Source organism: Erithacus rubecula (genome assembly GCF_903797595.1).
Source record: "Erithacus rubecula genome assembly, chromosome: 3".
Taxonomy (NCBI): Eukaryota; Metazoa; Chordata; class Aves; order Passeriformes; family Muscicapidae; genus Erithacus; species Erithacus rubecula.
The window spans coordinates 130,787,245-130,906,564 of record NC_136689.1 but is presented as its reverse complement, the minus strand read 5'-3'; the positions used below and the strand labels follow the sequence as shown (position 1 = coordinate 130,906,564).

The 119,320-nt window shown below is 38.5% G+C and overlaps 1 protein-coding gene across 1 annotated transcript; it reads left to right on the top strand.

Annotated features, from left to right (window-relative positions):
- Window positions 1-11,351: 11,351 nt before the first annotated feature.
- On the top strand, window positions 11,352-109,462 carry RSPO2 (R-spondin 2). Its single transcript, XM_079301579.1, has 5 exons — window positions 11,352-11,801; window positions 66,538-66,726; window positions 72,636-72,779; window positions 73,498-73,686; window positions 108,338-109,462. Exons 1-5 carry the CDS (start codon window positions 11,708-11,710, stop codon window positions 108,445-108,447), a joined length of 726 nt encoding a protein of 241 aa, XP_079157705.1. The 5' UTR covers window positions 11,352-11,707; the 3' UTR covers window positions 108,448-109,462.
- The last annotated feature ends 9,858 nt before the right edge of the window (window positions 109,463-119,320 follow it).

The window sequence follows — 119,320 nt, the reverse complement described above, 5'->3', positions numbered from 1 at the left end:
CATGAGACCTCTGAAGGGAAATGTGCCAGTACCAAACACTGCAACATACCCAGATTTAACAGAAAACTGTAACATGGCAATGCAGCTGTGCCAGAGCTAACATCAGGCTCCAGAAATCATTGAGAGTGTATTCTCCAAGGCTGCCATGACATAGGTCCAAGGTCTCCCCTAAGTACAAATCATACACACAAGAACAATAATTGGAAATGCCCAAAATAAATTTCTCTCAGCAATTTCAATATGATTGTGGCAAGGATGTGGCACAGGACAGGGCAGGGCTGAATTCTGATGCAGGTCTGAAAGCAAGCTTGATTTGATGATCCTCTGAAGATGAAATAGTGCCTTGCTTCTGTTGTGAATATCTGAGTGATACCCTCAGCATAAACATGAATGGAAGGGATCCTGGAGGAACCATCTTCATTTAATGATAGTTTGCATTTTTCAGTTTACAAGAGCAAAGAGGTTTTTCCAGAGCAATGCATTTTTCAGGAGCAAATTTTAATGTAAGAATGATATATGACTAGAGAGAGTGAGAAAAACATCAGTGGAATGGAAAAATCTGCTCTAAGTTTTGCCAAGAGTTTCATGCTTCTACTGTGTTGCTGCTCCTGCCATTGGTAAGCATGATTTGCTGCCTTCCTTCCCCATAAGCTTATATAAACTTCTCAAAACTTCTCCCCTCTTTCTATATTCCCTTTTAATAATGGCTGGTTTTACAGTTGTGAACTGTGGTTTCCTTTGTTTTAGCAGCTTCTGGATGCCCTGCTGCTGGCTGGGCAAGCCCTCCTGTCCCCTCCATGGATAATGTCCTTTACCTTTATCCAAATCTCCTCCAAGCAGGCATTGGTCATTTTAGATAAAAGATTAACAGGATAGTTTCCTCACAAAACTGTATGCTGTGATCTTTTCATCCCACTCTTGGACATCTTCTGTGCCTGTTGCTTTTTGCTCTAAGTAGATCACATCCAAGCACAGAGAGAATTGAAATTTGAGAATTCACCCTCATGGCAGTAATTTCTTATTACAAAAAGAGCATGGAAAAATGTACCTAACTAGACTGGTTTTATTTACATTTAAAAGTCATGAAACCATAGACAGCTGCAAGCCAGTGATACAGACACCTCTGTTCCCATCACAAATGCTCAAAAGCTGATTTGTCCATGGAGCTACTAAGGAAAGTCCTAGAGGAGCTGGGTTACACTTGCCTGTGAGTGATGGTATTTGGGAGTCAGCAGTGTTCCTGCACCTCCCCAAAGAGCCACCCTAAGGGAGATACTGCTTTAACCAGTGGGGAGGGTTGAAAATATGGCCAGCGTGTGCCCTTACCTACAGCCATTTTGTCAAAGAGCAGACCCAAATCCGTAATTTTCTTTTTAAAATTACCTTGAAGGTCATGTGTCTCTTTGATAGTGTTCCATGCAGCTGGATAAACACATCCTGTGATGGGTGAACAACTGTGTCACAGGTTGGGCACAAAGGGTTACAGTGAATGGGGTGACATCAGACTGGACACCTGCCACTAGTGGGGTTCTGCAGGGGTCTATCCTCCCCCCTGTGCTCTTCAACATCTTCATTAATGACTTGGGACTGGAAGGGATACTGAGCAAGTTCTCAGGCAATGCAAAACTGAGAGGAGCTGTTGAGTCCCATGAAGACAGGGAGTCTCCCCAGAGAGACCTCGACACATTTTAGAACTGGGAAATCACCAACCACATGCAGCTCAACAAAGGACAGTGCTGGATTCTGCTCCTGGGATGCAAGGCACCAGGATGCAGGTACAGATTGTGGAATGAGATGCTGAAGAGCAGTGCCAGGCAAAGGGCCCTGGAGGTCCTGGATGATGGCAAGTTGAACGTGAGTCAGCATTGCTCTGAAGCCAGGAGGGCCAACCCTGTCCTGGCACAGCATCACCAGCCAGGCAAGGGAGGGATTGTCCTGCTCTGCTCTGCACTGGGGCAGCCTCACCTCCAGTGCTGGGGGCAGCTTTGGTGACACAAGAAAAGACAGAAAACTATTAGAGAATGTCCAGAGGAGAGCAACAAAGATGCTGAAGGGCCTCAAGGAGAAGCTCAGTGAGGAGAGGCTGAGGTCACTTGGTCTGTTCAGCCTGGAGAAAAGGACATTGAGCAGAGACATCACTGCAGTTACAGCTTCCTCATGAGGGAAGAGGAGGGGCAGGCACTGACCCCTGCTCTGTGGTGAGCAGTGGCAGGACCCAGGGAATGGCCTGGAGCTGTGTCAGGAGAAGCTTAGTTTGGATATTGGAAAAAGGTGACATCAAAAGGTGGCTGGACACTGGAGCAGGTTCCCCAGGGAAGTGGTGACACCACCAGCCTGACAGAGTTCAAGAAGTGGATTTTCTCGGAATGCATCTGATAAACCACACTGTCAGGGCTAGGGGCATAAACTGTAAATAGTGATTGATACACATTTCATGTTTGTTTTGCAATTAGGATTTGAGAATATGTTTGCGGGAGAGGGTCTCAGCCTTTTACGTTTGCTAGTTTGAGGAAGAAGCAAAGCCTCCAGGATCTTTGAAATCAAGATAAATGGTAAATGGTGCTATGGAGTGCAAAACCTCCATCTGAAAAGCAAGCCAAGATAGTTGTTTGTTTTGTTTTGGTTTTTTTTTTTTAATTATTATTAAAATAGTTATTTCCCTTCTGGATTTAGGCGCAGCAATTCAGGTAAAATTTAGTTGCAGACATTCAAATATGTTCTTCAGGGATTTAGCTCCTGGTTTCTATCCCATATATACAAGGGGTAAGAGAAAAGGTACCTTACCTTTCCTTAATATTTAGAAAGCATCTTGAATTTTGAAGGTGACACTTTGTAAGGGACCAGCAGTAGCACAACACAAATTCCCTTTTAAAAATCCCTTGCCTGAAATTGTCCCAGCCACATCCCTCTGCATCCCTCATGAGGGGCAGATAAAATGTGGATTTTGATACTTCAACAATTGCTTACTGTGCAAGATGCTTTTCCCCAGAAGTACTGAACAGCAGGGAGTGGACTTGGGCCCAGAGATATTATTAGTTGTATTCACCAAGCCAGCTGTCAGTCAGAAAATATTCAACTGCCAGCTGTGTGCCAAACCAGCACTGGGGTAAAGGAAGGTTTGGGACTGTCATGAGGGTATTGAAGATGATCAGTAGCTTTTTTTTAGACTAAGCTCTGTGGTTTGTAATATTCCCTTTGTTAATTTTCATGCTAGTTAAAAAAATCCAAACTTAGAATCTTCTCCAAGGAGAGATGTTGACATTAAATAATGAAAATCAACACAGAGGTCCAGCTGATCTGAAAATATCCCTCAAAGTGATGATAAAAAAACTTCAGTATTGAGTTCAGGGAAAGGAAAGTGAAATATCTGCATTTGGCAAAGCCTCACATACCCCTCTGCTTTAAAGGGCTCAGTGGACAGAAAAAAAATGTCCAAAATAAAGTAGAAATTAAATCTTCTAGATGATCATATGTATTATTCTGCCAGTGCATGACTGAGCCCTTTAATACTTATTTAAGCCTTTCAGTCCCTAAGGAGCATGATTTATGGGCTTTCTGCTGATCATCAGGAGACAGGCATGGTTACAGGCTACAGCCACTTAGGTACTGTGGTTCCTGCTTTTGGCTGCAGCAGTTTTCTCAGCCCTGGGGTACTGTTGAAATGGCAGACATCACAGTTCCTCTGCCCTATCCTTTAATTTAATTTTACTTTGAAGAATTGTTCTGAAGAATGATGACCTTAAATTTTCACCTTTTTTTCCCCCCTTTATGTTTTATCTCTATTTTATTTTAAGGACAGAATTTAGTCTAATTTTGGTTCCAGAAGATAGATATGGTACACTTCTCCAAAACTTACAATGAAGCAAAAGCTGATATTCAGCTCCCGTCATGACTGGCAGGGTGTAAAGCTCAAACAAAACAATATTCTACTGTGGTTTATTGCACTTTTTTAAAATTAAGAGCTGTATTTTTGTGACTCTCACATTTTAAAAATATGTCTTCAGTAATACCTGTACAATTCCTCTGACAAAACAGAATGTAAGCTCTTTTGTTGCCCTTTCACCAAGACCCATCCTTTCTGTCCTTAGGTTTTTGTACAAGGTCATGTTGGGGGCTGGCATCCCAAGTGCACTGAAGTCATGCTCCCCTTTCCTGGCACTGTTTACTCTTCCAGTGTAGGATCACCCACTGCTCCAGGCTCTCTCCTGAGCTGGGATAGAGGAGCTGACAGTGTTTCAGAGAATGTTCATGAGTTCTCTTTTAATTTGCTTTCCTGAGCTGTTTGTTCAATATATAAGACAAGGAGTAAGCAATGATGTGACAGTGGAAAAGTATCATATTCTGCAGATTATAAAACTGTCTTGAATATATGTTTTTTTATTACTGGAGACAATTTTACTTTTGAAACTTGGTGTGGATTAACTACACAAATTCAGGATTTTATCTAAGAATTCTCAACTGTCCAAAATTCTTTTAAAACTCCCTTCTTTATTATCATTTGGCAGAGATACTTCTTGTGTATTCCAACAAATATTGCAATCACTTTATTGCTAAATAGATATGCTGGAGAAAACATGCACTGAACATCACAGCATTTAACACTTAGCCTTTATTAACATTAAATAGTGAATATCTCTAAATTCTACTTAAACATCTCCAAAGCCAGTTACTAAATTAGAAGGTTACTAAGAAAAGATGTTGAATACAACTTGTCTATGCTGAACAATGCATCTGTTACAATAAAGTAACACACAAATTCTGACATTTCAATAAAAATGTTTCCATCATATTGCTTTTCTCATTTTGAGAGCCACTTTTGATTATTTGGGCTAACAGTTCTGTGTTTACAGGTATACAATCATCTTTGCTCCCTTTCCTTCTGCAACCAACAGAAACAGCAGGAAAGCAAATTAGACATTGCAAGGTGATATGGTTAGTCTCAAAGATGTAATTTTTAAGAAATATCTTAATTATTTTCTCTGTTTGATCCATAGATGATAAGGAAATAGAGGAAAAAGCAAAGTAGAAATAGAATGTAAACACCCATTTAAAACAATGTATTATATATATGTTTTTAACATATATATATATATAAAATTCAATATATATAAACAAACATATATATATTTTCAGGTATAAAAGGCATCTTATAAGATGATGGGGTTTGCAGAGAAAAGCAAAAGGGCAATGATTACAGCTTGCAATGAGGAAAGTTTTCTGTGGAGATATGGCAAAAATTTTCACTATGAGAATGGACAAGCAGTGAAAGAAGTCACCCAGAGAACCTGTGGAATCTTCCACCTTGAACTTTTTCAAACCTCAACTCGATAAGGCTCTCAGTAATCTGACCTAACTTTGAAGCTGGCTCTGCTTTGATCAAGAGATGATCTTCCATAGTCCCTTCCAAACTCAGTAAATCCATGATTTTTTGTGCAGGGAGGGATGGGTTTCTATGTGCATAAGAGATAAAGCAGTGATTGCATAAAGCTTAGGGCACATGATGTAAAATCTTGGTAAAAAAATAAAATAAATACAAATACCAGCTCACCATTTCATCTTTGCATTCCAGGTCCTTGTGAAGCTATTTTGAGGCCACATTAGAGCAAATTTAAACCCATATATATGTGCAGCAAACCTCCTCTGTAGCTATAGTGCCACGAAAAGCATTGCAAAACAGAAAGCCTGAACTTTGTCATACATTAATTTTTCAGCAATTTTCTCATCTATATGCTGGCAAACTCAAATCACCATTCTCCAAAAGTAGTGGATTTTCTGCAGCTGCCAGGCTGGAATTTGAGCTCTCATGTTCAGAATGCAGTATCCACACAGGAGGACACTGGCTCTTGTGCACTCCAAGAGAGACTTGGTGTCCAAAGTTGGCAGGCAGGAACTGGTAGTCTGGTGCCAGTCCAAACTGGGAAAGGAGGATAGACACCATTTAGAACATATTTTTCACTGTGTTCTGTGTTTCCTGTCTTTTTTTTTTCTCCTTTTTTTTTTTTTTTTTTTTTTTTTTTTCCCTGAAAGAACTGAATATTACATTTGAGAGCTACAGATATTTTTTAGAGATGTTACCCCCTTTCCCCTGTATTTTCTCCTCCGAGCCCTGATTAAAAACATACAGCCTTGATGAATTGATGAATTTTAGGCAACATGCTCATGGATGCTGTTGGAAGCTCTGCAAGAGCAAAGCTTGCACAAGGAGGTGAAAATTGAGGAGTTTGATCATGCTTCAGAGAGGGAGAAGAGTCAAAAGGATGACAATTTCTTGATCTCCCCAGGGTTTGAATGAAGTGATGATGTGTCCAGAGGTGTGCAGGGCAGTTCTCAGCCTGTTTTGGGAGCTCATGGGTTTTATAGGATTGACAGATCACGAAGAACCCCTTGGGGGGTCCTGGGTGCAACCCCTTGGTAAAATCAAGTGCAATCAGCAGAGGCCAGTCCAGGCTGCTTAAGGCTTTGTAGGAAGGAGATTCCACAGCTTCTCTGGGCAAAACTCTTCCAGTTCTTACTAATTCTCAGATGGAAAATTATTTTCTATTATACCCAGCACAAATGTCCCCTGTTTCAGTACATGACCATTGTGTCCTGTTCTTCTGCCCAGCTCCTCAATAAGGTGCTCAGTTACCTCCTCATAGGTGTGGAAAGGAACTGCTTGGTTCTCCTTTAAATCCTTTCCTTCAGGATGAACAAGCCCAGCTTCTTCAGCTTTCCTTCACAGGACTAGTGCTCCAGCCCCCAAATATTGTGGTTCTCCAGTAGTCTTGCTCTGATTTTGGCAGACCTCAAACTAGGCACAATATTCATTACTATTATTATTATTATTATTATTATTATTATTATTATTATTATTATTTCAGATGACATTGTGAAGAACTAATGAATTAAGTGTATTTTAAGAATTTAAAGAAGGTAAAAATTGACTTAGAAATAATAGGTTTGAAGCTGGGTTTCATATAAATATATTTATTTTTGAAGGTTAGACATAAAGCTTGTCAGATTCATTCCTTTCACTGAAAATAATGATATATCTTTACTAGCAATTTAATGCTGCTAAGACTTACATGTTATTGCTGAGATTCTGTCTTAAGAAAAATCATGACTTTCATGTAGCAATGAGTTGCCCAGCTATGAGAATATGGAGAAATTTCTTTTAAAGTAAACCTTAGTGTTGTTCACTTTAAGATTATGAAGTTAGGATAGCTACAGATCAAATCCTATGGAGTCCAATAAAGAATGGAAAGATTCAATTACAATTACTTTATATTGCAAAAGCAGCAGTACTTTGGCTTTAATACAGCTGAAATGTAGAAGATAAGATCTTTTACAGTCAGTGAAACCTCTGTGGAGCACAACACATAAAAATTCATTTTCTATGAACTGAAATATAGTTCTAGAAAATAATATGACTTCTGAACAGTGTGTAATGAATCATCTCAGCGGTATTCAAATGCATTAATTTGGCTGCTGAGAGTTTTGAATAATCTGTGTGAAGTACACCCATTCTTAGCTGTCCCCATTGCTAAAGCTGTTGCTCAGACTGTCATCATCTGGTATTTCAATCATTGCCACATCATCTGCTTGGGCCTAGACTAGAGCATTCTTTCTATGACTGTGCTAATTGAACATGCTCAGATAATCTTCCCAGTTCCTCAGTGTGCCAAAGCCCCCTTAAATAAGAGCAGTGTTCATTAGAGTCTCAGCACACACAAGGTGCCATACATACAGCCAATTCCTCTCTGCAAAGACAAAGGTCTACCATGTCCTACTGAAGTTATCCCAATACTTTTCCTTTCTCTGCTTTTTAATCTCTTGGAGCCCCTGATTTTTTCCCTCTGACTGTAAAAATGCTCTGGGCTCTACAGACTCTGGCTTGGCTTCCAGACCACTGACACCAGACTTTGAGAGATGTCAGTCATCTTCAGTGCCAGCAGGACACCTGTCAGGAAGCTCTTTCATACTTTTATTTCAGACACTTCCAGAAGTGGAGCTGTGTTACCGGGGAGGTCCTGGTATCACCGTTTGCATAAAGGACTGCAGGACTCTAGACAACTGTTGTAGAATCAAGCTGCATAATTATGGGTTTGTAGATGTGAAACAGTAAAAGAGGTTAGTTTCTGGTGTCCTCACAAAAGTGCAGCTAACACCTTGGTTTGATTTCCCCTTCTTGTAGTTTGATCTCTGTCCCTGGCATTAAATCTTGGGGGGGTCTCTAGGGTGCTGGTACACTTATTTCTAGATCAGAAAATCACAAACACATGCACTAAAGATAGTGCTAGTGCAAAAAGTCTCCCTTTTAGCTGTCTAGGGTACACAGCATGTTGCATGGAATTAGAGTGGATACAGGGACTACACATCTTGGAGAGTTCCAGTTGACAGTAAACACACTTGACTGAAATAAATTATGGCCTCCGTTGCAACTAGTTTTATAGAAAAGTTTCACTGTGTAAGTAGATTGGGGAAAATAAAGACCATAAACCACATATATACATGCCTTTTTCGGCACTCTCTTTCCCTTAGCATCCACTGCAAACCCACTTGGATACCACTGACATAAGCTTGACTGACCTTGACTCACTGAGTTCCTAGATCTGTGTTAATTAGTTGACAAGTCATGTCTTTGTAATTCTTAGATTATGACAACACTGAGAGGTGCTGGTGCTCTGCATAGCACAATGAAATCTCACACACTGTAACCCCATAATGACAGTTACAATAAAATATCCTGCATCAGAAAATGCTCATATCACAGAATCATAAAATGGCTTGGATTGGAGGGGACATTAAGGAACATTTAGTTCTAACCTTCCTGCCATGAGCAGGGACACCTTCCACTAGACCTGGCTGCTCAGAATTCCATTCAACCTGGCCTTGAGCATTTCCTGGGATGGGGCAACCACAGCTTCTCTGGACATTCTGTTCCAGTGTCTCACCACCCTCACAGCAAAAAATCCCATCCTAATAGCTGATATAGAGCTACTCTTTTTCAGTTTGGAGACAATTCCCCTTGTGTCACTATAGCCCCTTGTAAAAATTCTCTCTTCCCTCTTTTTGTAGGCTCCCTTCAGGTACTGGAAGGCTGCAATTAGGTCACCCAAAGGCCTTCTCTCTTTCAGACTGAATAATTCCAATTCTCTCAGACTTTCCTGGAAAAGTGCTCCATCCCTCTAATCTTGGTGGCCTCCTTGGGACTCACTCCAACAGATCAATGTGCTTCTTGTGCTGGGAACCCCACAGAATTCCAGGTGTGTTGTCACAAGAGCAGAGGGACAGAATTGCCTCTGTCCACCTGCTGGCCACCCTGCTTTGCTTTGATGCACCCTAGGACACGTTTGGCTTTCTGGGCTGCAAGTCCACATTGCTGGGTCATGTCCAGCCTCTCATCTGCCAGCACCCCCAAATCCTTCTTGGCAGGGCTGCTCTTGTATTAGTACTGAGGTTTTCCCCAATCCAAGTGCAGCACCTTGCACTGGTCTTGTTAAACTTCATGAGATTCCCATGTGCCTATTTCTTGAGCTTTTCCATGTCCCTCTGGATGGATCCCATCCTTCAGGTGTGTAAACTGCATCATCCAGTTTGGTGTCTTCTGCAAACTTAGTGAGGATGTGCTGAACTCCAACTGTAGTGTGACTTTAAAAAATGCTTGTGTTTATACTAGTGGTTAAACTGGTGTAATGCTACTACTATTCACTAGAAAAATATAAAGAAGGGTAGCACAGGGATAAGAGAAATATCTGAGAGCTTGGGAAGCTCAGGACACATTCTCATACACCCCTTTTGATTTCAGGCAAGTTATCTACTCTCTTTGTAAGCCAGTCTTCAGTATGGAAACTGATAGTGATCCTTCTCTGCTCCAGAGGAATATTATACAATAAAGGCAGTCAAAAATTCTGAGGTCTCAGGATGGTATGGCAAACACAGTCAGGCTTCACTTGTCTGTGGTTAGATTGTTCAGACCATGGATGAAAAGCCAGCTCGGGTCTAACACGATATATTAGCTCAGGCACAGTGCCACCTGAATGCAGTTATGCTTTCTTAGGCCAGTTCTGCCGGGGAAAGAGTACATCTGCTTTTGTGAGAACCTTGCTGGCTCCATCCCGAGGCAGTTCAGGTATTTCAGCACCAGAATTATTGGAGCAGAGTTTGGGGGGAGGAGGCAAGGAGGAGGAGCAGAAACACCCAGCACAGACCCAGCCTCGATGCTGGATCCAGCTGGGTTTATTAGACCTGGCTTTGCACCAGCTGTACCAGATCCACGCTGCCTCCCAGCTTCTGCACCTGCTCCAGAGTCCCGGGTCCGACGGGGCTCATTTGGTCCGGCACAACGGGATGAGCATCCCAAGAGTCATTGTCAGGCAGACCTGTAGTGCTGGGGAACAGGCTGAGTGAGGAGCAGAGAGAGAAATGGCACTGTGGAGTCCGTGTAGAGGATGTTATGAGGAATTAATAGACTTTCTTGTATCAAAACTAAACTCACTTGGAAACTCTTGGCATCCCCCTTGTTTCAGCCTTCCTTATCTGTACCATTGGGATTCCCATTCTATTCGCTTTACAGTACCTTTGCCAAGTAGAGATGTGGCTAGACACGAGGACAAATCACTTACTGAAGTCACACTTTTGGACTTCTAGAGACATCTTGCCAAGACAATGAAAGTGGTGTTTCAAGGAAGAGACTTTGAAACGTGTGAGATCAGACTTTAGGAAGCCAGAAGAAAAGCGCGGGGGGAGGGGTGGGCGGAATAAATCAATCCAGGGTCGAAAAACATAATTATCAAGAAGAAACGAAAAGGGAAAGGAAAAAAAATAGAGAAAGAACAGGGCGAGAAGCGGGGAGGACTGGGTTTCCCCAGGCTGTAAGCAGGGCAGAGAAAGAGAAAGGACGAGGAGGCTTTGCGGGGAGAGGGAGAAGCCCGCCGAGGAAGCGCCTCCAGGCACAGGCAGCGGCGGCTCTGGGGCCGGCTGGCGATAGGGCCGGGCGGAGGCGGGCGGCGGGAGCGCCGGGGCCGGCACCACCCACGGGCCCCGCGCATCCCCGGGCCCGCACGGCCCCCGCCCCGCCGCATAAAGGGAGCGCCCGGCGCCGACACCGCCCGCATGTGCCCGGGAGCCGCCGCCGCCCGCCCCGCCGAGCCCTGCGGCTGCCCCGCGGCGCGGAGCCGCGCTCGGCACCCGGCGGGACGGGGCGGCCGCGGGGCCGCGCCGCGGGAGGTACGGGGGGACGGCTTCGCCCTGCGAGCCGCGACCTGAGCGCGGGTGGGCGGGGAGCGCCCCGCGCCGGGATAAATAGCGCTGTCCCCGGCTGACAGCCCGTCCCGGGCGTGCGGGGGCCGGAGCAGCGCTCGACCGCCGCTCTGGGACAGCCTGGGGGCTCTCGGTGACTCCGCTCCGCCGCCCCGCTCCTGCCCCCGCCCGGGCTGTGATTTTTCTCTGTTTGTTTGTTTTTTGGGGAGAGCCAGAGCAGGGGAGGACCAGGAGAGCCCGGGTCCAGGCTTTTCACCTCTCTCTCCCTGCAGCACAGGGGAGATGCTGGAGGCGGCGGAGAGCTCGCAGCGCCCGGGAAGGGCGGCGAGAGGCGTGTAAACTCCTGCGGTCCCCAGCGGCAGCCGCTGCCCCGCGATCCTCCGCCGGCCCCTCCTCGCCCCGCACGCCGCCGGCCCCGCCGCCCCTCGCCGCCGCCGGAGGAGGCTGCCCACCCCAGCGGCCCAGGATGCAGTTTCGCCTCTTCTCCTTTGCCCTGATCATCCTGAACTGCATGGATTACGGCCACTGCCAGCCCGGCCGCTGGAGACGCAGCAAGAGAGGTGAGTGCGGGGCAGGAAGGGCCGCTCTCCGGCAGGTGACCGCGCTCCGCTCCGCGGGCACCGGGCCCGCACGTGGGGCGAGCCCGGGGCGCGGGGCCGGGCCGGCGTGGCGAGCGCTCAGCGGGGCTGCTCGCCGCCGTCCTGCGGCGGAGGTCGAGCCGGGAGCAGGAGGAGCGGCGCGGACGTGAGCTCCGATGGGAAGGGACCGGCCGGAGCCCGGGGCTGCCGGGGACGCGAGTGTAGAGGGTCGGGCACGGCCCCCGGCGGGGCCGGGGTCTCGCTGGGCGCTGCCCCGCGGGGGGGGCCGAGCCGGGCAGGGGATGTCGCTGATGTCGCCGTCGCTCCTCGTCCAGCGCTCTCAGCTGCCGGGGATCGCTGTTAGCCCGCGTGTGAGGAGTCGCGTGTCCGCGGGACGGACTTGGAGGCTGCTCTCCGTGGATGTTCCCGCGGAGCGAGGCGGCTTCTCCCCTTCATCCTCCGGCACCGCCTGCCGCTCCGGCGGGGCTGGGCACCGCGCCTTGCCCCGCGGGTTCTGCGCCGTCCACTTACTGAAAGCGTGCCGATCCCTCTGAGGAAAAGACACAAACGGTGCGCTGGGGCTTCACTGGTTTCCCCAAACGCTGGTGTCGGGATGCCGGAGCCGGGGAGCCGGAGCGGTGCAATGTGCCAGTACAGCTCCCGTGTGGACGGAGAAGTTACTGCAGCGCTTTCCGGCTGGCAGCCTGGCCGAGGCTGTTTCTTTCCCACTTTTTTTTCTTTTTTTTGAGTGGTGGGGAAGTTCACCTTATAAAATGTTTTTATTATCCACATATTCTGAATTATTTTTCTGTCCCTTATCCTGTTATCTTCTCGGCCATGAATCCCCGGCTCTCATTTCTATAGTTAGCTGAAAATCAGGTGGCACAAGCTGCTGAGAAATCAGTATTTCTGAAAGAATTGTACTTTTAGTAGTATTATTTGGAAGGGGAGGGACTTAACATCTCCAGTGTTAAGCTGCCACAAGCATTAATAAAACCGTGAGAAGAAAATAGTTTGCACTTTCATGCATATATCACCTTCAGAGTAGGTACAAATAAAATTGTGAGGCAGTTTGGTTTTGATGGTTTTTCAACAGATGGTTTCCAGAGTTTGATTTATGTGTGTGTGGCTAAAACGATAGCAGTCCTTTAAAGTGACCAGACTATCTGTGCTAACAAAGGGTATACTGTGTCTTTAATTAAATGTGGAACTACTTAGAGTGCTGGCTAGACAGCGGAGGGTGATAGTGGTATTTCTGCTTTACAACAGAGCTTAAGGGCTGCATTGTGGGAGTACTGAAATGAATAGACATCTAACTCAAGTTGTGTGAATTGTCCTCCTACAAAAACTTAAGCTGGTTTTAATTGATCTCATGTTCACTGATTGATCCTAGACCAATTGTTGTGCTTGTTGAACAGTTGGCTTTTCCAAAGGAGATTGATTTAAATTAGTTTTTAGTTTAATTATTGGATAAATACGATCGGTATTGACAGTTGACTTACTGGCACTGTTTTGTGCTATCACCTAAGGATTTTGTTTTGGGCTTTGAAGAATGCAGTCTTTTTTAGTTAATAAGTCTACAGAAGTAAGCATAGCCATTTCTAAGCACAGAAAGGACAATCTAAGAATGTATTCAAATTATAATAGATATTTGCCATGACACATCCAGTCTGAAGTAATGCTTTCGTACAGGACCCAAAATTCCAATAATTTCACAATTTTTCCATATCCCATCTGCAAATAATCAGGCAGACACTGTGGGGTACTGGCAGTTAAAGTTTCTCTGGCATTCTGTTTTGTCTGTTACATGATCTCAGAATCTCCATAATATCGTTTTCTTAATGAAATACAATTTTTGGCATAGATGAAGTCTCCTGTGTGGTAGGAATCAATTGCATTCAGTCTGGAATTATGGGCAAATATAATGTGTAGCTGATTTTTTTAAAGCAGCTAAATGTACAATAATCTAAGTGTACATGCCTGTATTGGCGCTTGCAGGGATTTGTTGCTGATGTAGAGTATTCTAGTAAAGAAAACTTAAGTAAATTTGAGGAGATGTTCCCAGAATTCCTCATTCACCATCTCCTTGTAACCCTTTCACAAATCAGAGCTTGCCACATTGCAGTAGAAGCAGAATAATAAAATAGAGTTTACAAAGTTGTTCCTACCTTGCATTGATTTGTGTTTTATTAGTCAATGTCACTTCACTAAAATTCTTTTGATAAATGCATAATAATCAACAGACACTACTTATTCTACTGCTGCTCTTAGTTACTTTTCCAGCTTATTAGAATATTGCTTTGTGTAGTTGCTCAGAACAGATCCTTACTTTTGTTAAAACATCCCACCAAATTCTCACTCTGGAAGTCACTGCCCTGAGCAGGTAATTATGGCCTTTTTGCCTTTCCCACAGAAGATATTAGAAAATCTATTTAAGGGTCACCCAGTTTAAAGCTCAGTGGTGTAATATCACAGCTGGTTTATCTTAATCTTTCCTTGTTGAATTGTATAACTTGATTTTTTTTTCTCTTGTAAGCTTTCTTCAATGAAAATTTTTATTTCTTTTTCAGATTTCTCTTTAGCAGTCAGTATAAGATGGACAGCTTCATGTCTTAGCATTTCACTGAATTTCACAGGGTGCATGAAAGACTAGTGGTTTTCTCTGAACATGAAAACAACTTATAATGAAAACAACTTTTCTCAAGAGTACCACAAATCAAACTGGGAGTACATAGAAATGAAGAATCTCAGGCTGGATTACTGGGAGGTGTGATAGTATTCTGCAAAAGCTTTGACAGAAGAGAATATAGGGATCATTATAAACAGCCATCAAAAAACAGGTGCTAGCAAAATTCCCCAAGGGAAAAGAGCCAATGATAGCAGTGGTTGCATTGATGGGAAGACTCAAGAGTCTACAGAGGGCCTCTCTACAGTTGGTAAGACCAGTGTTGGAATAATAAACAAATGTGAATGGGACACATTCACACAGTTAAACCAGAGGCTGTTTATATCAAAGAACTCAAAACCTGTGGCTGTAAAATACTTATCTTTCCATTTATTTCCTATTCATGGAGTATCATGATGGCTAAAGTGAATATTCATCTCCTAGGTGCTTACACTGTGTGTTAGAGGCACAAAAATGTGGAATACCTGTGGCAATGAGTGGATAATGAGTGACAGTGGTGATGGAAAAATATCCTCAGGTGGAAACAGGAGGAATATCTGAGGCAGGAAATTTCCCAAGTGCTTCTCAGCCCTCAATATAACTTTGAGCACAGTATTTAGTGAGGAATATGCATATATGGAGGGCCACAGTCACTGGGTTCAAAATTATGCCAATTAAATCTTTATCATCTTAGTGTAAGATGGGAATCTCCACCACAAACCCATTATTGTTATGGAAAGTTGTTACATGGGTTTTCAACTAGAAGAAAAACCTGCTTGGATATTGGGGATTGTGATTTAGCTTTCCTAACAAGGCATTTACCTGGGATAATCTTGGAACTTCAAGCTGGATTGTATGGTCAGGCTTTGGGAAAGATAGATGATTTGAGCATTAGTGTAAAAGAAACTATGTAGGAAATACTTGACTGAAATAAATATCACATCTACTTTTACAAGGACTGTACTAGCTCCTAAAGAATAATTTATATCAAAAAGTTACACTACATGATTTTTAGTTGTCTAGCATTATCCAAATATTCTAGCTATTATTAGTTACTCTATCCTCCTCTCTTTGAGGTTGAAACATGTTTTATTTGAAGGACAGTTAACTTTTTATCTGTGAGTTAAGACTTAAAATCCTATGTGGAAGCTGTACTTTGAGATACTTTGTTTTTTTTTTTTTTTTCCTCGGGGGAGACATTAAGCAGTTTTAACAGAACTTGTAAAAAAAACTGTAAAAGAAAAGTGGTTATTTTCCAGGTACTCGTGGTCAGGAGAAATGCTTTGGAGTGTATTTTCTGTTCCTCAGACCTGTACTTAGGATAGTTACTGTTTAGTCTTTATATACACATTGTTACGACAGCAGCTGGAATAGCCTAATGCTGCAACCATTGAAAAGTTAAAGCATTTAAACCTTTGGCCCTTCACAGTTATTGTTGGTACATCTGAGGAAGTCTCTTAAACTGCTAGAAATCAACATTTCTGTGAGAATGACTGATGCTAATGATGCAGTGCTGCTGGGGATAAGCAATGCTCAAACGGGTTGTGAAGAGCTGCAGGAGGATGCTCAAAGCACCAAGAGCAGGATCCACTGTCAAAACAGACATCTAAGTTTAGGAGTTTGATTCAGCTTCCCATGGTTGGTTTTTAGTGCTGCTTATATTTAAAATATATACTTCTGGGCTTGGTATGTATGTGACTCTCTTCAGCACAGATGCTGAGCAGGATACTTTGGGGCAGTTCCTGTGCATTTGACACCTTTGGGTGTCCCATAGACCTGTTGTAGGGGAAGCTAGGAATGGAGAGCAGGTCCTGGCACAGTGTTGGGGTGTGTGTATGCTTTTCCTTGCCTGTATCCATCCCTTTAGGTTTCATTATACCATGTGGGGTAGGATGCTGGGCTAGATGGGTGTGCCTGATCAGACTTTGAAGTCTGTGTCCGTGGTTTTGTGTTAAAACCTGCAGTAAGAGTTACACTATGATAAAGAGCTTAGATTTGTATACTTGATAAACTTGTCTTAACTGTATATTTTTGCCTTTTGGGTGATGGAGGGGATGCACATTTTCTAAGGCTTGGTTGAAGACTCTCACTAAAGCATCTCAAAATGCATGACAGATAGATACTGAAAGTAAGTTTTTACACTAATATAGGGACATTATGGTGATAACAGCAAGAATGCAGTTTCTCAATTCAATGTGTCATTTACAATATACAGGCCAGCTAAAGTATGTTAGCATGGTGTTGTTTACACAAGCTGCCATGGAAAACATGAAATTACTTAAAAGGTAGAAAGAGGTACTTGCTATCAAAAGTCAAAGAATAAAGAAATAAAAAATGGGCTGTTTCTTTGTTGGATTTTTTTTTCTCTTGCTCTTTCTACCAAGACTGACTATCCCATGGAGATCTGCATTTCATTTCGATTCATCTAGCCATTTTTTAATACTAAAAACTTTAGCTAACTGTAGGGGCTGTCTAGTCAAACCTGCAGATCATCACAGGCTGAAAACATTGCCCAGCTTACTATCTACCTTACTTGAAAGCTTATAGCTCACAATAACATTCTTTCCAAAAAATGCAACCTTGATTTTGAATTCTGAAGTGGGATTCATGTGACTACAGGTAAGTATCTGTAACATCAAGGTCTACATTCTGTTTTATAATTGATGTAGTGCTAATTGGTGCTGTCCATCAAACTTGGTACAATTTAACTCATCCTGTGGTAGGTGCCTGCCTTTGATCAGATAAAGCATACCTCCAACTAAATAAATATAAGATTACTTGATTACCTCTATCTGTAATTGAAGTGAAGTTCACCTGTACATGTCTTCAGTGTAAGCCTCTGAGCTAAACTGAAATCAGCTCCCAATGAGGAAGGATCCACCACCTATATTAAAATTAAATGTTGATGCAGCTCTTAATTTTAACAGATACTGTCCCTGAAAGTTTTTCTTTCCTGTATTAGTGATTGAGTTTCAGGTATTTTTTAATAAATTCAATTCTTCAAGCATTCCCTTTTTTTTCACCTCAAAGTTTTGTTCAGGCACAGTTGGAGAACCTTCTGTGTTTGTCTAGGCTCCAAGTATTTGCTAATCCTTTTCTTAGTGAAAAGCATGACTTCATATGTGTTGGCTGTTGATAATGCACAAATGTAACAGCTTGATCCTTTCATCATGGCCTGCTTTAGGCACTGAAATTAGGTGCTGCCATGGTTTGTATACTCATTGTGTTTGCAGTATGTGTTTAGCAGATGTAGTGATTTGGTGTCAGTGTGGTGCTGCAAAGTACTTTTGTGCAAGAGGAGTAAATTATCACTTTTTTGGACAGCAGTGGTGGGTTTAAACCTGTTCCCAAGTAATTTTTGGTGTAGAGGATGGAATAGGCTTTGTACCCTTATTGATATTTGGATTCTGATACATCTTAGGAAGTGAAGTGTCCAAGTGTCACTTGGATCTTGCTTGGAGCACCACAAGGCAGATGCAGAGCTCTTTCCTGCCTGCACAATGGCTTTGTCCAGGCAGCTCCATCCATGAGACCACTTACTGATCAGACCTTAGTGTTACACTCGTTGAGCTTTGCTTATCTGTGAGCAGTAAGGTCACTTGTAAGGCTGACTTGAATTCCAGCTGTGTCACTTTATTGTCTCTATACTTGGCTTCTGTCCATTTTCACTAATACTTTTCAAAACTCTGGGGAGAAATGAGGTTCAAAGGGGTCAGGGTGGTGGTCTCTGTTCCAAAAAGGCAGATGGTGATGCAACAGTGTCAAGCACAGGAGAGGCAGGAGTGAAAGCCTAAGTTTGCCAACACTCTGATGTCACCTTTCCAATGAAGTTTCTGCTGTGGAGGGAGTGAGTGGAATGGAGAAATTATAAGAAATTGGTATTTATACATAATACTATTTCAAAATACTTTTGTGTGAAATCCATATTCTGAACATGGGATGGAGATGGCAAGTGCAACTCCTGTGAAATGATGGAATATAATGATATTTTCCTCTGTAGGTGTTCCTCTGAGCCTAAAAGGATTTGAAACTTTAGTTGTATGTCCTTACTTTGGGATTTCTATGTGCTATCTCTTTGATTTCAGACAGCCACACACATCTCTGACTTTGTCTTTCAAGCTGTGGTCCATGGAGCAGCTGCTAGCATCTTCTGGATGTGTAGAGGTCTCATCCTTGTTTCTACCTAAATATCCTTGAATGAAAGACTCCAGTGAACTTAAATATCTCTGCTTTAATCTAATTCCTATTTTGATGCAAGTGCTTGTTGCTTAATTTCAAATTTTAGCTTATATTTCCTTTTAGGAGACAGCATATGAAATATTGGCAGTTAAATTTTCTGAAATTTCTCCTTGTTTGTGGACTTGAAAGTGCAGACTGTGAAATACAAATGACATAAAAAAGTAATAGAACTATAGTGTGGGGAAGAGATTAATTTTTATGGGAAAGCAGAGAAGCAGTTAGTGTTTGAGGTACCTTGATTATGTGATCAGTGGGTAGTTTTTAAGATTCCATCTGTTAAGATCTGGTGAGAAGTACAAAAAAACCTTCTTGTTCTTTGTTTCAGTAATTAATCTGTTCTGTATCTATTTTGAAATACAAGTTTCAATAGAGCCAAGTACTTGATGTATCTCTAAGTTTTTTGTCCTTTTATGAGGAAATGTCTCCTTTCCTTCCTCTTTTGTTGATTTTATAGGATGGCCATATAGACTGTAACTTGGGAAATGTAAGCATACAGGTTACACACAGAAAACTTAGAGGAGGTGTGCAACTCTGTAATTTTGTTTCAAACACCATCCCCCCCCCCTTTCAGTAGAATTATGTGTGTTACTTGATGAGGATAATGGCAAATCTCATGTATAATTAGACATCCAAAATATCATGAAAGTAATTTTACTGTGATTCTGTTTGTAAAAATATTTTTCTCTCTAGGATTTAAATCTAAAAATAATCAAAAGCATATGGTTTAGGGACTGAGTCTCAAATTTATTTTGCAGAAACTTTCATCTGTAGTTTTTGTGAGAATTGTCAAGATTTTCTCTGTCTTGATGAAAACTAAACCTAAACATAGATGTAATGAGATGGAGGAAGGGACATGGAAGATAAGTAATGTTTGTGGTGTTGGCTTTTAGATTGGTGTTTTTTTTTAATCACTGGACAATTGCATGAGCACTAACTCTGAAGCAGACTGTGCAGCAATGAAGACAGTGTTTGTGCTTTTTTTTATCTTGGAAGATACTTGTCCTGCTTTTGCACTGCAAAGGGACAAGTGTATTAGTGTTAGAGAACTGCAGTGCTGCCATGAAATATAAACTTCCTGATCCAAGCACATTGGTTTCTTTTTTTGAGTTGAAATGCTGGCTGAAATGTGTTGCACACAGCATATACTCTGCAGGAATGTCTGGTCTTCTCAGCCGTATGGTTGCCACCTTTGGAATACCAAAAAACCCCAAACCAGCCACATCAGACAAGTGGCTGTTGTGCATGCACAGATTAATCTGCACATGTATAGCAGCCCTGACAACACCCATCTTGTCCATACTAAAACTTTATGGGCAAGATGGAAACAACTGAAACAGCAATTGTGCTTAGTAAGGATAGACATTACTGATTCACTCTTTCTTCTTTCTGGAATGACTCAAAAATTTTGGTAGGTATCATGTGTTTTTGCTATAAATCTTCCCGTTTACAGTGTTTCCACTGCCAAGCATGTGGCTGGCACTCTTTTGAATGTGCACTAAGGTTCCATTATCTTTTGCTTTATCTATACTGAGATGGATAAGCTGAGGTGAGGCCCTGTAGTGCTGGCCCTGTTGAGATGACAGCCTCTGAACTAAGGTCACCAGAGCAGAAATCAGAAATCTGCCCTGGATTCCATTCCTATAGCAGACATGTTTTTTGGCCCTTCATGTGAGCTGCTTCAGACCTGGTTTACATCTCAGTTTACACAGTGCACACTCACAATGGGATGGGCATGGATTCAGTTTTGTCTCAACAAAGGTAACTTGGCACAATCACTGTGATGCACAGAAGGTGCATTAGGTTATGTTCACAGCACAACACAGCAGCTGCTGGTTTTAGTTTGCTCAAATCTTTTAGTAATTATTGTGAAACACAGCTAGCCTCTGATCTGACATGCTTCACTCTTGCAAGAAACCTAAACCTAAAGAGTTGGCTTATTTATCTGTTGGCATCAGGTTAAGTGGTTTATTTTCACCAGGAACATTCTCAGGAGGTGGTTTTACCTCTAAATTTGGTTTCTTCTCCAAAATGCTCTTCCCTTACTTTGCTGAGTACAAGGAAAAGTGACTCTGAGGAACATCTGAGGCAAGGCATCTTTTGGACTGATGTAGCTGTGTGTGTGGCAGCAGGACAGTTCTTCAACTTTAGTTCTTTGCCTGGACCATGCAGAATATGCCTGTTGTGCATGCATCTGTCTTGGTCTTTAAATAGTTCAGCAAATATAGAGTGTACATGGGCACAATCAATGTTATACTTGATGTAATTGGTTTTACTGACATGGTTCAGTGTTGGGAATTCTGCCTCCCTGGTAAGAGGGTACCTTCAGGATGTCAGAGGGATTGCTTTCATTGCCAGTCTTTCTACCTGTAAAGCCTGTGATTCACATATATGTATACATCAATTAAAATGATAACAGAAAATAAATTCCTCTTTTCTGTAAATGCCAAGTAGCTTTCCAGTGTGAAATGTTAATATTATGTCAGTAGGAATGTAAATAATTTCATCATCTAGTTGAAGTGGTGCTTTCTAGATGGGTGCTTTGGCTTCCAACTCTATTTCTTACAGCACTACTGCAACATGCTGGAGCTCAGCATCTTTGCTGATGCTGAGATGACACTGGGTCATGACCTCTCTTTTTAGCTATAATGAAACTGCATAATTACAAGTGCTTATCATAATTCCTTTATTAGTCTCAGAGTTTGCTGAATTTCATCTGTGGCCTTCCAAGTTGTTTTAGAATACAGTTTTAGGAAATGCTATTGGCTGTAATTAGGAATTAAAATCAAAGGAGTGTCCAATTTTTTTTTGTAATGTTTAAAGTAATTTTTTTTCTTTTTTGCTATAAAGCTTACTTTGACTCCAGTTTACTCTGTTTTTTTTTGAGGGGGTTGGTTTGATTTTTTAATATAGATTCTTATAGAAGTGGAAAACTGACCTGCTTTGATAAAAAATGTATGGTGTGAAACTGAGAAACAAATCTGCAAAATCTTATATTTAGGTGAACAGAACCTGTAGATCTTCGCATCTCTCTCTAGTGCTGTACAGATCCAGAGTAGTAAATATATATATATATATATAGACACACTCCTTTTGAAGTGTTCAGTAAAAAATATTGACACATGAAGAGGAATCAGGCATAGAATATCCTCTTTAGTAGTGGTTTGGGACCAAGTTTGGTATCTGATCTCTAGTTTTGATTCTCCATGTTCACTGGATTATGTAGCCCCTCTGTGTTGAGGGCATGTACTTGCAGACAAAAAGTATTTCCTCCATTTCAGATTAGTGTTCAACCTCATCTGCGTCTCTTTGAGCAAGAAAGAACTTTTCTGTAATTGTTATGCATTCAAGTATTCCATCCATCTCTGTTGCATGGTCTCTGTAACCCAATACAGAGATTTGTTTATTGTGTTAAAGGGAATCTAGTTTTGTTCAACTTTGAGTACAAAAAGAGGATAATACAGAAAGTTTTATTTCTAGAAATTCCTCGTTATTTGCATCTTGCGCCTGCAGTGCTCTGGAAAATATCCCCAGTCCAGGGAATCTCAACAAGCTGGAGAAATCTAAAAAATCCCATAAAGTTCAACAAGAAATGCAGAGGCCTGCACCCGGGAAAGAACAGCCCCAGACATCACAATGAGTTGGGGGCAATCAGCAGGAAAGCAGCTTGGCAGAAAGGGCTCTGGGGACAAGGTGGATGCTATTGAACATGAGCCAGGAATGTCTGTGCTGCAAGGAAGGCTCATGGTGGTCTGGATTGCCAGCAGGTGATCATTCCCCTTCAGTCAGCAATGTTGAAGCACAGCTGGATGCTGTGTCCTTCTCTGGGCTCCTCAGAACTTGAAACTTCAATAAAGGAACACAAAGATGATTAAGGGACTGGAGCTTCTCTCCTGTGAGGAGTGGTTGAAAGGGCTGGGACTGTTCAGCCCAGGGAAGGCACAAAGGGGCTCTTATCAATGTAGCTGAAAGGGGAGGGTGCAATTAGGTCATGACCAGCCTCTTGCCTGGTCCTCAGTGCCAGAACAAGAGGCAATGAGCACAAACTGAAGCATGGGAGGTACCCTCTGAACATCAGCAAAGACTTCATTGCAGTGCAGGTGACTGAGGACTGGCATCTGCTGTCCAGAGAGGTTGTGGAGTCTGTCCCTGGAGATACTCTAAAGTCATCCACATGTGGTCCTGGGCAGCTGCATTTGTCTGGCCCTACTTGAACAGGATAATCAGACAAAATAGTTCCTTTTTTTCACCTCCAGAAACTTCCTTCCAATTTCAGCCATTCTGTGAAAGATGGTTTGGAAATGTATTGGGTACCTGGCTTGAGCCTGCTCTTTTCTTTTTAGTAATAGCCAGCTGTGGAGAGGAAACAGACAGTCCATTCCCTTTAGGAATCCTTAGGATAAGTGACAGAATCATGCACAGTTACAGTCCCCTTAGTGTTGTTGGAGTACTAAAATCAACCCAGAGAACCTTCTTGGTATTCATCAGTAGCACAGGTTGCCATAAAAAGATGATTTTCTGTCATGCTAATTTTGCATCCCACAAGTTCCTTGCTCCTCCATTTTTCTTCTCTTAAATATTTACAGATGCTATAGAGTGCATTGTGGATTTAATAATTAAGATACTAGACCTAAGTCTGGTCTCCCTCATCTGAGGGTGATGTCAGTCTGTCTCAGGCACAGTGGATTTTCCTGAGATGGTGCTTGCTGTGGGATATTGCTGTCAATTTGCTGAGGCTATATTTGAGAATTCTTTAATTACTTTAACTCTTTCATTGGGGTCCTGGAAAAAGTCTTGCTGCTTTCAACTTTTCTTTCACTTATTGTAATTAGCAGTGACATCAATATGTAGGGGTTTATTTCAGCTTTGGAAGAGGGCTTTTCTCTAATAGCTTTCCAAGCAGGCACTAAGTGAAACTGCTGCATACTGAGCCTGATATGGCATGAGGCTCATTGGGTAAAATAACATTAGTCTGTGCTACTTAAATACACTCTGGAAGGCTTAAGAAAGAGAGGAAGGAAAATATTTGAAGAGATCAGCTTGATGTGGTCGAATACATGTAATGTCACCTGAGAAGGATTAGAATTTGCCAAAGCTTGACCTGAATGAAGACCTCCATTTAGGGCTTGTATTCCTACCAGATCAACTACAGTAGTTTTTCTGTGCACAGTTCTCTACCAGCAGTCATAGAGTGAAAGAGTCCAGTGATTTACTTGGCTTCTGTGTCTCAGCTGTAGTAAGTTTAAAAAAAATAAAAAGGTCTCAGTTTAACATTCCTTCTCCTTATTAGCTGCAGCTGGCTTTTTCTAATTACTAAAGTCAACATTTTTTTCATCTGCATTCTGTTGCTTTTATCTTTGCTGGGAGCTCAGTGTGTACACTCTAGCTGATAAGCAGCTACACGTGTAGTTCATATCCATAGATGTGGACAGCTTCAAAAAATACATGCACTGACTTCAAATTCCAAGAGAAGACCCAGTGGAGTAGTTAGTAGCAATGGTACTTCATCCATCATGGTATATTTGCTTTCTGTTTATGTGGTGTTAACAAACCCAGTGACCTTATTCTTAATAGCATGATTACTGTGATTGTGTCTTTGAAAATCAGGTGTACTTCTGTTTCATGATAGTTTTAGAGTGCTCAAGATGCTTTCCCATGCACTTCTCTGAAGTGATGGGTGTCTCTTATAGCTGTGGAAGTGGAGTCTTGGGGTTACAGAATGAGATAGAAAAGAATGACCACTGGGGATTCTTAGTACCTCTGAAAAAACAAGTCACAAATGATGTTCTCTTTTTGCTTAAGTCTGCTACAGAACTGGGATAGGGTTCGAAAAAAATTAAATGACTCATTGTGCCAACATCATGCAGCTAGACAGATGTTCACCACAGCAGGCCCCTATATTCTTGCTAAGTCTGAGGTTTGACTATTGAATGGTAAAGTAGGTAATGCTTTCACATAGCAATAAAAAAAATGCAAATTTTCTTATTAAGATTATAAGGTTTTTTAGAGGAATTGCTTAGTCTTGTACTTTTAGATATAAACTTGAGCATCACAGACTGGGAATACTCTTAATTGGGCGATGAATTTGCCATTACCAACCAGAGGTTTCTGATACCTTCCTCTAAAGCACTTGCTCATGCTCAGTATAAAAATTTCCATGTAAAATTTTTTCACAAAGTTTATTTTTCTACACAAAATGGCAATTGAGTCTATAATTTTGAGGTTCAGCATAGCATGTGACGTTCTGGCCTTGATCTTAAAAACACCTTAAGTCACAGCTAAGTTTGGTGGATATGTAATGAGAAAAAGCACAGAATGAAATGCAGTGCTTTGGAGGAATAACATGTCTCTCAAGAGACTTATATTGCAATGATTTAATGCCAGGACTATTTAGAGTTAGCCTTCTTTTGCATTTACATCTCATACCACTGAATTATGAAACTCTGACTAAGATTTAACCATTTTGTTTAGCCACAAATATAGTTATCACTGCTTGGCATTGTGTTTCTCATTTTTGTCATAAATTCCTAGTTTGTAACAGAAACCGTTCTTGTAGTAATCATGGGGAGATCCCTATGATATTCTGCTGTGTGCAATAATTTTTCTTTTGTTTATGTATGTTTAGCTAAGAAGAAATCTGATTAGTTGAATGCTCTTGATAATATTCAAGTACATCCTAGAGCTTTGCATTTGCTGTTTGATGTTCCATTTTACAGCTTTACTTAAATGCTCTGCAGGGATTGTGGTTTAGTGGTGAGAGCATGAAATTTGAATCCAAGGTGCCTGGTTCTCTTACCAACAGAGTTGGTCAGTATGTTTAAAACCAGATTCTTCTACCCCACCAGCCCATAATGGATTTTTGCATGTGTCTGCAAGTGGTTTTTCCCCTCCCTGTTTTTCTGAAATAAATATTAAGCAGCTTAAGCAGGCATGCAGGTCTCTTTCTCTCCTGTGCCCCAGTACCCCTGGAGTAGAGGGGAGTGTTTTATCACAGTGCAGTTTAAATTATATCAGTGATATGCATGGCTAACAGGTCCTACAGTGTTAATCTCTAGGTATTTATGTGGTTATTATGAAGGATAATAAGTAAATAAATAAGTTTCCTGCCTCCAAGTTTATTGACTGAGCACACACCAGCATGAGAACAATGCATTCATGGCAGTGATTTAGGAGCTTTAGAAAGTGCTGGCTCTACCTGATGTGAAGTCTTTTGTGCTGTCATGTCTATCAGAACTGAGACAGCAAAGTCTGTTTGACTCTACATCAGTGCTCTGGAGGGTGCAGAAGCTACTACTGCCTGTTTTCATTACTAGGTAAGTGTCTGAAAGTATTTAAATGGGGTTTTATCCTGACATTTAAACTTTCAGATACAGAGGATGGAGCTCTTCAATTGCAGGTAGGTATTTCCAGTAGTCTGACTTAATTGTTATATGAAGAATTTATGTATTCCCAGAAAAACAAAAAACAACCCCAAATTATATTTTATTTCCATCCAAACTGAGGTTACTATGTTATCAGATACTTCAGAACTGGGCTGTGAAAGTAAGATGTCTTAAAGAGGCCCACAGCTGGAGTTATGAAGCTGAACACCTTACTATGTTTACCTTATCTGAAGGTGGAAACATGCCTCTAAAAATTTAAGGTGTTCTAAAATTAAGAAATGTGTATTTCTTGTATTAAGAATTCAAGAAAAGGAGGCATGACTTTTTTTTGCCTCTTCAGAGCTTCCTCTACCTTTTCTTTAATTCTCTGGTCTCTCATTATTCACATTACAAACATAATCTGTGTAATGTCAGCCAAGCAGCTTTTAGTTTTTTAGAAACATATGACCTGTCTGTTTTTAAGACTATTTACATTTCCATGGAATTATGAAAAAAAATCAATAGGCCCTTGCTAAATACTAATTCTAATTTCTGCTTAAATTTTACTGAATGGTAAACACTCTGAGTACACAAGTAAATTGAATACATTTTTATCTTCTTTATGAGGGAATTCTCATTTGAATTTTAAAAAAGCCCAGTAGTCATTAAGTATCATTTTTCAGGATGACACCCAGCCTGCTGTGATTTAAGTGGATCTGAAATACAAAAGCTATTACATTTAATTTCATTTTTAATAGTATTCCTGCAAAATGTGGAGATAACTATATGTATCTGAAAAGCAAATATGTTCCATCTGTTCTAGTTCAAGATTTCTAAGTCTGGTCCATCATCTTTGAAGTCTCAGACTCTGAAGCCTGGGGTTGACAACAGGGAGGATGACAGAATATTCAGTGGATGTTTTGAATGTGGCAAGTACAAGCAGGATGTAAAGCTCAGTGATGTTGGATTGAATTAGAGTGATGTCTTGCAGCTAAGTGTAGGTTTATGTAGTGTGGAAGCATTCAGTTTGAGTTTTCTTTTTAATTTATCTTTTTTCTAAATCAGATACTTTTGTATTTTCAAAGTTCTAATTTTTCAATCCAGTGTTTCTCCACTATATCTAATATACCTATTCTGCTCTTCTGCCTTCCCCTTTCTAGTTAAATTGTTTTGCTTCTCCTCTTCTCAGCCATATGTGGCTATGGCAGCATAAATAGCATTTATTCTTCCTTTACTGCTTGTGCAAGGGTCTATAAACTCTTTTGTTTGCCTGCAAATCCAGCATTTTCTCAAAGCACATTGCTGAAAATTCCATATTTTATTTGAAATATCACCTTCTTGTCTCCCAATATCCAAAACAAATCCAAAACAACTGTCCTTATTGAAAGCAGTTTTATTGGTTCATTTTTGTCTTGGAAGATAACTTTGAGGGATTTTTGAAGTTTTTTTTTAAATCTAGTAACGAGGTTTTTTAAAGAGTTCGATGAATTATAGTTTTGCAATGATTGTGCTCAGTTTTGCTAAATATTTACAGCAAAATGACTGCAGTCATCAGGAACTCTCTCATATGCACAGGAAGTATATTTTCATTTCCTGATTCTCAATGTATGTGACCTTGGTGAAATTGTTTAGAAACATCCTGTATCCACCTTTTTTTTTTTTTTTTTTTTTTTTTTTGGAAAATGGGACATTTGCTCCTTGCATAGTCTTCTTGTAGCTCTACAATGGTGAAGATGCTGCACATCTGAGAAATAAATTCAATTCTGCTGTCTAATACTTTGGTTTTGCTTGCATTCTGATATGTGATTTTTTTTTTTTTTGTGGTCTCTTATTTATAACCTTGAAGATCTGTTCCTTGGCAATACATATTTTCTTCTTTTAGTGCCTTTATTTGGAAGATTTCTTCCTAGAAGCAACACAATGGTCAGAATCTCATGCCTGAACTTTAAAGCAGAGCATTTCAATTTTGTTAAACTGCTCTGTAAATTCCATAGGAAAAAGATATAGGGAGAATTCTGGCCCTGTGAGATGAATTACTCATCTCATGCTGACCTGGGTGGAATGAGAATATCACCATTGGTTTACAAGTGCCAGATTAAATGCTGTAACAGTTGGATGTGTTTGTGAAGAAGGTTTGCTTATCCAATGCTTTTCCTGGATTCTGGTAGGACTGTTCTACTTTGCTTATTTGCCCAGTAGTTTTTATGTCTTTTATGTGAAGATTATAATGAAGCCTGAGGTGCCTTAGATGCAGCTGAAGTGAGCTGGAAAACAGGCTATTTCCAGTACAGAGCCAAGCTTGTTACTAGTGCTCAATAAAAAATAAAAGAATGGGATTTCCTTCAAGTTTTGGAATTTTATTTACTCAGCTTAATCTTAGCATGTAAAATCTTATGGGCATGAATGAGATTAAGTAACACACACTCTAGTTAGCATTGTTTCAGACTTGGCAATAAAGAAACTTTGCTCTTTTCAGCCTCTCAGTAGATAAATGCTTCATATTTTATTAGAACAATTTGGGTCCTGACATGAACTGTAAGCCTGTTAAGCCTGTAATATAGTGATTAAAATTGGAAAAATACAGGATGCAAATATGTTCTTCATTATGGACTTTAATGCCAACCAGATATGTAGTGTGCAGTCTAGAACATGATAGTTGGAGTGTACTAAGCAACTAGCAAATTGTTGACAAGGCTCATCTGCTATTAGTTTGTTGGGGTGAAGAGCAAAAGGCTTTAAGAAATTTCAACTGTTTGACATTATATGTTAGTGCCTCTGCATCTGGACACAGCTTAAATAGACAGGGCCAGTACCTTTATTAACCTTCAGCTCAGTATTCTTCATTGGAGCAAGAAACAGAACAAACTAAAAGATATATGAAGAATTCTTCAGTAAATCTTACAGAAGAAGAGGACTCCTCAGTTATGAGAGTGGCTATTTTTTTTTACATTGGGAATAATAATAAAAAGTAATTCTAGTCTCTGAAGCAGTAAATCCAAGTTGTTCTATTCTACAATCATCTTTTAGTATGGGACTGGTTTTCCTTCCCAGATTTAATCTGAATTGCACAGATCACTTAAAAGGTGACAAAGAATTAATTCCTAATGATACCATAGCATCTGCTATGAGGAGTTTAGAAGTGATGGTAGTGGTCTCAGTTGCCAATGAATTAGTTACTCAGTGGGGAAAATCAGCCTCCAAACACTGGTCTCCACATTGGAATGTGTGTATCTTATCTGTGGGGAGCATGCACATGGAAAGGAAGCTTGAAAGCCTTTTGAATGCAGTTTTAGTTTTCCCATGCACTGTTTTCCTCTTGGATTGTCCAGATATTACACTTCTACTTGAAAAATGTGAAAGACAGACTATTGCTCAGGAATCCTCATTATATAATTGAATCATGAAGTTATTCACCTTGCAAAACACCTCTAAGATTAGTGAATCAAGCTGTTAACCCAGCACTGCTCTGTCCACCATTAAACTACACCTCTAAACACCATATCCATGTTTTCTCACTAGAAGCAGGATTGGGACTCAAATGCTTCCCTGGGCAGCCAGTACCAATTCTGCCTTACTATGGCTACTAGAAATGTGCAGATTATCATTAGTATTAGTGCTTCTTCCATTTGTGTTGCTAAACTCAGTAATGCATTTTTCCACTTGGTAGGATTTCCCTGTGCAAGCCATTGTCCAGCAGCTCCCCAGCCTTTTTCCATCTCATCTAGCACACCCTCACCACGGAGAGCTTGAAAACATTGACCAATCTTAACAAACTTTTCACTTGGTGCCAAAGACAGCTTGGACTCTTTTTTAGATCATTTTTGCCAGATTAAATCAATTCAAGCTCCCACATGGTGCACAAAATACAGAGGCTGGACTCACACCTCACAGCTGCTTTCAGGAGGTGTTCTCTCCTCCAGAAACCCCTCTCCATTAAGCTGGTTCTTGCCCCAGGAGACAAGCTGTCCCCAGCACTTGCTCTCTGTGCACCTGGGCAGCCCTTCCTGTGGCACAGGGCAGGATGCAGGAAGGGCTCAGCTCAGCCCCTGCCTCCACTCCATCACTGCACAAGCCTTGAGCTCCTTGCTGGGTCCCCTTTGTCTCTCTACTGGGTGCCCCAGGACCAGACTGCCCCCTCACACAATTGCTGACAGTGATGATTTGTGATGTTTCAAAAGTTTTTTGAGTCCATAAATGACCTGTCATCCTGAAATAGGTTCTTTCAGCCAGAGTACATCAAACCTACTGAGCTGTAGGGATTTGTGTAGTATATACTGAAAGCCATCATGGTTTTTTGGTCAAGTTTCCCTTTCTACTCCATGGAGCTTGTCCTGACATATTTCTGTGTGTTGGCTTCCATGCTAGACAGACTTTCAGTACATTTGCATAAGTGAAAGAACAGTCCCTTTATAAATAGAGGAGACATTCTTTTGAAATCACCAAATTAATGATAAGCTAATTACTCACTGATTTAATAATGCTGTAAAATTAGTGTATTACATTAATGTGCTGCTGTATATTTCCTTTCTCTTACAAGACAGCATAGCAGAAATTTCAGGTCTTTATAACCAGCTTTTGTAAGACTCAGACAAGTCCCATGGCACTGGCAATTGAGCCATAAGAGATACAGTGAATCTGTAGCCTTACTTTGACCCTTTCTTAGTTCTCAGACCTCTCCTTTAGGATCAAGAATAACGTTTCCACAGCACAGAATGTGGAAAAAATAGTGCTTGGTGGAGAAAAATGAAATGGTACTTTCTATTGGTGGTCAAGGTTTGGCAGAGAAATAGGAAAAAAAACCCTTTTTCATGAAAAGCAGACAACTATCATAGAAAGTATCATTCAGTGAAAAGAAAAATAATTGCCAAACAGGATGTCAGTCTAGAAGCTTATAAGCAACCCCAGAAAGCAGTGCCAAATTCATTGGTGTGGGATTTTGGGGTGCAGTTTTTATTGGATCTGACAAAGTGTGCTGTGATCTCTTTGGAACAAGACTTCATAGGACTATATTAACAGCCTGCACACAGATTCAGAAAACATTCCTCTATTTGAAGTGGTTTAGCAAAATTCATTTATCCATTAAATCAAGAATTGTGTTTAGGCTGCAGGACCTGATGGTCCACATAATGTGCACTGGGCTCCTACCAGTCATATGTAAACTGTCTAATTGCTCTCAGCTGTGTTGTAACAAATAATTGGAAACTTAATATCCACCAGCAGCCCTACCTGTAGCTGTAACAGTAGCAGATATTCCTCTTACAGTTCCTTAATAAAATGATGAGAACGCTCAGAAAAACTTTCGTTTTCTTTTTTTTTTTTCTTTCCCTGCTACTTTTAAAAGCTGTCGTGACTTGCAGCATGACTTGCCTGCCTGTTGTCCATGTTGCATTGTTTTCCTTGAACAACAGCCAGTTGCCTTTTTGGCAAGTACTCTTGCCAAATTCACCATTTGAACTACTGTCAGTGGGGAGAGATACATTTCTGTGCTGATACAGTGATGATTTTAACAGCCTGCTGATGGAGTGGAGGACACTCCAGAAACTTCCCTGGATGTAGAGATCTTTGCTATGAATCCCAGGGTGCTGTGTGGTGGTCAGCTCTGTCCTGTCCATCAGGTGGACTTCCATGTCTGAAAGACCAGTAAACAGCCATGGTAGCATTTGATGTTATTCCTTGCTCACTTTATGTGTGTGGGATGCAAAAACAATGAGAAAAAGTCATGCCCAATGTTCTGTAGAAGGATTGTTTCTGTTTTTGTAATGTTACCTGATCTATTGGAATTTTCCAGATATTGAACTGAGGAAACCAAATCTGCTCAAATGTATTACAAGACCTGGGAGAGCACCCTGGTTACAGCATTAGTTAATGGAGCTGTGCAGTGCTCTCAAAAACATAAAGGACATACTTGTGTCAAAAATTGGGAATAGCTAAAGTAAAGTTGTAATGAGATCTCTGGAAAACTATCATTATGTACACTTTCATTTTAACTCAAGTATGAAATGAGAAATCTTTTCTTTCCTTCGTGGCTGTGTCTGAGCAGATGTAGCTATTTTGGTGTTCTATAGTTAGCCCAGTAATTAGCTGATGATTGCTCAGCAAAGAAACCAACAAATCAAAACTGTAGACAGTCCAGTGACTCATCTGAGACTATTTGCTGTGTGTTACATTTGATTGTTAATTCTTGGTTATATGATTGCTGTATGAATTATCCACAGTTTCATAACTGGGGAAATGAGATAAAGTGTGAGAGCTGGTTTTCAAAGGAAAGTGTTTTCATGTTCATGTAGAGAGGATTTTCCCATTCAGGATAAGACAATGAGGCCAAAACAGGAACAAAAAAGCTGTAAAAGTTTTGCTGTGCAGTTGTAGGTGATAATATGGTTTAATCATTGAATTGGAACCTTACATTCATTCAAGTCTAGCTGTGTTTAACTGGTGCTGGTGTGTATTAACCACCAACATCTTCCAGGATATGATCACCTGCTCTTGTACTCCTTCTGATCTGAACTAAGCACATGATGGATGGGGTCAGTAGGATGTGGATCTGCCCAGTAAAGAGCTTTGCACATTCTCATCTTTGTAGCCTTGTAGCACTTCACAAGCTGCAGGTTGGCATGTGAGGAGGTCAGTCTTAAATCATAGAATGGCTTAGGTTAGAAGGGACCTCAAAGCTCATCCAGTTTAACCCCCCTGCCATGGGCTGGGACACCTTTCAGCAGACCAAATGGCTCAGAGCTCCATCCACCCTGGCCTTGAATGCTTCCAGGGATGGGCCATCCATAACTTATCTGAGCAACCTGTTCCAGTGCCAGCAATGTGTGGTCTTCTCTTCCCTCCTGTTTTCTTCAATGTATCTACCTCTAATGGCTAGCATCTGTGTGAGATTTTTTGTTTGTGGACTTTCAGATTCTCTTAGAATTTGTAGCAAAAGCTCAAACTTCTTGGTATTCAGCATATCTTAAGTTGAATTTGGTGGTCGTATGGACTTGAAAATTTTTAGTTGTCTGTAACAGAGGGGAGTTAGTTCCTTTACTTCAATTTAAACACTCTTATACTTCAATTGTAAAGACTCCTTAACTACCTGAGAAACTTATTAAATCTTAACATTTTAACTACATTTCCCAACAATAAACAAAGGTAAGGGAGTTTTCCTGTGCTTATCTTTTTTAGTTACTCTCTGCTGTGATTTTGGCTGACATACATTTTGATTGACAGTCCATGTATGTATATATGTATGCATACAACTGCAGTGCAGCTCTACTTTTCTAAATATTTCTTGACCTTTACTTCCTTGCTGTTCATTATTTGGGTAGGATGCATTACAGGAACATGGTCCCATGAATCTTGACCATGCACTTTGTTCCTTGCCTCTTGGGTTTTTTTTTATTGTAGCCCTTATCTTGAACTAAGGTATAACGCAAGGTATTTTGTAGGTCTATGATGAACTCCACTGAATTCAGGAATCATATGCAAGATCAAGGGTCAAATACTTTAATCAGGAAGTCCTAAAGAGTACAAATAAGGAAATGAAAGTGGTAAAAGATAATGCTAAATTAAGGGAGCAGAATGTGGCACAAGTGGAAAGAATAGTGAAGAAGGGAGTTTTTATTGTGGAAGGGAAATCAGTTGAGTTGATTAGTTTCATATGGGAGATTCTTTTTTAAAAATATTTGTTTAAGAGCAAAATGGAAATTCCTTACTTGGAAATATTGAGGTAGAGAATGATTATGCATGTGTGACACAGGATAACAATGTATACATTAAAAAAAAAAAAGAAAAACCAAACCCCAAACTATTCAAAATATCAGGGGATTTACAGGAGAAGCACCTATTTGTTGACTTTAACAGCAACTAAATTGGGTGTCCCTGACTTAATTACTGTCAAAGTTACTTGGATCTCATCATATTAGTCTTCTATTTCTAACAGTTTACTGAAAAACTGTTCTCAAGAGTGTTTAAATTTTAGGTGCTGATGGACAAAGTTTGTGCATCTTATAAATTGCATGCACTATGTAGAACTCTTATTAATTGGTGGTGGAAGTTACAATCCATATTTTAAATAAGTAGTATAATTCAGCCATTCAGAATTACACCACAAAAAAGAGAGGGGTTTAATGGACTCCATATGTCTGCTTTTAGAACTGGTTAAGTAAAACTTTGTTATACCACATAATGGTAAACCATCAGTGCTATAATGTCCTTGGGGTCTTTTAAGAACCTCCTTTATAGACACTCTTCTGACAAAGATTAATTCATTAATGGATTCAAACTAACAGGAATATAGTTTATATTGCTGCAATGAACAGGCATCAGAGTTGGTTGCATTGTCCCTTTAAATTCCTGGAAACTGAAATGCAATCCTTGCTCATGAGGAAGAACTAATTTTGAACAAGCAGCAGCACTTCAAGTATATCACTTGGATTTTATAACAATTATTTCAATGCATACTTTAGTTTATGCTCTTTCAGAATAAAGATTAAAATAGTAGTGTATCTAGGAACACAGAATGCAATCTTCCTGTACCAGTGATAATTTGTGATTTGGAAATGTTAATAACTATTTCTTAAAAGGTGTTTCATGGTTCAGCATTTTAATAAAACAGCTCGATTTGTAACTTCAAAGTTATAAATTGCTGAGGTACTAATGGGTAGCTAGCCTAGGGCCACATTATTTAAATGGTTTGATGGTCTGCATCTCCCCCTCCACCCCCACCCCCCAAAAAAATAAAATTGTGCTTACACTTGGGAGTATTTCCAAACCCAGTGACTGTACATGTGTGCTGCCTGGCCTAGCCACTTCTTTCATATTGAAAATCAGATCACTGGGTTCTTGATCAATATTCCCATAGGAAACATGTTAAAAACTAACAATTTGCCCTCTTTCAATTTTACCCTGGTGAGAAATGTGCACACCCACATCACATCAGGATGTTCTGTTCTCCATTCACACCTGCCCAGGTCTGCTGCTCTGTGGATCAAAACTGCCCAGTGCCACCAACACATCTAGGGGGCTGGCAGGAGCTGTCCTTGGAAGCTGATTGTGGAAATTTTGGACATTCATGTCAGTGTACACTAACGAGACAAGCATGCTTTGGTAGAAAACAAAGGCCATGACTCTATTAATCATCTGTTCTTAAATAAAAATTTGTGCTTTTCAGAATACTGTATGTGTATGTTTGTATGTGAGCACATACAAGGGAGTTATTGCATACAGTTGAAGTTCTTGCTGTATTTCATTGAGGGGTCAAGATTAAAAATTTTTCAGAAAAAGCATATAAAAATTGTCTTTTCCAAGATTCTTTTGAAAAACTAATAAATATCAAAATAATTTCATTCAAAATCTTTCATATTTAATTATGAATTCCATGAAATGCTAAGCTTTAAAGAAAAAAGTAGACTGGCTTTGAAAGGAACCCTTTTACTACATGTAGTTGATGTCCTCAAAGTCATGTTCAGAGCATTTTGTTCTTCTTTCCAAAGCAGCTGCCCCATGTTCAGATGCATCTCCCACTTCCACATGGATTTCACCCTTCATCTCAGGGTGCTGCATGTGTCTGAGCATGGTGGGCTGCCCTTGGCTGGAGGTCAGATGTGTGCCCAGCCACTCTCTCACTCCCCTTCAGCAAAACAGCGTGGGGGAAATAAGATGATGAAGCTCAAGAGAGGGAGATCACTTACAAGCTAAATGTTCTTTTGCTATTTGGGAGTAACAGCAGTGGGGCTCCATTTTTAACTCCTGGAGTGGCAGAAAAGGCCACTTCTTGAGTGATATCACAGTGTTGCCTTGTGATAGTGAAGTAAAACTATTTCCTCAAAACTTACTGGGATTGCTGATATTTCTATAAAGCAAGGGAAAAAAAGCAAAAAAAAGAGCAGTTCTTGGTCTGTGAAGTAGCTCTCATGCATTTCTGTAATACAAACTGACTGCAAACTTAGACATTGCTTCATCTGTTTCTCCATTTTTTTTTAAAGAATAATGAAATGCTGTTGCTTGCTCTTTTACTTATCACAGGAATCCAGGACCTGTATATTTAGGATCCCATTCTCCCATATCTTAAGTGTTAGCAAAACCTTTAGAGGTTCTGCATTTCTCCAAAAAGAACAGTTTGCTGCTGGAAGGGAGTGCTATAGCCATCAGAGAAGGACAAGAGAGGTCTCCTCTCATGGAAATTTATTTAGGGGTCATTATTTTTCCTTTCAAAAAGGGCTGATTGTTAATTAATGTAGTTATTCGTAAGTTCACTTTTTTTTTCATCAAGCAGTAGTTACTGTAGTAACAAACATAATACATTAGTTATTTCAGATGTTGGGATTGAATACATGCTCTCAATTACCTTCTGCACATATGTAATACATTCTAGCTTTTTATAAGGCTGTTGGTTACAAATGGCTTTGAAATAACTACCATGCCTTCCAGCTATAAAATCCCATAATAATTATTCATTATATCATCATCATTTTTATTATGTTAAAAGGGATTCTTCCACACCCCCTCCCACAGCAGAATGTTGTAGGAGAGATTTCTTTTGCCCACATTAATTCAGGATTGTTCAGCACAGCCATACAGCCACATCATCTTTGTTGGAGGGAAAACTGAATGGAGTGAGACAGCTGCTCCATGAAACTTCAGTAATTGGATTCATGTTTAAATAACTTGGGTAAAAAACCCCTTCAGCTTCCTAGCTTAATTCTTTTTATTATCTGCATGTAATCTGAGTAGGTTCTAACTAGAAGTTCTCTAACAACTAGGCTAGCTGGCTTTATAGCTATAATTTAGGCATAGTTGAACATACCTCTGACAATTCCTACTTCCTGTTATATATTCAGAACATAAAAGACAAGGATGTTGAGATGGTAATTTGTTTCTGAAAATTAATTCTGATTATTTTAACCCCTCTGCCTTAAATTTTAAAACTGTTTCTGGGGATTAAAGCCATTTATTTGTGTTTAGTTTTGTTTTCTTCTCCTTTTTATTTAAGACTACAGAAAGACTCTGATTTTAACTTAATTTTAATGTGGTATATGCTGTTATAACATGCAAGTGCTTAAGCATATTTTAGGCTATAAAGTACACTCATTTAAACTGCTTTGGTTCCAGAGCATCTGATTTAGATACTTGTGCATTCACTTCTTAAATAAAGTGAAAGCATATTGTGTCATACAAGGTTATTTTTTTCTTCATTATCTGATCCTTATGCATTTGAACTTGGGCTTCTGTGACAAAGGCACAGTTGTTTGTCTGCTGATTGAATTTAACAAGAAGCTGGTGTTCTCTAAGTACAAGTCCCTCATTTCCTACAGCGTAACAGTACAGTAATGCTAAGGGCACATATGTACAAAAAAGCATTAAACTCCAGAAAATCCCCTTAAATCTCAAAGCTGGAAATTCAACCACTGAAAGGTAATTGTACTGAAACTTAAGCCCAAAGTAATTTTCTTACATGGTTAAGGAGTTTTAAATGTGATTAATAAACTGCAATAAAAGGAGTCTTTAGAGGCAACTTCAGGGAGATGTTATGAACTCATGTGCTGATCAGTGATCATAGCTCCCAGCCAAATGTACAGCAAAAAGACATTGTAAAACCTCTTGGGAAATAATAATAGTAATAATAATAATAATAATAATACCAATAATAGTAGTAGCAATGCACTTCAGCATCTCAATCTCTTCTGTTAGATATTTATGTAAATAGATATTTTTGGAATTGCTTTTTAAACAGGGACTATTGGCAAGTGTCTCCACCTACCCCTGAAGTGTAGCACCCTTGCATTACAGCCAAGTACAACACTGGCATTGATTAGAGTGGGACCCAATTCACTTAACTGTAGCCATCTGAAGGTTTGGCTCTCTCTGACTTTAGCCATTAGTCAATGAGACAAAATGGGCAGCTCAGCAGGGCTGCTCATCCCCCTCAGCTTTTAGGTTCCCCTCTAGTCAGTGGAATGTGATGAGTGTCTCCAAGGGTAGTTTGTGTTATCCCAAAGGGCTAACCTAAGAATGAATTCTTAAGGTTTTAGCTGCTGAAGTTAGGTGAGGTGAATTCTATCCCCAGCTCACTAAATATTGCTACTAGTGTACTTGTTTATGACTTGAGAATGATCCAGGATCTCTGTGCTGGATATTAAATCACTTTACAAACTTTAGTAATGCAGAACATTTGTTTTATTATCACAGAGTGACACAAAATTTTGAATTGTGAATTTCTGAAAATAAATACCTTTGTCAAGGCTTGGGATTCCCATGGGTGGGCTCTTGTCTGGAAAGTTTTGATGGTTTCTAAAGAGTGAAATTTCAGTGATTTTTTAAAGTATTGTTCCACTATGATAATGGATTATGGTAGGAAAGCACTTTTAAGATTAAGCCTAAACATGTATTTTGCATTTTGCAGCATGCACAGGTCCTGTCCTGTTCTTCATTCCTGTATTTCCCAATCCTTACCTTCACAAAAGTTGGAATTGATATATCCTGCAAACCTTCAAGTGCACAAAGCTAACACACTTCTTTGAGTGACATCCTTTTTCTTATAACTATCTAATCAGCTCAACTAATGAGCTGATGAAAGTACCTAAACAAATAAAGAAAACTGCTTGTCTCCAATTTTCATAAAGCTACTTGAATTTTCAAATTATTCATCAATTTTGTTCGTGGAGCATCTTGCCATAGTACATTAAATTTCTAGATTGCTTAGAAAGATGTTCTGCTAAGCTCCTAATCTTAGTATGTTCACTTGCACAGTAGAATTAACCTCTCCATAATATTCTGTATGTGTAAATAGATTATTTTTTTTCCTCTGGTTCCTGTCTGGCATAGTTACCACCCTGGACTCTTTTTTTGGTCAATGGGTGGGGCAATGGATTAGCTCTTAAATTGTTTTGCTTTTGGCACTGGTGCCTGATAGGATTCTGCCTTCTGCTTAACTCCTATTTTTTAAATTTTTATTGTAGTCACTGTTCTTTATCTCTAATACTTACATTGTGTTGTGTTTGTTTTAGAGTTTCCACAGTGTGTGATAGGTTGTTCTCTGTGTAGTCCCATATGTTCACCTACTGACTTGGACAGCAGAGAGGAAAAATTAAAAAAAAAAAAAAAAATAAAAAAGGAAAGAACATATGTATTTTTTTCCAACATTTGTAGTCAACACAAAATACACCATGGAAAACACAGTTATTTCAACAGACTCAAAGCTGAGACCCGGGTAAAGTTTATAGTTTCAATGAGACTCAAGGGAACACATATTCTTCTGCCAACTCTAAAAGGAGTTGAAAATGTGTTGAAATCTTATATGTGTTGTATTTGTTTTGTCTGTGTAGGAAAGTGCTTCTGTGTGGCCCCTGTATTACTTGATGTTCTCTACAGCTGACCTTGTAGGTGGGTTTTATGTCTCCAGTGTTGATCAAAGGGAGTTTGTAAACTGCTTTTTGAAAGTTCTTTGAGATTTGGTGTAACTCATGTTTCATGGGTTTGAAAATATATTCAGCAAATTAATTTTTATTTCTATGAGGAATTTTAATTTAGTTTCTCAAGTGTTAGGATTTTTTTCCCTTCTCTATTACAAAAGATAGGGATTTCCAATGGTATTTGAGTGGAAAACTGAGCATTCCCATTTTATGATCCAATTCCATATAACTATAATTTTGCTCATGGTAAAGTTACATGCAAATGAACATATTAGACTTGTGTGCACCTGTGCATCAAGGTAAGATTTTTAGAGTAACTCATGTTGAAATTCATATGCATCATTAGATTAATTCATTAATTAATTCTTCTTCAAACACCTATTACTCCTGTTAGCAACTGTTAGTAAATATTACTCAGTGCAGCTAGGGGAGGGGTAGGGTATTCAGCTGTGCCACTTCAGTTGTTGAGAAGGGAACAGGTACTTGCTCTTTGATATCAAGTGAAAGAATAGATGTCTGGGATGTGGCTTAGTTGATTCATTTATTGTCCCAAGCATGCTTGTTTGGTACCATATATTCCCTAAACCTGCTATATCTTTGAAAATTATTTTCTATACTCATGTTTCCAAACAAATTCAAATGTGTACAGACATAGCTGATTTTAAATATCCAGTCATACAAGACTGGTTTCAAGACCACTGGAAGTAAGGAGTGTCAGTACACTTTCCATTTATGCCATGTTGGGACTGTTTTTATGAAATTGCTTGGCAAGGTGGATTAAGCTGGTTGTGAATTCCTCCAACTACCAGTGGAGCTGAGCAGAATTCAGCCTTGTCTCTCCATCTTGGTGCTTTCTTCAGAAAGTTGCTGTTCTTAATCTGTGCAAAAGCTCTGCACAATAATTATGTAAAGATGGGAGGTCTCACAGGAACATACTTAAAACTGCACCACATATGTAAGCAGATGTTATTTTGTGGTTTAGAAACATTAACTTTTTTTTTTTTTTTTTTTTTTTTTTTTTTTTTTTTTTTTTTTTTTTCCCTCCAGCTGTATACCAGGGTCTTCCATTTGTGCACTTTCTGGATACAGTCAGAAGTTTATGTATAATTTTATCAAAATCCAGTCTGTTCTCTCTTGTGTTTGTGCCTGATATTGCCAAAGACACTTAGATACATTTGGATGAGCTTTTTCACTTTTGGATGCGTTTTTATTTGTTTATTTTGATACATGATATTTTGAGATTGCTGCTCTGCAAGAGCAGCAGCCAAAAGAAGATGAGACTAATCCTTTATTTAAATAGTTCAAAGACTAAACTGATAGAGTAACTCTCCAAACTACTTTGTAACAAAAACAATATATTTAACTCTCTCCTTGTTTCACTAAATGCGGTTTTATTTAATTATGTTCTTTATTTGATAATGAAGTGGTTTGGGATATTGCAGTAGAAGTCCATGTCAGCCTGGATTGTTGTCTGCCTTTTTTTCTGTTTAGTCACACTGAGTCATGGTCTCCCCTTTTCCTAGAAAAGCATGTCTCTGCTATCAGTAGTGGACCTGTTCAGCCACAGAGATTGAGTGTGTGTCTGTGCATAGATTTCCTTTCTGGGCATTGTTTTCTGAAATTTGTATTAATTCCTGTTTCTAAGGTCAGGTACTTTTTCTTGCATTCTCTTGTATTGCAATGTCAAAACATGATACCTACTACCAGCAGGTGGAGATTGGTTAAAAAAAGAAATCAGTGGTTGATCAATCCCCTTTGTCAAAAGTGATGTTTTCAGATGTGTTGAGGTTATCTAACTTCTTTTTTCCTGTTCTAAATCCCACTTCACCATAACCTGTTAATTTCTGCTGGTGGAACAGTTTGTGCTGAAAGGGCTTTGGGGGAGATCTCCTGAGCTGCAGAAGCCTTTGAGGAAAAGCTGATGAATGGGCAGAAATATTGCAGCTGCCCAGGAGGATTCCAATAGCACTTTCTGTGTCTCAGAGAGCCTGGGAACTCCCTACCTTTCCAGCTGAGTGCCACTGTGAGACTCATCTCTAAAGGGATGAAAAACATTCAGGATATCTCTGAGCTGTATGAAGTGTCATCTATCCTTTTGCTACTGCAAAGCAAGAAGGAAGGTTTGAGGATTTGCATTAGCAGTTAGTAATTTCAGCCTTTTTCACAGTCAAGTTTTTATTTAGCCTAAGGTGGTCTAGTATTAACCACTGGGCATATGAACTGGGTTTGGATTTCTTCTTGGGAGACAGCAGCATCAGAAGCTCAGGGCAGCCTGAGCTGGAGGCCAGGCTCTGCTGCTTCTCTCCTCTGATAAACAGCAACCTGTAGCTCTGCTGACTCCCTTCTTCCACTTGAGAAAACTGCAGTGCTCAGGTTTCTGCAAGGCTGTGATGTTGTGGGTGGCAGATGCTCCCAGCCCAGCTGTGTGACAGGCAACTGGCTGGTTTGCCTCCTCCAGGGAAAAGGCAATGAGCCAGATTCAGCTTGTTAACTTCCAGCTGGATCTTACTTGCTAGTCTGTCCTAACGTCATGCAGAAATGGCAGCTGACATTTAGGAGGTGAGCATAGAACTGCAGACTGTCAGAGAACACACTTTGACAAAATTTGAAGCCCCTCTAAAAGCATTGGGAGGGCTTTCAAAGCACAAAGTATTCATCCAATAATTCATTGTCAGTTGTGCATCTGTATTGGGATAGGTTGGACCTGAAGTCAACCAGCACTGTGAAACAGACTGTTAACAAACTCCTTTACTTTCTTTACCTTAGCATTTATTTTATCTTCCTTTTTGCATGAGAATTTTGGGCTACATCCACTCCTCTGCACACCACTTTCTTCAAGAACCTTTCCTTGAAGCCTGAGGAAGTGGTTTAACATTGGATACAGACCCAGGCACACAGACACACACAAGCATAAAATCCCACTGACAGAAAAGGAGTGTGACTTCCTGTACACAGCAGGATTGATGGGGGTGGGAATGGCACAGTTTCTAAAATGCAAACAGCAGAAAGGCAATCCCCAAAGTATATAAAATTCCTATGATTTAAATGACTAAATCAGCTGAATGCTGGTAAATGTTCTACTGGTTCAGTACAGAGTTTAAATGCATAACCCACAGCCTCTCCATCAACCAAAATTGAACTGTGGAGCTAAGCATAAACACCATGGACTGGATTATAAAAGAAGGTAGTAGGAATGGTTTTAAGCATCTTGCTACACAAACTTAATTGCCATTTTATTGTCAAGTAGGACTAAAGATAGGGAACCCGTCTGCAGCATACAAAATTTCTTTGTTGAACTGTGTCCTGGGCTTCCTTGTTACTGAATTTCCTCTTCTCCTTTCCTAATATGCATCTCATGCAAAAAAGAACTAATCAAAGATCTCAAGTCAAATGCATCCCAGCCTAAAGTAAGGTTGCTTACAATATATTTAAGGTGGAAATGGAGAAATTTTCATTTTTGATTCTTTTCTGTCTATACTTCCCTGTATGTGTTCTCCTCCAGTAGAATTGTTGCATGCCCATCTCCCTACAAACTTGTTGAAACTCCTTCTGAATACTCTTTCTTGTTCCCATGTGGCCTCAGACCAGCCAAACTTTTTACTCCAAGCTGTGGGGTAAAAAGTTGATGTGATCTGATTCTCTGCCACAGAACCCATGCAACTGGGTGCTTGGACATGTAAATGCCTGAGTGTCTTTCTTCCTGAGATATTCCTAATTCTCTGTGCACCAAATTAAAGATCCATGTTTTTCTAGGGGGTTGTACTGGGGCTGCAGAAGGATCTGGTCAGACAGCATTTGTCTGGAACCTTTCCTTTATGAGGAAAAGTGTAAGTGGATGCTGGTACAAAGAGGTTTATGGTAGGGCAGTTGAAGGCTTTAGAGGTGTTTGTCTCTACAGCAGACTCTAGCAATACCTGTGCCATCAGCAAGAACAAAGCTGTGAGAAGGATCATACTCATTTTTAAGTAGAAATAAAAAGCAATCAGCTGAATAAACCCAGAAAAACTCTTCAGCTTACTCATTATCAGCCAAGGCATTTCTTGCTTCTTAACCTGCTATTTATGGGGAAGAAATCTATTCTTGAAAAGAAGTGGCATTGAAAAGATCATCTCTTTATCTGAAATTCCTTCTAAACCTCATGGTGGTGCAGATTTCTAAAAGCACAACTTGGACTGAGAGAGTTATGACAAACTTTTCTTTCTCTCCTAATCACCAGATTCTTCAAAAACACTATCCCTGTATCACCTATTGTTCTCTATTCCTTTTCTCTCGTGTTTTTGAAAATGATAAACTAGGTTTCACCCTTAGATAACCTTATGTCCCTACAAAATTTTATTTAGATGTCTACATTCCTAAAAATAATACATGAATGAAGTGTTCCAAGCAGCAAACCACAGCTTCCTGAGGTATCAGTGGCTGTAATGCAATTTCTATTTCAAGGATTTTGTTTTATAAGTGATATAACATTGCAGTCTTCCTCCAGTATTGCTTTGCTGTGTACTGTTCATGGCTTTTTTAACCACTTTTGGATGCAAAGCATGTGTCATTTAGTTGACTAACATCAACAGAAGATTGCTAAGGTGTGTTTCCTGTGATACATGTGCCCACTCCTCTATTTAACAAGATTTTTAAACTATATAATGCTTCTAGCCTGCAATCAAAAAAGTGCCCATAAGTTTTAGTCGTGTATTTTATCACTTATATAATAAAAGTTCATTTACATTTGCAGAACATTTTGGTACATTACTCTGATTCTTGGTATAAATTGTTTTCCTAGTGTCTAAAGCCATGTTTGCTCAAGCAAACTCTTGTGAAAGGGAATCTGACTGAGATTCACTTGCCAAATATTTTTAGAAAAGACATCATAAATGCTAAATTATGATTACAAGTTCATATGTCTGGGACAAAGCCAAGCATGATAGGTGTTATGTTCCAAAATTAGTTCAGCAACATAGAGTGGGGGGAGATGAAGGGGAGAGAAATGGTAATTTGACAATACCAAAGTACTTAATTTTCTTGACAAAGTCCTTATATTTTATCACAATTCCATGGACAGCAACCATACATTTTTTAATTACTGGCAGTAAAACTAAGAATTTAAGAGCTAAGAGTGCTACAGCTGGAGGAAGCTATAATTAAGGTTCTATTTTCTTAAGGAAAGCAGAGTTCAGGCAGCTTTTCAAAGGAGATGGTTGTTATATGTGAACTTCTATGTAGACTGTGTATTGATAAATACATGTTCTCTAGTCTTACTCCAGTAAGTTCAGCAGTAAACTTAATTTGTGTCTCCCTATGTGCTGTTTCAGCTCTAAGGTGGTTTATCTTGTGACAGTTATAATTTCTTCTGATTGTAAGTCAGAATTCCTCAAATCTAGATCTTTTATTGTCGACTGAGAAAGAGAGGTGTAGAAAAAAAGTAAAATTTAATGGATATGGTTGAGAAGGAAGCTGGTTCTAAAATATGCACTCTGTTGTAGCCTGTCTGCTTCCAGAGAGTCAGGGAGACACTGAGCACAAAGCTGGGGGATTGGAGTTGGCAAATAAATGTGGGTGTACTTAAGTATTGTCAGTCAGCAGGTCATTACACAGAACTCAGTCTAGACCATCTTGGAATCACTGCAGAAACCACTGGCATACAAATCCCTCTTAGTCTGATGGGCTTCCCTGGGGCAGTGTTTTTCAGTCGGGAATGATGCTGTGCAGGCTGGAGCTTGGGGTGCTGATTGCGGCTGCTCCTGTGTGCTGGAGCTCTCACTTTACCACCACCTTCCAGCCTGTCAGGACCTTGGCTGCTTTCTCCTCTGGCTTCCCAGGCACTGTGGGGAGAGCAGACTGTGTCCTGGTGCTGAGCTGTGTGGGCTTCCCCTTAGCCTTAAATATGCTGGAAGGCTGTGAGTGCCTGGGAAGCCCTGTGCTGCCAGCTCCCGAGTGCCTGTGCTCCTGCTCCTGTGGGATGGGCAGCACCAGAACCAGCTAATCTTTGAATTATTTATTCCTATGTTATCCTGCACTGGAATGAAGACTGATTTTGAAACAGAAAGATCTGTAAAGTGAAATAATATTTTTTCAACATTCCTACAAATGAAAATGACTGTTTTTGTATCACAGGATTTTGAAGTATTAAGTAGATTCAGCTAAAGACTTATGCAGTTGTGGACAGAATACCTTAGAAAACTTTTTTAAGAAGGTCATCACAATAGTGGTGTAGAAGGATGGTGTGACATATGAAATACTCTTTTACTTTCTATTATTTTTCTAATCAATTTGCCACTTAACCATTGTTGAATTGGCAGATTATTTGTTGTTTGCTGAGTCAAGCATTTGTAGTGATTTTATTTGAATTTTAATGGGGCAGAGTTCATGTCTCCAGCATTAAAATTTATTTTGTGAGTGAATTAGAGTAACCAGAACATTTTGTGTGAGTTTGTGTAAACAGATGATTTTGCATGTGAGATAGTTTGGTTTTGAGGTAACTTCTTCAGAATCTAGTTAGAGCTGTCCATAGATAAACTGCTGCAGTGCTGTGAAGAGGATGTCTGGTCCACAACTGAATTTCCTGATGGAGAGTGATGGTAAGTAGTGTCCCTCAGGGGCCCACACTGGCCCTAGCACTGTTCAATATCTTCAATATTGACACAGTGGGATCAAGTGCACTTTCAGCAAGTTTGTGGAAGACACCAAGCTGAGCAGTGTGGGTGATGTGCCTGAGGGAAGGGCTGCCATCCATATGGACCTGGACAAGCTTGAGACATGGACCATGGAGCCCCATGAGGTTCAGCAAGGCCAGGTGCTGCTGCTGCACCTGGGTGGGGACAACCCTTGGTATCGATCCAGGATGGGGATGGACACATTGAGAGCAGCCCTGCACAGAAGGATTTGGGGGTGCTGGTGAATGAGAGGCTGGTCATGACCCTGCAGTGTGCACTTGCAGCCCAGAAAGCAAAATGTGTCCTGGGCTGCATCAAAAGCAGTGTGGCCAGCAAGGAAGGGGTTTCTGCACATCTACTCTGCTCTGCTAAGATCCCACCTAGAGTGCTGCATGCCCCAACATGAGAATGGTGTTTGTGATAGGACAAGAGATAATGGTTTTAAACTTAAAGAAGGTAGATTCAGACTAGATGCAAGGAAGAAGTTTATTACAATGAGAGTGGTGAAATACTGGAACAGGTTGCCCACAGGTTGTGGATGCCCCATCCCTGGAAACATTCAGGTTGAACAGGGCTCTATGAAACCTGCTCTAGTTGAAGATGTCCTTGCTTATTGCAGGGGGTTGGAATTATATGACTTTTGAATGTCCCTTCAAACATAAATGGTTCTGTGAAATTGTTCATGCATACTTCTATCTTTTTCATATATGAATAATTTTTAAAAGCCAAAATGAATATATTTTACAGTGCTTGTGGCAAAGCAGAACTAAGCATAGCACCATGTTTTTGTACAGGTATATGCCACAATTCTGTTTTTTTCTCCAGCTTTGGAGATGAAAGGCAGCTGTTCAGTGAGGACCATAGTGGAGAGTGAGCAAAAACTGTTCTTTTGGCACCTGGGATTCTTTTTCAGTTTCTAATTTTTACATTTAACCAACCCTGAAAAAGCAGACAAAATGTTGAAACACAAAGTGTTAAGAATGACTTTGCAGGTCACAGGTTATGTTTTAAAGCAGACTCATGTTGTTATGGTTCCTGATAATATTTTTGGAATTAGAAACCTGTCAGTGTTTCCATTTGGAGATAGGGAGCTATAACTAGCTATAAAAATATGTTCCCAGCCAAGGCATGCCATATGAGATTGCTGCTGAAAAGCAATTAAAGTCTGGCAGCTTTTGAAATAAAAGGCACATCAACAAGATTGGGAAATCTGCTGTTTTCTGTTGGTGCTGCATTTCTAGAAGTCAGGAAATATATGATGATAGGTGTATGGTGGCTGTTCAGAGTCTGCTCTTATGGGTCACTGTGCAGGAACATGTCTGGGTGGATGATTTTGATTTCTCTTAGTGTTAGGTTTTCTTGTGCTCTGGATGTCATTTCACAAATAAAGTTCTTCATAGATATTTTAACACCTTCTATCCATTTCCTAAATCTTTTGTACAATTGGTCTTTTTCCTTTGGTTCACCACAACTTTAAGTAGCTCCAGCACATTATTCCAATTTACAACATCTCCCTGACTCGCCAGCTGGACTCCACACATAGCCTTGGTGCTCCAGGAAGGAAGACTTGGCATCAAGTGAGTCTGGGGTTAATGAAAGCCTGGAGTGGGAAGTTATAAAAATCAGATGGTTACAGTAATTTTAAGGGGCTGTACACTGAGTTTAATAGCTCCATGGGGAATGGTGATGTGTATATATGAGAGGAGAAGGAGAGAATGGACATACTAAGGTGCCATTATTTATATATATTAATATGTATATATATCTCCCTCTTCCCTCTCCCCTTTCATTCCCTCTTTTCAGGAGATTTGCTATGTTTTGGCCAGATTCCTAGTCTGACCTGACTGCACTGCATCATCAAACAATCCCTACAGAAAGCTTGCAGAGAGGGGAAGCTGTTTTCAAGATCCAGCTTTCTCCTCTGGCTACAATGAAATATTTGACTTTGATAATCACACATGATTATCTCTCCTGCATTTACCATGGTAATTCTAAATTTTATCATGATCAGATGCTTATGCTTCGTTTTTTGTTCAGGCAGATGTAAGATATGTTTTTATAAAAGGAAAACAGCCCCAAAGTTAACTTGGAGTTTGGTTTGCCCCAAATTCAGGGTCAGAACCCTGGACCAATGCTCCTGTTCATGTGGAAAGATGCAGCTGCTGGAGGCAGGTAAAGGGCTGGCTGTAATCACAAACTTCTCATGACTGCCTGCAATGCCCAGTGTGGAGGCAGTGGTGCAGACTTGGGAGCTCGCAGCTGGCAGCTGCTGTTTGTGCAGGGCTGGATGCTCACAGCTCCATGTGGAGGCACTGGCAGCTGCTGTTTGTGCAGGGCTGGATGCTTCTTCCATCCTTGTCCCTTTGTGGAGCAGATGCCAGATGCTTGATCTCAGTGAGCTGGACCATCGAGTCTTGTCCCATGATCCTGACTACAAGGAGATAGTGATGTTACTTATTAGGAATAACAGGGTATGAAAATCAAGAGTTGCCTCTGTTTAGGGTTATGCTTATCTGTATTAATAATTGTAATCTGTGGAAAATGAGTGTTCAGATAACAGTGGATAGTGCTGTGTTGAGGCATGATGATTTCAAAATACAAAAATAGATACTATAACCTTGTAAATATAAAAAAATCTTTTATAAGATAAGATCTTCTATGGGGCTCTATTGCATTCATTCTCTGTCATTCTAGCTCCACAGTGTTAAAAGGTGGTTGTTTGTCTCATTGGCTTTGCAAAGTCAAGATTGTGACAAAAAATTCTTGCACCTTTAAAGAACAATGAAATAAAAATGTAGCCTATATTCTGCTTGTACTTATATCCTTTAATTATGAAGGCCATGTTTTTAAAGCAGTTTAAAAGAAAGCATAGGGAGTACAAAACCTTTGAGGGAAATGCAAACCCTTTTTATGACATTGCTTAATTAGTTGTTTTGTAGGGCTGGTTTTGGCAGGGAGCAGAAATGCATGTGTATATGTGTGCATGTACAGAGATGCACATACATGCTCATAACTTGAGCAAACTATTCTGGCAAGTCCCTGAGACTCAGCTGTGGAACACCACATTGCTGGTTTAGCAGCCATGTTTTGGAGAGGAATTGCACTTTGAAGAATACTCGAACCGCATAATTTATTCCATTTTCAAAAAATATACTTGAGGTTAGGATAGCTTGTTTTCTGTATGCTTCACAGTGTCAGAAAAATAATAAAAGCAAACAAACAAAAACCCAATACTACAGAGATTATATATCTTGAGGTTTCGTTTTAAGTAAAGTGTTCAAATAGACATTTGAATATAAAAGTGTTTAATGATGTTTTTGCAGAGGCAAAAATTGTGTTATGACTTCCTAAAAATATGCTTCTGGTGGTAGAGATGAAAATGTCCTTATGATTCTCAGCTGGAGCTTTATGTGTTGCAAACACCCCCTAAAAATCTTAGAAACTAAAAACTTAACTAAGTCTGAGTTACAAAGCAAGAAATGAATTTAAATATATTGTGTTTTTCCCATGAAAGAACTGTGAAGAGAACGGGTTTATTAAGGGTCCTTTGAGTGCACTCTCCTTCCCAGGACACGAACTTTCATTTCACATGCAATGAAATAAATTTGTTTTCAGTCATTTAGACTTTTTAGATCCCAGACATACCCACACAATGGCTTTTTAAAATACACATAGTTTTGTGAATGATTTTTTTTTTCTTTTTATAGGACTTTGGACAACTAAATAAGAGAGCACGTTTAGTGCTATAAATTTTTAGGCTTCTCTTGTTAAATAACAGTGTGGCAAGGATTTTCTTTACTCAGGTGTTTTATTTGGGCTTTCCACAGGCTTTCTTGAGAAAGAGGTTTTGCCTTTCTTTACAGAAACTGAATATCATCTGCTTTCCCTGGGAAGAGAATTTTTCTTTCTTCCAGTTAATAACTTTGAGACAAAATGTCTTGTAATGGGAATTGTAATCATGAACAGGTTGAATTAAACACCATAGTTGCACCAAGGCTGTACTACACCATCATTTCTTTCTGGAAAACTACCAACAAACATTTATCATTCAGAAAACTGTACCAGGAGACTTAGCATTCCTGTCTGCTACTGTCTTAGTTGAAATGATTGGAGTCTGTTCATGTACAGCAATCTTGAAAAAAAAAAAACCTGTTTGAATATCTATTTAGCTGCCAGGTTTTCAGTGCCTCATTGGAAAATTTTTCTGCATTTTTCAATAGCTGTTTTTTTCAGTGGCTTATGTAATTTTTACATCTGGTGGTCTCTAGAATGAAATGTTTTGTGAACTGATAGGAGAACTTTGGAGAATTAATTTCTCTTTTATGAAATGCTCCTGAAATGAAATTGTTCAGTTTTTAATAGATTGAACTCTTCTCTCTTTCTCTTTTTAAAATAAAATATAAGCCCATGTAACTTTTTACTTTAAGCCACTGACCCTCTTTCCATTCAGAGATAGTGAAGTTCTATTATCTCAATTTTAAGAAAGAGGAAAGAGTAAGAAAGGCTAAAGCTATTCACCCAAGTCATAAAAACAGCTATGCCCAAATTATTGCTTGAACATAGGTGTGTCTTATCCTAAACTGAGGGCTCACTGAGCTAGTTCATTCCTCCTCTCAGAGGTACAGCCTTTGTAATAAAAGGGAATAAAAAAATAAAACTATTTATTTAGCATACAGTAATCTGTTTTGTTATGACCAGGAAAGACTGTTACTAAAACACATTGACAAGTATTATTACCTTTTACTCAGATGTATGCAGACTAAAGATTCAAACTGGCACAAAGCACTCCAATTCACAGACTACAGTAGTGACCAAGAAGCCACAAACCACTTCTGATCCTTGGAAAAGTGAGAATTAGCTAAATGAAAATTTCCCAGATAGTCCCAGCTAGTAAACCATGCCTCATGCTGCAAGTCTGAGCTGATTTGACGGAAGAAAATTCCTTTCTGTATGTCATCTGGTAACTAGCTTGACTCTGAGTATGTGGGAGACATATATGAATTAGATATGAGTTTTGATCTAGCATATTATTTTCCCCTCATTATGGTCAGTCTCTGGTCATGCAGAGAAAGAAAAATAATTTTCCTTTGTTCTTGGGGAGCTGTATCTGCTGGTTGCATGTTAGAATTGGTGACCTTTCAAGGCTGTTGGCTGGGCCTTGAAGTATGAACTATGTGCAATTTATAAACTAATGTGTTACTTTTCAAGAGGTATCTCTGTGGGGAATTGTTAGCAGGTTATTGGCTAGTAATGGATATTGTCTTGTTCTTTCCTGCATTTCATGTAATTTGAGCTGGGCTACATTGGTACCTACAGGTCTTTTCCTCTGGTCAGCAATTTTTGTCTAAGATGACTCAATCTGTGTGGGAAAGGGTACTTCCAGCTGTGAAGATACCCTTTTTGTTACCTTATTTACAATTACAGCACTTTTCTAAAATGCTTTGTCTCTATTTCATTCTTTGATACTTGTCTCTCTGCATGGGAACTTCTGTAAGGAGTAAAGGAACATACCTGGCCATCCAGAAAATTTTGCTTATCCTCATTTGCTTTGTTATCTATTTCTTCTCAAAGTGTGTTTCCCATCATGTAGCTCAAGCTGTCTCCTTCTTCAGGCAAGAATTGAAATCTGGTGCTTCACATGCAGGTTGTGGGAGCACAGGGTGAGTCTTGTGGAAGTAACCTCTCTGGAAGGATTTTGGACTTCCCTTAGCAATATCCTGCTTGAAACAGGGTCAGGTGTGATTCCAGACCAGGTTAATTGGGTTTTATCTATCTGAGTTTGAAATGGCTGTGCCTTCATTGAACTGTTCAGGAGTGTTGTGGCACCACTTGGAGTCCTGGTTACTCAAACTGAGTAACTCTTGGAGTAACCACAGCATTCACATAGCTTTGAATATCCTTCCTGGGCAAAGATAAGACAGGATTTTTCTCCCTGTCTAGTGCTTCAGGAAAATTTTGACAAAAAAAAATCTACTTTGTAATCCCGTTGTAATGGATTCAACCCAAGAAGACAACATGGGGTCTTAAGTGCTGTTGGTTTTCTAGTGCAAACATAATCATTGTCTACTCTTTGTCAGCTGCTGTACTGGGGAAATGCAGTGCTGCATCTACACAGTACCCAACTCAGTTTCTCTTCAGACAAATCATATCTACCAGCTTAGTCCTCCACAGTACTCTGAGGAACAATTTCCTTCTGTGTGGTCAAAGCATCATTCTCAATCTGTGATGCCTCGCTTGAAACCCTGGTTCCCTCCATCAGCCTTGGACATCTGGCAAATCTGCTTGTACAGGCTCTCACTGGAGCTTAGGACAGAGCTAGCTGTGCTCAGTGTGAAGAGCTGTGCAATATTCCTTCTGCAAAACTTGTGATACTGTGAAAATACATGTTAGAGTTCCTTACTTAGCTACTCATATCTAAGGACATTAAACCTTCTAGACTATTCACAGCTATCTAAACCTTGATTTTTTCATTCCTGGAGGCTACCACTTTCTGTACCTTTCCATTTAATAGTGTTCTTAAAAACAAACAAACAAAAAAAAAGCAAAGCTTCCATTACATGCTGTTCAATATTTCAGATGTTTGGTTTTCATGAAACACTAAGTAGTGTGTTCACTGCTGTGTAATCTGGAGAACTAAGGCATGTTCTTCACTGTTACAGATTTACAATTGCAATCAAACATTTATTTGTTTCCCTTGCCATTTCCTTTATGTGACAGTTCTGTTGAACAATAAAATGTGACTGTATCAATAGTTAAGGTGTGGTCATTAGTTTACTGGTACCTAATATAAAAATGCAAATAAATACTTAGTCTTTGCTTTTGTTTATTTCTGCTGGAAGTTCTGTATGAGTCCAGATTTGGTATCTATGACTTTAAAAATATGTTTTATTTCATCTTCTGGGAAGTGAAAAAAGAGACTTTGCTTTAACTCCTTCTCTAATTACATTTTTTTCCCTGTTCCTCAGTATTTTCTACCTTTTAAAATTTTTTTTCAGTAAAAGTATGAAAAGAGAAAGTGAAATATCATCTATCATGCATAAAGTCTTCTATAAAATTGTGTCTTTGTGTCTTTAGCAGAGTGTTCTGGATCTTCACATCTATAGCTTCAGTGCTGCCAATAATGTTTTGTCTTCTGTGGTTTGGGTGGATCTGGATTTGGAACTGTGTTTTTGTTGGAATGCCTCTACATTGGATCCCTGCAGTTTTCAGTGCTTGGAAAAGTTATAACTTACAATGGAAGACAAAGTAAACCAACCATCAAAGGGGAAAAATTAAATCTCTGTTTATTCACCTGCATGCTAAGATGAATCTTATTCACAGCAGCTAGCTGAAATATTCTAGATATTAAAAGACTTGGAAAAAAGTGAATTTTTTAAAATGCCTGGGACTTTGTTCCAATAGGATTTGTGTCCCAGATGTTGATTTGCACCAGCAATGCTGGATAAAATTTGTGTTGAATGTGCTATCAGATTGAGGCACAGAATATGTACATGGGGAAAATGCATTTCTGTGCAATTTTGTAATTAAGGAATAGGCTCCAAATGACTATAGCATGGGAATCTGAGATATAAGAGTCTGAGAATGGTGTCCAAGTGACTTGTAACCATCTGAGAGGTGGAAAACCTCTGCCTTGTGGACTCCACTGGCTAGGCCTCCCAACCCGCATGGTGCTTTGAGGAAAGAGTAAAGCAATTGTTGTTTTGTTTCCCTTTGTAGCTTTCACACCAGCACTATATATAAAGTTGGTCTGAGGTATAGTAAGTCTAGAAGTCTCATAGAAGTCTAGTTTCTAGACTTCTTCTGTCTTCCAGGAGAGGCATGTCTATTTTTCTGTATTAGAAATGTAACTACTAGCTTTGGTTTGAGCATCTGCTCATGCTTCCCAATGGAATTTATTTTCAGTGGAAGGCAAATAAAACACCCATTTGAAATAAGCTGAGGAACATGGTGATTTTCATGTAGTGTCTTCCCTGCATTTCTCTTCCCACATACAAAGCCTAGAAGGAGCTGCTGTGCCTCAGATATGGGTCAGACATAGTAGACATAAGTGAAAAAGAGATAAAGCCTCAGCTGAGGAGTGTGATTTTTCAAAAACCTACTTGGGAGGACACAGCACTTGATTTTGAAAACTCACAATTTCTTCTGTAGATGGTTTAAGGTCAGGTCTATGCAGGCTCCTTGTCTGAGCAGCCAGGTTCTTCAGTAGACACAGTCCAGAGCTGAGACTGGTGAGTTACTGCATGGTGGCCTGATGGAAGGGAGCTGTAGCTGTCCCTTCATTGAAACCAGCCTGCTGGCCCACTGTGGAAAGAGGAGATTTCCTCAACCCCTAGTCTGGGGAGATTTCCTTGACCCTTAGTATTTAATTTGTCTGTCAGTGTCCCAGGAGAGCTGAGAGCCTTGTGCCCACCCAGTCTGCCAGTGTCCCATTACAGGGGCCCTTCAGTGAACAGTCCTGGATCAGAGGGTGGTTTGGCTGACTTAGGCAGGGACACTCCCAGCAGCACAAAGACCCTCAGTGCATCTTCCCACTTTGTGTGTTACCTGCTGCCAGTGACTGCTTGTGCCCATGGAGGATTCACACTAACAGATCACAGAATAACACTCTTTATTAATATAAAATTATGGCAGATTTCAGGATTACAAGTGATAATATCTGACTGCAAAAATGTATTCAAAGCCATAAATGCTAATCCCCAGTAAAAGTATTAAGTATGCTTGGAGTATGTCTCTTATCCAACAAGTGCCCCTGTGGGGGGAAAACAGTTTCAGCCTGTTGACAGGTTCCAGCAGTTACAATGGAGTCTTCCCTAATGTTTCCCCATTCTCAACTTACTATTTCTTTATGTATAGGTGGAGCTTGAGTGGCTCTAGTCATATATACCTTTGTTATTGAGTTGTGTAAAATTATCTTGCTTTGCTCTTAAAAATACAGTCCAAAAAATATAGAGCACACATGTAGTGAGGGGTGGTCATATCTTGGAGTCTGGTAACTTTGGATGGATATTAGTATTAAAATCAGGTTATAATGAACTGAGCTCACCTGAGGAGAGCAATTTCACCACACTTGCTGTCTCAGGAGCTGCACACCTTCTCCTATCTCCCCTGGCTGACAGGTGTGTTGTGGTTTATCAGATGCAAGTACCATCGAGTTCCCCTCCCTGCAAGGATTTCTACAGAAAAAGATTTCCACAGGCTCTACAGAGCCAGCCTGCTCCACCCTCCCTTCCATCCCTCTTGGTTGCAGATCATGTGTCTGGGGAGTCATTGTGGAGCAATCCAGCCAGAGAGCAGCAGCTGGATTTTGCCCTGTAATTTCCATAGCATTACAACTTATGTTAGGATGTGAATGTAACTTCTCAGTTTCCACATTTTTTACCTCCTGCCCTCTTTTAAGACAGAAGAGCCCCATTATTGCATGAAGGGCATTTCAGGGAGAGCTGAACATTGGGGTACATCTGAGGGGTAGAGCAGACTGGCTATCTGGCCTCTGTCCCATCACTTGATTTGTGCAGCCTTCATCAGATATAAATAATGTGTGCTGTGGCCAAAGTCAGTGGTTGTGGTGCTCTTCCTCCCTGTCTGAATTTCTGGAGTTTGAGGGTTTGAGGAAGAGCAGCAACTTCTTTTTAAGGGAGATTTCTACATTTTACCCTATAGACAAGAAGGAAGTGTAATTAATGTAAAATTTAAATAACAACATTTGAGAGACAAATTATCCTTCAAAAGTACTGTATGTTAAAAGCCCTTATGAGTTTTATAATTAGAATTTCTTGAGATTACTATGGGTGAAGCTACTGAAGCTATCCCATCATTGGGACTTATAAAGTATCCTAAAACCCAGTGGGAGTTTATGCAAAGATTGTATAATGAATATTTTTACGGAGACTGAAGATGCCAGGTAAGAAAAAGACTTTTGAGATTTGGAGTAGACAAAATTGCCCCGAGCTGTGCAAATAGTATGTAATTGGTAGGTATTGTCTGTGTTTCAGTACTATTAGGCCTGTAGGGTTTCTAAAAAATCCATCAACTCATAAGGAGATGAAACAGAGGTCATCTTGGAAGGACTCAGTGTGATGAAAACTGAAGCAGTGACTTTACAAATCAGCAACTGCAGTTGATTAAAAGAAGAGGCTGGTTCATTTGTTGAACTTATGTAATTTCTTACTGTATCTGAAATGGATTGGCCTATAAATTAAAACTCAGAAATGGAATTGTTGACATACATGTGAATGTGCATCATGTAAGATTTTTGAATACCAAAATGAGTCCTTGGTGGGAATGGGTGGGGAACTAGGCTTCAAAAGAAATGACCTGTGAGAGGTATTTGTGAACCACTTGGTTGGTAAGGCTTGGTTGTTGTTTGTTTTTTTTCTTGGACAGACTATTTAGCTGTCCTGTTTGCTTGAACACAATGGAAATTTTATCTTTTTTTTTTTTTTGTCTCTGAGTATACTCAGAGATGGTTGTGATACTTGGACCTTTTATCACCAGTGTTTCAAGTGTGTGTGTTGAATTACTCTCAGTTACAACAGGAAGACCTAAAATAAAACTGGTGAATCTGTGAACAGAAAATATTAATAAAAGCTAACAACTCCTAAGGCATTGCAACAGGGAGTATGACACTTTCCTTTCTCAGTCTATTTCTGTTTTTTAGGAAGGTAGGTGATGGGCTGGTGTTTGTGACCTATAACAGATGTTCTGTATTCTTTTTTCCATCCTGTAGACAGAATGAACTTCCCATGGATAAAATGTAAACTGGTGACAGTTCTGGATTTCTGTACTGGAAAGATAAGTACCATCAGCAGGGAAACACTGGGGAAATGCAAGAGGTCTGAGCAAGCAGACTGCTCCATTTTCAGGGGCAGAGGAAATGTCTGGGAACTAAGCAGAGAGAAATTGTGGAGGAGAATTTACATCCCAAGTAGAAGAAGGAAGCAGCATTCAGTAGAGTTAAGGCATTTGAGGATTGGTAGACTGAACAGTGAACAGAAGAGGACAAGAAGAGTTAAATGTTTCCAGATGACAATAGGTATCCAGAAAGTGAACAAGAGAGATACATTTAAAAACTCCAGATGGTCAGATGAAGAAAGATGGCTGAGATACCTCTGTCAGTAGCAGTTCTCCCAGATGGAATGAAAATCAGTAATGTTCTCAAAACATCTAAGTAACCAAGCATCCTGAGACCAACATGTCATTTTAGTGATAAAGTAGACTTCTGAACTTGATAGTCAGAATGCAATGGTGCTAATGCCTAGAGTCACTAAATATTGTAAAATATCTCAACATGTAGGTGATTTTTTGAGACTTTCTAGGGTGCTGAAGGAGAATAATGCCAAATTGATCCTCATAGTGGTTCTCATGATGATGTCATGGTGGTGTGGAGAACCATACAGAAAATTCTGAAAGTATTCAGCTGGATAGCTATGTAACAACAGTAAAATTTTTTGATTTTGGACTAAAATGCTGCTGTCTTTTGAGTATAGATGGAATGAAGACAATTCCTTGGAAGCTTACACTAGAATAACTAGAAAGACATTATATCAATAACGAGGTAATGAAATGAGCTAAGTGAGAGTAATTTAAACATACAATTGTGATATTGAAAATATTGAAAATATAATTAAAACCTCCAAAGGAAGTGAAGGAATAATAAATAAATAGGCAAAATTGCTCACTTACAAGCAAAATTTGATGAGATTTATACCAAACTCATTGAAGTGAAATGCCACTCTACAGTTAATCTGTCTTCAGAGGAAGTGTGTTTTCTCAGTTGTGGGAAGTTTTAGAGAAAATGATCCTGAGTGGTGAAGGCTTGGTGCCCTGAGAAGGAACACTGGGGGAACTAATGTAAAAAAAAAAATAAACTAATGGCTGCATCCTACCCAGAGCAACATGGTACATGGGAAATGGTATCTTTGTGGTCAAAAAAATTTACATAGCACATGAATGTTTCAGGAGAGTAAAATCTAGGAAAAGCAGAGAAGTTATACCACTTCTTTATTTTGCATCAGAACAGCTGCTTTGCCAATACTGAGGTTTTTTTTGAGTATCCATAAGCCTGTTGATAAAATTGTAAAGGATTGATCAAAGGACTGGATACTTTGCTTTGTGGTGAGACATTCTGGAATCTTTCTCTGTTTATCTTACCCATGAGAAAGCTAGGACTTGAGCTGATCAGAGGGTCTGCACTGGGGAAAAAAATGCTGAAAAACTGTTAACAAACCGACAGGCAAAGATATAAAAAGGTCCAGTGGTTGGTCCTTGAAGTTCAAAATTCCACTGCACATTTTCAAGTGTGAGTGATTAGCCCCTACGATATCTTAACAAAGGTTGTGGTGGTTTCCTTCCCACTGACAATTTAAAAATTAAGATTGAATGGTTTCTTAAATGATATGTTTCAGTAAAGCAAAAAAGTTCTGTGGCTTCTTTGTACAGGGCTTTGGCCTAATTGTTCATAAAAATCCCCTTTGACCTTGAATTTTAAAATTCTCCTAAAGATAATTACTAGAAACAAACTAGTTTTTTTGTTGTTGTTTTTTTTTTTTCTTTTTTTTTTAATTGAAGTTTTTTGCCTGAAACTTTTGCTTTTACAAAGTTCTAATGAAAAATAGATATTTTTCTTGGCTAGCTTCTCTTTATAGCCAGAACAGATGTTTTTCAACTGTAGTGAACTTGCAGTGTTACAGTTGTAGTGCCTTGGTATAATGTGTACTATTGGTTTATCTGTAGGGCTGTATTTTTTGTTCAATTCCTTGGTGCCCCTGAAAACATGCACAAGTGTATTTTATTGAGATATGTATGGGATGTCTTCAAAGCATTAATTTAATTCAGGATTATGAAATCTACTATTTTGCAATAAGTGCAGCACATAGTGGTCTTTCAGTTCCTCACCTCCTCTGAGTCCCATCTACACATCTCATGTTTACAGTGGTGAGTGTCTTGGAGATGTTTCTGCTAGATCTGTGCTAAAATCCAGTTACCAGCATTCCTGTGGCTGCAGTCCCAGTTAGGGTGAGTGTCACTAGGCTGGCCATTGTATCAGCAAGCTCAGTTTCTGACTTCAGAGAGCTCAAAAGTCCAAAGACTGCCAAAGAGAGACACAGCAACCAGATAGTAAGTGATATTAGGGGCATAGTGAGCATGTTAGCCTGGATCTCTAATTTAGGGAATTACTTTACTGCTTGTTTCTCTGCCAGGATCTTCTCTTTCTCCAACTGGTTTTGGATCCATTTGTCCATTTCAGCCTGGTTTTTACAGAACCATAAAAAAACCCAGGTTCTTCTGGTGAGCTGAAGCACTAGGTCCAAAAGAGCTTTGTGACACCCAACAAATGGGTATTCAAGAGAGACACAAATTGGAAGCAGTTGTATGGGCTGCAGGACAGTAAGATCACAGAAAATCAAATGCTCTAGTTCTCTGGCTTACAGAACAACTTGTATTCTTGTGGGGAACAGGCTAGACTCATTCTGATTCTCTTGTGATTTCAAATAGTCATAACAACTCACTTAAAACTGCTTCAGCAATGTGGCTTAAATACATTTGATCTAGACAAGAGTTAAAGTAATTAGCTGACATTTGATTTTACTTGATATGGATCCAAACCATGAAACTTTGAATACCCTTCGGGTTCAGAAGTGTTTCATTCAGTGTTTGGGTACTAATCTGTGTTCTCAAGTAACCTTTTGAAACTTGGCAAATTTAATACCAGATTTAAAATATGGGGAATCAAGTCTATAAATGATTTTTCCTTAACTACCGAGGTGCTCTGCACTATAGCTGTAGAACAGAAGGAATATAAAATGCATTACCTATTAAGGTGTATATTTGTGTTTATATGCAGTTTTCACACCTGTGTGAACTTATGTGGCTGTACAAGATGTTACTCCTGCTGCAAGGACCTTACAGTCTTAATAGAGAATCAGGGCAATCATGTGCTTTGAGAGCCAGAGGATGGTGCTAACTTACAGCATGTGTGCATTTTCAGTTTTGTGATGTGATGACAGGAGCACTCTGACACTGGTTAACATTTGTGAGCCTTGGGGAAGGAGCAAGTCTCCATGGAGGAGACCTGCCTGCCTGGCACACAGAGGTGAGGAGAGTTTGCCAGGCAGGGTTGAAATAAGGATGAGTAGCATGATGTTTTACATTGCCTATGATGCACTCAGTAATCTGGAATGTGATAGACCATATTTTATAAGCTTGTTATTTTTTCTTGCAAACAAATATAGAGGGGAAAAAAGAAGTTATGAAGAAATTTAAAAGGAAGTGTACAGATGTTTCTGTTGAAGGTGGAGGCATTTACTTCCTCTCCAAAGAATAATTATATATGAACTGGAAAAGCTGTACATGATAACAATACATACAATTTGCTGTCTTAAGAAACTGAGATGGGAAGGGAAGAATTTAAGGCAGGGAGTGTTCTGTAGGATCTAATTATGACCTATGTATACAGAGTCAAAAGAGGCAGAGTGAAGTTTCAAGATGGCATCCTTAAGTGACCCCAAAACCAGTGCTATGGTATTTGATTTGTTAGTGTATGTGTTCTTTGCCCAAGTAATTTGTTAGTAGACCATATCACAATTTTCCCTGGCTCTGGGAGAAATTGAAATAATGAAAAAAGCTGCAGAATTCAGAGCTTCCCATGAAGCTCTGAAAATAAAACAAGCAACAACAATGTGGAAGAAGATTGATTCAGTGGTATACACTGTACAGTAACTTACTATATGCAAATTGCCTGGAAATTATTCAGTTTAATGCCTAAGCAGCACAGTCAGAAGTTTTCAGATTTTTCCCAAAGTTTGCTCTTTTAATGCAATATAGAAATAATATTATCTTCCCCTTACTGTTATAATTTTTCAGTGATATTTATTTCTTAATGTGCTGAAGAAAGAAAAAAGCTAGGAGACTAACAGGGGAATTCATCAATATGTGACCATTAATTAAGTCATGATTTTGAACACTGTCCAAATTCAATGCGTGAGTTAAATAATTGTTCATTTAAGTAACAACAAATACAATATATCTGGGGATTTCAGAGCAGCTTACAAGTTTTGAATCTCACAGCATTCTTATAAGAAGGTAAAAAACTACAACTATTGAAATAAAAAATCAATTTTTTAAGGAGATGGAGAAGGAGGAGTGTCCAGATGTCATGGTTTGGGAAACCTAAATGATTTACAGAATTAATATATTACTCGTTAATATATCTCAAGTTGGCCTTAAGCTGTGGAAGATGTGCCTGAGCAAACAATAGCATATGAGAATGGAAGATCATTTTGTACTGTTAGCTTCTTTTCTGTGGAGCTGAATCCCAGAGGAGTCAGCATAATTATATTTTCCTGCAGAAAGAAAGGGTTATCAATAAAGACATCTTACCAGAAATAGACAGAAAAGGTGCTTGGGAAGAGAAACATATGGCAGTAATAAAGGAAAGTTGGACAGTAGAGTCAAACTCAGACACATTCTGTGGCCAGGAAGTCAGAATTTTCATGGAAATCCATAGGAGAAAATGGCAAAGAGACCTACATGGAGGCCTGATATGTAACTACTCCAGAGCCTAACTCTTGCTCCACGAGATGATAGAATTGTTTTAGTTGGAAAAAACCTTTAGGATCTTTGAATACAGCCATTAACCCAGCACTGCCAAGCCCACCACTAAACCATGTTCCTAATCACCACATCTACACATTATTTTAATAACTCCAGGGATGGTGATTCAACCATTTCCCTGAGGAGCCCTTTCCAAGGCTTTGTGACCCTTTCCACAGAAAAAGATTTCCTAATGTCCAATCTACACCTCCCTGGCACAACTTGAGGCTGTTTTCTCTCATGGTATGGCTTGTTACTTGGGAGAAAAGACTGAACTCCACCTTGCTAGAACTTTCTTTCAGGTATTTGTAGAGAATGATGTGCTCCCTGACCCTTACTATAAACACCCCCAGCTCCCTCAGCAGCTTCTCACCCTCCACCAGCTCTTCTCAGGACATGTTCCAGCACCTCAGTGTCTTTCTTGTAATAAGTGTCTTAAAACCCAACACAGGTTCTGAGGTGTGGCCTCACCAGTGCCCAGCACAGAGGGACAGTCCCTGTCCTGGTCCTGCTGGCCACAGTATTGCTGATGCAGTCTAGGATTGCCATTGGCCTTCTTGGCCACCTGGGCACATATTGGCTCAGGTTCAGCCACTGGGCAGCTTTTCAGCCACTCTTTCCCCAGCCTCTACATGACATGGATTTGCACCTGTGACCCAAGTGTAGGACCCAGCACTTGACCGTACTGAAACCTACTCACAGCCTTGGTCCATTGATCCAGCCTGTCCAGATGCCTCTGCAGAGCCTTCTTACTCTCCAGCAGATCAACACTCCTGCCCAACTTGTCATCTGCAAACTGACAGAGGGTTCCCTCAATCCCCACATCCAGTTCATTAGTTAAAGACATTAAACAGGACTGGCCCAGTGCTCAGCCCTGGAGAGCACCACTGGTGACCAGCTCCCAGCTCTGTTTGCACCACTCTCTAAGCCTAGTTATCCAGCCTGGTGTTTTACTGAATGAAGAGTACCCATCCAAGCCATGAGCAGCCAGTTTCTGCAGGACAGTGCTGTGGGAAATGGTGTCTAAGGCATTACTAAAGTCCATGTAGAAATATCTACAGCCTTTCCTTCATTATCATGTGGATTGTTTTGTCATAGAGGAAGACGAGGTCAGGCAGGCAGGGCCTGCCTTTCATATCATGCTGGCTGGGCCTGATAACATGCTTGTCCTGTGTATGCTGCATGATGGCACTCAAGGTGATTTGCTCCATGACCTTCCCCAGCACTGTGGTCAGACTGATGGGCTGTAGGTCCCTTATCCTCTTTGACTCATCTCTAGATGGGTGTCACATTGGCCAACCTCCAGTCAGCTGGAGCCTCCCTGGCTGACCAGTGAAAGACCCTCTACCAGGTCCCCCAGTATCCTTGTGTGGATTTCATCCACATAAAATTGGAGGGGTTTAATGGTTGGTGACCCTGTGGATCATGAAGGCTTCATTCTACTCTGTCTTTTAGCTCAGGGGGCTGGGTAGCAGAAAAAGACTGGACTTATTGCTGTTACAGACTGAAGAAAAAAGTACATTATGTACCTCAACCTTTTCCTTATCCTTTGTTACTGCATTTCCCCCACTTTGAATAAGGGATGGAGATTCTCCTTAGCTCTACTGCTGTTGTGAATGCATTTATAGAAATATTATTACTGTCATTTATGGAAGTACCAGATGAAGTTCTTATTGGGCTTTGGCCCTTGCAATTTTTTCCCTGCATAACCTCATAATATCCTTGGAGTCTTCCTGAATTGTCTTCCCCTTCTTCCAAAGGTTATAAACTCTGCTTATTTCCCCAAGTTCCTGCCAAAGATCTCTGTTCAGCTAGTCTTCTTTCCTCCTGGATCTTCTTTTGGCATGTGGCACCAGCCTGCTCCCATGTCTTTCGGATTTCCTTCTTGAAGACTCCCTTGCCTTCTTGGACTCTATTGTCCCAAGGTAGAAGGTTTGGTGACCCCCTTCCTTACATCACCAAGAACCCAAAAAGTAAGATGGGCATAGTGATTCCCACCCTCACATCTCCTACAAGTCTTTCTCCATTCCCAAACAGGTCCAGCAGTTACCTTCCCTACTTTGTTCCCTCACAGCCCTGTCAGGAAGTTATGTGCCCCCACATTCCAGGAATCTCCTAGGCTCTTTTCTCTTTGCTGGGCTGTGTTTTGAATAGACATCTGGTAAGTTGAAGCTCCCCATGAAAATGAGGGTGAGTAATTGTTAGTCTTCTCTCAGCTACTTAAAGAATATTTTATCTGCCTTTCTCCTGGCTGGGGGGAATCTGACACAGACTCCTGCCATGATACCTGCTTTGTTGGTTTTCCCCAGTTCTTACTCACAAACCCACAACCCTCACCATCACTAAGCTCTAGAGAACCAAAACACCTCTACCTCTACTCAGACAACAGACTGACAGACCTTGCTAGTGCCCTGTCCCTCAGGTGTTGGTGTACTGCTCTCAGATTTCAGTGAGCCTTGTTTTATTCTTTTCTCCCTTCAAAACCCTTTAAAGCTTTTCAGTGAGCCCTGCTTACTCCTGTGGAAAGATCTTTTTTGTCCCTTTGAGACAATTTTCCCTATCTGTTGCTAGCAGGCCTCCGTGTGTATAGTATTTATCTGTATCCATATATATATGTCCATGTGTGTATCTATCTACCTACCTATCTATATATATTTATATATATGTATGTATGTATGTATATGTATATATTAGCCTGTAGCAATATTAATGCTGTTCAGCAGTTGCCTGGCCCTAAGTCAAAATCATATGCATGATTTCAGCTGTTTTGAACTCCAAGAAACACTCTGAGTAGTGAAGAATTTGAGGTATTTTGCATCCTTGCTTTTTGTGCCTTTTCACTCCTTTATTATAATACAGGCCTCTCTGAAGAACCTTGAATAAGCTGAAGGTAAAGATTTACTGAGAGTGACATCCAAGGAGACTAAAAGAGAAATCAGAAGTCTACAGGGTTGCCCACCATGTGTTAAGCAACAATTTCTTTGGCATACATGGTCACATATTATTTGATGTGGCTACAGACAGTGAGAGGAGGGATGCATCCATGCCTAGTTCATAATTTGTTTGTTTGTCTTCTTGTATGCCTTTGAAGAAGTGGGTTGGTAATAAATATAGTTACAAGATGAAGTGTAGGAAAAGTAATATCTCAAGTCTTTTAGGCAACAGGAGATGGGAACTGTTGTAGGAGTGTGAGGCTGTTGATCTGTTAGGGTATCTATCAGAGGGTGCTGAAGAATCATATTATGAAGGGTAAGGATTCTTTTCCCATCAAGAGGATCTCACCTGGGTGAGACTGGTACCAGAGGACTCCAACACTCAGAAAGTGTCCCACTGATGGAGCTGTTTCACAGCAGATTGCTTTGCTTGCTGTCCTGCCTGCCACCCACCAGGATTATTTGTGCAAGATCAGAGTTGAATGGTGTCATGCTGAACTTAGTGAGTCCTGTGTGGGGGATGGGAGCAGAGAGGGAATTGTAATGTGGTGTGCAGATGTGTGAAGGTGAGAGTAAAGCTTATCAGCTACTGGTTCCAGAGAGTGGTGGACTTTTCCTTGGTTTTGTTCCTGACTGCTGGTGAAGTCATCAGTTGAACAACCTCAATTATCCAGCAATACAAGGTAAATTACCAGATCACTACATAAGGGTATGAATAATTTTAAATATTATAAAATATAATGATTAAATGTAGGCCCTTTTGGTGAGCTGCTCCCTGGGTGGCCTCTATTAAAAACTGCTTGAGACCCCAAAGATATTATCCTTTGTTTTGTAATATTTTTATTTTGTTTTCAGTAAACCAGGTTTGAACTGGCAAATTTTTATGAAGTCCTGTAGCCAATTTAATATTTAAAACAGACCTGCAAAGTTATGCTGGTTTCAGGAATGTCCTGAGTCATCCTCTTTCTGTTAACCTACTGTTCTGACCCAGCACCTGAGAAGGACTGGACTGCCCGTGGGGACAAAGGAGTGTTCTGCAACTTTGCAGAAAGGCAGAATAATACAAGCTCATAAGAACAAAGAGTGATGAGGCTGAAGTTTGTGTTGCACTTATCAGCCAAGTAATTTAAAAGAAAAAAAGAAAATAATCCAGTAGAATCGGAGCATAGACTTGAATGTACAGCAGATGGTGACCTAAAATGGTAACCTGCACTAAATGTGCTCCTTTGGTAATGGCATATGGTTTTCAGCCCATTTTGGGTAAAAATTTGTGGAAAATGGCTCTTAAAACTGCTTCCTTTTCTTTTGAAAAATTTGTCATGGTACTCAGATGAAGAGTCTGCAAGAAGACAGCTATTCTAGGTCCCTGAGAGCAAGGGGACAGCACACATTGCTAGTGCTGTACCTGTTCTACAGAGTCTTCTGTACTCAATATTGCTCGCTTCACAAATCAGAAATTGCATTAGTGCTGTTGCTCAGTTTCCATGGACATATAATTCTTTGGGCATATATCAGGGTGCTGAAGTTCTTATATGCTGTTGCTGTTGTGTGCTTATGTCCCCAGCTTCAAACTAGAATCTAGAATTAAATTTTTATTTAACTTTATACCGTGAACTTTATAAAGCTTGGTCTCTGTTTGCCTGTGCCTGTATTTTAAATGTGGATAAAATCATTAAACTGCCCTACATACAATTAAAAACGTAGAGATTGCATTTCTTTTTATTCAGTGCCAGCGCAGATGTCTGAAAGTGAGTGCACTTACAGAATCCTCCTTTCAGAACTTTTTGTAGTCATGCAAAAGATGAGTAACACTCCAGAGGATAAGGGACCTCCAGCCAAAATACTTCTCAAAAGATCTTAAAGTGCAATTTATCTTCTTATTTTGCAGCTAACTATGGGCCAAATCCAATTTGCAAGGGCTGCTTATCGTGTTCAAAGGATAATGGGTGCATCAGGTGCCAGCACAAGCTGTTCTTCTTCCTGCGGAGAGAGGGGATGCGGCAGTTCGGGGAGTGCCTGCACTCCTGCCCCTCGGGCTACTACGGGCTGCGGACCCCTGACATGAGCAGATGCTCACGTGAGTCACTGCCTGAACCCCCACAGTGGTTTCTGCCCAAGGCTGTAATTCATGCTCGGTCCTTAAGGTGATATGTTGTGAAATTGAGTTGTGTTTTCACAGATGTCTCAAGATCATCTTTAAATTTTGCTAAAGAAGGTCCCAGCTCATTCTCAGATATATAACATTAATTAATTGATGAATTGACCTATTTTTTATAATTATTATTATTATTTTTAGTTTAATTAGAAGGGTAACTTAGGGAAAAAATATATGATTTGTGCAGATACTCCTAGTTCTAAGAAACAAATTCCCACTCTATGAAAATAAAATGAATTTAACATGTAGGTACCAGTCAGTATAAACACTAATATATGGGTGGGCTTCTTGTCATACTTTCTCTTCCCACACAAATTTCAGGTGACCAGACACCTCACACCAGACATGCTTTAATATGTAAGTGTTGCTAATTTAATAAAACAGATGTACTATTAAAAACAAGCAAACAACCTTTCACTTTTAGTGAAACATTTTATTTGGAAATTTACAACCTGCTAATGTGCAACAAGATTCCCTGTTTGCATGTTTGTGCCTAGAAGCACAACTGTTAAAATCCACGAGTGCTCTGGTATCTCACATTATTTCACCTCTGTCTGGCAGTTGTGCTGATTTGTATTGATTTTTCCATATGCTCATACATGGAGTATTACCCATATGGATTATTAATCATTGCTGTTACTTCTAATTCCTATTTATGGGGAGAATGTTTTTGTCATAGTGTAACCAGAATCAGGTCACCTGACATAAGAACCTGAAGTGAGAAATAGCTTTTCTTTGTTTCCTGCAATAATCAAGTGTCTGTCAAATGTGTGGCACCTTTCCCCTAGTGCTGTGCCATGTCACTGGGAGCAGTGAGCTGTGAGAAAGCTGTGCTGGTTTTCCCATCACACATCATCTTGAGGCTCACATGAGGTCACTCAGTGGCAGTCTGGCCTGGATGAGGAGCACTTATGGCCATGCTTGGACCTGTCCCAAGCTATCCCACCTCTTTCTCCCCATTCCCTGCGTGGGCTCCATGGATATAATATTCCCAACTGCTGTGTAATACTGCAGAGTGCTGCCTAATCTGTACCAGGTGGTTAAGTTTTGATAAAAAATTAAATGAGACAGTGTATGGTTTATGCATCCATTCTGTAAAGTAATTTAGAATCTTGGCCTTAATTTTTATAACACATTTGTGAATTCAACAACTTCTCTACTTGAAACCTTTCAAAACTGGGCTGTAAATACTTCCCCATGTAAAAATGTTTTTGAATATATTTGTAGGTTTAGGAAATAGTTTAATTTATTTGTACTAGCCTGTACTGTGCTTGTGAGAAAGGCAAAGGAGTCTGTATTGACAATATTCTTTACTTTTTTGAAAAGAAAAAAATAGAAAAGTTAATTGCAGAAAGTGGAGGATAAATTTAATGTTTTCTTTTGTTTGTTTTGTTTTACCATTTATGTAAAGCGGACTTTCTGCCTGAATTACAGGATTGATTTTGAAAAGCATAAATGCAAGTTGTGTCTAACCCATTTTGGCATGTGTTGAGCACTTGATGTTTATCTCAGCCTCATGCCTTTGGTAGTCTCCCCCTATGAGAATAATGATGCACTTGCATTTATGGACCAGTCCTGGTTCTCCTCTGATGATTTTTGTATTGTATAGTTTATGTTAGTGTAACTGCTAACTGGTATATTTATGCATCACTTCTCTTTTTTTTTTTTCTTGGTTTGGTGATCTTGGTTTGTGCATATGAAGCATTGTGGTCACAGAGATATTTTGTTGATTTAAGTTGAGTTGAAACAAATGTCCTTAAAAATTGAATAGGTTTCTTCCTACTTGCTCTTCTTTGGTATGCTTACAGATTCCATTGCACAGATAGTATTATCTCAGCTAAAAATAATAAAAATTTTGGCAATATTAAAATCCTTATGGGATTTATAGGGCTTGAATTACAGAAATAATTTCTTCCCTAATAATGTCTTCATAGGCACAAAAGCTTTTAAACATTTTTTTTACTGTACAACTTTCCCATTTTTGTTAGAGAAGCTATATAACACATTTTTATGGAAAATGTCTTGATTTAAAAATCCAAACATGGTCAGGGCCAAATATAACACAATAAATACCACAGCCAAGTGCAGCAGCTCTAAAATGATGGAAATTTTGGATTTCAAGACAAATTTTCTTTTCTACATGTAAGCAGTATGTATGCCTAGAATTTGCCAAATGGTTCTAGACTGTTTTTGTAGTAACAATGAATCATGAAATTTGAGTCTGCTTGTCTCTAGAAATCAATGTAGAGTTTCCTGCTGGATATGATTTCCACCTTTAACACTGCAGTGTGGGAATGCAGTCCTTTTGGACATGAACTTGGAAAGGGTCAAATCTCTTCTGTAGAGGAATGCCCAAGAGACAACCTATGCTTTGTTAATTTTCCAATAAATTTTTAATAATTAATGACTTTGAACTGAACTTCTCCAGCAAGAGATATTTTCATGAGGAAAAACAGAACTGAATTTAAAGAGTAAGATGAAACCTGTCAGTTTGGTGGTTGGATTGATTAATGGATAAAGCCTATCTTGAATCTTTCAACTTAGTCTGTGGCCATAGTAACCTTTATAATTTTAGAAGGAGAAACCACTCTGAGACTAGAAATTGCAGCTCCCTTCAGCTTTGGTTGACTACTTATTTGTTTAGGTTCTCCCTCTTTCTCCTAGGTGGGCCCAACATTGTAATTTCCCCTTCCACTTACCTACAGTAAAAACAAGATAAAGAGAAAGTTTTAAACAATTTGAGTATTAATTGATCACATTTAGTTAATTAAATGCCTTAAGAAAGGTAATTAATTATTTAACAGTGTTACAAAATAGCAAGACTTTATTAATGTGCTGTTACTTGAACTATACTTATGTTAGTATAGTTGAGCATATGACCCTTTGAGACTATTGTAATTGTAGCAGTCAGTGGGTTCAATTACCAAAAAATTCTGGAGAGAATAGGCACAGAAGGTGTTGCTGGTCAATGACAGATCAGTGCAGAGCCTGTGGACACGTTGGGATGGCAGTGTGAAGTTAGATCTCTAGCACCAATGCTGTTCTAGTGAGCAGCAGAGAGATGGAAGCAGGAGTTGGAAGGAGTGAGTCTCACAGTCATGGAGACAGTCTGGGGATTGGAGAAATTATGGAAGAGTCAGGTTGTTACTCCTACCTTATCTTCAGCTGCAGTTTAATTATCATTATGATAAGCATTCAGTAACCCTAAGCATTATGATGATGTCTCTCTGATGAATTAATATTTTAATTTCAGAATTCTTACAGTACTCTTGATACTCTTCCAGTATTTTCCCCTAAATTGCATCTGATACAGATTAAATAATAAGCCTTTCGTATTTGGAGTAGTTTACTTTTCATAGGAAAAAATGAAAATAAACTGCCTTGGTGGAAATTTCCACCCAACCTTCATCCAACCTTCACTCCACTCAACCTTCACCTATTAAAGCTTCTAAAAGTTATCTCAAGGACTCTGCTGTGACACAAAAGAAAACTGGCATTGCAGGTAAAGCAGAAAACATGAACTAGATGGGAGTGTTGAAATATGAAATAGGATTTATTAGTTCATTTTATGTTTAAATGTGGGTTATTCACATAGGTACTTATATTAAATAGAGATAGTTTTATGGAGGGAATCCCCAGTGCAAAGTGAGGCTGGCTTCCACCTGCCAAGAATGTCTGTATCATATCACAAAGTAACTGCTGTTGAAAGTTTTTCCTTTAGTCCCTCTTCCACACAAACAGAAAAGCTTTTAACATGTTACTCTCTATATGTTTTTTGAAAACAATAGTTAAAATGTTGTTTAAAAAGTATTGTGTCACTTGGATGTGAGGGAGGGTTGCAAGATGCAGATTTTTATTTTAATATTCTGTTCTGCATCTTATCATTGGGACTACATGATTTATAAAAACCTTAATGTCTTTTCAAGTATGTCAGGTGCATGGGTAAGAGGCAAATGTTTTTTCTAAATAGTTAAACACACAGGATGTTTGACTCAGGCATTGCATTTAATGAAATACTTGCAGAACACCTTGAGTGCAACAAACCAGATTAGCAATTAAGTATCTCCAGACCAGCTCACCTAGTTGGTTTTGCCTTGCAATTCATTAATCTAGGAAAGTGATTTTGCAGGGTCACTGTGTAGACATTGACCAGGATCTTGTTCTTTAGGGACTGGTTCAACCCTTTTGGAAAAGGAATTATTTTTCTAAGGAATTTCCTATAAATTGAAGCGTGAACAAGAAGCCCAACTTGTGCTGCTTACATATATATATATATATATATATATATATATATATATATATATATATATATATATAATTCGAGTTTTTAAGCCCCTTTGAAAAGTGCTGGATGCAGGAGTTGGCAGCATTCAGGTTACGTGTGGTTGTGTCTAAGCAGAGCCAGCAGAGGTTGTCCTTGTCAGGGCAAGGCTTCAAACTGATGATCACATTCCTTTTAACCAAGCAAAGGTCACCACCACTTGAAATATACTTTTTTCTTTTCATTCAAGCTACCTAATTTGTTGTCCAATGCCATGAGAAATCTAATCTAAAAAGCCTCATATTTCCCTAATTGCTAACAAAGAATTTTACACACTCACACACACACTGTATTGTGGGATGCCCTGCTTTGGCCTGATGAAGTTCAAGAATAAACATTAAAATCTGTTTCATAAAGATTGACTAAATTTGAAGTGTTGATTGGAGATATTCACTAATTGCTATTTCAGAATAGTGACCTTATGGTTTGTGCTTTTTTTTTCCCTTATAAAAGAATGAAGAACAAATGAGTGACAGAATGACCAAAATTATTTTTATATTGTTGCGTGACATGAATAAAAAATGCCTTTTGCTGTGGCTTCAGATGGCTGAACAGTGGATACAGTTAATGCAGTTTATTTAATTTTGTTAGCTGAAGGATGAGATTTTTTAAAAATTAATTGTAAAATAATCATTACTCTTCCAAGTATAATGGTTTATCCTTTTTAATCTTTGGTATATTTTTCCCTGTTTTTTTTTTTTTTTTTTTTTGGTAGGTATGTATGGTACACACATGATCATTGATAACTAGTTCATTTCCAAGTTGCTATGTTTTAATATAGAAAAGGATATTTCTGAAAAGCCTATACCTGAGTCTGTCATCTGTTGCAGGTCACATTCCTCTTAAATTTTCAGAGATATACAGTATTTCAGAAAGGCAATAGTTGTTTGGTTTGGGGTTTTTTGGGGGTTTTGGTTGGTTTTTTGGATCTATTGGTTATGGTAGATGTCTCTGAGTCATTTAAGGATGGTTATTTTTTGTGGATTAAGTGTCTCAATAATAGAGAGGAATTAAATTTGGAAAAGTTGAGGCTTTTTGCACATAAATATATGTGGACAAGGGCATCAGATAAACTACATGAAAGCAACTACTCAGCTATTTGTAGGGTCAACTCATAGAAAAAAAATGTATCCTGTATCCATTGATAAATTATAAACTGAAGACAATACATGTAATACATGCAAACTTCCCAAAACAATTTGTTGCATCTCAGTTTCATCAAAATTACTTATGCATGAAAATAATTTATACTGAAAATTTTTCCTCAAAAAAAAAATTAATTAACTGAAATATAATTAAACTAGATGTTTTATCTACAGTTTGATTTTAAAAAATAGGAAAATGTGGTAAACACAGTTACCTCTAATTTCATCTATGTACCAGATGGATTTCAGGATGATGGCATTATAGCATTTCTGGCTTTGCTATTTTATTGCTTTATAAGTCCCTTCATTTTTAGCCTTACCCTAACTTTGCTGTCTCATTGTTCCTTATGATCCTTTTGATTTAGGGTGCAGAATAGAAAACTGCGACTCCTGCTTCAGCAGAGACTTTTGTACCAAATGCAAAACTGGCTTTTACTCGCACAGAGGCCGCTGCTTCCGAGGATGTCCCGCTGGATTTGCAGCCCTGGAGGAGCTTATGGAATGTGTGGGTGAGTTCTAGCACAGCAGTGCTGCTGAAGCAGCTTTTCTGCCAGTGGCCACATTCAAAGATGGCACTACTTTACCATGATGCTTAATGTTTCTTATCAGGAAATACTCAGCAATGGATTATTATAGATTTCTTTACTGATAATATTACTAATTTGTTCAAAACTTTAAATACTGCTTCATTGGGAATGTCAATCTCTTGTGCATCAGAAAGTTCTATTCTCTTAACTGTAAAACCACTTTGTATGAAGATTTACAACTCTGAATTTGTAAAATTTCAGGACTTGTGTCAGAAAAAACTGTTCCTTTCAAGAGTATTGCTTGCCTTTCACGATGGAGTTGGAAAGTTGAACTTCTGTCACCCAAAATTTTCAAACCCAAGTGACAACTAAATAAGATCTAAATATTAGGTGGACAATAGAAGTAAATTATTTAAGAAGCAATTATTTTAGGGGAGTTTTTCAGTATTTGGGATTGTCATAAGATATCAAACACACTGTTCGATGTTCTGATTTTTTTTTTGGTTGGGTTGATGCTGGCTAAAAAGATTCAAGTTCTGTAAGAGATTTTGATTTTGTTTCTAGGTTTTACCTGCTAATAGGAAAACTGCCAAGTGTTGCTTTCTAACAGTATGTAGTATATTCCAATAAAAGAAAGAAAAAAGAAAAAAACCCCAAAACCAGAAGAATTGCTCACTTGTGTTTTCTTCTGCTTTATCAGAAGGCTGTGAAGTGGGTCAATGGAGTGAGTGGGGAACTTGCAGCAGAAATAACAAAACATGTGGATTTAAGTGGGGCCTGGAAACGAGAACAAGACAAATAGTGAAGAAGCCAGCAAAAGACACAATACCATGTCCAACCATTGCAGAATCCAGACGGTGTAAAATGGCCATGAGGCATTGTCCAGGAGGTAAGTGTAGCCCAGAATAATATTTATGAGCTGAAGGCCAAATTCTGTCTCTGTTCTGTCAGCCAAGGCTGAAAAGCAGCAATGCTGGGACATCACTCCCAGCCTGTATAGTGAGACTCCAGGGAAACACTCAGCATGGCAGTAATCAGTCTGTGAAACTGGGCTTTTCCTGGTGTGGTACTGAGGGTTTTTCAAAGAGGAGCCTCATGGAAAAACTGTAGCAGTTTGCTGTTTGAGCTTCAGCATGGAAATGATGCTGATGGTGGAAGAACAACTTGTTCTGCACATGGCAGGGAAGATTATGATTCTAAACCTCTCTGCAGGTGGCACACACAGTGTTGGTGTGATGGGTATTTAAACAAAAGAAGTTAATGACACATGGCATTGTTAGCTGTAACTTTTAGCTGGAATATGTTATTTCTTTTGAATGTTGTAGAGTGAGGCCAAACTGTGATAGATATGATGCAAGTAGAACAGTGATGATATCAAGATTTTCAGCAGGAAAATGCCTATGGCAATTGCCCCAAGTAAATAAAATCTAATTTTTTTATCATGGTGTTGCAAGACTTGAGTAGTGATGCTGATGTGTAAAATGAAATAGAGTTTCAAATTTGGGTTTGGTTTTTAGGCTCCAAACTGACACTTCACTGGTAGAGAGTTTCTGTTATCTTTTCAGTTGAAAAATTTAACCTCTCAGATATGTATCCTGACCACTTAAACAAGTTTCAAAATTTGTAGGAGAGGTGGGTGATCAGCAGGTGATGAAAATTCCATTGCTTTTGGAATCACAGGGTTAAATAACGAATGACATCTCTAGCCCAACCTCCTACTGCTAGCTGGGTCAACTGTGAAATCAGACAAATAAAAAAAGAAATAAAGGATTGAAGAATCCTGAGGAAAGCCTTAACATTATGAATAAGATAAACCTGAAACAGCCTTAATAAATGTACTTAAATAAGTTGAGATGTCTGTCTTGGTTTGATCATTCTTCACACCAGTGTGTATGTATGTTATACATAGAGTTTTATCTTATGGATATGGGTTAAATCTCTGTAAGCATCATTTTTGTCTCTAGACAGTCTGGGAGAGTATATAAAGTTGATTCTCTGTTATCCAGGGTGACAGTCTATGATGTACTTTTCGTCCCTGTCCCACTCTCTGTCTTCATTCACACATGAATGCACACCTGGGGCACAGTCACAGTGGTACAGGGGTGCATTGTACAGCACACTTAATCTGCAACCTAAATAAACTTCTCAAAGACACTGAAGAATGAAACCTACAAAATGAATCTCTATAGGAAAGAAGAAGAAAAGGTAAAAATGAAGGCTGATTTGGGCTACCATGGTATCTGTGTCATGGTATCTTTGAATGTTAGTCAGCTGCCTCTTCATCACTCTGTGCTTGCAGCCTGCTGAGTGATCCAGTTCCTCCTAACAGACTCTGAAGCCCAAATGGGGCTCGTAATCAGAGGAAATATTTTACTGCTAAAATGAAAGGAAATAAAAGGGGCCCATGTCAAGTTCTACTAAATCTCCAATCAGTGTTTTTTTCTTTCTTTCTTTTCATTTGCCTGCAAATACAGGCAATCTAGCTTGTAGTGGAAAATTTGGGAAAATTGCAGAATTTTTTCAATTCAACTTAATGTGGTACAGATTTAGTAATTTATGTACTCAGTGTGTATAAAGGGAGGTATTTTATGGATGCAGTGTCCTGCTTCTATAAAAACTCCTAGCTAGGAGAAATGTGGGTTTAGTCTTGATAATTTAGTTAGGATACAAATCATTCAAATGGTTGTAAATAGTTTGAGAAATGTGCTTAAGTGTGCTATAATATCCAAGAATGCTGTATCATGCTCATGTAACTATGTTACTTTGGAGCTAGCAAACATTCATACCTTTTTATGTCATATTCTCTTAGGTTGTTTCAAATGTTTTTGTCCAGCTATTCAGGTCACTGCTTTTTTTCACCTCATATCAGGAAACTTGTTGCTGCAAATACAAATATAGTGTAATACTTTAGTGAAGTACTCTTTCACGGGATCCAGTAAATCCTAAAGATTACAGTCCTCCCATGGTGTGGAAATCCCTGCATCTCTTTTCAGAGTTAAAAATAAATGTGTATGAAAATGCAGGTTTGAACTCTCCACATTGTATACAGGGTTTAACACTGTTTCTGTGCCATCATAGGAAACACCTCTCAGAGTATAAACTCCTTTCTCTCTCCTAAGAAGCTTCTGGGAGAGTGTTAGTGGCATTTTAGTGGCCTAGGGTAATTCTTCCCCAGACCTGGTTGTTGCTGCAGGTGAGGAAGCCACAGTCTGGCCTCTATAAAACAGCTGCTTTGTAGTTTGCTTTAATTTATACTACATACAGGGCTGGTCTAAGATCCTGTTTCTTTATCATCTTTTAGTTAGCAGGTTGCCCCATTAGACACTCAAAATGTTTTATTGCCTATTTGATCACTGTGACATAGAGGGAGGCACAGACACAAGTTTTAGCTGCAAAGGAAGAGAGTCTGCATCTTTAAAATTATGGTATTTTCCTAATGTAAGGAATTTTGTAACTACACTTTTAAACTGAGAAAATAAGAGAAAAAAATTGTAAGGTTAGCACTTCTGGGAGACTGAAGAACCATAATCCCCTGTAAAAATCAGTTGAGAGGCTGTAAAAAAATCCTTTCATCCTAATATTCTCAGTACATAAACTCATATAAATGTGGAGAATAAGTATTGGATTAAACAGCTAAGATGATTGAAGATTGTGATGGATTAAGCTGAGCACAGGAAGTAAGGATATTTTTGGTAGAATAGGGTCAAATAAAGAGCTTTTGTCATGTGCTTTCTACTTCTGTATATTTTAAAGTTACTATTTATGGTCCACACCACAGGAAAACTTCCAAAACAGTTTTTTATGTATTTGCAATGGAAGCAGAGTTGATTTCTGTTTTCCTACTAACTATTTCAGTTTCATATTTTTAAGTTGTTACTTAGCTCTAGTATTTGATGAATTATTTGTCACTTTTTCAGTATCTGCAGAGATACAAGCTGAAATACAAGTGAAATATGATTTAACTTCTTTCCTAATGAAGCCAGCAACATAAGAATAACAATGATTTAATATTTGTTACTTAGAGATATTTTCTTAGTTTCAGTGGTTATTGATTGAAGTGTTATTACTGTATGGAAGTATCACATTTGTGTATTTGTTAATGTTATGTAAGTTACCCTGTGGCTTGACAGTAATGTGAATTCTACGTTGAAACATTAGACTTGGGAGGCTTGGAGAGGAAACAAAGGAGATTTGGATTGTTCAGGCCACCTTCTACCTGTGCTGGTCTCTTCCTGATAAGGAGTTTTCTCCTCTGTAGTTAAAGCAGAAAAAAAACCCTGAAGTTAAAAAACCAGTGGGAAAATTTGCAGTCAGAAATGTATGATATGCTGATTATCCTTGCTCTCTTCATATTTCCCCATATGTTTACTATAAGTAGTTATTTGTACACCTTGTTTGTATGCTTCTCATGTTTACCTCAGTAATTGCTCCTCTTTTGTTTGCACACTCCAGGAACTTGCAGGTTGATTTAATTTGTCATATTAAGTGTTACATAAGCAAGCAAAGCTTCTATTTTAGTGTTCATCAGGCTGCAGTTCTTCAAGCTGTCTGAAACTTGAATATTACCCTATGCCAAGCTAATACTTCTGCAAGTGCCCATTGCTGACCAATGCCCAGCCTCTCATCCACCAGCACCCCCAGGTCCTTCCAGGTCACCAAAACCTTCTGTTTTCCAGGCTCAACAAACCCAGTTCCTCCAGTCTCTTTTCACAGGGTGAACACTTCAGCTCCTGACTGTGTTGGTGATGCTGGGTCAAACTCTGTCAGTGTTTTTCTTTTCTTGAACTGGGGGACCCAAAGCTGCATATGGTATTCTGGTTGTGGTCTGATGAATGTCACATAAAGGGAGATGATCACTTCCTTTAATCTTCTGTCACACTGTTTTACCAGGTCACACTGCTGCTGTGGTATAAAGTTATCATACACTTAGCCCAAGTTTCATCAGGACCTTCCCAGGAGAGCTGTTCCCCAGACAGTTCATATCCAGCCCCTACTTTTTTCATGGAGTACTTCCTTCCCAGATGCAGGACTTTGCACATTGTTGAATTTCATGAGGTTTCTTTCAGCTACAATGAATCTTTTCCTCCTAAGTGTGAAATAAAACACAGTCAAAATAAATATAACACCAGAACTCAGTGATCTTTGTGATCAGGCAGTTGATTCCATTCTTTTGAGCACTTTGACCCTGTTCCAGCATCAGTTTACAAAAAGTAAACTCCACCAAAACACTTAATTGCACAGTGCAGTGTAGGAAAGCAATAATAATGAGAAATATTTTTGTATTTTAGTTGATGAACATTCTTCATATTTTGTGAAGGACCCAATAAGCAGGAGCAAGAAAGGACAAAATAGTAGTCTGATGTGTTTTGGAGGCTTTCCAGGAAACAAGAACTGTTTTACAGTGTGGCTGAACCATTAGAGCCTGGCATGCTTGTTAGTACTTTTGTTCAGGAAACAGGCCTTTGTCAGCTGCAGATTCTGCTTGTCTGGATTGTCAACATCTACTTTATATAGAGAATGTTGTGCTGTAAGTATTAAAATATGGGTCTTTTTCTACCCTTTAGTTGATTACATTCAGAAGGGACTGCAGAGAGTAAAAACTAATTGTAGAGGAAATCTAGACCATGAAGAAAAGGGAACATATAATAGTGCTCATATTAGTGAGAGTGCCTGCAACTAGACTATATTTTTTAATTAAGACACATAGGCAGGAGCTATAGTTATATCATCAATAGTCAATTAAGTTTGTACCAGCTTCTAAGAAGAGCAGAAATGTTTTCATCTCTGTTTGGTAACAATATAATAAAGTGAAAATCAAAGTATTTTCAGGTTGGAAAGGAGCACAGAAGGTCATTTGCTCCAACCTCCTGCTTAAAGCAGGTCAATTGTGAGAAAACCAGGATTAGCCATCACTCTCACAATCCTCAGACATTAAATAGTCTTCCTCTTTGGGTCTTAATTCTGTTCCTCTTTATATGCTTATTTCAGAGATGATGATGATTTACAAATTGTTGTTTGCATTTGTTTCAAAGTGGAAAATACAGAAATAAATTTGTAGCTATGTTTTCATTACATTTGTATTCCTTGGCAGTTAGATGTAGATGCATTCATGGGCTCGTATTGGAGCACTTCTATACCTGATGTTTCTTAGATTTGCAGGTAAAAGTTAGGCAGTGTACCTCTCAGGTGATAGCATACTATAAAGTAAGTCAAATGAAGCAAGAAACTCTGATTTTTCTTTTCTGCATTAAAGTATCATGTTTCTATAATCTTTCTTCTTAGAAACAAAAAATTATGTGGATATTTCTTGTGCCTTTTTTTGAGGGTAAGAGAGCAAATAGCTGTATTATTCATGCATTTGATTAATATTCATTAATATGAGTTCAAGTATAAACTTACTTTTAAACAATTTCTGCTATTTTTCATTTATATTGTTGGGAGCAATCCATTCCTTAATTATTTTCCAAAGAGAAAATACAGTCCAATTGGACTCATATTTGAAAAGTATCTAGAAATAGTTTTTTATAAGCCACATAAACTTGAATGTCAGTTTGAGTAGCAGTCATGTTCAATTGTGAAACCAAGTACTATCCATCAGGGAGCAGCTGGCAGATTTTAAAGAGGTGCCTCCTCTTTGTGCTGCTAGATTACATCACATTGCTTGAAGGTTGAGGTGACTCTTAAAACTCTGTGAACAAGATATAGCTGCTGACTGATCCTTTTTCTTCAAGTTTGGAATCAGGTCAGTTAAAGGAAGCAGTTAAAAAATTAAGTGCTCTGAAAAAATATCAACACTTATTGAAAATAACCCTTCTGAGATTTAGGCAATTTAGGTAACTGTTCAGTGTTTGAGTTTGTATTTTCCTTGAAAATAGGATGGTGGTTCTTGGATGGAGTTGAGGTAGCTTGTTACTATGTCACTGTGCTCCTACAAAACTTTTTGCTGTTTTTGTCTGGATAAATATTACTGTGGGTTACAATTGCAATTATTAAAATTTGTGGGTTTGTGTGAATGTGGTGCAATAACGCATGACTTATATTGAAACCTGTAACTTAGCTTAGATAGACATAACTAACCTAAACTTCCTTGGAGTGCTGTTGTAGTGAAGTGTGGTTTTGGTTTGCTTTTTTAACTGATGGATTACATTTTAAAGCTTTTAAGGGACTTCAGTCTCTTTGAATAAAGCAGAATTTAAAAATGCATAAACTAGAAATTAAATCTGTCTAAAGTGACCTGTAGAGGGTACCTTTCATGACATTAGCAAAACACTTTTGTAGAAAAGCATTGTTGTAATTTGATTTCTGTTTTAATTTTCCTCTTCAGTACCACTGCCCAAAGGTTATCTTGTAATGGACTATATATATTGAGTACAAGGTTTTAACTCCACCTATTTTACAGGATGATTCAGCCTGTGGAAATTTATGTTTTGGTTTTTTTTATCATATTGGCAGGATATATTAACAACTTATTTTTAAAGGCTTTCGAGGGAATTACTAGCAGTGCAGAAAAGCCAACTCCAGTGCATTTTTCCCTTCCTTCTGAGTATAAATTATCCTTCACTCCTCCTTTTTAATTAAAGTAATAGGAACTATTTTCTTGGGGAGATATTAACATAGTTTTCCCAGTCATTAAAAGGTAATATGCACAATTTATTTATTTATTGCCATTATTATATCTTAGACCAGATAAATACTTTTAACATGTGTGTTTCTTTAAGTACAACGTATTTCAGAAGTAGCACGAGTATTGAGTGATGCAGTGTCTCCTATGGGAGTTATCTGTTTTTAATGAATAACCAAGTGTACCAGAGTGTAAATCCTTGTAAATTACCAGAGTATGAGTTAGAATGGTCCCATGGCAATTATACAATTCAGGGTTGTTTAAAAATACTGAAGGAGCGCCAGCTGCTAATCCACAAGGAAATACAAATACTGAAAAGAGCTGTGGCTGATCCAAGTGCACAGATTGAATTTGTCCATAAAACGTGCTTGATGGATTTTATTGTGCATACCCTTGTGAAGTAACTCCTGTTGGTTTTTGTCTCTTGCTCATTCTGAAACCACAATCCACTTGTAGGAGGAAAAGCCATATACATACTCATTTCTAATTCTTGACCAAAGAGCTATTTTTGTACATTATGGTGTCAGCCATTTCAGTCACAGCAAAGAAACCAGCAAAAGCTCACCTGCCCGGGATAATATGTTCTTCCCTTAGGACCAATCAGTTAGGCACATTTCTGTGCATATCCTCTGCCAAACCACAGCCTGGGTACGGCAGGTCTGGAGAGCCATCTGCCTCAGATGTGGCATGACTAGAGAGTAATTTATATTTTAAAGAGCAATATTTTAAAGTTTCAATAAGGCTTTCTTTGCACAGAAGTCTCTCTTAAGAAATAAACCTCTTATGCTATACAAATAGTATTTATATACACATTGGTACAAGGACCACACCCTGCCTGTTCCATGGTATCCTCAGGCACAAAGGTAAAACTGACAGGTCTGTATTTCCCAGGGTTCTGCCTTCTGCACTTTTTAAAAATGGGTCTAGTGAGTCCCTTTTTTCAGTCACTTGGTATTTCACCTGATTGCCACGATTTTTCAGACATCATGGAGAGGGGCTTGGCCACTACAACAGCTACATCTTTGGGCAGTCATGAACCTGATCTCTTACAGCTGGATGGATTTTTCTACCCCTGTCTTCCAGCCCATTTACTCAAGTGGTGTGGAAAGAGAGGCTGCTGCTGATGGCTGAGGCAAAAAGTTGTTGAGTACCTCAGTGTTCTCCTCATCTGTTGTTACCAGCTTTGTCAGTTTTGCTCATCAGGGGTTACACTTTCTTTGACCTTCCTTTTCTGGCTGGCAGACAAGTAGAAGCCCTTCCTGTTATTCTTTGCACCCCATGCCAAGTTTAAGTCCAGCTGTACCTTGGCATTCCTGACTGCATCTCTACTCAAGCAGGCAGAGTGCCTATATTCTTCCCAGAACACCTGGCCCTGCTTCTATTGCCTGTGCATTTCCTTCTTGGCCTTTTCTTTGACCAGTAGGTCTTGACTCAGCCATGCTGCTCTCTTGCTTTCCTTTCCTGATTTCTTACACCTGGGAATTGTGAGCTCCTGTGCTCTGAGGAAAGCATCCCTGAAGTTCTACCATCTCCTTTCCACGCCTTTGTCCCTGAGGGCAGTTTTCTGGGGAGAAGCCAGGGGTTTCTATGGACCAATAAAAATAGGACCAGGAGGTCTTATTGACCAATTTTTTGATCAAATGGAATTCTGATTTCCTAAAATTCAGGGTCCCAACTTTTCTATTTGCCTGACCCATATTGCTCAGGACAAACTCCACCAATGAGTGATCACAGCAGCCCAGGTTTCCTCCAGCCTTGGTGTCACTGATATCAATGATCATTTGTGTTAGTGACAATCAAGTGCAGTACTCCTTGTCCAGTACCAATGTCAATTATCTAAGTATAGATCACCCTCCCACTTGCAGTAGGCCAGCAGTGTGCACAAGTTAATGGCAGCTGCTTGCCTGTCAAAATAGAAACACATTACTCTGCTGTAATTGTGATTGTGATGTCTCATCTCTACCCTTGATAATAGCTCTGTTATTCTGGAGAATCATTTTGAATGCTCTGTGGCCTGCTTGCTTGACAGCTTGTGGCAACCTCAGGTAGCCTAAGACAGGAGCCTGCCAGCTTCAGGGTAAATTCAGCAGAACTTGTTCTCTTCTTATCCTACAGCCAGAGAACACAAATGTGGAGGACAAAGAATCCAGGAAAGAGGAGAGAGGAATGCAACTGAGAAGTAGAGTGAATGTTTCTTCCTTTTTGTCTTTAGGCAGAAAAAATCATGGAGGTACATATGGTTGCTAATTAATGGCTTTGTTAGCCAACGGGAGAAGGTAAAGCCTATTCACACACACACTGACTTACTGAGTGGTTTCCCATGCCTTTTAAAATCAGACAGAATGTGCAATTCTACAGTGATGTGTAGTTCAGAGACTCCTAAGACAATGCTGCATAAAGTAGCTCCAGAATCAGAGAGTTTAAAAGTGTCAGCAAAATGCTGTGCAGGAGTTAATGGTCCCTGCTGAGACACACAATTTATTAGGTCTGGCATTGTGCTGTGCAGATATAATGTTTTCAGGTCATGAGGTTCTGTGTTTGGGATGAAGAACTGTGATTTCCTCTATGGGTGCATAGATCAAGAATGCTAACTTGGGGGACTCATTCTCTTGTGGGATTTATTCCTTTCTAATTATTACAGAGGCTCACAGTAACTCAGGAAGGACACACTTCTTGATGCATAAATGCATCAGCTTCCAGTACTCTGCTGCAGGCCAGAACTAATTTAATTAAGTTGCAGCAGACAGCTAGAGGAGTGAAGGGGGAGTGCCAAGAAGGAATATGTGAAGGAACAATCTCCTCAGCAGCTCTCACTTGTGTGACACCAGTACTAGAACTAGGTTGGACTCAACTGCATTGATTTTTAGGGGTGTGCAGTGGAAGTTCTTCGTGAAAAGCTTCTAGATATGTCTGCATCTTTGCCTCTTGTGCACAGCAGAAGGTCAATAGAAGAAGGGAAATGGAAGAACAGATCTGCTACTGTTTTGTTTTTTCTAATTGTTGTTTGGTTTTGCTTTTGTTGTTGTTGCTGTCTTTTAGAGATTTCTGGAATAATTTGAAATAGTTTTATTTCAGATTGGAAAGTTTGGGCACCACTGATTCCTGTAGTACATTTTGCTTTACACCTCAGAGCTGAATGCAGAGAACTTCCTCTTGAACACTTTGAATTCCTGGTTCATTCTGAAGAACTAAAAAAATTACTGCAGCTAGTGTTTGGTAAATGAGTGGGAAGCTGAGCCTAGGAAAAGAGTGAGAGAAAGCAAGAATTTCTCATGATGGACAGGGCATCCCCACTCTGCATTGTTGTTACATGATGTTGTACCCATTAAAAATGAGTAGGTTTAAATTATTTTCTGAGCACAGTCTTAAGAATAAATTATCCTAAAATGATTAGTAACATGTAAAGAGCAATGCAGTACCAGGGAGGTATCTCAGTACTTTCCCTTTGTCTGTATAAATGTTCTGCACAAAATGATCAAACACAGAAGCAGTATTAATTATGATGGACACAATACAGGGCCCTTTTGTGCAATAAATCCTCTATCTTAAACATATTTATTTTGTGTGTCTTAACTAGCACTGTTTAGATTTTGAAGGGCCCCCAAAAGTCTGTTTTAAAGTGTTGTCCACTGAGTTAGTATCTTACATCATCTTTACAGTTTAATGCGAGAGTCAGTTTGTGTTTCTTTATAAAGTGTGAACCAGCTAGAAGGCTATCTGGGTTCAGATGAGGCTGAGTTCATACAGCTTATAGAGTACCTTCAAGTTTGATCTTCAAATGTATGTTGTGCCCATCTATTTACTGTGTAGCAGTATTGCAGATACAATAGCAAGCTTTTAGATCATGTTTTAAGACTGTTCTACTTACACAACTGTATTAGCTTGGCTGTTCATATATTTGTCTATTTTTATTAGTTTCCTGTGAGCATTCCTTGGCATTCTTAGCTGATCATACACATAAGTGTGATGATTTCTGCAAACCTGATGTCAAATCAGAAGTATTTAGTTGCAAAGAGCAGCAGCAGTAGGACACCAAAGCAGGTGCTTTAACTCATGTCAGATTTATTAAAAATTTAAGTTTAAACAAGGGGCATGACGTGCAACTCCAACATAGCTGCTTGAGCTATCATGGAACATAACAACCACAGGGATTTCCAATGACATCAGTATCCCATGTTAACACCATGGCACTTGCTAGAGTAACTCCTGATGAAAATGGCAGCCAGCTCTTGAATCATTCTGCTCTCTGTCAGATACAAATGTGGACATTTTGAATGGGTTACCAACTATACTTATACAAAAAAGTTCAGCACTGTAGAAAGAATTCTATAAAAACTGTCAAACTCTTTTAATTCATTGCTTTTAAAGTTGCACAATGAAACCTTAGCTGTTGACTAGAGGCAAGTGCCAAGCAGCTTTGATCACATCTAGCATAGCTGCCCTGAAGCTAGATTACATCTATAGTACTATAGTTTCTTCAACACTGACAGAGTTGCTACATTTATCTACTACTTGACATGACAAATGTTTAAAAGGTTTTTTAAAACAAAGTTAGCTATAAACTACCAAAAAGATGGTTAAATTCCAGCTTTTTATTTTTGTTCTGAATTTATGGACCAGATTATTTTGTTACCTCCTTCTTTACCATCTGTTCCTTATAACATCTGAACAAGAAGAAAAACTTCTGTTAGGGTTTGCAAAGAAAAACCACAATTTGGTCAAATATGGAAGATAATGTTAAGCATTGCAAAACATTGTGCAGGGGATAGGCACTAAAAATCAGTTTGCAAATCTGCCATATTGCACTAAGAGTGATGTATGAGTAGGACTCTTTGAGTGTATTTACAACAGGAAAAAAGACTTTGTATTTGATAACTGATGGCTGAAAAAATCTATGGGCCATAAAAACTTGACAGGATGAAAAATATCTACAGAGCAAGTCCTGTGTCAAGCTTCAGTCATTGCTCTGGTTAGGCAACTGGAGTAACTGGTGGGAGGTTTCTAGCTAAAAGAAAGTACTGTGGCAAAATAAAAAGAGGTGAGTGTGAAGAAAAAAGGAAGTTGTTTCAAGATCATTACAGATTGTGTCAGTGTGATAATACAAATTTTTGACATTTGATGTAAGGTCAGAATCAGTTTCTCATAGTCACTGAAAATGGTTCTATATATGTTCTCTGTGGGATGAGTAGATGCCATCAGCTGTAATTCCCAGCACTCAGCACATGATTATTCTGCCACCAGACTTTGTTAATCGTGTCTGTAGTCCGGTGCTAGCTTGAACGTGGGCTGCAATAATGCCTCTTTTGAGAACAGGGGATGCCAGTGGATCATGAGCCCTAGACATATAAATGGAAAAATCCTGGGAGATAAAGTTAATTTTTTTTCTTGCAGCTGTGGCAAGGAAAAAGAGAAGAGGATTTATTATTTCTGCAGAACTCAGAAAGAGAGATGACCCAAAAAACAGCATGATGTTTTGAGAGAAGTCTTATAACATGCTGAACAGTTCTTTCAACTGGAATTTTTTTAATTAAATAAGTAATTGTTCTTCAAATTTCAAGGTCTTAAAAAAAAAGAAAAAAGTTGATTCATACGTCTTTTCCAGAATAATGTTTTTTGGGTGGAGTATATTGAGAAATAATGATATTTTACTTTTCTCTTAGTTTTCTTCCAAACATCTGATTTTTTTTTTTTTCAGAGTAATAAAAGAAATTCAATTTCTTTGGAGGAGAACTTTCTCCCCCTTTATTTCAGTGTCATAGATTTACAATATCTCAAACTGTGACTCAAGCTTATAAAGCATTTACCTCCTAGTTCTTTGGGTGAGATGCTTATCTGGAATAGGTTGGTGGTGTTTTATAGATGAGTTGCTGTTAATCTCTCATGGCATTGATGAGCATGAACTTCTTGAGTGTTATTGCCAAAAATCAGAAGTCCTGTCAAAGCCAGAAAAGTTTAATTGCATGGTTGGTTTAAATGAGAAGCAAATCTATCTGTTTTGTAGTTTTCACTTGTGCCAAGAAGTAATGGGATCTCAGAATTTAAAAGTGAATAGGAGCCAAAATATAACTAAAGTCTTCTTACATCATTGAGAAATTTCAGAACTCTCTCTAATTCAGCAAAGTTGTCCTAGAAGAAATAATAAAAAGCCAATCAAAAGTGATACACTTTCCTCAACTGAGTATAGAATAAGAGTTTAAATAGTGTTGCTGCACTTGGAGTTATAACTGTGCATGCACTTCAAAGCTGGGAGCAGCATGTTTCAAAACAACCACTTAAAAATTATTATTCTTTTTTAGACAGTTGGTCAAGTCAGCATCTTTGTATCATCTTTCAGGGCTATTAAGGAAGGACATGGATCTATTGAAAGGAGTTTTATTTTTGTATGTGAGCCAAAAATTCATCTAGTTGGACAGTTACTGTTTAAATTCTCTAGAATTGGTAGACGCTTCATGTCAGCTTAATAGCAATTGAATTGGTGTGTTTACCTTTTTTAACACTTACAGTAATTTTTAAAATTGTCTTGTTCTAAGACAATACTAGACAAAATAGTAGCCGAGGTCTTCTGGGAACAGTGTCATGTGCAAACTTTTTCTTCTCTCTCAACCAAAACTTACTGATTTTGGAAAGACACTTTTTTGGGAGTGAGACTCCAATGCTGTCATTGTCATTGCTGTCCAATTGCTGTGGCAATGTTTCAGCTGCCAAAGAAAAGGTACAAATACCCTGAAATCTGTGAATATTTATTCCTTGTGGACACTGTCAGGAAGCTCAGGTACTTCCTTCAGCAGAACTCTTTGAACTGTGGAAGTTCTCATGTATCACTTGCAGGAATTGTTACAAAAAGGTTTTACCTTATTATTTCCTAAAACGATTTAGAGAATAAAGTTGTGATGAGGACATTAATGGTAGTTCTCTGTATTACTTTTTTGAGTAATTTTTGTCTTCAATTTCCTGATTTCTTAAAGCTCAGCTGCTGGAACCACCACATAATAACACTTTTAATGTTTTAGCTGTTTTTCCAGTCTTTATAGCTGCAGGCAAAAGTTAGAGAAAATGAACACTTTGAATGTTTCAACACTAGAAATTAAATTAAAAGCACTAGAAATAAATTATTCCATTAAAATCCAGTGGTTTTGAATTTTACATGCAACTGGCTTATGATTTTTGACTCAATGTAGTTGTCAAACTTCTACTTGATATCCAACCCTAAAAGAAACATGTTTAGAGGTGCTGGTTTAGAGTTTTCAGTGTTTGCTGAAACACTGTCTCACTTAGGTATTCATGTGAAAACTGATGTATTTCTGTTTGAAAACCTTTGGTTTTCATGATATTTATGTAAAACCTAGTCAGCAGCAAAAAATCAAGTGTTATTAGTGAAGGGACACTTCAATGCACTATCTGGCATGCTAATTTGAGAAGATTAGAAATTCATATTCTCTATTAAGCTCTAAAAAATGAGCTAATGCAATGCATTGTGACTGAGCAAAATAATAGCTGGTAATTCACTTCCTTGGTTCCTGTCAGCAGTTTCATTTGTCTTGAATAGGTATAATTGTGTGTCCAAAAAGAGATTGCACTAAACCCAGTTGTGATACAGTCAGACTTTGCAAATCCTGTATTAAGCACAGCAATTTCCTGCTTCAGATAAAAATACTTCAGCCTTTAGTTATATTTACATTCTGCTAGTAAAACATAGCTTTCTTTTAAAATGTGCTACTTGTGGTCTTCAAAGCTGAGTTGATTGAAGTTGTCCTATTGCAGCAGTGTTCACATGAGTATGGTGTTCAGCTAAGCATAAGTTAAAGCCAGAAAAGCTCATTTTAAAGAGCTGTTGAAGGGCAGTGATGCCACCCTGCTACCTCAGGTATGAGATTTGGAAAGCAAGCACTTGCTGATTGTTTAACAATCAGGAGTTGTCTCAAGGGTCAAGTATAGGAGGTTTCAGGCCTAAGCTATTCTACAGAAAATGAAGTGATAATAGTTACTGCCATTAGCCATATGAGTCAGTAATAACTCAGAGAAACATTATTTATGCTTGGCAGAAGTTAATACTAGACCAGCTTCATCATCTCATCTTTGCTAGCAAGCATACTTTCCTGTTAAAAAGTAGTTAAATTGTACTTTTGGTGATCTTACACTTCTGAAGATAAATGCAAGAGGTACTTTGCCTAATTTGGAAGTTTTGGAGTATTTTTCTGCCAAATTTATAAAAATAATGATGATAAAAATCAGATCTAGATCTTCCTTGTTTGCAGTTTACTACAGTCTAGATTTATTTTGATTGAAAAATACCAGGAAATTGAGTATCTAATTGTGTATATAATGTTAAAAATGTAGAAAAGTTTTTGTCTGAGTGACTGTGCCTCAGGAGCCAACATTTGTTATTCTGCTTTTGTTTTTCTGACAGTCAAGATATAGGAACTTAGATTTTGTGTGCTTAGCTTTCTTCTGGTTAAGTTTGGTATACCCCCCTATTAGAAACACCCCCATATTAGAAAGTTTTAGACAATAGTCATCTGTTTAGATATAACATTAATGCTAAAATGTATGTGTACATGCACAGAACCAAAAGTGTTTGTGTGTTCCAGGCTTGCTGGTATTTCCTAACTCCAGAAGATACTTGCAGCTAGAATAATTTTAATCTTTCACTATTGGTGTTTCTTTTAATACACAGCTGCTGTTGTTCAGGCTTTCAAAAATTTGTTCCATAACAGTTGTGTTATTATCATGCCCTACAGAGTGCTGAGCACTTTTGAATATTTGCTACTGAAGAGTATTCTTTCAGAGGGATGAGAGTGTTCAAAGTTTACTTCAGCTTTTATAAAAATGCCTTAATGACTTCTAGATGGACTCACTGTTCTAAGTCCCTCAGGGGATTGGGAAAATGTTCATCATAAAGTTAATATTTTCTGCCCAGAGTAACGGTGTTGCAGAGCGTGCTGGGAGATTTATGTAGTTTTATACTTCTCCACACTAAACTTCAAGATTATAAAATGCTAGATTATAAAATAGTCTCATAAAATCATGTTCTCTTGTTTTCCTCAGAAGCAGTGTCCTAATTTATGAAATACTTCTGACTATGTTACAGTTACACATATTAGCCCAAACGAGACAAATAACTTAATGGTCAGATGTGCTGAACACTGCACAAGGGGCCCTCCCTGACTGGCTTAGAAATGGGAGTTTGAAAGAGTTAGGCACTAAAAATATTGCTGCACTGTCCTTGGAATTGCTTGCTATCAGTGAAAATATACACAATTTATTTTCAAGTATTTAATACCCTATTTTTGCAAGGGATTTTAAATCAAGGGAGGGAATAGAAGGATAGGTATTTTTATGTTGTAGCTACCTGTGAATTACATATTAGTCTGGAATAATGGTAGCATAGTATGTCTTTGAATACAGCCTGGGTATTAATCCATAGCCCTAAATCCTGGCCATGACCTCAAGAATATTTAGATTTCCATACAGTTGCAAAAATTCTTGATCATTATTTAATTTATCTTACCATTAAAAAGAAATGTAAAATCTCTCAAGATCATGCCATAAGAACAAACTTTCTTCCAGGATTTTGGAGCTTCCAGTACTGGCTAAAAATAAGAACTGCAGAAGTATATGAAAATATTCAAATTGTGGTTAATGGATTGTGTTTTGTTTTGTGTGATTATACTGCTATTGTAGTGTGTATAATTTTGATACTTGATATACAGCTATTTTTCTAAATGTCAAAATGTGGCTACTAAATAACCCTAGAACTCCAATTCTTGGTTACTAAAATAAATGATTTTCAATGGAATAATGCAGTTTGGAGAGGAGACATGGCTGTTGCTCACACTGTGCATTTTTGTTGGGGTATTTCTACTTCTGGGTATTTTTTAAAAAATTTAGCTGTCTAACATAACCACAAAAAAATTTGATATGTTTTCTTAAGATCCTTGGGAAAAAGAAATTTCATAGTATTTCTTAATATTCCATTCAAATGATGTGTATTTTTTCAGTCCTGCACTGAGACAAGACTCAATATTCTTGTTTGATGGAGTGACTCTCCACTCAGGGTGTTTGTACAAAGATAGATCCACTCTTCCACAGGTGCCAGCACAGTGCCTACTGAAAATCACAATTTCAAGTATTTATGAAATTGTTTTAGCTTCAGCATAACCTCCATTTTTGAAATTGTTGAATTTAGCAGACATGCATAATGATGTGACTTTTCTGCCCTCTATAAAACAATTACAATATTAAACTTTAAAAGCATGATATTAAATTATTAATTTCTTTATTTGTTGAATGATTGCAAAAAGCATCACTTAACATATATTCACCAAAATGTCAACATGTCAGCATTTCTTCTCTCATGACATTTGTTGTGTCTAGTGACTACCAGTCTTCTAGAACTTTTCAAAACTATTTCTGGACCCCTGCTTGCTTTCTTCTTCCTTCAATTTTTGACATATTTCTCCCTGTTTAGCTATATTCCTCCTCACTTCCCTGGTTTATTTCTGCTTCATATACTTGTACTTTATTTTTCTCCAATAAACAGGGGCTTCTACAATGTATGTCTTTTCTTTTTAGTCATTAATGCTATAATTCACTCTTTCAATTTTGCAAGCTTTTTCAACCTATGTAAAATAAATGAATCGACGTAATTAACCTAGAGTGATAATTTTTATCAGCCTGCCCAATAATTTTGATGTTTGGTGATGATACCTCTTTGTATTTAATAGGTAATCTAAGTGAACGGAATGTATTTATGTAACTTTAAATAAGAAATCTCAACATGTTGATGTATTTGAGCCATCAGTGTGCCTTTACAGCCTAGAGGGTTAATGGTGTCCTTTGCTGTGTTAGAAGAGTTGCCAGTGGGATGAGGGAGATTCTTCCCTCTATTCAGCTGTGGTGAGGACACAGCTGGAGTAATGTGTCCAGCTCTGGGCTGCCCAGTACAAGAGACACATGGACATACTGGAGAGAGTTCAGTGAAGGGTTAAGTGAAGATGGTTGAAGGGATTGGAGCGTCTCTGCTGCAAATCTCTTTCAACTTCAACCATTCTCTGCTATGCATAATTTGATTTCAAATTCGAAGTGGTGGTAAATTAATCAAAATTGTTATACTAGCTATCTTAAAAAGCAAGCACATTGCTAGGGGTAAAAAGTTCATAGCTTTTTTTCTTAATTACATGGTTCTCCATTATTAGTAAAAAAAAAAAAAATAAGTAACGTGCTTTTGTGCTATGTAATTTAGAGAACCTTACATTTTAGTCCACCTGAGAATTTTAGTCTGTTGCTTTACTGGGGAAAGGCAATTTATGTGGCTGGATGACTGATGGGAAGCTGTTCACCTCACTGGAACATTGAGGGTGATTGTAGAGAAAATTTCTGGGCACTGTGGAAAAAAAATTAGTGAGAACTTATGTGAGATATATAATGTCAGGAAAATATCTGCAGTTTGCTTGAGGTAGCTGAAAGGAGAATGTAGTTCTTTGCTGTACTGTGGATGCTCCTTTTTTACAACTGAAACATTGGCACTCTTCCTTGCTATTCTAAAATAATTCTTGTATTTTGTAGTCACTTTATCTCTGTCTCTCTGCTACCATAATAATTAAAATCGATATAAGTGTCTAGAACCTGAAAAGATTCTGTCTGCCTTGAAATGCCCATACAGAAGCCTCAAATCCCTTAGCCACTTGGACTTTGATTTCTCAGATGATCTCCTCAAAATAACATTTACAATTGCACGTTTGCAGTGTTGGCAGTTGAGGCAAGGGGCACTTTTCTTAAAATTCTCTTTTATAATGGTTATTAAACACACCAACATCTTCTGTGTATGGTTTCTTACTTCAAAAAGCCCAGAGGATTTGGCTGCATTATATTCCACAGCACATCTGCAACAAACTGTTACCATTTGCATTAGCACAATAGTTGGCTGAATAAGCTTGCCTCAGAACAGAACATTAACAGATGCCTTTCTCTTTTCTGACCCCATTTAATTACAGTGAAAATAATTTTCTGTTTTCTTTTCCAAAGGTGATAGAAGTCTTACTTTAGTGCTTTCATGCTTTGTAAATACCATCCTGGGCCAGTCTTTCCAAACTGTGGTACTTGAAAGTCATATGCAAAAAAAAGCAATTATTTTTTTATGATAGCAAACTTCAGATAACTGAAATGGAGGCACTATGTGCCTGATTTGTAAGGCATTTAAATTAGAGATGGAGTGATGCTCACATTGTCATGTGAGACACTACTAGTTTTAAGTGACATTATCTTGATGGCTACATGATGCTATAGGTTGGCATTGCAAAAGAAGTAGATTCATGACCTGTCGTGTCAGGAATGGACCTGGCATACAGGGCATAAGGTAATAAATATTCTGATTGTAATGTGAAAACTCTGTTATGGTGAGCTGTGCCTCCACTCTTTCTTTTACTCTCTATAGTGTATCTCATACAGCAGTTCACATTTTCCCTTGCTGTTTAGGATCTCTCATGTCTCAGACAATACCTGTGAGACTTGCAGGTTCAATCCATATCTTGTGCTTTTTAAATAAGCCTAGATTTCATACTTAAAGTCAGCTGTCCCTTCTGTGCAAAAAAGTTTGTCCTAATCTATCATCAGCTGAAAACTCTTAAGCCAGAATGTCATAGTTACATGGTCCTAGCCTGATTTGCAGGATTAGCATGATGAAGTGGCAAAGAAGTTCCTGGTGGAGGAAGGTGGGGTTGAGGCTTTCACTTACAAGGGTTTGTCCAGGACAAATGTTCTCCAGCAGAAACCTGTTTCCAAGCCCTTCTGCAGTGAGTGCCTCCATATGGCCATGGACATGCCAGGCCTCATGAGTCTTAGGGAAGCTTCTTGTGAAAGGAGTGTATGTCTTTGCCCTACTTTTATACTATTACTCACATGTTAGTTTTGGGCTACTGCTGCAGTAGTGGTTTTGGTGGATCCTTGGTTGACCCAGAGCAACCACTTTCATGTTTCTGTATTCTGATGCCACCAGCTGACTCTTGCTGCCCATAACATTATGTACATAGGCTTTTAATGATTTGTGAAATTTGAGTTTCAGGGATTGTTCAAGACTTATGGCCAGCATGGAATGAGCAAAATTCTGCTAGCGATAGTAACTTATATCTGGTCTGTTGTTTGAAAGCTCAATTATACTTCCAAGTAGCAATTCTTGCACATAAGAAGAGAATAAATCAGTTCTTCAAAGATGACCAAAATTTCATTGCCAGATGAAATTTCAGAAGAGAATCATTTATCAAAACAATGTTTTTGAGAAATGATGAGATCAGGCTAGTTAAGTTGTTAATTATGTAAATTATGGATGAAATCAATCCCATCTATTATAATTTAAAAAAAGAAAACCCAGTTTTCCCACTTAGTAACATATTGTATTGTTCAGTGTTAGTTTTAGCTTCTGTACTTGGCCTATTCATAGATCTGCAGCCCATTACAGTGGCGCCTGTTAGGGCAAACACTATGAAAGTTTTGCCAATTTTTCTATGATAAACCATGTTTTCCAGGAATTCATATTAATCATAAAAAATCCCTCATAGTTGAGACTTGACTTGGAAAGTCTTGATTCACAAAAATTTCACTTGTATGTTTATCCAGATATTCAAAAATAAATCAATCATCTAATTTATAAAATCAGATCTGATTTATAAAATCAGAGGTATTTCAAAATAATGTATTGTTTAATGATCAGAGAATTGTATTTGTTGGAAACAAGTAATATTATGATCACTTAATCTAAATAGACACATTTCCTGACAATGAATAATTGATTTGTTGTTCTTACCTTACTAATCACTCTTAAATGTTACTGTGTGTTTTGTTCCTTGGCCATGTCTGTAATTTAAAATGGTCACATTTTTTCAGTATTCTAGAAATGTTCAAATGTCTAAGATATTTTCCTCTGAAAAATTAACTGTGTATCAATGAAAATCTAATTATATAAATATCTCTGTAACTTGAGGTATGAGGTTTATATGACATCCTAACATATTAAAACTTTTTTTTTCTAGATGACATGCTTATATTGTGGGTGGCAGGATTTTTTGGTTTAGTTAATCACATATGAATAATGACTAATGCAAGTTGTGAATTTTCATCACGTAGATACGAGAGTTAATCTGCACTGTTACTCTTATCTAGGAAGTTTTCATAGTTCTGATAGAGACAAACTTTCAAACTGACAGTTTCTAATAATAATCCAAATAATTGTGCAAATTTAAATTACTTGTAATTGACAGACAAACCAGTGAGAAATGCTTATTATGTAGTACAAACACTTCTTTTCAACTGTGTATTAGTGCTTTACATTTCCTGTTGAAATTAGGTTTGAGGAAAGAGCTATTACCCAAAGTTTATTTACACAGAAATGAGCAACAACAGAAATCACATGTTCAAAGCCTGTATTTGTGGAAAGAAGTTTAAAGAAGAAAAACTAGTTAGAATTGGGGAGTAAGTAATTATTTGGCTACACAGAAGGAAACTAGGAGGTATTACACATAGCTGGAAGGAGAATAAATTCAGACAGGATTTTGAAAGGATTTTTGTGAAGTTGGTAAATGAGAAGAAAATGCTTCCAGTCTGAGTTCGAGAGAAGGAAACTGGCTGTAATAGTGGTCTAATTGTCTCAGTAGAGAAAATAAACAATTGAGATTTGATAAGTATGTCACACCCTAAATGATCCAGTTGTCATCCAGTATTAATCTTACAGGACAGTTTAAGTCAACATATGGAATAGATTGTGATGAATGTGCTGGCCAAGAAATGAGTGTTTGCTGACATGATGAAATAATTAGCATTTGGTAGAGATCAGTCATACCTCAATGTGAGAAGCTGATAATCACTTAGCTGAGCGTGGTCCAAATTAATAGTTCCTTCCAGCACTTAAAACTACATCAGCCAGTCCAAGTATGTAGCCAAAGTTGTGTTAATTTTCTTCCTGGTAGCTGGTAGAGTGCTGGGATTTAGGATGAGAATAATGCTGATAGAACACTTATGTGTTGGTTGTTGCTGAGCAGTGCTTGCACTAAGGCAAGGACTTCTCATCTTCTCATGCTGCCCTGCCAGCAGGGAGTTGGAGGGGGAACCAAAAGCTGGGAGGGGACACAGCCAGGACAGCTGACCCCATGTGAACAAAGGGGTGTTTCAGGGGATGTGGCATCGTGCTGAACAGCAAAACTGGGAGCATTGGCTGGAGGCTAGCAGCTGCTTCTCAGGGACTGGCTGGGCAATTGCACTGTGCATCACTTGTTTTCTATATTCTATCATCATCATGGGTGTTGTTGTTGTCACTGTTACTTTCCCTTCTTTTTCCATCCTATGAAATTGTTTTTATCATAACCCATGAATGTTACCTCTTTTCCTGTTCTCCTCCCCCATCCCACTGAAGAGTGAGCAAATGGCTGGGCAGGGTTTAGCTGCCTGTTGGGTTAAACCACAACTTGCATGTCTGATTTTTAGGACCATGTATTCCATCCAGGTGTTTATCACTCATGCATCTAAACTGTAAAAATTGCTCAGCTTGAAAAACAGCTGTAAATTTGAAGTTAGCGAAGTCTCAAGGGTTCAGGTAAATGTTTCATCATCTCTTAATCTTTTGCAATGAACAGACAAACAGGAAGGTAGCATTCTTGGAAGAAGCATGCCAGGAAAACTGCTAGTGTTTCAGGACAGTGTTCAAACCTGTGCTCTGTCTCTGTTTATTTTCATATAAATGTTTTGGATTAGGAGGGACCTTAATATCCCTCCAGTTCCAACCCTCCTGCAATGGGCAGGGATGCCACTCACCATACCAGGTTACTGATTTTTTTTTAAAGGTGTAGCACTTGTAGCTGGCTACCAGTTTAACAAGGATTATGGTTTGTGCTGCTGTACTGTACTCCAGTCTCTGACTGTCAGCCCAGTGCCTCTGGTGCACAAAGAATTATTAGCATCAGACATTTCTAAGAAAAAAAAAAAATAATCTTGAACAGTTTCAATCTTTAAGATAGTACTGTCCCAAAATAATAAAGGCAAGATCTCACATACATTAGAATCTCACCCAAAGTAGCCATAAGAATCTGATGATGTGGAGCTGGAATAACAAATGCATTTATATTTTTCATATGGTTAATTAAACCCATGGAATCATTCTGTACATACTCGGGTTTTATTGGTATTAGAATAAAGAATTTCTTTTTTTAAAAAAACTGAAACTGATAATTACTTCTCTCTGTGCTTCTAATCAACAGTCTTTGATGTACATCTGTTTTTTAAGCACGTCTGTACTGTAACTTCCAGTCAGGAAAAGCCTTTTATGGCAAGTAGCCTTTAAGCTATATGCTGTGTTTATTTCACGTATTTTTTTTCCTTTTCTTCTTAAGAAAGTATCCACAAATTTTCCTTCAACTTTGCGTTGAATTTTCAGTGAATATGTACTTTAAAATGTTTTATGCAAGGGAAACTTCATTTTTCACTTCAGTTTTGAAGTGTGGTTAAAACTGATGGTAGAGATTATGGTACTGTCTTTCTTGCAGATATATTTCAGATTAAGAGAATCTATTTGTCCACTCCAAATATATTATTGGACACCATATTATGTTGTTTCTTATATCATGTGATGCCAAGTGTGTCTTCAGCTGTTGTGTATAAGAGGGGATTCTGAGGGGAAGGACAGCCTCCTGTGGTGCTGAGAGTATCTACAGTGCTAGGCTGCTGTAACAGATGCTGCAGATCATGCACTGATTCCCCTAGCAAAACAGACTCTTACCTCTAAGGATGAAAAAAAAGTATCTTTGTAGTTGTGTTCTTCAGGTCAGTGCTGAATGTAAAAAACCCATGCTTTTAAGTATGTGTTTAAACATTGATGCACTTAGGGTTGAAATACATATTAGTTATTTAGCATATTTAAGCATATGAATAACTCCTGTGGACAAATTTATTGACATGGGCTGATTTCAGTTTAGTGACAAAATGTTCAGCTAAACCTTTGTTCAGTTCTGGGTGGTTGCTGTACATGAGACTGCCCTGCTGTTGGTGTTCCTGCAGCTCTGCCAGAGGAAGGGACATGGGAGTGCACATCTGTCTAGAGAAGGGACATGGGAGTGCACATCTGTCCAGAGAAGGGACATGGGAATGCACAGCTCTCCAGAGAAGGGACACACACATGCCCAGCTGTCTGTCCAGCCTCCGGCAGCACAGGTGGAGCTGAGCCTTCCTGCAGGCACTACACTTTGCTTCCATGGGCTGACAATTCTATTGTGGCCTCTTCTGCCTGCAGAGCTGTGAGTAGTAGCTGCTGGGCTGGTCAGCAGTGAGGAAGAGCTCGGACAAAAGTGTCCCCTGCAGCTGCAGCTGGATTCAGAAAAGGGACATTCCCTGTAACTGTAGCAATACTGGTTTCATTCTGAAAATATACCCAAGTTATGTTTCTAATGGTTTTCTTAGACATACATTTCAATAGTGAAGGTAAATAACAGACTTGGGCTCTGTGGGTCCACCCTGAGAGATTGCATTTTGCTTATTGCAACTTCTGTTGAGAAAGGTGTTACAGGCATGTGGTTAAGTCCAGCCCAGGGTGTTTTGGTTTTCTTTGTTGGCTTTGTCATACCATCAGAAGAGTTTAACCAAACATGATTACTTTAAAAGTAGAATTTCTTTTTCTGAGACTAAGCCTGTACAGATATATGGAAAGCTTCTGCAAAGTTTTTTCATTTTGGATTAATGTTTGCAGCCATAGAAATGAAGCTAACAGAAGCATCACAGGAGTTATGTCCAGGTCTACCTACCATACTTGAATGTGTTCAGAATTAGGACATTAATTGACCTATTGAATTTTCTTTACCACAAAATAAAATTAATGCATTTGCTGGCTGGATGTCTAGGGAAAAGTGGTGATGTCCTCTAGACATATCTGTAAGCATTACTTATTGTTTTAGTCAGTTATATAAACATCTTTTAGAAAATAAATTATCTGAGGATAATAATAAACTATACTATAAAGTACACCCACTGCAGAGTAAACCTAGAGAGAAATGTAAGTTACTTTGTAAAACAATCACAATTACTTTTCATGTAGTTAAATGTGAAGTTATTCTGGAGAATCAAAGAATTATAGAACTAGGAAAACACTTGCAGGATGAAGAATGGCATCCAAAATACAATGTTTCTCAAAAGAAATCATTTGAATCCACTACAATATATAAAGAAAAATTTCAAATGTAATTCTTTTCTGTATAATTTTGGTAATAAGGAAGAAGCAAAATAAATCAATTTCAGAATTCTGACACCCAGACCAAGACTTGTATTTTACAGAAGATTTTGGAAAACTAAACAGTTTAGTCGGAAACTGGAGGTAAAAGTAAAAAAGAATTATATGAGCACTACAAAATAAACTTTAAAGAAAAGTGCATAAAATCTGACATATATCTGACATATATTAACTATTTAACTATTTAACATTAAATATTTATTTACAGTCTGATCTAGGACAGAAAGGAATTATGAGAAAAAATATCTGCATAATAAAATTCAAGTTAGGAATTGGACAGAAAGTCTGGTGGTGGAATGATTAATTGGTGGAACAATTACCAAAGTATTAGACTCTCCATCTCCTCTTGTCTTCACTTTTAGATTGGACAAATTTCTTCAACAAGTTAGTAGCCTCAACAGTATATGAAACTCATGTTTCATTTCTCATGTTTATGTAAATGGTCTCACTAAAGGTTTTCTAAACCCCAAAATCCAGTGAGTGTCAGTGAGCACTGCAGGGGCAGCAGTTCACCTGGTGCACTCTTCATTGCAGGAGAAGAATGAGGCAATAATTTTACATCATATTAGAAATTATTCATTCATGTTCACTTACAGTTATCATTTAGGAGTCTTCCTGCTGGACTGTACTTTGGTTTGTTGTCAGGGGTTTAATTTAGCCTCTTTTCTTCCTGAGCATCTATATGATTTACTATGCAATACTTAAAGGGAGGCATGAGAGATAATAAAAATAATTTTTGAGCTGTTTCAGTTATAAAAAAGAAAGAAAATAAAATAAAAGAAGATCCTGAAACAAATTTCAGTTCTTCAGTCTTCAGTTCTGGTGTCTTCAGTTCTTGACCTGAATCCTTGATGGGAATTAAAAAAAGATCAGCTCTTCATGACTAAATAGTGTTCCACAGAAGAAAATATATCTCTAAAAACAAATTAACTTCTCAATATAATCTTCCTCTCTGTAAAAAACCCTTAATTGAATAAAATGCAATGTCCAGTATGAAATTAAACTTTGGGGCCACAAATAAATGGTGTTTCAATAGAATTATTTATTTTTCCCAATATGATGTGATAAAAATGAAATTAATTAAATTCACTTTGAAAAAGAAAGAAAAATAAATAATCTGCTTTGTAATACTGAGCAGAGGGAGTCAGATTAGTATCCAGTCAAACCTAGAGAGGGTCAAGCCAATTAGTTTTTGGCTATAACTGTTGCCTGTAGAGTTAGAATACATTTACATGTGTATGCATATTCTTGACAGTATATAATTTTTTCATTATTTTGAAATTTGCTATATATTTCTCTGTAAAAGGAAGGAAAATAAATGAGCCCAAACCTTCCATTGTAAATATTATGCTTGGCTCTGCTTGCCAAGTATCTGATGTGACATGCTGTTGATTATGATAAGAATAGAGAGTATCCTGCATGTAACTGATAAACATATTGTTTGAATTCTGAGCTAAATTCCACTGCAGTGGAAACTCACCTATTTCCCCACAACTGTTGACTAAAAGGACAGTGGGACCCAACATTTGGGCATCTCTATATTCAGTTAAACATGGGGCTCCTATGGGAGTTTTATTGAGTTTCCATTTCCCCTTGAGTTTACTGGTTTTCCTCTTCCCTGAGAGTGCTTACCCTTGCTTTCTTCTCTGAGTATGTCTGTGAATTTTTAGTCTTTCACTTTCAATATTCTTTCATGAATATGTACTTCTACAAATAAAACATAATATTCCTGGAAATGTTTGAAGTGCAAGGCAGTTTTCAGTTCATATCTCACTGCCACCTACTGTATATGCTGGAAAACTGCACTGTGGGAAATGCATTCATTTCAGCTCTGTGTGATGACTCTTTTTCCAGTTAATTTGCCCTAAAGTTGAGGGGGAAAAAATACTGAACTTTCAATAGGCAGTGACATGTAAATTCCATTATTTTGTGTAGGAATTTCTTAAATAGATGACAATGTTTTATGACTCTATATTGTCCAAAGGAAAGAACATCAGATTATTGTATTGCTTAGTTTGTTTGTATTCAGGCCAGATGAAAAATAGATGGGCTTTTTGGGAGGAAAATAATATCTCACTATGCTTATTCTTGTCCTAAGCATAATACCTTTAATTTCTTAATGGATATGGCAAAATAAAAACCTAGCAAGATATAGATGCAGGAACTTGAGATATTTTGATATTTCTTTTAGTTGAAGAATTACTCTTTGAATCTTTTAAATTATCTTTCATCTCAGTAGTTTATATCTAGTGTATTCAAACACCAAGTATATACAACACTAAGTGGTGGTTGGGATAGATGTAATAATTTAGCTAAAGTTGTGACATTATTAAGTTGAAAATAAACTTTCAGGATTTTGGATGTCAGGAACTGAGTAGGATACCACTCAGATCAGCTTAGCACTGAGTTCTTTTGTAATGGTTTGTGTAGAAATCACAAGGTTTACTCAAGGCAGAATTTTTGCTGATTTCATCAGGAAAGCTGACATAAATAGACAAGAATGCATGCAAAATATCAAACTCTGTGTTTGCATAAGTGAATGCCACTTCTTAGTCTATTATTAATTTTATTAGGCTGGGAATATATATTTATAGCATTAGCTACCACTATTACACCAAAAAAGAACAAAAGAAGACAAGATTGCAAGCTCAGGTATTGCAAAGCTGAAGAAAGAAGTGACTTCATTTGCTTCTTATTTTTATCTGTTGTGATGATGGCTATAATTATGGTATTAATTTTTTGTATTCTTATTCAGTAATTGTCCTAAAATCTTATTTACTAAAAATTCTTTAACCCTTGAAAATTAAGAAAGAATGATTAAAGAATTCCTTACTTTTTGTGATGCTCATTGTTACCATGTTTCAGTGCTTTGCTAATGTTTATTAACCCACCTTTACCCATTCTGGTCTTCGAGGATTTGAAATTGTATCCTGGGCAGCTGATACACTCTGTGTGATCGTTCCATCCCTTCTGGTGGCTTCAGGGGCAAATGTGTGTTCACAAGACTTTGTTAAATGACATCAGACATTCACCCAGGAAAATGAGGAATTGCTTTCTGACACTTGGCCCTTTCTGTTGCATCTCCTCAACCTTATTTATTTTCCAGTGTCACCATCCAAAACCAAATGTCTTTCACTCCTCGTCCAAGAAGATACTTTGGCTGATTTCTTCCAAATCATATTCCTCCTAAAGCACATGTTGATCACAGCCAATTTCAGCCTAAATGTTATGGCATTAAAAAAAATACACAACTGCAAACTAGTTAATGAAAACTGTCATGAATTCAGTGGGTGACATTGGTAGAGATGCCCATGAGTTGTGACTTGCAAAGTTATTAAAGCTCTGTATGTCCCTTTCTTGTGGGCCAATTGTCAGTGCTGGTTTGTAAATCATGCTTTAGGAGGAGGATGACTCTGTAGCAGTGAGGAATTATTTTTTCCATTGAGTGTGTGTTTATGAGATTTCTTAACAATTTGTGCGTTTCTCTGACAGTTTCAGTATCCAGAATTTTTAACTGAGAGCCCTGGGCAATAAATAATTTCTGAGAAATAATTTCTGGGCTGAATTCTTTGCTTGGTTTTTGGATTTTTGCAGTCAGTGTTTATCTGTAGCTTGATGTGTGGTGCAAATGCAAAGTTAGTGATGAGGCATTTGTGGGTCTGTGCATGACCAGTGTCCTGCCAGGGGGGCTCCTCCAGGAGCTGACCTGAGGCATGGCTGAGGCTGCTGGGGGTGTTTTCCCTGGAGAAGTGAAGGATCAGGAGAGACCTTTTTGCTCTTTGCAAGAGCCAGAAAGGAGGCTGTGGCCAGGCAGGGGTTGAGATCTTCTCCCAGGCAGCAAGTAATGGGATTAGAAGAGACATCACCTCAAGCTGTGTCAGGGGAGGTTCAGGCTGGACATCAGAAAGAGTTATTCACAGAAGGGATTGTAAAACCAGGGAGGGAGTTGGAGTCACCATTCCTGGAAGTATTCAATAAAAGACTGGAACATGGCCCTTAATGTCATGGTCTAGCTGACAAGCTGGTGATTAATTGTACTCAACCTTAGAGATCTTTTCCAGCCTAACTGATTCTGTAATTCTCTGATTGTGACAGGGTTTAGTGGCAAACACGGTGGTGGTACTTTATTGGTGGTAAGACTTGGTGATCTTAGATGACCTTTCCAGCCTTAATGATTCTATTCTAAGGTTCTGTGACCTGCCATCTTTCTCTTGAATTGATCTCATTGATTGGTTAACCATTGAGTATCTATCATCTTTCCACTGCTGTCATTATTCCCTGATGTGGCCATCCTTCAGTGATATGACTTTATAATAACTTTTCTAGCCTCCCACATGGATGAAATGCTGTTACATGAGGTATGTGGCTGTAGGAGCATGATGTATGAATGTGCAGCATTTAGCTCCTAAAAGGACAGGTGAAAGGAAAGAAAAGACTAAAAAGTGCATTTAGCAGGGTCTGCTGTTATCTTAGGACTCCCCTGTGCCTTTGCAGCTACCAGTGGAAGTTCTGTGCATAAAAATCCAACAGAATAGAAACAGGCACACACATATAAATCCCATCACTCAGTAATCATCAATAGAAGAGAAAAATGTTTGAAATAAGGAAGGGAGTATTAAGCATTCTGATAGCTCTAATATGATGATTTGTATGTAAGACTGCTGAAATTACATTGTGAAATAATACTGCAGATGGTAGTTTTGTTTTTCTTTTTATTGAATGTTTTAAATTTGCTGCCCTCATGTGGCTGTATACTGCATTTTGTTAAAACTCCCAAATTTGTTAGGACAGCAGCAAGGGCAGCAGTGTTTAACATGAGATGAAGGACAGTGCAGACACTGAGCTGGTGCTGTCTGGCTGTGTCAAGAATCTCAAGAAATGTAGTTTGGGAGTCCCTGTGAATGCATTTGCTGTCTTTTAACTCAGGACTGCCCTGGGTGGCAGGAATCTGCTGGCCAAACTCTCTCTAGAGAAAAGCTGCATTTGCAGCTATCAGAAGCTGATAAAGACTCCTCTGACTCAGGTAATGTGTGTACCCAGTTGACCAGGTGGGTCCATCCAGAAGGAATATGCAGTATTTCCAAACATCTTTCAGCTTGGGGTATGAGACAAACCAGAAAACTTAGCACAAGTGCATAAGTTATAGGAGGAACACTGATAAAATGGTACAGAAGCAACAAAAGGGAAAATAACACAGCAAGATCCAACTTAAGCTTGTTTTGGGGGTTTTTTTGCTAGCTGTTACTTTTGGTGTACAGACAATTGCTGGGTATATTAGCATAAATCATGTTTTTTCAGGAATTCATGTTTTAATTGCATAAACAAAAGTTTGATGAGTAACACTGTAAACCATCCATTGGGATAAGTTAACTGAAAAATAAAGACTTACTCCTTGGTAATTTATAAAGCAAACTGCAAAACTGAATTTGTAAAAATTGGAATAAAGAGTTTAAATTAATGGCTTTACCAATATTACCTCTGCAAAAATAACCTGTGCAGAGTGCAAGATACAGAATGATAGATTGGCCTTTCAAGACTTTTTTTGGTAGGTAGTTGAACACTGAATTCAGCTACATTTCACATCTCTCTTGGCCCCTGTGTATTCACATTTCAGTGTATACATATGCTATTACAGAGAATAATAAATGTAAGAATACAGTAACCTGAACAGTGCTCAGATATCTTTGCATGAATTATTTGTATTTGCTCCCCTTGCTGTTAGCATCAAAGTCTTTAAAAAATAAAGACAGCAGCCATAAAACAAAGATTGAAGATGAGGTCTGATGTGGAGACCTATAACCTAGAAAGCAGAAACAAGGTGCATTGTTATCTGCCAGAGGCAAGCAGATGAGTTTCCACTAGGAAGGATGTAATGTCTGACTGTGGATCTTAGGCAGCTGTAATGAATTCTTTGCTTGCTTGGCAAATGCTTCAGGAGGGGTTTATAAGGTAGTTGTATCAGACTTAATATCTCAGATATTCATATAACCAGAGAATGGTTTGGGTTGGAAATGACCTTAAAGGTCATCTAATTCCAAATCACTGCCATGGGCAGGGACAGCTTCCACTAGCCTGGGTTACACAAAGCCTCATCCATCCTTGGCCTTGAGAACTTCCAGGGCTGGGGCAGGGCACAGTTTCTCCGTGCAACCTGTTCCAGTCCCTCACCACCTTCACAGTAAAGAATTTCTTCCAGATATGTTATCTTAACCAGCCTTCCTTCAGTTTAAAGCTATTTCTTCCTGCCCTGCCACTACATTTCCTTCCTTGTAAGAAATCCCTCTCCAGATCTTTTGTGTTGTCACTTTCTGTTCTGTACAATAATATTGCAGCCTGTTTTTGATGGTGATAAAACCCCTCTAAAGATACAGAGTCCCTTCACTCACCCTCCTCATTTGCTTCAGTCAGGAATTACCTTTTTTGTGCCATGGCAGGTTCTGATCTGTAGTACAATGATGCTGAAATAATCCACTCCTCTTCAACTGCACAGCAGAGCCAATCATGGCAGAGCCCTGCTGCTTCCTGTGGAGAGATGGAATTAGTGTCAGGGCTCTTGCTCTGGGGAGCTGGAAGTGAGAGTGGCAAGGTGTAGGGGAGTTTGTGCACACAACCTGCACAGGGGGTTCTCACACCTGGCCCTGACACAGAGCAGAGGGAGCTGCTGCCATCCTGCCCCAGGGGACAGGCTGCTCCACCATCTGTCCTTGTCCCACTGCCCTGCAGTCAGGGAAATGGGATGGTCTGGCTCACAGCTCTCAGAGGACCTGCTTAGCATATGACAAAAATCATCATCTTTGAAAGATGTCTGTATTCAGAAGGTACTTCTGTTCACTGTGCTTCTGCTGATAAAATAAACACAACATCCTGGGGTAATGTTACAATGCTTTGTATCCCCAATCCTGTGTGCTGTTCATGCCTGGAATTATTATTAATAATTATAACTATTATTAATATTATAACATTATAATAATTTAAATCTGCAATTAATAAAAGTTCTTATACATGAAGACTTCAGAAGCATACTTTGTTTGAACTCTACTTTTCATAATCAGCTTTTTCTTCCTAATCTCTGTTGTGTTCTACTAGCAGTATGGGAACTGATGGTTACCCAAGAAATAACTTTTATATTCAGTTTTCTGGTTAAAACGACATTTGGAATTTGGGACTCAGCATGACTAAATCATCTGGATTTTCTCTGTGAGGTTTAATATTGTCCTTAAAATAATAAAATCTGTACAATAGGGCAATTTGAGATATAGTGAACAGCCAAAGGGCTCCTAACAGAAGAACAAACTATCATTTATCAGTGGCTCAGGGATGCTGCCTCTGCATGTGTTGCTAGTCCACAGCACATGTAAAAGAAAGTAGCTTGCCTTTGATGTCCCTTGGAATAAAAAAGCAGGAATGGAGACAATTGCTGCAGAGCAGCAGAAGTGTTGTAATGTGTTTATTGCACAGTGACATCAAATCTTTGAACTCCAGTCCCATTCATTTCTGTTTTAAGGATATCATATAAGGAGTGTGCTGGCAATATGATTTGTTTTGTGTTACAGGAACTACTCTCTAAGGCTTAGAGATACCATGTTGTGTGTAACTCACAGCCTTTTAGAAGAAAAATCATAGCATCTTTCACTACCTTAAACCTGTAGCAAGCAATTAATCTAACTCTCTGAAATAGGTCATAGAGAAACTAGATGAGACACTAACTAAAGATTATATTTCTTTTACTGCTTGGTCTGTTTAGTTAAAAACCCCTGAAGATAAGATCACTGAGCAAACTGTGTAGAAAATTTCCAGTAAAGCTGCTGCTGATTCTGCTGGTCTTGTTAGAATCTATTGATTGCAGAATTGGTCACTTTTCTCGTATTATTTCCCCTCATCTACTCCTTCTTAATAAGCATTTCAAAGATTTAGGTTAAAAAAAATTAGAATATTGAAAGTTCAAGTTAGAATACAATACATTCATGCAAGTTCTGATGCCTTAAAGTATACCAGCCAGTAGCATTTAATAAAAAAACTTACATTGAAATTTCCATAATTCGAACCACCTTATTGTAATGCCACTTTGTGTCAAGTGCTCCTTCCCTGTGACCTCATTAGGCGTGCCTCGTCATTAGATACACTGTTACTAAAGAGTTTTAACTTAAAAGCTGCTTTGATTAATGCCTGGTTGGACTGAGGATTTATTGTGTAGGATTAACTAGATTTAAAAATGGCAAAATGCCATAGTAACTTTAATGCCAGACTTTAATGAGAAGCAGAAGTAAACTCCAAGGACCCTTATGATTTTTAATATGGACCTAACTCATGTGCTCATTATCTTCATGTCCTATTTTATATAAAAGTACTCCAATAATTCCTAGAGAATAGTAGCCTAGAAAGTGTATTACAAATGTGTAACCTGAAGTATGTATATATTTTTAATGAGTCATTAATTTTAATAATTTTATAATCAGATTTATTCAGTATTATTATCAAATAGAGAAAAACTCTCTGCACTGTTTTGGGCCTTTTAAATTAAGAAACTATATGGAAGTAATACAAAAGCTGACTGGCAAATATTTTTCCCAATTAGTAATGTACTGACAATGTAGATAAAAAATGCATTTTCACATTTTTATGTAATCTGCTAATCAAATTTCTTTTTACTCTCTTCTTAAATTCATTAAGTGCTCCTGAAAGTTTATGAAGTTGGTGCTTCTAGAGTTTAATAACCTTATTTTTTTACCATTGATCACATATTTAGTATATGATACTGCCAAGAAAATCCAGACCATTCTCACATCCGACATCATTTGGTCGTCTCCTTAAATCCTACTAGACTTGATAGGATTTAAGCATTTACTTAAAAGGTAATGCACTGCTCAATGAGGGCCTTTGTATCTGACATTTTTTTCTGTCCATGCTATCTTTGATGAGATAACCAAAGGGCACTGATTTATTATTAGAGCTAAGCAGGAAAAACTTTCTCATTCAAAAAGCTTGTATACTTTTTTCTGAATTGATCCTGATTTCCCAATTTTGTTTATTTTTCAGTAAACATCCAACAGTAGAAGCATGTCATTAAATTTTTGCTTCTTCACAGTTACATACTGTGAGAATTAGGCACAATGTACCAATAAGCAATATCAACAGTTCTTTGCAGAGGTGGTACTGTTTCTGCCAAAGCAAGTAGGATGGCATCCAACCAAGGTCTTGGGCTGTAATCCAAATTTCTCACTGAAATCACAGATGTATTGGATGTGACCTAAACAGGATTACTCACTCAAGCAAATTTACACCAGGGTCCAAGGCATATATCCAGCTTCCAGTGGGTAAGGAGCCTGCATTCTCATTTGGCTCTGGGCCTTGGGCCCTTGCATAATGCTGCTCGTGGAACTCACCCTGCCAAAAATTAAACCTGCATCAACATGGTTACTCATACCAGAAAAATTGTGCCTGTGGACAAGTGATGAAAGTCAGGGATCCTGCTTCCTTTTGTAACACACTGAAAACTTCTGTTTTCACTGATGACTCAAGCTCTTTAGCCAGCATTACCATTGCAGTCCCTATTGATAATTTATGTACCCCTGAGTTGTTTTAGTTGGGGTCTTTCTATCACTTCTGGATTCTTTACTGGACTCATTGCTATTATTTGTTTTTCCTTCTTTTTCTTTTTAGGGAGAAGGCCAGCAAAAACGAAGGACAAAAAAAAGAAGAAAAAGAATTTGATGGAAAGGGCTCAGAAGCAGCACAGCATCTTTTTAGCAACAGATAAAACAAGCCAGTAAAACTTGATTTTCCTTAATGTATTTTTTGCAAAGTGCACAAAAGCTGCTATATGCTCCTGCCCATGGATGCACTACAGTTCAGCTGCTTTGACAGTATTGGTGGCAAATAACTTGTGAAAATAAAGCCCACAAGCTTGTTTGTTTTATTTATATATTTTTTATTTTATTTTTTCCTCTCATTTTTGACCTGAAGACTTCAAGGTCGGGGTGCACTCAGCTGGATCAGTGGAAGTGGTCCTAAAGTGCATCAGAGATATTGTTCTGAGTGCCTGGTCAACATGCTGACAAGGAAAGAAACCTACTCAGCACCAGTAGGTGGACTTGTGCATATTTAAATAAATAAGAAAAAAAGAAAGTTTTGGAGGTGTAGGTACAATTGCATTTATGGCCTTTGTTTCCTATATTTGTACATTTCAAGAGTAAATGGGTATGACTTACCTACCTAGTGTTAATGTACATTGTTCTCACACCTGCTCCATCGACACAGTTGGACAATAAAACTGCTTTAAGACAACGTGCTGCAGGATCCACTGCTTAGACTCACCAAAGCACAACAGACTCCATGTGTACATATTACTCTGTCTACATATAAATGAACATATTTACTGTACATCTATGCATTTTTATGTATAATACTTTATACATGTTTAAAGGTATGTCCTGTTGGTTCTAGTAATATACTTTAAATAATCCAGTAAATGTTTACTTTTTGCTATATTTTAACCTCTTCTCATGGTCCTCAATAGTTACAAACTGGATCTTTTTTTCCTCATTTGCAAAGCACACTCATTTGCAAACTACCTTGCACTGACCCTCACAATGGAGTGTCAGCTCTGAAGTACACTTGCCAGACTAGTAATCCACAAATTCTTTCTGCTATTCAGTACTTCTGTCTCAGCTCCCATGTATTTTGTCTCAGAAAAAGAAATCTAATGTTTTTCTAAGATGAGGGATGATGATGATAGAAGTTTTGAGTGTCAGGAGAGAAATGACCTGTAAAGTTCTTGGTATGAAAGACTGTATGTGCAGTTTGGATTTTGGTTCGGTTTTTTTTTTTTTGTTTTTTTTTTTGGTTTTTTCCCAATGTAATGCAGTGCTTTATTTCAATTAGTCCTAATGCAGTCAGATAAGAAAAATAATTTTTCTCCATGAATAAAGGGAGAAACAAAATAAAAGTCATGTGAAGTCAACCATTTAAAAGTATAGAAAAAACCAATTCCCCAGTATTTCTGATTATTTGTAGAAGCTTAACAAATTATTCTGCAGCTGTTGTTTTCTTTGGGATATTTTTTGGGGGGAGAGGTGGAGACCATTTTCTGTGTAGGACATTAACATGGCACAGGATATGTAATTTGGTAATCTAGCATTATTGGACTAGAATTCAAGGTGATTTTTGAATACCTGACAGAGAAAGCCTACACTAAAATACCTTTGTTTTAAGATGTCACTTAAGAGAAATTATTTCACTTTTAAGCCTAAAACTTGCATACAACCTACACAAAGAAAGGAAACAGCAAAACAGACCCCAGCGCTTCACAGACCTCTTTTAGACATACACTTTATAAAAATGTCACAAATACCAGTTTTATTTTTATGGATTATATGCTTTTCAAATAAACTAGGGAAATAAAGCATCTGTAAGCACAAATATATCTGTATTTAGCTATGACAAGTGTTACTACCAAAATGTGCAGTAGTTAGACACATATGAATGTTCCATCAAACTCCTTGTGGGCTTCCACTCAACTGTGAGGTTCTCACTCTATGTTCATATTTACCTAGAACATATTTACCTAGAACATATGTTCTATGTTCATATTTACCTAGAACATAATAATGTTACAGACAATAAGATTGTTTAATCCTGGGATGCTATTTTGGACATAAAATGCTCACTTCAAAAAAAGAAAAAGACAATAAGAACTATAGCTGTCTGTTTGCTTACTGATTATCAAATTTGGCTGCAAGTGCAGGTAATGCCCTCATACAAGCTTTTCAGTAGTGGTTACAAATATTGTATTAGACATGTCATGAAAAGAATGCTACAAATTACAATAAAATGGTGTCATGAGCTCCTGAGTAAATACTTTTGGTCCTTTTTAATTCAAATAACATATTCTTTTGGAATTTCGTGCACATAGAAAAATTGCATAAGGTGGGGGATGCAGATTTTATTGCACTGGAATAAAAAATGTGACCATAAAACTGATTTGTTTGAAAAGACCCTGAACATTAGATATACATTGATTTCTCCTGTCCCAGTCACCTTCTCATTTAGAGTTTTCTTGGGAGTGTAGATTGAAAAAATTATCCCCAAGTAGCCCTCTGTAGTTCGTCCTTTTCATAGACATCCTGCCTTTGCATGGTGGACCTGTCAGTGTGTCCATAGCACTGGGACTGTGGTTTTTGTAGGATCATACTCTGGGGGTTGGAAAGAACAGTTCCTTGGACATTGGGAAAAGGCTCTGAACTGAAAGGGTGTTTGGTCCAGGCTCCTCAGGAAGGGGTCATGGCACCAAAGCCTGTCAGGACTTCAAGCAGTGTCTGGACAATGCTCTTATCAATATGGTTTAGGTTTAGGTACTCCTGTGAGGAGCAGGGATTGGACTCAGTGATCCTTATGGGTCTTTTCCATCTTGAGATATTCTATGATTTGATGAGTCTATGACCTTGAGAGATCAGATAGTCCAAGTATTTTCTCAAAACAGGGCTAACTTGGTGTTATCTTCAAATTCTGTTTCTTGATAAAGTGAAGAAGATCAGATTTTCAGAGCTGGATAGTGTAAAAAGAGCCTGTGCCCACTGTGCCTCTTATTTCCTTCAAATTTGATCAGAAATGCATTTACAAAGATCTTAGTTATTTTATGGTAAGCAACTGACCAAGTACAAGTTGCCACTTTCCCCCCTTTTCATAGGGGTTACTGCTTTTTGAATCTGTTTCTCTCAAACAGAAAGTTTCACTGCAGTGAAACTTTTGCGTTCACAAGGCTTTTACACCCTAGTTTAATGATTCACTATTGGAAATTTTATTTTAATCTACAAAAGATTCAAATTAGGAGGACAAATAACTTTATATGCTGTAATCATTAGCTTTAAAAAGCTGCTATGTTGCTATGAGGACTAAGAAATGCTTTTTCAAAAGCATGCACTATTTTATATCTTATTCACGTGTCCCAGAAAAGGCAATTGCATACTCCACTGTGTATTTAGGATCTCTCTATTCTTAGTTTGCCTTAGCTTATCCTGGCCTCCTAATATCTGTCTCTAAATAAAAACAAAACCAAGCCAAATGGAGCAAAATCAAACAGAAAAAGAAAAAAAAAAAAAAAAAAAAAAAAAAAAAAAGAGGAAAAGAAAAACAACTCCAGGTGCATCTTTAAAGCAATTATCTTGTGGCTGAGTGGTCTTTATTGAATCTCAGCTGCTCTTGATAGTGCGAAATAATTGTTATTTGTCTCTTTGTTTATTCCTGGGGGAGAAAAATCAATGTTGCATTTTACATTATGGCAATGCAAACCTTCCATAATACAAAAGTCAGTATAAGGAAATTGTTCTCTTACACCTGTGTGCTCAATATAAAGATATAAGCAAAAGAATAGTGAATAGAGCTTACATGATGTCTCCATTAATCAGTATGGGTTACAGAAAACTGCAGAGCAGAAAAAAAGTGGATTTTCATCCATATTAGCTAAAAACAAACAAAAAATAAATTAAATTTCATCTTAACTTTCTTAAACAAATTGCTAAAATCCTTATAAAATGAGAAGACCAGTCATTTCCAGACAGATTAAAATCAAATTCAGTGTTTCAACTTCATTTTGCAGATTAAATACAACATAGAATAAAATAACCAGATATTTCTGTCACTAGTGCCATGCTTTTTTAAGTGGGTGATGTTACTGGAGGCTGATGCTACCACTTATCAGAGAGTAAGAGAAATTTTTGAATTCAAACTCTCTCTCTTCCCAAAACACAATGTATTTGTCTTTTGACACCAGTTCACTTTCATATCCAATGGTGTAAGCCAGCATGAATTCCAGTAAGCTCTAGACTGAAGTTATTTTGGACTGACACCAAGAAGAACAAAATGTACCCTTCTGAAAGTGTAACCCAGAAACCACTGTCAGCTTTTTGTTTAGTTCTTTACCGAAAGCTCTGTGCTGAACCTGGCATTGTTTCTTTTATGGGAAGCCTCTGTCCAGGACTGAGGAAAGGACATTAACTTTAGGAAGTATTAAAGCAGCCTGATCTGCAGGACATCTGGGAGAAGAGCAGTCCAGTATTTGAAGTGTAGTTCCTCTCAGAAGTGAAAAACTTTAAGAAAAATATGATTAGAGCGAGAGTCCAAAGTGAGCCCTGTCTTTAGTCCATTGCCAAACTCTTCCAGACTTCAACTGAGTTTTTTTTTTAATGCAAATTACTTCTGTTTATGTCTAATAAACATATGTCTTCAACCCCAGCATAGCTGTATACTTACTTAAAGGGCCAGTAATGTATCTGTGGTCGTGCCAGCTTCAAAAATGCTCCCAGCTCTCTTGTTTTCAAATTGTGTCTTTAGTGACACTCATGTAACACTTGATTTTAATTGGGCAATAATGATGAAGCTAACTAACAGTTCATAGACCACAGATGAATAAACACTGAAAATGAGGCTGGTTTGTTCTACCCCTGTGACTTTTCAAAATAGAAATTCAGCTGATGAAGGCAAACAACAGCAGTTAGAAGATTTGTCTTGGCTTGCAACTGTTTCTTAGCTTCCCTTCAGATTTCAAGGAGCTTTAGGAGAATGATAAGAGTTTTGGGCGTTCAGTTGGAATTGTTTGGTTTTAATTTTTTTCCCCTGAAATTCTCTTTTGTTTTTCTTTTTTTTTTTTTTGTTCAGAAACTGCAGTGAGTCTTTATGTTTGCTTTCTGTTTCTGAGTGGGCTTGGTTGCCATCTACAGAAGCTAAGGGCCACAACTGAAAGGGGGCTCCTGATATTTTTTCTGGAATTATTTCAGTCTTTTATTTAATTGTCTTGTAGTAGGTACATGAAAAGTCTCAGGAGCATGGAGTGCAGCCACAGGGTTTCTCTGTCATCGTTTGGTGCTCTCCTTTTGGCCTCATGTTCCTTGTTATGCTGTAGCCCAGCTTCAGCAGGAGCAGTGAACAGTTTTTCTACCATGAATGTCTTCTAGTCTGCATATTCCCTTGGCTAGAGCATGGCATTTCTAGCTCTAAGGCTGATCCTAGTAATTTATTCTGTGGTCAGATATTTTCTCTAGAGAGAGTTGAAGAGAATCTCAAGGACTAAAGGTCTATAAACAGATGATGAGAGGAATAGCCAAGTATGTAACCTCTCACAGCTATAATCTAATACAGGAGTAGGTAAGTGTACAGGTAATTATATCACCATCCCTGATCCAGTGATTGCAGATGCTGAGGGAGTATGAGATGAATGGACAGCAGATAATGGCTCAGGTATTACACAGTATTGTCCATTGCCACTGCTGGAGACAGAATATTAAACTATTGGTTCATCTTTTTGGAGTGTCTCTTTTAGGCTTTAATGGAAAAGTATGTTGTATTTGTTGCTCTGCTAAGATAGTTTGGATAATGGGTTTTGTGCTCTTTTTTTTTTTTTTTTTTTTTTTTTCCATAATGAATTTATAAATTCAAATCAGTTTAATCCCAGTTCAATGGGATTGTTTAAGAACAGTCTTCAATCAGTTCTCTTGGGACTGTTGATAAAATCTTAGCAGGGACTAAAGGTATATTTGATTTTTAACTAAAACCATGATATTTAATGATAAGTGGTAGCTTGTAGAAACTTGGCAACAGGGAGAAAGATGTGGAAGAAATAGTTTTCAGCCTTAATTTTATATGTAGTAATACTAAATATGTGTGAATGCAGAAGGATAGTATTTTAAAGACCTGTAATGAGATGAACAAAATTATGTTTCTTCTGTATGTGACTGCAGTTCTGCAGTGCTGATTAATTGAATGAGGCAATATATCTTCCTTTTTACTCCAATTTTGTTTGTTTGTTTGTTTTCCTTTCATGCTAACAGTGCAGCACAAGGATTTGGGGGTTTAGCCTACTCTTTCTTCCCCTCCCCTCCTGCTCCCTGATGCTCTGCCTGCCATAATTCATGGGATTCCCACAAGCTGCAGATGCTTTGCAATATGCAGCTGACTTGGATATGTTTTGGCATGTATTTGCACAGCCAGGCACTCTGAAGAAAATCCAGATGTTATTCTGAGAGAGAAAGTATGTAGCACATGCATTCTAGATAAGTATGTGAATTCTTATTATTTCCCTGGTCAACTTCATACTTTCAGGTGTGGTGCAAGAAGAGAGAGCAGATATATTCTCTGGGAAGCCTCTAAATCCATGTCTTAGAAAAGCAGAAATTTTTTTACCATACTAGAATTGAAAAATATTGCTGTGGTTTTAAGCAGAATGCTGCTATTGTTGTGCCGAGTAGACAGAGAAGATGGAGAACTCAGCTCTACAACAGAACTTCATGCCACAAATAACCTTATCATAACATTATCTTTGCCCTACTAAAATGACAAATAACAGATAAAAATATAGATGAAGGTTTCTTGAGCAAATAAAGATCATTTAAGGCTGATGGACTCTTTGCTAACAATGAAGAAAACGTTTGCATTTCAGCCTGGACTACTGAACCACCAAGGCATTATTCAAGACCAGTCTTGAATCCTAAGATTGATTTTTTGAGATCTGGAATAGGACCTGAAACATAGAGTAGGCCCATTTTCATTTCTTTAGTGCAATATCATGGAATCATAAAATGGTTTGGGTTGGAAGGAACCTTAAAGATACCTAGATCCTTAGAAATAAACTCTCTAATTGGTTTGATAGGTTAGAAAGCCAGCATTATTCACGGGGTTCATGAACAACACACATACACACACTTTCAAAACTTTTTATTATTTATTAGCAAAGAAATTAATGTTCATTTGCTATAAATGACAATTTTCTTCATTAATTAGTATTCTGTCTTCTGTTGGTTATTCGTTTCTCACTTCTCATGCTTATTAGTCCACCCAGTTTGGGTTTCAGGCAATTGCTGAACAGTCCTAGTTAGTTTCTTTTTTATCTCAGGGCTCTGAAAATGTCTTTGTGATACATAAATTCTGCATTTCTTCTGCTCAATTTCAGCATTATAGCTCCCTCCCTAGGCTTTGTTAACCTCCTTCTAGGTCTAAGATCATTAAAGCATATCAAATTTGATTACAACTGCTTTAGTAAAACTAAAACTAGTTTCATTAATTTTCCTAATCTGTGTTTCCATAATAGCAGTTTATTATAAACCTGGCTAAATGCTGGGATGTGACAGAGTGGATAATTGCACTACTTATGATTATTTAAAGCAATTCATTAGAAAATAAATCAAAACAATTAATTATAAAAGTTATTAGGAAAGTTATATTATTTACTATGCATTATGGTAGATTAATAGTAAGCAAATATAAGCATTAATCATGGCAAGGGATGAAACATTTGTGTTAAGGTTAAAAGAATTGTCCAGTGTCCTCCCCCTTGCTGTATAGACACCTTTTTAAAGAAATACAGACTCATCTGGTGTCCTAAAATACTATCCCATTTTTTTGAGAAAATTCATACTGGTACTGAGTCAGATGCAGATAAAGATAAAACTAGACAAATTCCAAAGTTTTCATCCCAAGCTGAAGAAAAGTATGATCTTAAGGTAGCAAGAATCCTACCCTTAACTCTCTTGGAAGTTATCAGATGTAATCAGAAGCACAGGCTCACAATCACTGTTACTGAAGTCTCCCCATGGATAGATACTATTTAACTTTAGACCCTCAGACTGAAGCACATCTAAAATGTGCGTTTTACTTGCACCTTTAACAACTGTTTAAAAGCAGCAGTAAGAGATGATATGTTGTATACATTGAGCTGAGAAATGGCAGTTGCACAGGACACAGATCTTAAGAGGAAAGGAGTTCCCACAGGCTGTGCCCAGCTGTATCTGTAGACTTGTTCCAAGTTATGTGCCACACATATGACACATTTAGATAATTAGCTGAAGATTAGACAGCTGGATGAATCTGGGCAGTACTTTCTTTGTAAATGTGAACACAAATATACCATTTTGCTTTTAAAAGCTGGCCTTATAGATGAGCTCTCCTTTATTTCTTCCTATTTGGAGTGTGTAGGGAAACCTGTTGCCTTATTGGGGAATAAGTTCTTTTTCCTGACTTCATGAAAAAGAATAATTGTAAGGGTAGTTTTTCATTAGTGGGTGACAACAACTCAAAAACTAGTATAAGCTTAATAAGCCCTTGACTTTCTGAAAAACTCCACATTTTTTCCAAGAGTATTGTTTTAACCAATCCTGGATCTTAGGATCATGAGAGAGATAGAAAGCATGTGTGCAAATATGAGCTTCTCAACAGCATTGGAATCCATCAGCTTAGACTCAATGTCTTACGTATTCAAAGCCATTTCTATGCCAATTATGCAAATTGCTGCTTAGAAGGCTGAGAGATTCATAATTCTTTCTTAACTTTTAAAGAAATTGCCAGGTTTTTCATTTTTGTGCTTTTTTTTTTTTTTTTTTTTTTTTTTTTTAAGGGAAGAAAACACTATTTCTACCCTGAGTTCTTTATTTCAGTTAACGATTCAAAGACACTTAATTGCAAATTGCTAACCAGACTTGAGGTAGGATTGATATTTGTTAATTGGCAAAAGTAAACCCTCCAAATGCAAATGGCTAGTTTATATAAATAACAAGTTAAAAGGATTCTTTTAATGAGAAATATTTGGCAGTGTGAAGCATAAGAGTATGACATAAATACGAGAGCTGGCAACAATTCAGTGCTATTTTCACAATACTTCGTTAAAAGTTTTGTTTTTCAGTACATACTGCTTTAATCTGAACTTATTGCTAGCATGGTAGTGGACATAAGTTGCAGGGTTTGGATCTCAGAGAATGTAATGACATGTGAGGAGACCATGAACTACATGTGTTAGTTTAACCCAGAAGCCCTCAGGTGCTGCCATTCAAAAATATTTTAGAAGGTTATCTGCAGCTCCTGGGGACCAGAGATGCACTCCTGGAGCAGGAGATATTCTGTGCTGAAGGGGATATGGACATTGTGGGTCCTGTGAGCTCAGACTGGTGCAGGGACTGTGGCTCATCATCTCACTGGATGGGCTTAATATAATCCAGAGTAGAAGGAGGGAAAATACAGACTGGGAACATAGTGGGGTAGGGGGATTTGTGAAGGATTTTTTTGGTGTGCATGTGTTCTTTTTTTCAACCCCAGGTTTGGTAAGCAGAGATTTGCATTCATTGGCACTCCAACAAAAGTACCCAAATCTGTACTTTCCCCATAACTTTGCAGGTTGAAATAGGCTGGTAGAGTTGATAGGTCTGAGGTCTCAATTTTGCAAGCACAATTCTTTTTTATGTATGTGTTTATTTTGCAATGTTCCTGAAAACTATTTTTCAAATTTGTTGAGTTCTTATGGGAAACACTGAAAGCAGCCTACAAAGAAAAATTAGCACCCATCAGATGAGAAGTGATTCATAAACTTCTGGCTTGTGGAGTTGTTCCAGCTGGGGGAAGGTTTTCTGGACTGGTTTTGATGTGCATGGTCTCTTACTTAGGATGACAGGAACAGAAATATATATCAAAAAGTTTGCAGCAGTAGAAAAAAGGCATGTTGAGCTAACATATGATGCTATAAAGAATAGTGGCAGACTGTTTTAGTCATACTTCAAATGAGCACAGCTGCAGTTTTTATTTCAAAAATCTCCATACTGTCAGATGCTTGACATGACAAATAGTGCCAAGATGAGGGAACTGCTGACAACACTCAGATTAGAGAAGTAATGAAAAGATCCTGAGCAGATTAGGACTTTAGACAAGAAAATTTTTTTTCCCACTCTGGAAAAAAACATAAAGCTACCTTCATAAGGAGGTAGTAAAGGAAATTAACTGTGCTGGTTTTGTTGGCAGCTTAACATTTATTTTGGTTCTTTGTTTCCTTGAAATTTTATCTGAGGTTGTGTGAAAATATTTCCAGGTCATTTATTGTCTAAAAGGATGCATTTTGCAAGAGTGTTGCAGAAACCAGTGAGTTCCTATCTTTGATTAGAAATGCAAAAACAGCATTTAAAAAGAAAATAATGAAACTATTTTAACAAGGAACTTATTTAGGGCTTCCCATTCTCTATCTCAAACTGTGTCAACTGGTACTGATAATATTTTTTGCAGAGTTTAATGGCAACCTAGAACAGAAACAAATACATCATTTCACAAAAAATTGGAGTTTTTAAATGCTCCCATGTCACAGGATCTCTGATGATACCCTTCTGCCTCTTTGGTAAGATTCAATTCAAATCCATTTAACTATAAGCCTGTTTTTCAGGGTGCCTTGGCTGAACATGCTGTTCTTGAGGCACATGCCTTAGCAGAGCCAGTGCAAGCCATGGCTCCTGCACTCTGCAGCACAGTGCTTGAGGACCTGGGGTGATGTTGCAGGTTTGCTGGCTCAACGAGTAGGAATTAGTGTAACTTGTCACAGCTGTGTGGAATTGCAGTGTTGATCCTTCTTTCAAGAATCAGGCACTCAGGTGAGTGTTCAATCCACAGTGTTCTGCAAGGAAATGTGTTTGCACAGGGCTGCAGTTCTACCCACCAGTCTGTGCTGGAAAGCAATCAGAGAGGTTGGTAGAGGGAAATGTATGAAAGAAGGTGGCTTTCCCATCAAGAAAATTTTAGTGTGGCCTTCTTCTTCAGATCTGAGGGTCAGATTAAAAAAAAAGAAGAAAAAAACCAACAACAAATACACATACAAAAAACCCGACACACTCACCCACATACCCACCC

Coding starts and splice junctions, on each gene's coding strand:
- RSPO2 (XM_079301579.1), top strand. CDS start 11,708: ATGCAGTTTCGCCTCTTCTCCTTTGCCCTGATCATCCTGAACTGCATG. Junction 11,802..66,537: donor CTGGAGACGCAGCAAGAGAG/GTGAGTGCGGGG, acceptor CTTATTTTGCAG/CTAACTATGGGCCAAATCCA. Junction 73,687..108,337: donor CATGAGGCATTGTCCAGGAG/GTAAGTGTAGCC, acceptor TTTTCTTTTTAG/GGAGAAGGCCAGCAAAAACG.